At 51.1% G+C, this 139,119-nt stretch overlaps 6 protein-coding genes and 1 non-coding gene across 8 annotated transcripts; 5 read left to right on the top strand and 2 right to left on the bottom strand.

Annotated features, from left to right (window-relative positions):
- Window positions 1-22,220: 22,220 nt before the first annotated feature.
- On the bottom strand, window positions 22,221-29,700 carry RPL3 (ribosomal protein L3). The gene is made up of 10 exons (XM_086610740.1): window positions 29,668-29,700; window positions 28,433-28,625; window positions 27,650-27,818; window positions 26,630-26,765; window positions 25,140-25,326; window positions 24,566-24,726; window positions 24,192-24,293; window positions 23,599-23,694; window positions 22,974-23,093; window positions 22,221-22,336 (listed from the first exon to the last, which is right to left on the bottom strand). Exons 1-10 carry the CDS (start codon window positions 29,698-29,700, stop codon window positions 22,292-22,294), a joined length of 1,242 nt encoding a protein of 413 aa, XP_086466866.1. The 3' UTR covers window positions 22,221-22,291.
- On the bottom strand, window positions 24,932-25,024 carry LOC147528889 (small nucleolar RNA U83B). Its single transcript, XR_015222143.1, has one exon. It is a non-coding gene; the product is annotated as a small nucleolar RNA U83B (small nucleolar RNA).
- A 5,088-nt stretch (window positions 29,701-34,788) lies between the features above and the next one.
- SYNGR1 (synaptogyrin 1) lies at window positions 34,789-51,124 on the top strand. The gene is made up of 4 exons (XM_086611066.1): window positions 34,789-34,887; window positions 46,508-46,745; window positions 48,312-48,457; window positions 50,906-51,124. The coding sequence occupies exons 1-4, from the start codon at window positions 34,789-34,791 to the stop codon at window positions 51,122-51,124; spliced, it is 702 nt and encodes a 233-aa protein (XP_086467192.1).
- Window positions 51,125-60,533: 9,409 nt separating this feature from the next.
- Window positions 60,534-69,450, top strand: TAB1 (TGF-beta activated kinase 1 (MAP3K7) binding protein 1). The gene is made up of 11 exons (XM_086611064.1): window positions 60,534-60,637; window positions 61,470-61,606; window positions 61,799-61,952; window positions 62,587-62,673; window positions 63,239-63,377; window positions 63,860-63,973; window positions 66,273-66,384; window positions 66,493-66,637; window positions 67,031-67,253; window positions 67,566-67,722; window positions 68,767-69,450. Exons 1-11 carry the CDS (start codon window positions 60,605-60,607, stop codon window positions 68,972-68,974), a joined length of 1,509 nt encoding a protein of 502 aa, XP_086467190.1. The 5' UTR covers window positions 60,534-60,604; the 3' UTR covers window positions 68,975-69,450.
- A 24,641-nt stretch (window positions 69,451-94,091) lies between these two features.
- Window positions 94,092-114,470, top strand: MGAT3 (beta-1,4-mannosyl-glycoprotein 4-beta-N-acetylglucosaminyltransferase). The gene is given in 5 exon segments (XM_086611063.1): window positions 94,092-94,122; window positions 110,835-111,418; window positions 111,421-111,558; window positions 111,561-111,599; window positions 111,602-114,470. Coding segments are annotated over 4 exon segments (1,494 nt in total). The 5' UTR covers window positions 94,092-94,122; window position 110,835; the 3' UTR covers window positions 112,336-114,470.
- An 11,637-nt stretch (window positions 114,471-126,107) lies between these two features.
- Window positions 126,108-126,816, top strand: MIURF (mitochondrial elongation factor 1 upstream open reading frame). Of its 2 annotated transcripts, none has more exons than XM_086611061.1 (2): window positions 126,108-126,281; window positions 126,591-126,816. In XM_086611061.1, the coding sequence occupies exons 1-2, from the start codon at window positions 126,108-126,110 to the stop codon at window positions 126,810-126,812; spliced, it is 396 nt and encodes a 131-aa protein (XP_086467187.1). In that variant the 3' UTR covers window positions 126,813-126,816. The 2 variants fall into 2 exon arrangements, with proteins under 2 accessions (XP_086467187.1, XP_086467188.1); XM_086611062.1 differs by having other exon boundaries at window positions 126,239-126,272; window positions 126,574-126,816.
- A 134-nt stretch (window positions 126,817-126,950) lies between these two features.
- On the top strand, window positions 126,951-133,851 carry MIEF1 (mitochondrial elongation factor 1). Its single transcript, XM_009985645.2, has 5 exons — window positions 126,951-126,989; window positions 128,170-128,318; window positions 128,463-128,643; window positions 130,705-130,967; window positions 132,067-133,851. The coding sequence occupies exons 2-5, from the start codon at window positions 128,175-128,177 to the stop codon at window positions 132,871-132,873; spliced, it is 1,395 nt and encodes a 464-aa protein (XP_009983947.1). The 5' UTR covers window positions 126,951-126,989; window positions 128,170-128,174; the 3' UTR covers window positions 132,874-133,851.
- The last annotated feature ends 5,268 nt before the right edge of the window (window positions 133,852-139,119 follow it).

Below are 139,119 nucleotides of genomic sequence, written 5' to 3'. Positions count from 1 at the left end.
CTAATGTGGTGAAATTCAGGTTTGAATTTCATTCCAGGTTTGCCCTGAGATTCCTTCCTGACACTACGTGTTTCCAGAGACATTTTTTGCCTTTAGCACTGATGGAAATTACCAATCTAAAGACTTCAATACATTAATACTGTATTTGTTTTCCTGCCTCTTCTTCTGGATTGAGGGGTTGCTCATGGTGAGGCTAGAAGAGTCTTTCCCTCTGCCTTTTACGTTCAAGCTGGCACATTAAAGGAGCAGGCTTCCCTCTCATTTGCACCTTTACTGCATCTCAGATCTGGAGTGATGCTGGCCTTCTTCCACTGAGGACTGGACTCGTCAGGAGCCGGCAGCACTGAGGCATTCTCTGGTCCCACTCTAGCTCCAGCCAGGGATGCAGCAACGGGCTCTTAATCATAAAGACTTGTGATGATCTTTGCTGAGAGGTGGTGCTGGGTAGAAAGGCCAAACTCAGACTGATGTTTCTGTGAAAATGTGAGCGAGCTGAAAGGGGCTGGGGGAGGGAGCATGAGTTATACAGAACAGATCCTGTAGTCCTGTCTGGCACTAGCAATAATAGCAACAATAGTAATATTCATCATCATCACAGCATTCAGATATCAATTTCTATCTTGCAATTTCTGTGTGTGCACTGACTCATAGATTTTCCCTGGTGAGAAAGGGAGGAATTGTTAGCCTATGGCAGATGTAGGGAAGCAGACATCGCAAGACAGAGAGGGCCAGCACTGGGTTTTAGTCGATAAATTGGTCCCTGCCTTCTAGTTCCACATCCACAAGACTCTGCGTGATAAGTGTCTACCAGAATACAACTACCCTGTCACAGTACCCCAGCCACAAAGCACTTGGTGAGTCAAAGTAACCGTCTCTCTGAAACGATTTGAGATTATTTTTTTCCCTAGCAAAGCTGTTATGGTGTGTGGGCACATGGGAAGGTATTTACCACCACTGTAAGTTCCTGAAGTCGTGTTATGGACTTTAATTTTTGGTGCTGAGGCTCTGGCACCTCGCAGTAGGACTAAATCGGCTAAGAAGCGTATCTAACCACGGAGCCATCCATGTGACGCACAAGCCACAGAGTGCCATGAAAGGCAGGCTCGTGGCTGAAGCCTTTTTCCCAGGCCAGCCTCCCCCGCTCCCAGCTGTCTTGGGCAGGACCCTCTTTGCAGCGATGGGACCGTTGCGTCTGCAGCTCCGTGTCATCGCCGACTGTGCCTGCCCGGATTCAATAGCAGCCATTGTCCCCAGGGAAAGGTCACCCAAGCCAGGCACGCAGACAGCAGTGAGCGTGGAGGCTGCTGCTGGAACAACTGAGCACAGGGGAGGGAAGCAGGGGCAGAGGGCAGAGGGGACGGAGGGGATGGAAGGAGTGAGGACAGTGGAGGAGGTCTGGGTTGCCTCCTGCTTGGGGTAGGTTTTGGGTCCGTGCGTAGTGAGGAATCGGCTGAATTCCACAGGGTTAAGCTTGTGTTTGTGTGGGCAGCACCTGGACCCTTGCTGGGAAACATCTAACACCAGAAAGCTCAAGGCTTTCCTAGGCAATCTGCTTTTCCCATAACTGGCTGCGCTTTTCTTTTCTTCCCGCCTTGAGCACAGCGCTTGTAGGGCTTTAATGGCTTTAGCACCACACCTACAACAGACATCACCTAGTCTCCTCTTACACGTCTCAGACAAATGCTGTGATTTAGTATGTCTGACCTGGTGCTGTGTGACACAATGAAGGAATGTCCTCTGCACCGGATCCCATCGCCTTTATCATCCCATCAAGGTGCTGTGCTCACAGTGCCGGGGGCTTTACGCCTGTTCAGTGAGACTGTCTCTCCCCAGCCTGTTTAGTGTTGAGTCATTTTGTGCTTCTTACTGAATTTTCACAAAGACGCGGGGCTGGAGCCATTCTGGCAGGCATTTCCTTTCCCCTCATCCCCTCTCTCTGGAAAACACACTGGAATTTTGCTAACAAATATTCCTCCAATTTCACGATCAGATGTCTGGGCTGTGAGTCCCACCCTGGTGTCTGTAGCACAGCTTCTACCAGCCCAGGGTGGACGTCTGCCTCCACCAATTCCTGCCTGCGACGATATCCATGAAACCACTCATGAAGTCAAAGCGATTGCCGGCATTTTTTCCTAATCTGTTCATAGTTCTGTAGGGCTTTAGTCAATGCTCTAGAAGCACATGCCATTGGGTGATCATCTTGCATCTGAACAGCTGCTAATCTCTGCAAATTTGCATTCACCGGGGTTTTTAGCCTCCTTGTTAATCTCAGGGCATTTGGTTTTGAGGTTTCTATAACAAGTATTTTTTAATTTTCAAAAGCAGTTCTCTTCTCATTATCGGAGGGATCACCCTGGGACAATCATTCTCCAGGGAGAATAGAATGGAGATAAATTAGAGATGCATTTAATTTTAATTCATTTAACATGCCCAGGATGAGCTGGAGGGTGGGCAGGGCAGCAAGGGAGAAAATAAAGTGAGAGCAGTTTGCCCCTGGGTACCCATTGAAAGAGGCCTGGCTCATTACGTTATGAGACATCCTCATTTAGGAAAGATCACAAACCTGGGTTTTGCCCCAGACCCTGTGGAACCTTGCTGTGCCCCTGGATATGTCTGCAAATCTCCAGGAGGCTCCTCTGCTTTGGGATCCTTCTCCCCAAATTATCACCTCCCAACCTCCTCCCTGTCCTTCCTCTGCCAGGCAGGGACTAAAGGGGTGAAGGCAGAGCTGCTTCTCCAAACTCTGCCTGCAAAAGGAGGTCCATCAAAGCACGCTGCCAGCAGGAGACTCTGGGAGCACAGCGTTGCTTGCACCAAACTGGTAAAGCCTCCAGAGCCCAACTTCCCCTGGCTGAACCTGCTTGAACCTGCCCTTGCGCTCTGCCAGGCTTCTCACGTTGGCACCAGCTCCTCTTCAACGAAAAAATAAGGGGACTTTCCCAGGCATCCTACTTTCGTGGTACCAAAATGAGACAGGACTGTTCTCACCTGTGAATACCTCTCTGCCTTCACGGGGCTTGACTCTGCAAGGAGCTTTGATGGCTGTTGTTATTTAGGTCAGAGTTCCTCTCTTTGGCCAATTTCTTCTTGAGACTCCAGTTATGATTTCTGGTCAATCTGGTTCCAAATCAGTACGTCAGCCACAAGTGTTTCTAAGTTCTCAAGGCCTTCAGAGGTGTGCTGCTGTGAGAAACCTGCACCAAGAGAAGGGTCCTTTCAGCCTCTGACATGAGAAAAGAGAGTGGAAATGTTTGCACTTCCTTTGCCTTTGGTTCTACAAAGATTTTCTCCCCCATTCCTGTGCTGAACAGATCCTTTTATTTTGATTGCCTTATGACCACTTCTTCAGAGGTTTGTCTGTGCTACCTAAAGTCCCCAAAGCACCATCGGAAAAGGACCAAGCAGCAAAATTAAGTATTTTCTTCCATATATCTATAATCCTGGGATCCTGTTGCCAAAACAGAGTTGTTTAGAGCCATTTGAGATGTCTTAGGGTATCTGAGACTCATGTAAGGGGCTGGCAGATCTGCTATGGGACTTACTGGAGGCCAACACCCGTCTGGAGTAGCAGCTGGAGGCCAGGCAAGACACACTACTGCATCTAAAATGAAACTGAATACCAATATTTGGGCAACTGGTCCAAACCACAGCTGAGCGAGTTGCGAGTGCATCCCCAACTTGAGCAAAACAAGCTCAGGATGAATAAAAATCCAAGAGCTGAAGAAACGCGGCGCTACGAAGTCTTGCAAGCACCCCGTCTTCTCTGCCAAATCAAATCCGGTTCTTACACTAACACTGAATCGAGCTGCTTGTCAGTTCTGCAACAAAATAATTTCATCCCCGCTCAGGCTGGCCATCTGTTCACTCTTTGGATTCACATGATTTTATGCTGTAGCTCTGTAACCTGATGATCAATAGCTTCGCCATTTCTGGCAGCTGGCATGCCATATAAAATCTTTCCCAAGTGCTCTTCTTACATGGATGGCTGGAAGGAGCCTTGAGATTTCACGATGGTGTTGACCAGCAGCTTCTTCCTGCTGTCACCAGGATGGAGCATGGGTCTCCACCATCTCTGTCTCTCCTGCACATGGCAGCACAGACTATTTCAGCTCTTCTGCCTGCCCTTGAGGACCTCACTGCTTCAGGGGCATCTAACCACCTGCAGCTACATCCTCCCATCCTCAGCCAGCAAGCTCGACTCGCGCTGCTTCTGCTGGAGACTTCATTCCCTTTGGTCACTGTGTAAGTGTGGTGCAGCTCGCTGATAAGAGCCTGAGCTTTATTTCTTGGCCTCAATCGCATGATCAAGGTTGTGGTGAGTTATATCACCGTCACGTGGCTGGGGCCACCATGCACTGCCCGTGCTGGCTGCACAGCTGGGTGCGTGCTGGGACTGGCACGAAACCGTGGTGCCCTCATAGCAAAGCAAACGTCTCTCTGTTCCCCGGGGGATCTCTGGTGTGTTTGATAAGGGGTGCAAAACCCCAAGGTGCTGTGGTAGGGGCTCAGGTGAGGACGGAGGTGCAGGTAGTGGTTGTGCGTTGGTGTGGTGGGGAGCACATGCTTAAGGGTGACCGGTGAGGCGTGGGGCAGAGAGTGCCGCGGCTGGGAGCCCCCGTCACATCCCCTGCGGCTGGGGGTAGGGGAGGAGAGGCCCCCTGAGGAACAACAGAGCATTGAGCTGCCGTATCTCTCTGGGGCGAGGGAAGCGGAAAGGTGATAAGAGCCCTCTCGGAGGAGGAATTCCTTCTCACTTTCCCCTTTCTGTTTGCCTTTCATCAGAGATAACACGAGTCTCGAGCAGCAGCTTACTGGGATGCCGAGCTGCCAGCACGAGAAGGGGCAGCCACAGCCACCCCTGCATCCATCCCCCTGGGCATGCGCCCATGCCTGTCCCCTTCTCTGGTGGGCTCCCACAGGAGCAGCCCGGCCAGGCCAGGGCCCCCTTTCCTTCCCCACCATCTGACCTGTGTCCTCGGGTCCCCTTGCACAATGTCCCATCGATTACCATCAGCAACTGTAACCTGAGGAGAAATTCGGAAAAGGGGAGTGAGATTATGGACGGTAAAGCCAAGGCTGATAAAGGTGGCAGAATATTTGGGTAACGTTTCACTGTGGCACTACCTGCCTGGGACGGAGCGGGGAGCATCTGAACGCCTGCCTGCCCTGTCTCCAGCCTGGACTGTGCACACTGTATGGGCAATCAGTCCCTCCTGGCTCTCAGTGACCTGGCTCTCAGGTCTCTTTGAGACCTCTGGCTGCATCATCTTTCCAGCTACCACCACCCTCTCTCTGCTGGCCCTTCTAGGTCTCACAGCCCACTGCGAGGCTGTCCAGCACCTTCCCATAATGGTGATGGGCCATTATCACACTTGTGGTACCAACTGGACCTGCACCACAGCCGGGTTGCAGAGTACTGTGAGCAACTCAGAGCACCTGTGAGAACCCAAACCTGACAGTGTACACAGGCCAAAGGGGAGCAGGCAAGGACCAATACCTCTGATGGTGGCCAGCTAGAAGACCCCAGCACAGGCTTCTGCAGGCTTTGCCTAGCAAGAGCACATTCCTAATTCTCAGAGGCCTGAGTCCATCTCTTGCCTCCACAGATGTGGTGGGCTTGAAATGAACAGAGCTCTGGGAAGAAAGGCCCAGAGGAGCAGTCCCTTCTGTAACTACCTGAACCATCTCCAGCAGAAGAGGCTGATTCCAGCTGCCCTTTCTAAATCCGAAGATGACCACTCTGACTGCTTGGTCCGATCCTCTTTTCCTCTGCCCTGCATGACATAGTCCAGAAAATCTTGCTTCCTAAGCCTTTTCCCAGCCCGTGTTATCATGGCTGTGATGCCTCCAGTGATTGACCCCAGCGATGTGGCACAGTGAGGTACAAGCACATTATAGGCTCAGTGGGAGCTCTCTGGGAGATGGGAAGAAGACAGAAAAGTTGCAAGTGGTCAGACTCAGTGAGGCTCAACCTGTTGCCAGTTTTCTCAAGAGAGGCTCAGCTGCACAGCGCTCGGGAATCCCAGAGCATGACTGGGCTTGCCAGTTGCTTCCTCAGCAGATGTGACTGACAGACAGTTTGGCTGGAGATTTGGGCTGTGGTGATGCCCCAGCTCCACATCTTCCTGTCTACAGCCCCTTGCCAACAGTGGAGAGATCAGCCATTTGCTCTGGCAATTCAAGAGGAATAACCTACCAACTCTTCAAGGTAGGCACAGACATCCAGGCCAGAGTCTACCCATTGATGTGAAGAGGCAAATGAGAAAAATAACAAGAAGAAAAGGCTGGATGATGGATCAAGAAGGCCAAAGTATGGAGCTGGTGTTTTATCCTTGTCATGGGCACAAACCCTTGGAGCAGAACAGGGATCCTTGCTCTGTCCAGAGCAGGATCTGGGAATGTTCCCTTGGTGCTGGAAAAGACCACAGCTGGAATTCAGTCCTTTTAGGCAGGGACTCTTGAGTACAGCTTCTAGTGAGATGACTCGGAAATTTCTCTGTCCTTTAGGGTCATCAGTCTATGCCACTCAGCAATGGGCATTGCCCAGTCTTCTGTGGTGCTACAGCTGGGACACACATACCAGGATGACCAGAGGCGAGTTCCCTCAGCCATCTCGACCTCTGATTAATTCCTGCTGTTTGTTGCCCGTCCTTGCCAAAGGGAAGGCTGAGGAGAGTGCCGGAAGAGAGGGTGACTCATACTCAAAGCCCAGGTGGCTGTCCTAGCCGAGGGACACCTGAGGGTTTCCAGCATGGCAGGAAAGCGGTAGGAAAGGCAAACATTCCCGGAGGAGCCATGGAATAACCACAGGAGAACAAGGGTGTCCCTGCCTCATTGTGTGCCTCCACATCTGCGAATCTCATCAAGCCCACACGGCAGAGTGAGCTCATAGCCAGGGTGGGAAGGCAAACCCACAGGCTTTGTCCACCCTGAAGTCCCCTCCAGCCATTGCTTTGGCTCCCTGTTGTGCTGCTGATGCTGGTGGCAGAGTTACTACCTCCTCATCCCACCACGAGTGGGTTGGGGCGATGCTGGGCGGGGGGAGGCATGGTGGGACGAGGAGGGGATGCCAGGTGGGATGAGGGGGTAAGATGGTCCTCAGCAACCATGCTCCTGAAGGTACAGGTGCCTTCAATAGCATTAGCCACTTCCTTACCACAGCACACTGCTGTGCCATCACCTCTGGAGACCAAATGCTATGGGGAAAGCGGGAGGAGAGAATACTCAGGAAAGCAGAAAGAAGGGAGAAGGGAGAAAAAGGTATGGATGAGGGAAGTGGAGATGGTGGTCCAGACAAGAGAAGCTTGGAGCCAGCCAGGAAAAGCTTGGGTCTGGGTTTTGGAGAAGTAGGTGAGATGGAGGTGGAACAGTTGTTAATGAATACTGTATGAGTCCTGGCAGTTGAGACAGATCGTCCAGCAAGATTAGAGGTCATGGAAAGTGTATTACGAGCTTTGCATTTCTTTTATTCACTGGAGACTGTTGGAAAAACAAGCAGGAAGGCAGCACAATGGGTCTCCCAGCTACGGATTTCTCAGCACACATTTGAAAGACAATGGATAAAACTATTAACTCCAAGAGTCCTCTATCCTGTCTCCAGTAAGATACATGCCTTGTTTTGCCTGGCTAGGAACTAGGGATCAAATGGACAATGCCAATTAAAAAAAAAATAATTTTAGTAATTTCTTCAGGGGAAAAAGGGGGTGGGGAGAGGGGAAGAATGACGCAGCTTCCAGGATTAAGCGCAGCCTGAGTAAGATGGGCCTTCAGCAGATGTTGACTTGCAATGGAAAGTAGGTTTGCACGTAACCTGGCCTGTTGCTGTGGGATCCCTCGGTGCTTTGTTTTGAGGATGTGATCTGGCTGCTGGTTCCTGCCATCACCAGGTGCCAATGACCAGCCAGGCCTGCAGAGGTGTCCCACCTGGACACTGAGAGCTGCACATAGTGTTTGCAGCTTGGTCTGCAAACACTATGTCTCCATCCCAGAAGAGAAGAGGGCTAGAAATGCCAAATGCTTCGGAGGTGAGGGCACTTAGAGGGAGCAAGAGCCTCTGGAGCTCAGAAGTTCCCAGCTCCCACAGAGCCGCAGTCAGCTGGCTGTGCTGGAGGGGCCGTGTCTCATCCACTGCCCCACAGATGGGAGGGCAGCCAGTGGGGTCAGGTACTGGGGAGAAGCAAGGAGGGTGCTGGGGACTGGGGTGCCTGCTCTGGCACTTGGCCTTGGCTGAAAGGACAAAGTCAGGTTCATCCTTGCTTGAGGTCTCTCCAAGGTCTCTCCAGGAGGGAAATTGCAGCCTGTGACTTGTCTTAATTAGATAAATTATCTAATTAAATTCCTCTTCCATTGATACGCCTCTTTCTGGTAACAGATGGTGGCTTCCTTTCTCGGGAACCAGGAAAGCTGTGCATCTCTCCTCGTGTTCTGCCACGTCCCCACTCATGACCGCATCCCTCCATCTCTGGAGAACCATCGGCACTTCACAGGGCTTGACTGAGGATTTTAAAGTTCAGACAGTCACATGTGTCTGACAGGTGAGTGGAGGGACCCTGAGGGACCATATCACCTTCCCTACGTGAGGTGACCTTAGTCCTTCAGCAGTGACTTGTCTACAAGACACGCAGGCCAAGGAGCATGGGCAAGGCCTCTCGGGACTTCTGATCCTCGCACTGGCAGGGCTTCCCCACACCTCCCTGGGAAAACACTGCCAGGGCTCACAGCTGACTTGAGCAATGGCAAATTCCCACTCAGATGGGCAGTGGAATCGGACAGGCTAATGTGCTTGTAAGGTCCCTCAAAGACGAGAAAGGCCTGGTGTGATGTTCAGGCTGGCCTCTTGCTTCTCCTGCTGCTGCAATACCAGCCTGTTTGCTCTTCCAGACCTCCCAAAGCCCATCACGTCATCCCCATGGCCCTCTCAGGTCAGCAATCTCACACCTCTGCCACTACGCCGCTCCCCACTCAGTCCTGACCCACGTGTGTCCTGTTTGTATGGGCTCGGAATATTTCAATCGCTGGTTTTCTTTCAAAACAAAAAGTGAGGGCCAAGGGGAAACAAATGCCACTGGTGGAAGAAGGCTAGGAGAAACAGGGGAGGTGGGAAGAGGTGTGAGGCAATCCCTCCTGGGAACACCTGCTGCAAGTGACCCCCTCACCACTGCTCTCCATGGAACCCCGGGGAGGTACCGTCGCATCTTGGCTCTGGAGGAGAGGGGATATCCTTAACATCACTTCTCAAGGTATTTTGGCCGAGCATCCGGTCCCCTCTTCCTCTCCTGAGTTCCTGTCCTCTGCAATGAGCGGTGATCTCAGCTGGCTCAATGGGCTGCTGAATTCAGAGATATGAGACCTCCCTATAGTCCCTTCTGGGCCAGTGGGCTACTTGGTTCATTTCCTAAGTCTAGAAATAACCTGTTATTTCAGAAGATCCTTCTCAATCTTGAAATTAGCCTCCTCGGGGGTGCTGTGTTTGCTGGTTTGACTCATATACCCCCTTCTTCCTTCTCCTCCAACCTGGAATGGTCTAAGGCCCTAATTTAACCATGGGTTGATGGGGTGCTATGAGGTTGCAAAGAACTGGAGAGTCTCCAGTTGAACAGGTCCTTCCTGGAGGAAAACAAAGTTTTACACAGCCTGGGGAGGTTTCGCCACCCCCTACCTTCTCAGCTCTCCTTGGTGTACCTCAGCCATCCATTTCCATTGGCCTCTATCCCTCAAGCTTGCTTTTAGGGGCATCTCTGTCCCTGGAGGCACTCTAAGCATCTATTCCCTTGCCAGCACAGTCCCTGAAAGAGTAGCTTTTCCTGATCCCGAAAACATCCCTGCTCTAACCTCCATTCAGCACACGTCATTGCTGATCTCCCCTTCCTTTGCATGCTCTTCCACATTTCCCTTCCCAGCCCTGCTCCTGGACACATGTGACAGCCCCCAGGTCTGTTCTGCAGCAGAACGTGCCTCCATCCCTGGCTCTGAGATACACCAGCCCCTGGCTGTATCCTGCTCCCTGGGAGTGTCTTAGCGTTGTGATTCCCAGCCCTTCAGTCCTCGGCAGCCTTACCCCCTCCACCACCTGCCCCAGGAAACACTGCTCAATACAAAGAGCAGCAGTGCTGGATCATGCTTCCAGATCACCATTTATCTCATGCCGAGCTCCATCCCTTTGTATCCAACACACATCCTCAAACCTTTTGTATTCTGCATAAACATCTTTGCCCAGATCTTCTACAGGGCTGAGCAAGAGAGGAAGCAATAGCCTACAAAGAGCATGAAACCTTTGTGTCACAGTCTTATCCACTCGTCCTTCACGGATGCCGACAAGTCCAGCTGTGCAATATCATGTGAGACGGGGGCTGCACAGGGAGCAAGTTGAGATATGTCATGTCTGAATGTGCTGTGACAAGCCAACGTGTGCTGGTGATAGGTGCAGAGCCCTGATTTCCTTCTTTCTGAGCCTCCAATTTCCAAGCTGGGTCCCACAGAGCATCCCAAAATCCACCCCACACCTGCAGCATCCTCCCCATAACTGGAAGCCCACGAACCACCCCACCGACCACGGCTTTCCCTGCTGCGCAGAGCTGGGCTCCTGGGTTCACATATAGGGAGTGAAGACAGTCCATCCAGGAGGAAGAGCAGGTGCTGATAAATTTGGAATGTAAGGAGGTGGAAGAGAACTCACAGCCTGGCGGAAACCATCTGCCAGTGCCAGGGTAGCTCAGAGGAGAGGCAGCAGCAGCACAGTGAAGAGCGGAGTCACAGGAGCTGGGGGAGGCTTGAACGAGGAAAGAGGGGTGAAGAGCATCCGGAGATGTGAGGTCAGGTAATTCCTCATATAGAAGTTCCTGCACTGCTCTGGGAACAGACAAACAAGGCCTTCCTTCCTCCCGGCTTCCTCCTCCTTGGCAGTTCTCCTTTTCGGGAGAGGTGGCTGGCCGGACTGCTCCTCCCGCATTGCTGGCTGCATCCCTCGGGATGACTCACCTGGCCCTCCCTGCGCTCTGTGGCTTTGCACCTCCCTGCCCCACCATGGGCAGCATGGGCAGAGGGGTCCCACCTGGGACCCATGCAAAGCAATCACTCTGGTGGCCCACGGTGGCCCACAGTGGCCCATGGTGGCCTGGAGCAGCCGGGTGGCAGCCAGCGCTGCTTTGGGCAGAGGCTGCAAAGCACCTGCTTGTCTGTCAGCACAGTGAGGTCGTGGCCGCTATTTTAGGCTGGGAAAACACAGGAGAATAGACGTGAAATCTCCCCGCAAAGCCCCGATGGGCACTTGACCAGGTGGCTCACAGCACTGGTGAGCCCGAGTGGCGGTGCTATTTTAGGGATGTATTCTTTCCCTCTGCTGGGGCTATTTTTGGAGGCTGAGTGGGTACCCAAAGGGCCCGGATATGTTGCAGATAAGGGGCCGATGACATTTTGGTGCTGGTGTTCCAGCCACAAACACTGCTTACAAAGGCAGACCCTGGGAATAGCAGCACTCCCAGCAGCAGCAGCGTTCTGGCTGCGCTGCCCTTGCTGCAGGCAACGGGATAGGGGTGCTGTGAGCTTCTGCCCAGCAGTGCCACCCCGCACGGCTCCATGGTCACCGGTGCTCTCCCAGGTGTCAGCGATGCCCCGCAGCAGCACTGAGCCTCACGCCATCGCTGATGGGAGATCCTCACCACTGGCTCTGGAGCAGGCAGTGCATGTGCCAGGGGGATGCAGTTATGGACCAAGGGGATCTGGGTCCGATGGGGTTGGGACGGGCTCTTGCTCCTCAGCCACAGAAAGGTCTGAGATGTGAGTGCTGCCCCCTGTAACACAGAAAAGGAGGGTCTTGATCGCAGGCAGCTGTAGTACACATCCTTTCTTGGAATTAGGCATATGGGGACTGGATTTCCTCAGCACAAGGGTGTTGAGAAGGCTGCGACCGCTGTCATCGCTCTCCACCACTATGCACAATGCCAGGGCTTAGCGAGCTCCTCAGCCCAGCCTGGTCAGGACAGCTGTGTCCCACAGGGCCAAGGGCTGGGAGACCCTAGGGCTCTGCCCCATGCCAGGAGAGCGGGTTTCCTGCCCCAGAGCCAGGAAGAAGAGTCCTTGGTACTCGGGATGTGGCACTGCTGACCCACATCTTCAGGAGAGGAAGTGCACGAGGGCTTGCTTGGGACACAAAGGGCGCAGTAGATGGGGACACAGACAGGGGCGGCTCATGGCTCTGCAAGGCAGAGGCTTGCATGCTCCTCCCAGCCCCGGGAGAGACCAGCGGTCAGGCCCTCTGGCCTTTTCACTCACAGTTTCCATTTGTGCCCGTGGGACAGAAGGCCCGTTGTGCATGCAGGGCACAGGGACAGCCCCCCTGGCATTTCAGGGTGGTGGAGGGGAGAGCTTTGAGATGGCGGTGAGGCTGGCGCCCACGCCACCACTGCGTACCGCTCTATTCCCATGGCTGCCCTCGCTCCGCTGCGCCAGCCCAAAGTCCAGCAGCTGGTGCTGGCCTAGAGAACATCCCCCTGGCTTGCCCTCTCCAGAGCTTCTCCATGCCAAAGACATCAGTATTGTCTGACCACTTTCTTCTCTCCCCACCCTGAGCTCCCCTGAGGTCTCCTTGTACCCCAGAGCTCAGTGTGGGGGTCTCGGGCTGGGGGAGATGGAGGCGCAGCATGCTGGAGGCGCAGGAGCTGTGCCGCAAACTGGGAATGAGACAACTTGTCTGGGCCGCCTCCAGCGCAAGCCCATGCATAAGCCCTTCTGAATCTCCGTCTTTGTTCTCCTCAGTGGCGTCAGCAGCTCTTCGCTCCCTCCAGGAGATGATTCTGCTTCCGTCGCTGCCGTTTCCTGTGTTCCTCTCTCCCTCCTCACTCCTGTAGAGCCAGGCAACACCGGCACAAAAACAGGATTCGAGCTGCTGGAGAATTACTCTGATAACAATGACCGAGGAGATGATCTGCTGGACAGGACCCTCCCCGGAGCCAGACCAAGTGGGGCACCCAGCCAGCTCACACCAACCTTTGGCACTCCCTCTTCCCCATCCCCCAGGGCCACTGGTGCATGGGGTGGACATCAGGCTGGGGAATGAGCAGCCAGAAGGGGGAAACCCTGCGTGAGCTGCTGGCTGCCAACAGGTCTGTCCACCTCCACACCTTGACCATGGTGTCCAGGCAAAGCAGCTCTGACACTGTCTCCATGACAGCTCCCATCCACACCAGTGGTTAGCAGAGCAGCAGGAATCACACTGTGCTCTCCCTTGCCAACTTAGCTCCATTTACCAGGGAACAGAGGGTTTTCGGGGAGCAGCCAAGGGCAATTGCGATCCATCTTCATCCATGAGTGGAGGTGGAGGCAACTCTGGCTTGCAGGCAGGATTGAGGGATACAATGCTTGTAGACATGCTCCAGTGCAGCAGTAGCCTTGGACCTGAGTGTCTGTCCATCCACCTCAGGCATGCCTGAGGGACAGCTGGGATTACTTAGCATCCCAGATGGAGACCTGAAATTTGAGGAACCCTCACTCATGGCCCAAAATCCTCTCCTGGATCTAGCTGTGCTTCTGGAGGAGGTCTCATCCGCAGCTGCTCGCCACCAGTCCCTGCCAAGGAGCTTCCAGCGCTGGCGTGGAGGAAAGCATCACCTGCTTCACTATGTGCGAAGCCGGCCGACACGGCTGAGACAGGGGAAGAAGGGGCCTGAGTGAGCCTGGCTGATGTTGCCTGAAGCGAGCGAGGAGTGCATGCACGGACTGATCCGCTGGCAGGTCTGGAGGCAGCGACAAGCGCTGGGAAGGAACTGCAGAGCGGGAGCGCAGCTGGAGCCCAAGGGAGACACGTCCGTAGCCTCGCACCGGCTTGTTGAACAAGCTGGGTCCGTGCACCGCGGGTGTCTGCACCGCCCTCCCCCTCACAGGTGCTCACTTGCCCCTAACCGAGTGCTCCCTTTGCCTTGCACGGCAGGGACCTGCGGCTCGGGGGCCAGAAAAAACTGACGCTGGGTGACAAAAACCATCCGAGTGACATCCCCCTTGGCTTTATGGCCTGGAAACACACCGCTGTGTCTTACTTCAGCGGGGCATCTGCTTCCCACTGGGGCTGCGGATGTCTTGGAGTTGGTGCAAGGCCAGAGATGTCCTGGAGATGGAGGAGCTTAAAGAAGAGCCTGCTGCAATACTCAGCAAATGCCAGGCTTGCAGAGCAGAGCTGGAGCAGGACACTGTCTCCAGCCTTACTGATCCCTCCAGCCTTAGCCCTGACCTCACTGCTCCAAGAGGAGATGACCACTGCTCTACCCTGTAGGTGCTCAGCAGATGCACAGGACCTTGGAGCAACTGGTGGGACCAAGGCCAACCGTAGGCGTGAGTCTCTCCTGCCAGGGGGTTGTAATCCCCCGGTTAGCGGTGGTGCTGCTGATCCATAAATTCCTGACGAGGGAGGAAAAGCTGACTTTTGGCCAATACAGGAGGTCTCTGACCAACAGAGGCAGGAAATAGCTACGGTGAGCGAATAAATAAATGGTGCAACCGTAGCTCTGCCTTACATGGGCTTCGTGGGGAGTTTTCCTTTGTTTTTCAGGTTGGCTATTTATAACGTGGAGCATGAAAATGATGTCAGCAAAGCCTCTGCTCTTCGCTGAGAAGAAAACCAGCCCCGAGAATTTTTGCAGGGCTGAGAGACCTCCTTGAGCAGTGAGACTCAGAGGCTTGTGCAAGGCTGGCAGAGCTGGCAGGAAATCCCAGCTGCCGTGTGATTCCCAAGGAGTCCCTTCTGCTTCCACACAACCAGCTCAGGGGGCCCATTGTCCCAAACCCATCTAGGATATGGCTCTGCCTCTATAAAAGTCTGTCTTGTCTAAGATGGACTCACAACCCCTCCCAGAACATCTCCAATTGCCTCCCAGCCTCTGCTTTCTCTCTGACTTTCTTTTTTGTCTCTTTTTTCTCTATCCTATTCTCCATCACAGCCTTTAAGGGTTTCAGCTCCCGCCTGCTCAGCCTGCTGGTATTGCCCCAAGTCTGCCCTGAGGGACAGAGGAAGAGGGGACAGGGTGTCCCTCTCCTTCTGGGCCTTTGCTGCTCCCCTGGGAAAGCCCAGGAGGTATTTTGGAGAGCTAAGCTCCCAGCTGGGCCATCCCCATGCTCTCATGGGGTGGGAAAGTGCAGGTTCAGCCTGGAAGAGGAAGGTCCACCAAGTCCAACCTGAGCCTGCTCAGCAGGGATGATGGGCAGCAATGGCCATGTTTTGGGAAAGGAGAGAAGGAATACACCCTCCCTGTTCACAGTGCTTGTCCCGTGCAATTAGGAACAGTGATGACAAGCCCACCCGAGCTGCTCGGCAACCAGTGAAACCTCAACTATTGGCCCCAGTGCCTGTGGGCAGGGGCAGCCAGCAGAGCTGGGAAAGGAAAAGTCGAAGTGAGTTCAAGGGTTGCCGTTGTACTTGAGACGAGAAAAACTCTTGCTGGTGACACATGCATCAGGTGTTTCCAGACGATAACAAAACCCGCCTGAGGTCATCGATATTTAATTAGCAATGGGCTCAGTTAAACATTATCCCGGGGGCAGGAGGGAGGGGAAAAGTGCTGAACTGAAGAATCAGATTTAACTCTTTGCAGAGAAAGAGGAGGAAGAGGGAAGGTTGCCTACAAGGAGAAAGGGTCTCCATGGCTGGACCTCATTGAACTCTGACATTAGGTTGGCCAAATGGGAGGAAAAGCTTTGGGGTACACCCGTCTCTCAGGTCTCCAAGAGAAAGAAGTGCTTTGCCTCGTGGAATCAAAATGAGCTAAAATCAGAAGCTCAGTGCTCCCACACCCCAATGGCCCCAGAGCGGCTGAGCATGGATGCTGAAGGGAAACGCTGGGTGAGCAGCGAGGCCAGTGGCATGTCTGGTGTCCCATGGGAGCCCTCCCAGCTGCGGCTGTGCCGGCAGCTGGGGCACCGCGGCGCTTTCTCTCAGATGGCTGAGTCACAGCCCTGCTACCTGTGCAGGTTCACACCTGGGTCCCTGCCTCGCCGCTGTCTCTCCCGTTTCCTCTGGTGGCTGAGCCCCTGGCACCCGTCCCATGCCCCCGCCTCAGGGAGACCCAGCTCAGCATCCGGGGACGAGGAGAAAGAGGAGGAGGAGGAGGAGGAGGAGGAGGAGGGGGAGGAGGGAGGCATGGGGTGTGTGGGGGAGCTTATCTAGGGTTTCCCTTTGGGAGGAAGGCTTGGGTTGAAGAAGAAAGGATGCCGAAGGCTCAGAGTAGGGAGGATGTGTGCATTTTGGCTTTCCAAGCATATCCTGGCACCCCAGTGCACTCCAGGAGGAGATGCTGTGGAGATCCAGCTCGATCTGGGGTGCAAGAAACAAAGCAGCATGCGATGCTGGGTGAAAGACATGTCGCCAAGGGAGGGGAACTGCCTTGGGGCTGCAGTTTTTACATCCTCAGGCTCTTTCCCGCTCAGCAAAGGAGAGGGCCAGGCTGTGAACAAGGAGCCATGATTAATGGAGCTGAAACGTCCTGGTCTCCGCAGGCACAAGGGTGAAGCTGTGGACCCTGAAACAGGGAGCCAGCATCTGACTGCATCGGGTGAAGGGCTGCAGTGGCACCTCGCCATGGAACAGGGCAGGACTCAGGTGAAACAGCACCAAAATCCCGCTAGCGCCCATTCCGCTCTATCCTTCCCTGGCCTCTCACCATCCGCCCATGCTCCCTGCCATCTCCCCCCTCCAAAATCCCCTCTTGGCTGCCCCAAACCTGGCATCCGTAATTACCCCCAAGATCACAGGGACCTGCTGAAAGAGCAAGATGAGCCAGGCCGGGGTGGGACATGACATGAAAAGCAGCCGCAGCTCCTGCCCAAAGCTGGCTCCCCCACACCAGCAGCCCCTGAGCACCGGGGACACCTGGGGAAGGTGCCTGCTGGGAGAGGGGAGCGGAAACCTGCTTGCGAGAAGGACAGGACAGCACAGCCTGGCTTGGGACGTGGCCAGCCGCAGCTCCTGCCGACCGGCCAGCATCCCTGGGGCCTGCTCCTGCCCTGTGGGAAGGAGGGTGAAACTGAGTGGGCATTCACCCACCACCGCTTTGATTGCCGGTGGCTGGGTGCTGGGGATGCTCCCGTTCCACCCCAAGCAGAGCCTGGGGGACAGTCAGCCTTTGCCAGTGCTCAGTGTCACCTCCTCAGGGCTGCTGCATGCTGTCCCTCCTCGCCCCTGGCAGTGGTGGCGGTGGTCTTCCCAACAGTGAGCCCCCAGGAGGGATCCCCAGATCAAAATGGCCTTTGGGGAAAGGGTCTGAGTAGACCCCCAACGCAGCAGCACAGTGATGGCCCTCGGCTGGGATGGCATCAGCAGCAGCAGGTGCCTGCAGCAAGGATGTCACCCGCCTCTGCGGTGCTGGTGACACAGACAACCCAGCCAGCACAGCCGTATCGCGCTCCTGGGACCTCACCCTCCCTTTATCCCTGCTCGTCATCAGGGCCAGGCACCGAGGAAGAGGAGGGAGGTGCGGGACAGAGAAATAAGCTACCGGGCACCTTCCCATCACCAGGAGCAGGTGTTCTTCTGCTTTCTCACCCATGGCTGCAGTGCCATTGTTGGGCACAGCCTGTGCGCCCTGCCCGGGAGTCCTCGGACCCCATGTGAGTCCTCACCAAGGTCCCTCAGAAGTGGGAGAGGGGATGAAGCTGAGGTGGGCAAGGTGCTGCAGTCCCGGTGCCCCTGCACCACTCACTCCTGAAAATGGAGGGAGGGCAGTGGGAAAAATGAGGAAATTCCCCATTTCAGGGCAGAATAAACAGCAGCAGCGACCCCTCAAGTCTCTAAGCAAAGGAAGAGGCAGCAGGGCGGAGCGGGGAGGCAGATGCAGGGATTTCATCGGCGAGGAGCGAGGAAATGTCCCGGAGTTGTTTGATCTTATTGTATGGAGGGAAGCGGGAGTGGACGTCCAGCCTCGCTGGAACCAAACAAAGATTATAAATACCTCCCGCCATCAACAGCTCCTCGCTGACCTGGCCCGCTGGAGCCCCAGTTGCTGGCTGATTCCCAAGGGGAAAAATGGACTTTGGTTTCCATCCAGCCCTCGAACGCGGTGGCAGGTAGGAGGGGAGCACATGGCAGACAGCTCCAGCCATAAAGCTGGGGGGGGAATTTGTCTCTCTGGGAGGCTGCACACCAAGGGGCCCTCTCCCACCAGCTGTATGCACAGCCGTGCACCGCAGGAGCAGCCCGCGCTGGCTTCCTTCAGTGTCCACTGCTGCTGGCATCAAGAAAGAAGTTAAAAAAAAATTATTAAAAAAGCCCTGTAATATGGCAGCTGGGCATGAAGTGATGCCTGAGCCCAGTGGACAGCCTCGGAGAGGTGTCCCCATGTCCCTCAGGGCACCGGGCTGCATCCAGGTGTATGCCTTTTCCTGCTTCGATCCTTGGGTTTAAATTCAGTGCCACGCCTGGTACCAAGAGCACTGCCTGGTATCAAGGTGCTTTGGGGCTGGCGGGATGGCTGAGCCCCAGTGCTGACTCTGAAGCAGCACCCCAGGGACCCTGGCACAGCAGCCGTCCCCTACAGGAAGGGAGGGCAGCCCCACGCCATGTTTTGGGGAAGTTGGGAGGCAGTAGGAGATAAATATAGTCTTCTCTGCTGTGCCTGGCGGCTGCCACAGAAACACATGATTCCCCAGCACCATGCTAAGAGGAGGGGATGAAGGACTTCCCAAAACTCACGTGGGCTCCCGTAAGCCCTGTGCCTTGCCAGGGAGCAGCGCTGCACCAGAACCACTGACACTCCATGGTGGGGAGGCCATGCTGGCCACGGGGATGGGGGAGCTTTGGCTTGGCAGGAGGAGCTTGGGGTGCCTGCAGAACTGCAGCCCTGGAGCAGGGCAGCCCACCACCCCCTTGTCCCACGCAGGGAGGGCCTGACCTCCACAGGGACCCATCTTCCCCTGCGCATCCATCCCTGCTGGGTCCCGCAGGCGCTTCTGAGTGTTGGTGAGAAGCCAGAGAGTTGTCAGATACGAAAGCAGACCCCGAGCTGGGGGACTGCAGATCAAATGCACGCCGCTCTCGGAAAAGCCCAGCAGAGCTGCTCCGGCAGAAAAGCATGAACTCGGCCACGGCTCCCCCCGGGCACCTTCATCAGCCCCTCTCCCCCATCCAACATACTTGAAGCTCCCTGCCTGTCACTGGGATCAAAGGCAGGGGCCAGGGCGGGAGGCAGGGGTGTCAGCTGGGCCACTTGTGAAGCTAATTGCAGGAGCCAAGACCTCCAACTTGAACCCATTTTTCCCCCCCGCCCCGGGTGTCCTCATGCACTTCTAACGTCTCCGCTCCAGCATCGCAGCTGTGTCTTGTTTCATCTCCAGTGAGGGAATGAGGCAGTGCCGGAGCCAGATGCGCCCCAGGAAGGCTGGAAAAGCAGCCCCCCTGCTGCCGAGAGCGCTGGGTCCCAAGCCCTGTGCCGCTGGCAGCTGGGGAGCACCGGGTGCCGGGGGTGAAACCCAGCCTCACTTCCCAGCCACAGCCCTACCAGCACCAGCTGGGATGGGGCACGTTCCCACGCTGCCCGGTGCTATTTCAGCAGGGTCAGGGCTGTGCCTGTCCTCCCACGGCTCTCGGGTTGGTCAGAGCATCACTGGAGCGTGGATCTTTTCTGAGCGGACAGGGATGTCATTGGACATTTTGGAGCAGGGAAGATGCACTCAAGCAGTGTCACCACAGCACTTGAGGGGCTGGGGGGTGATATGAGAATGTCAAAGAGAAAAAGCTCAATGTTAAGAGAAGGTAGTTTGAAAAAAAACAACATAAGCCACTCTAGAACCAGTTTCTGGGTTCTTGGGAGCTGGTGGACCCATGTGTGACCTGCACTGATTGCTGCCTATTGCACTGGGGACTGTCCCCCAAACAGAGGACAGATGCTCTGCAGGAGCAAGCAGGTTGAAGGGGCAAGGGCTGCCAGGTGGACCCAGGCACTGGGAGCAGGAAGCTTTGCTGAAGCCAGCTTGGTGTCCCCCAGCTTTGCCCCCGACCCACCTGGCTTGACAGGGACCTCCCAAACCTGGATCTCAGCAGCAAAGTGCCTGGGCAGCATCGTGGGGCTTCAGAGAGCCCTCAGAGTGGCCGAGAGGGACCACTTAGTCCCGGGTGACCTGGCCTCAGCTAAGCAGGGCTTTTCTCCAGTCCAGCGCCACCGGCAAGCCCCTGGGGACAAGTGTCCCACACACCATCTACAGAGGGAGGAGCGCCACCTCCTGACGTTGGGTATCCTCTTGTCCCCGGGATTCCAGGATGGAAAAGGATTAAAGATCACTCTTGTGGTTTATTTTCCCTCCATCCAGCGTTCTATGAGTCTGCAACCATCGCTTCAAGAATAAACAAACTCAAGTCCGGCACTGGGTCCCAAGACAAAGCAGCTCCTAGACACATGCTGAGCATCTTCAACAAGGACAGCATTTTTTCAGGACTGCTTCCTTCTACTTCAGTGCTAATTTGACTAAAAACTCCCTCGACTGCCATTGACACTTCAAAATACATTCACCGCTTCCCAGCCTCCACTGGACCCCTCACCACAAGGTTTGATTTGGTAAAATGGTGTGCTTTTACAGATTTCTCATCAAGGTGGCGCATAGCTTACCATGGACACTCAACACCTCACCGTTTATCCCAATGATCCCAGTTCCCCCAACGCACCTGACTGGTTTGATTGAAGCAGCAGCAGCAGCCAGGGATGGCCTAGAGCCAGGCACTGGCTAGCCAGCTAGCACATACGGGGTTTAAAATGTCCACCTCAGAGCCAAACAAAAAGACCACCTAAGGCTCCCTAACAGGCAGGAAAATCTCCTTCTTGAGAGCTGCTCATAAAACTATGGCCTCAATATGGACCAAGGTGGGAAATTCCACTATTAGGGTAATACTAATTTAAGGCTGTCTATGTACCTGCTGATTTGAGACTTGTGGGGAAAAAAAAAAACAAACATAAAATAAAATCAGCAGGCAAGACCTCTCTTGTTACACTTGGCTGAAATCAGGCAGCAGGTTCATGTGTTAAACGAGGCTGACAGGGAGCCAGCCAGCTTGTGCAGTCATCGAGTCTGGTTTCTAGGGAAACGAGGTAAATGTTTTTCCTCCTTCTCACCACCTTTTAAAAGGTTCTTACACATCACCACAGGAAATATTCTCTACATCCTCCTTTCCCTGTCTCAGTTAGAGCACATAGCATCAAATCGGGTCCATGTCAGAGCAGCACTACATGTCAGTGTGCAGATGGGGAGGGTTATTGCTTCAGTCGCTGCTGTGTCTCCAATTATGGTCAGTGAAGGATATACCAGCGCAGTTATCCAGATTTACACAAGCCTCAGTCAGACTCCAGTTCCAAGCACAAGTGATCTCACTATTGTGGCTGGAGGCAGACAAGTGCTCGGGGTCACTGCCGCCTTTCTTGGCCTAACACCTCAGCTCCCCTATCTGCAATGCTTCAGTCAGGACTGGTGCTCTACAGAGCTGGTCCCTCATGCAGGCACTACGACCTTCTGCCCTTCACTGGGAAACTCAGCTGGGAGCACCAGCCAAACCATCTCCTCCTGATGGAGTATTTTGAGCCATGTGGTAACACACCACCAGCACCACTCACAGCTCTCCCTCCTCCTTGGAGTCTGGGATGCAGAAGTCACCCTCCTCTCCTCCCAGGCAGGTGGTTTCCTACCACCAGGCAGAGCCTTTTCAGCAGGGATGGGAAATGGATTCAGGAATACCAAGTTGCTGCGAGGCAGGAATTTGTCACACTACCTGCTGCCTTCTGCTGCAAAAACAGCCACAAGCTGCATTAGTAAACAGTGTGCAGGTTACATCCTGTCATACAGAAACGGGAGGGTTTCCATGGCAACAGTCAGCACCAGCCACCCACCTAAAATTTAGTGGTTTTAACCACCTGAAGTAGTTTCCTTAATTTCAAAACCTGTTTGATTCACAGCTCTCTAGCCACCCAGCAGAGGATTAACATGCAGAGTCATACCTCAGTAATTGCAAACACATTTAGGGCTCCTGCTGCTTTACTACTTCACACAGCCAAAGAGAGAAACCTCACTCTGCCCCAAAACCTTTGCTCTCCAAAATGGCAATGGCAGCTTCCTTCTCATTACTGGGAGCCACCTGCTATGAGCTGGATGCTCATGAATTTGAGCTTTACTTGCTTCTTTGGTTTGGTTGGTCCCACACATAGGGCCTGCAGCCAGAGTACCAGATTTGATGCAGCTATGTATAAACCAAGAGGCAAAGATAATTTCTTTAAAATATTTTTTTTTTGGTCTGACAGCACACAGGCCACAGGACACAAGACCATTCCACACATTAAGCTGTTTCCTCTTTTGGAATACGATCTTTCTTGAGTGGTCCCTGAAAAAAAAAAAAATAGGTCAACAGCAGTCTGCACCAAAGACATTATCACATCCCAGTTACAATGCTGTACGGCAGAGAGCCCTCAATGTTGCAGTCCGTTGGAAATCCTGAGCCCCATCCCCACAGCTACAGGTTTCAGGGAAAAGCTGGTATCAATGGCTTCACATGTAAGAGAAGAAACGCTGGTGCCACCTCGTGGGGAAGTGCCTGTGCTGTGCCCCAGCAGCTGAACCGCAGTCTGGACCAGGCAAGGGCCTCACACCCACAAATCCTGAGCTGCTTTCTCCAGCAAGTGACCAACTGCCACACCTGGCCCTCTGCAAGCATCATCCGGAGCCACTCCCCACGGGTGCCAGATACTGCTCAGTGCTTCTTCCACACCTCATCCATTGTCTTGTGCCCAAACATGGCAACACCCCTCAGGCACCAAGCACTGTCCCAGGGGCAGTGAGACCCCAGCCCCTTACATGGTTATAACCAAGCTGGCAGGATGAACAGCCTCAACTAAAGCTACGCACTTTGTTTCACAGAAATTTTGGCCCTGTAGCAGCCCAAAGGCCAAGCTGCCAACTGCCATTAGCTGAAAAGCCAATACATGCAGCACAAAGCTGCCAGCTTCAGAAAGTGTCCTTACCATGAAAGCCTTTTTCTCCTCAGCTGTCTGGAAGCGGCCATGACCAAATTTGGATGTTGTGTCAATGAACTTCAAGTCAATCTTCTCCAGGGCCCGGCGCTTGGTCTGCACAAGCAGGGACTACAAAAGAGATGCCAGGTAAGCACACAGCACCCTTTCAACCTGCCAGTATGCTAGCTACTTCTTATCACCTCCGTGGCTAACAACTGCTAAGTCACTCTGACCTCATGCTTCAGCTGCTATTATGTGCAAGGAACACCTGTCAATAAGCCATCCTGCACCTTTGGCCTTCAAGGCTGAAGACTGCTCAGCCCACACACACACCAGCAGGTGAGCCCAAGTCTGCCTTCTAGCACCCTTACGGTCCACGAGAATTCTCAACCCTAAAGCGCATCCTTCACTACACACAGCCCTGGCCTCAACTATCTGGGAAAGGACCTCATGCTCCTACCGAGGTCCTTAACACAAGGCAGGTTTGTGTGCATGTGTCCAACAACAGTCATCTCAGCTTTTCCTTCTAGCTGGCTAGATAGATGAATCCAGCAGCAAGCACCACCACCGTACCAGAGGCAGTGCAGTAACTTAAGCCGTTCCAGCCCATTTGGCAGCAGGCTGCGCTACTCACCTTGCGCAGGGTTAGGACCCTCTTCTTGGTCCCTACAACACAGCCTTTCAGCATGATGAAGTCATTGGTCACCTCACCGTAGTGGACAAAGCCTCCCTGAGCAAGGAAAGAACGGTTAGTGCTCTGTCTAAAACAGGACCAGTGATCACATTTGCCTACAGCCTGATGTTCTCACACCACTTCTAGGTCTTGGCCATTCCCACATTCACTGAAATCCCACTTCCCATATTACCTTTGGCTAGTCAAGTTTGATACCACAATTTACTCTGCTGCTGTGAGACTTTCACTAACAGCAGCAACAACAAGAGGCCAACAAAACAGCAAAAGCTGCTCTCCCTGCTACATCAGTCCTTATCTACAAGTCTAATTTCCAGGTTTGTAACATCCCCCTCTACTATTGCCACACATCAAATGCAATTAACAAGTTACACAAGTCAATACCAAGAATGACTAAGCAACACCACCTCCTACAGCAGCTGAGTTTTTCCTCAAGAGCTCTTCATTCCATCACTCTGCATCTTGCACCAAGCCAATTTGCCTCTTAAGATCGCAGCTCATAACCAGACTCTCACCATACAGCTGCAACAACTCACCAGAGGGTTAATGCTCTTGTCAGACAAGTCGTAATCAGTTGATGCATTGTTTTTGATCAGCTTTCCATCCTTGATTTGGTAACCCTGGCCGATCTTGTAGATCTAGAAACATCAAGAATTTCTACTTAGCAAAAGGTAGGAGAAAGGGCTTGTCATCAGCCAAAATGCAAAGAATTCTACATAAGGTCGGAGAAAAGTCTGTTGTACTTTGGAAAACGTGGCTATGCAAGAGTTCTATGGCTGCCCAACATAATGAACTATGGTCACTGCCCCCAAGATATTCAAACAGAGGAAAATGACCAAAATCAATTCACTATCATGCAGCAAGTGACCTTGGCCAGCTCTCCTTTCCTCCGCAGTTCAGAGACACAAACCTTCTTATTTATTTCAGTTCGATGGTGATAGCCCTTCTGACCAGCCCGAGCCACAGAGAAAGCCACACGAGCAGGGTGCCATGCACCAATACAGGCCACTTTGCGCAGACCCCTGTGAGTCTTGCGGGGCAGCTTTTTGGTGTGCCAACGGCTGGTAACACCTGAAAGAAACCAAAACAGCGTTGCTAACCATTGTCAAGCTGAGATGTCACCAAATTGTTCAACTACAGTTTAAGTCACCTTTCAAGCAGCTGTCCCTGGCCAACAGAAGGGAAGCCCAGACCCAGCATCCCAAGGACTAACCGCATTTCCTGGTGAAGCACCCTGCCCTGAACCACCCATGCTCCCTCCATGCTGTCCCTGGGTTGTGTTCTCAGAAGGAAGGCAGCATGGAATGACTCCTCACGGATGTCAGGCGCTGTGCCCAGCGCTTATTCCATGGTCTCGTCATTGAACTGTGACAGCAGCATGGATTGACCTCCTCAGCTCTTAGCCCACACACTTGTGAAAACTCAAGCCCAGGATTTCATCAAAATCTGTATCCTCATGACAAAGAGAACTTCCATGTGTTCACCTTTGTATCCCTTGCCCTTGGTGACTCCAATGACATCTATCATCTCATCCTGGCCAAAGACAGTTGACACAGGCACCTGCTGTTCCAGCTTCTCCCGTGCCCAATCCACTTTTTCAGCAACAGTGCCACCATTCACCTGGATCTCCATCAGATGAGACTTCTTCTGTCTCAGGGGAAGCAAACGCATCTAGGAAACAAAGGATAAAATTTAGCTCCTGCTCTTCCAAGATGGACCTCATTAACTACCCCAGCAGCATTCCAGTCCTGGCCTAATCTGTTTTTCTAACTAACCACATCCTTTTCCAAGATATGCAACTTCAACATACTGAAGTAAAAGGCCCTACACTAAGGGGAAAGGCTGTGTTATGGCTTAAATGACAAGCCACAGTATCTGGAAGTTATATACCTCCCGCAGGAACACAGAAATAACAACTGTTTCTAACCCCACAGCCACCAGCTGAACTCTGTCTGGGAACGACAGGCAATAACACAGTTTTAAACCGAAAGAGGGTAGATTTAGATTGGACATAAGGAAGAAATTTTTTGTGATGAGGGTGGTAAGACACTGGCATAGGTTGCCCAGAGAAGTTGTGGATGCCCCATCACTGCAAGTGTTCAAGGCCAGGCTGGATGGGGCTTTGAGCAACCTCATCTAGTGGAAGATGTCTCTGCCCATGGCAGTGGGCTGGACTAGATGATCTTTAAAGGTCCCTTCCAATCCAAACCAAGCCAGTTCTGTGAGGAACACAGTTGAACTGGCTCCTTACAGGTCCCTTCCAACTTGAGATATTCTATAATTCTATAATTAAGTCTGCTACACTGAAGGACACTTTGGGCAGGGTCACATTTACAGTTATTTCTACTATGTTTATCACAGAGGGACTGATACAGGTATCAGCAACAGCTGCAACACCACCTTTGCTGTCTAGTATGGGTTACAAATCCTAGTACAGTTAGCAACATCGTAACTAGACAGCTTATTGCACTTACAGCAAACTCAGATCTAATTACACCTCCCAAGAAAGCATGGCAGAGCAGGGATGTTCAAGGGAGACACCACTGCACCACTCAGCTGTACACCTCCTCCGGCCAAGCAGCAGAAGCCACCAAAAGCCTCTGAGTGTTCGCATCTCCTACAGAATGCAACTTGAAAAGATGCTGGCCACACAAACCCCCCAGTTAAGTGTTCAAACTGTTTTTATTTGTAGCCGGAAGTAAGAGTGCCCAGGTCTACACGGTATCAGCAAAGGACAGAGTCCAAGAAGTTCCTATTATGGTTCAGTCTCTTTTGAGCACTGCTTCAGCAGACTGCCAATGGCTGCCCTCAAGCATCCTGTGAGCAAACACTTTGTACAGAACGGAGAGTACTAGTACTTATATTGTGCTTAACAGTTAGCAGCAGGCTGCAGGGGAGGGCAGAAATCTCCCTACAGAGATGGATCAAGTTTTACGGTTGCTCTCTTAGCCGTACACCTGAGTCCCACACTTACCTGAGTGTGAGCCATGACTCTAATAACCTGGCAGTACTTCTTCATGCTATTGAAATCTTTCTCCAACTGCTTTTTGCCCTCGTCATCTTGCCATTTCTTGCAATATTTGGTGAAGGCCTTCTTCTTGGACTTGTGCCTTCAGGAGCAGAGCAGAGACAAGGTTTGGCTAAGCCCTTCATCAATCCCCCAGGATGTGGGGACGAGCGGAAGGAGCTGCCACCTCAGCTGGTTTCGGCTCATTGCCAGGTTCTAAGGACTCTTTTCCACTGGCAAGCGGAGCCTGGAGCTCATCAGACAGAGGCAAATTTGCCAGAGCTGAGCGGAGCTGCCATGAATTCCAAAGCACATTAATATTCACAGTACAGAAGATAAAAGACTGTAGAGAGATGTCAAACAATAACAGAAAAAACAGGATCTTTAAAGCAATTCTCAGATGACTGCTATCTGCTTCAGACTACTGTTAAGTTCCCCCCTTGTAAGCCCAAGCTATGCCTGACAGTAACATTGTTACTGTAACGCTCTGGAGATTGTTACTGCTCTGACGCCTTCTCAGCCTGCAAAGTTCATAAACAGGCTGTAAGCTCTAGACACACTGGAGCCACGCTTGGGCAAATGCACGTACTTTGAATCACAACAACAGTGCCTGGAACGGTAATCAGAAACAACACTTGTCTTCCCCTTTCCTGAGAAAACAGGGCTACAGTCAGGACTCGACACTCAACAACAAGCGCCAGAGGCGATTTCCTTATGTCCGCCCGTCGAAGTATCATCACGTGTAGCCTGTTAAGGAGATCTCAGGCAACAACTGACACCCCCATGCCAAGAAGGGCACTAACTAGCATTATGCTGTCACTCTCCCAGAGCCATTCCTACAGCCTATCCCACTATTAGGCCAGTTCATCAAGGCCAAACACTAATTGCTGAAAAGCTTCTTCAAAAGGCTGTACTAGCATAACCTGCAACCCAGCAGAAAAAATAAACCACGGCATGAGATTAAGACAAGAAAAGCCCCGCTCTTACCAGTTCTTGTAGAAGCGACGCTTACATTCATCACTGATGTGCTCAGCAAAGATTGTCTTGAAGCTGCGGAGACCACGAGGAGTCTGCACGTAGCCCACGATGCCCACAATGACCATGGGAGGAGTCTCTACTATAGTGACCGCCTCGACCACCTCCTTCTTGTTCACCTCTGCATGAAGACAGAAATACAGCACAGCCATTAACACCAGCATCAGCTACTGAACATCATCTGGTCTTTCTCATGTGCAAATCCTTCATGTGAAAGGTTAAACGACTCGAGGTTTTTTCACGAAGGCAAAGACTATGCATTGCAAAGTGACCAACTCTAAGTTATAATTTAATGCCTTGTAAAAATTTGAGACTGGCTCAGTAGGAAGCACAAAGACTGATCGGCAAAATGGATGGTAGCGAGTAACAGAACCATATTCAGGACTCGACAATCAGCAAAAAAACACCAAAAGCAATTTCTTTATGTTTGCCCATGGAGAAGATGGCATTGTAAGGAGTCTGTTACAGTACAGCTAAACCAAACCATCAGGTCACTGGGCATCTCAGAAATAGGACCATTAACAAAACAGCGGCTGCTAGACAAAGTCTAGCTACTGGGACATCTCTCACATTGGTGGGAGAGCTCTGGGTGCTTTGTACCCCTTCCCACTTGAAGACTCTGAACAGGGTGAAGTCAAGCCAGGACTAAAATCCACAGCTACTAACAGGTCACGTTTCACCATTCACAAAGAAAACAAAACTACCACCTCCATTTAGAGGAACGTTAATACATACTGGATCCAGGTCTATCAACTTCACGGACAATGTGGGTCATGCCAGCTTTGTACCCCAAGAAGGCAGTGAGATGGACAGGCTTGCTGGGGTCATCTTTGGGAAAACTCTTCACCTTGCCCCTGTGCCTGCTACTGCGCTTGCGGGGCAGGAAACCCAGAGACCCATGCCTCGGAGCTGAGAACTTGCGATGAGACTAGAAAGAGAAAACAAACAGTTAGTGCTTGCTACAGAGACTCACTTATACCTGCCTAAGGGCCAAGGCCAACTTTCATCTCGAATTTGTATAGGTGTGGCATTCACGTTTTATGACAAGAAATTTTGCATTCTGGAAATTCTTTTCAGTATCAGCTGTTTGGCTTCCAAAGACTATTTATTATAACGCTGTAAGAACATAATCCTCACGTCCCAGCCACATCCTTCCCAGATTTCTTCATTATCCCCTCCATTTCAAGCTCGTTTTAAGGCATCACCAAGCCCCACTCTAGTTAGGGAACCACACAAGCTGTAGCTTGGCCGCAGCATGCCACCAGAATTTCAATACACTCCAGAAGCCTATCCTAGGAGTGTAATGAGTAATTCCTCCTAGAATTACCCATCTAATCTCACACTCAAATTTAAGGAAAATTCGGTACATGGAGCTAACAACCACTACCTAATAAACGCGTCTTATTAAAACAAAGGATAAATAACTTCACAATAAGTTTCAGTAACACTATGAAATCAAGCATTAGAAAAACAATTTCAGTTTGGAAAGCTGCACTAAAGCGGTATTTCAACAACCATCTTTGAGTCAGTCACTTCGGGTGGAAACGCAGCCTTCTTTCCAAGATTTTTTTAAGCCACCAACCCTGCAGCCTCCCTCTGCAACCTGAGCGCCAAGTAAAGCTAGGCTCTGCCCACAGACCTCTCAGCCCGAGAACTACCCACCTAATCTCACGCTCAAATCCAAGGAAAATATCGCCCGGTGGGACACGGAGCTAACAACCACTAACTAATAAACACGTCTTATTTAAAAAACACCCGACACACAGCTGGCCCCGAGCGCAACCGGGCACCGAGCAGGCCCCACCGGCGTCCCCCAGGCAAAGCCTCGCCCGCTCACGGCGCCTGCCGCGGCCGAGCCCCGAAATAAAGCCGGCGTCGCCTCCCGCAAGGGCCGCGGGCGGCCGGCAGCGGGGCTGCGCAGCCGCCGGAGGCGGGATGGCAGCGATGCCCGAGGGATGGCGCGGCCGGGCCTTGGCGGCCCCACCACCAGCAACACCCACCATCTCGTCGCCGCGCCGGGCCGGAAGGGCCGGCAGCTGTTGCGCGCGGGTTATTTATAGGCGCCCCGCCCAACCGTGACGCGCTGCGCAGGTGCGTGCCGCGCGACGGTCTCGCGAGGGGTGGGTGGGGCCGTGGAGGCGTGGCGCTACGGGTCGGGAGCGGGGGCAGAAAGGTTCGCAGGCGGCGGGCGGCGGCGGCTGCGCAGATGCTGCTGCGCCGCGGGAAAAAACCACCACACAAAATGCTTGGCGGAGTTTCTTGAAAATTCAAGTGCCTCCACTTACAGGCCAAAACAGATAGTGTTATACTGTAGTTTAAAAAAGCAAAAGGAAAGGGAAGAACATAATAAATTACGTGCAACTCCTTCCATAAATGTTTAGCTGCTGTTCTTTATCACATTATGCAAAACCGTGACGTCCCTATGCCCTTGTTCGGATGTGTATGATGTCAGAAGCAGTCCTCCTCCTCGAGTAGGCTAGGTTTTTCCCTTCCATTAAAGTAATATGCTTGTTCCAAGCTGGGAGTGAGTACCTACCTCAGCAGACCCACACGGCATTTAACTGGCTTTATTAAATAGCCCTGGCGTCACAGGAAGCTGTAATGACCCCTGACTCAAAAGACACCTGACAAACCCTCATCATAGTTTGCAAAAGGCGTTAGAAAATGTGTAGAAATGCAGTAACAAGAAAGAAACAAAACAAAAAAATTTAATAAGATAAAATAATTTCACTGCTAACATTGGCACCCATTATTTTTTTATGTATTTTAAAATATAAAAAGACATCAAATAACTTATTTCATGCAGGAACACATTCTCAGGCCAATCGTGTTCTTCAGGGCCTGCATCCTGCTGTGTGTTCCCACGGTGCTTGGTACAGCACAGCTCCAAACTCAATCAGGGCCTCTGTGTGATACCATTGAATTAATAATAAACAATAAAACCAATGTGGATGCTAAGCTATTCCCTGAAAGAGGAACTGAAAATAAGACTTGCTGTGGAACCTGTCTGGAGCTGTTATTATTCATGCTATTATTTCTCTTGCTCCATTTTCTGCTGTTCTAGCACACGGATAACCACCGCCAGGAATAGCCATGTCTCCGGGAGATGCTGGCCAGCTTGGTCCATGATGGAGACTCACCAACATGGGAGCTGGCACTGGAGCATCTCTTCAGGGTAGCACCGAAGGAACCTGAACAGAGACAGAGCTGGAAGACAGGAGATAAATTATTCATTCTCCCTCCACTGACACCGGGCAATGGGATAAGACCCAGCTGAACAAGCTCCCTCAGATTTCCCTGGATTGGGAACTGTGTAAGCACCTCTGCAGGATACCTGATGTGATGCACAGCTCTGACTGAAACATCCCCTGAAGTGGCTCTGGTCCTCAGCCAGAAATCTCGTACCTCCTGGCCGAGGAGGAAAGAGGACCACTCCAAAGGATCTGGAGTGGACCCATATGTGAGGGGCAGGAGGGAGCAACAGGGCCGGACAGAGCTGCCCGCTGTCCCCAGTCACCTGCCCGCTTGGGCTGGGCTGGTGAAAGACCAGGTGAGGAGATATCAAGAAAGCGATGATGCAAGATGCAGATCCTCCCAGGACCACCACGGGTTACTGTAGGGACAGGTGCTCTCCTGACCTTGTAAGCTGCATATCAAATTTTTCACGTTGCTGGAGACACAGGACATGCACCCAGTGTCTGGGAGAGCTGAGGGCTTCATCCAGCCTGCAATTCAGCAGCCAAAGGCCACATTTCTCCACTTTGGAGAAATGACTACTGGCCACTTGCTCAAAATATTGGGCTGTCACATTGCCTCTGGGTCAGCCTGAGAACCTCAGCTGAGATAACGCGGGCTGAACTCAGGCTTCGGATAACTGGCATGGCATCAGGCATCCAGGTGGCTGGTAAACCTAAGAGCCCAGCCAGCTCAGCTGATGGCCACATCCTGCTACCTACAGCTCCTCTCTGGGGTCAGCATTCAGGGGACAAGCAAACCAAGGAAGCCAATGAAGCTGCTGGAGGGTTGAGCTGGTATTAGATATCTCTAATAACAGTGGGTTAGATAACAAGGTTATCTCTGGAGAATAAGTAAACTGCTGAGTAATAAAATCCACCCTCACCACATCCAGAGGCTGAAAAAATTGAAATAAGTAGATAATTTTGTATTATTATAAGGAATATGGGCCTTAATCCACCACTGCCTGTGGTACAAAAGAGCATGAAAACCTAAGGCCATGAAGATGATGGTACCCAGAGCTGGGTGGGCTGGAGCTTCTCACGCAGGGGACACCTGGAGTTTGCCCTCAGGATCTCCTGGGGCTTACAGAGAAGGATGTGCTTGACAAACACAACACCGCAGGGAGATCCGTACCCCGAGGGATGGCTCCTGCCCTGCCTCCTCTCTCCTTGCCAGGGACTCCGGCACCGTGTGGAAGCCATCCGAATTCCCACCGCGGGGATGCTGACCTGTAACATGCAATGTAAGTGCTGCACTTCACAGTTATATCATGTTACTGCAAACATTAATTAAACAGTTCAAGCAAACACCTACTTATAGAGCCAAATCCCACCGCCAGCTTCACACACGTAAGAGAGCTAAGCCATTCAGTGTGGGGAGGCTGGTTACTCAGCTAGCACAAAATAATTAAGGAGGGCATATCCAAGTGTTAAACATAATCAACTCCCAGACACCTTCCACCTTCCCTCCCCAACTCCAGTCCCTGCAGGTTAAGTAAACCCCAACGCTGGAGGCTTTGCTGGAGGGTCTCTGTGTGCAGACCTGCATGAAAAAGCCTGTACAGACCAAGAGGTGCTTTGTTTGGAGGATGTTTCACTGCCTGCCCTAACCTGGCATAGAACAGGAAGGAAACCAGTACAAACTGGAAGGCTGAGGGTCCTGCCATATTAGTGCTCCAGTGCATCTTCCCAAAACAGAGGTGCCCCATCCCTGGAAATATTCAGCGTCAGGCTGGACGGGGCTCTGAGCAACCTGGTATAGTTGAAAATGTCCCTGCTCACTGCAGAGAGGGGTTGTACTAGATGACCTTTAAAGGTCCCTTCCAATCCAAATCATTCTATGGTTCTATGGCTGAATGGGATGGGGGAGTGCCCATCCTCTACCTCCAACTTGCCCCTCGGAAGGTGCCTCACAAAGGATGAGGGATGGCTGCTCACTTTTTAGGGTGCTACTCCTAATGAGTGACCAACAGTGGGCTTTAAATGCTCTTTTTTCTCCCCCATACATTTGCCTATAGATCCTGCACTGAGCTCTTGAGTCATGGACCCGATTCGTAGACTCCGCCAAGAAAATGGGTTCGGATTCAGGCAGAATGAAATGGTGCTAAAGGGGGATCAAGCATGTTCCCCATCACACTGCTCTGCCCTTTGCTCCCCTGCTGCTAACCTGACCCTCTGCATAGGTGTGACATAGAGTGGGATATAAGCCATCCAGCCGGTCATCCTGCTTCGTCAGCCTCCGTGCTGATGGTCAGGTACAGCACCATCACTCCGCCTGGGTCCAGAGCAGAAGCAGCTGGGATTTGCTGCATACCTGACTTGTTTGGCCAGGTCCAAACCCTGTTCATCCCAAACACCAGAGCATTTTGGATACCTATTTAGCAAAACCAAATCTCTCTCCTCTTCATTTATCTCCCCTCTTTCATTCATCTCCCCTAGTTCATGGGAATTTGGCTTTCAACGCAGGGACTTTTGTATGTCTGGGCCCTCTGAAGATGTTCCGGCACTAAGACCTTACAAAGTGCTCACAGCGTTCCCGCCTTGCCCTTTGGCTGGCTGCTTCCAGCAAAGCCACTATCTGGTTTGAGTTGAGTATCTCTGTAACAAAGAGCTAGAGATGTTCCGTGATTTGCCCAGAGGAGACGTGGCGCAGATCATGTCCACTCAGCAGAAGCATTTGAGCTTTGGTTGTGTTCGGTCTGAAGTGGACAAGAAGACTCTGAACGGTTTTGTCTTCTGCTGCCAAGCTCAGGGAACCACATTACAACCCAAGGGCTTGCTTTTCATTTCACTCATATTAATATAAATTACTAGGGACTTTGTTGAGGCCAGCGGACCGATGGTACACAGCTACTATTCACAAAAGGCACAGGCTGAGGAGCTTGAGCCACCTCTAAGACTGGATGGCTTCTTCCCGAGCACCCCTCTCCGGCTGTGCCAGTGGCCATGGAGGTGGTATGGATGCCGGGGAAGCCCAGGTGACCCCGAGGCTGTAGCCTCAGGGATACAAGGTGAGTATCTTGCAGTCTGTGCCTCCTGGAGCCAGAGGGTCTCCTCAAAACGTGGACTCCCTGTGTTCGCGAAGGGCCTCTTTCCTGCTGCCCCTCCCAGAGACGCAATGCTTGTAGGGCAAGGGGTGTTGGAAAAGAGAGCCCGAGGCTTTACTACGGTGGGACTTTGAGGCTCACCAGGCACCACTGCTTGGGTGCAGGCACCTGGCAGGGGTGCAGGCAGCTGCCTGCACCCAGGGAGCACCACCATCTGCTCCCCTTGGACACCTGGTTGTCACCCGAGTGGGCCACCCTCCATGGGGGCTGCAAGTGGTGAAACGCAGGTGCTGGGCTGATGGAGGTAGCGGGGGTGAGAAGGCAGGGGGCTGGCCCTACCCAGACAGAGTAGGGCAGCCCCCGCCTCCCTCTGCCTGTCGTGGTGGGGTGGGCTGCCTTTGCACCGGGGAGGCGTTCACACGCGCCCCTCCGCACACCTGACGGTGCACCTGCTGTGCCCCCAATCTTCCGCACCCCACACACGCCCCCCAAGCACCCCCTCCTCACACTCCTTCCCCACGGACACCCTACGCCTCCCCCCAAGACATGCCCACTCCTTCCCTCCCCGCGACGTGGCGTGGGAGGCGGCGGCGGCGGCGAGGGGAAGGGGGCGGGTGCGCGCTCCCGGCGCGGCGCGTCCCCGTGGGCGGGAGCGCGCGGCTCGTCGCCGCCGCCGCCGGGCTGCCAGGCACGGCTCGGCGCGGCTCGGCGCGGCTCGGCACGGCTCGGCGCAGCCCGGCACGGCTCGGCGCAGCCCGGCACCGCCCGCCGAGCCCCCCGCCCGCCTCCCGCCTACCCCCGCGCCGCCATGGACGGGGGCGCCTTCGGAGCGGGGAAAGCCGGCGGCGCCTTCGACCCGCAGGCCTTCATCCGGCAGCCGCAGACCCTCCTGCGGCTCCTCTCCGGGGTAAGGCCCCGCCGCCCACGGGGGCTGCCGCCGGCACCGGCACCGGCACCGGGGCGGGGGGCGTCCCACCGGGCTGCGGGGGGCGTGGACGCGGGCGCGGGTCTCCCTCCGGGGCGGGCAGCCGCCACCGGCCCCAACCCCGACCTTTCCACATACCTGTGTGTATATATAGATGCATATAAGAGTATAAATAATCACGTTATATTCCATTATATAGTATTATGTACTATATATAATTATATGCTGTTATGTATTGTATATTACTATATATTTTATATATGCTTGTGTATGCATGTGTGTCCAAATATGTAGATACGCATATGTCCATCGATATGCCTCCACACATCTAGATCCATACACAGATATATATGTATACTCCTTCATAAGCATTTATGGCTGTATCTCCGTATATATATATATGCAAGTATGTTTGGATGTATGAATCTATCTCTGGGTTTATATACTCTATATGTGTATATCTCCATATATATATATCCACATATATGTGTGGATACATTTGTACATACTTATGTATTTACAAATGTACAGCCATATGTACATATATATCCGTGAGTATGGATACAGAGCTGTATAGATACAGGGCCATATGGGGTGAGAGCACTCTGGTTTGAGGTTTCTTCCCTGGGGAGGGAATGGGTGAGCTGGGTTGGACTGTGACCCTGTCTTCGTCTCTGCTGTTTTAGGGGGGGGGTGGGGTCTTCTCCCCACACGGTGCCGGTGGCTTTATGGTGGGCATGGGGAGGCAGTGGGATATGGGGTGATGGGGGGAAGCTGGGGGTGATGCTGCAGTCCCGGCATGTCTCTCCAGCGGGTCGAGGCTTGGGGGTGCTGGGGTCTGGCTGTGCCGGGGCGAGTTGGCAGGGATTGTGAGGGCTGGATGTCGCTCTGTGTTTTCTCCGCATCCTCCCACCCCCCAACCTCCTTTCCCTGTAGTGCTCTCCTCTCCGTAATTTGTGGGGCAGGGGAAAAGGAGGCTCTAACCGGGGCGGTGGGGAGGGCACGAGGTGCCAAGGGGAAGGTCTCTCTCTCTTCTCATGACGCCGATCCCATGGCCGCCCGTGGGGCCAGCGCATATGCGCACGAAGGTCATTAGGATTAAGGGAGCGAGGGCTGCAGCACCGAGCCGGCGGGGGAGAGATTGAGGTCTCGGCTGGGAGCAGAGAAGGGAGGGCAGGGAGAGGGAGCGGAGGAGACACATGCGCACCGGAGCAAGGAGGAGAGGCGTCAGGCTGGCTCGGGGAAAACACAAGGAAAGCAGCAGAGCCAGGCGAGGGAAGCGAGGAGGGAAAGGGAAGGTGGCCCAGCTTGCTGCCGGTGGTGGGGTGGCAGGCGCGTGCTCCTGGCCAGCTGGGTGGGCGATGTCCCCTCGGGGTGACGCGATTCAGAGGGTGGCCAGAGAGCCCTGAGACAGCTGAGGAAGTGGTTAATGCAGGTGGTCCGTCCGTCTGTCTGTCCGGGTTTGTTTACAGTACAGCACATCACGCAGGGGCTGCTGCCGGGTGATGGGGTACGTGTGCCCCCTGCTTCTAGGCGGGTAGAGTGGAGCCAGCCTCTGTGCCCAGGGATGATGGACATGATGTGACCTACAAAGGCTCTGTCGTAGCTAATCTCTGTGGCAGAATTTCCTCTTTCTCTCTCTCCCCCTCTCAGTCTGGTGGTTTTTTTTCCCACCTCATCTGAGCACTGCGGGATTTTGGCTTCGCAGAGGCACCAGGTGAGGGAGAGAGAAGAGGAAATATGTTTATTTTTTAATTAGGCACCTTCTCTGCTTCCGAGTATCTCAGACACTGTCAGCTCGTTCACCGAGCTCAGCTCCATGCCCTGCAAGGGCTCCCCAGGCAAGGAGCATCCCAGGGACTGGCAAGGAAACTTGGGAATCTGTGTTTTTACCCTGTGCCCATCTGACCTTGACAGAGGACAGGACAGGATTTACCCTGGACACTTAACTTGGCCAAGGAAATTAAGGTCCTTTTGCAGGAGCTGGAGGTGCTCCAGGTCAGTGGTCCAGCAGGGGAGGCTGGCCTGGCCACCATGGCGCAAGGCTATGCATGCACCTCTTCTCTCCCAAAATACAAGTTCCTTCTCCTGCTTTTCCACTGGCTTGGTCGTCTGTCCTCCTGAGCATCTCCCCCTCCACAAAGCTGGGGACCCATAGGCTCTCTCCCCGTATTTAGTTGTGGTTTTGATCTTTTTTTTAACCTGAGACCAAGAGGAGTCCTCATGGGCATTGAAGTCCTATCTCAGGCTCTCACAAGCATCAGACTCTTTATGGCCTTTTCCATAAATTGGTTGAACTTTGCTGAAAAAAGACTAGTTCATGGCCCTTCCCGCTGTGGGTTCAGCGGCTCCAATGGTCAGAGCCTTCCACCGTGAATCTGGTTGTGGCTGAGTTTTTATCCATTTGCTTTTGTGCTCTTGTGCCCTTCAATTTAAATGATGCTTTTCCTCTGGGTATATTTATAGACTGTGATTGCATCCGCACTTAGCGTTTCTATCGCCAGGCTCTATGAGCCAAACTCTTCTGGTGGCAAAGGGCGCTCCCTCTCTGTGGTCCCTTTGAGAGTCCTTCCTTTCACCCACTCTGGCATGCACTGGAAGCACCTTGCCTGCCATCTCCTGAGATCTTGTTTGCCTTTATTCTGTTTATGGCGTGGGTGGTCTGTCATCTCCCCAGGGCAAGCTGGAGACTCCTTCCGGCTCATTTCATGTGATGAGCTTTCACTGAGAGCAGAAATTCTCATGATCACTTCCCCAGGCAGTGACCTTGTGCTCAGGTCATGCTGCCTTTTAGCAGACTTTATGATGACACAGAGGTGTGTATGGCTTTCTACCAATGGGCAGCAAAACTGGTTCCTGCCCATGGAGTTTGCAGCCCAACTGAGACGGCAGCAAATCTCCAGGGAGAGCTGCAGGATCAGGAGCAGATGGATTGACTGAAGGTTATTTATATTGCTCCTTGCTGAGGAGGACACGGGATAGGTTTGACAAGGAGGATGCTAAACTCTGGAAAGAGGTTAGCAATTCTGGAGTATCTGTCCACTGTGACAGCGTTACGAGGCAGCTCAGGTTTCTTGGGTGCCTCAAAGGTCAGGCACGACAGAATAAGTATGCATCTCCCTACAGAAATATTGCCTGGCATCGGTGCTGGCAAGTGGTGGTGGTCCTGCACAGCGCCTGTGTCAGGTTTGGATGTTCAGCCTCAGCTGAGCCATTTCTCTGCAGCTGCCTGCCCCAGATACTCTTGTTTGGATGTAGCACAGGGAGACAGCCCTATAGAGCAGTCCCTCCTGAGCATGTCTGCTGAGGATGCCTCCAAGGGCATCTGGATCTTGCAGTGAGGGCACTTGTCCAGTCTGGCTGGACTGAGGCTTGCACAATGAAAGCAATGCGCTGCTGGAAGATCTCACAGGCTTCCTCACTTCTCTGTGGGGAAGGGCAGAACAACTCCCTCCCTATTCCCAGCAGTGATGAAGAGAAGACAAGCAACTTGCCCTGTTACGGTGGGTGGCTGGGTTTACTCTGAGTCCTGGTCTTTCAAGGCATCGCTCCACGCCGTGCTGCAACACGAGGCATGCCCTGAGCTGAGCTGCATCACACAGCTGGTGCCCTACAATAGACAGGACATGGGTGCATGGATGCATTTTTTACCACCCTGCCATATAAATCTGCTTTCAGCCCACTTTGATGACGCAGCAGCTGGAGCTAGTGATGCTACTGCTGGAGATAGTGGAGCTAGGTGACCTGCACCGAGCTGGAGCTGTGCTACAGTATGTGGCTCCAGGATCATTCTTGAAATAAAGCTGGCGAGCGTGGGCACATCCCCGTGTAATCCCACCTCGCCCTGACCCACAGTGCTCTCCGCAGCCAGCGCGGGGGAGCTGGGAGGCTCCTTTGCAACCTGCAGGCATTGGAGGTAGCGCTGGCTCCATAAATAAGTAAAATGCTAATTGAAACAGGTTGTTCCAGGCACTCCTGACTGCTTGGAAACCTGCTCACTGGAGGAACTGAAGTACTGCTTGATGTAAAAGCCTAACAAGGCAAAAGTAACTCGCTTTTTGGAAGCAGGCCCAGCTAGGTGGGTTGGGTGAGAGTATTTCCAACTGCAGCTGAGCAGGCAGAGCAGCCCATTAAAACTTGCCACACGGATTGAGACATCAAATTTATCTCTGATGCCAAGGGCATTAGCCCTGAAGAGGAAGGTTTGGTGAGGAGAAGTGCTGCCTGCCCTTCACCTCCTCCTCCATCACCTGCTGCCATTGCCACTGCATTCCCTGGCTGGTGGGTGCACACAGACATTTTGAGCCAGGATGGGAAGTGCTGTCCCCTGTCTCTGCAGGCACGTCCCGTCCCAGGCAGCTCCATTTGAGCAAACAAGGCAGGTGAAGGACGGGAACTACGTCCCCGGCCTCGCCACGACAGGCTGGCACCTGCAAACTGGAGGATGGGGGCAAGCCCCAGTGTGGCAGGGAGCCCTGTCTCCTGCCTTGCTGGCAGGTCCCTGGCTCACCACGCTGATGCCCTGCTTAGAATATCCCTTGCCTCTTCCCCCCATGCTGCCCTTCGTGAACGAAGCCTTGGAGTCCAGGGGCCCCATTAGTCTGAAACCAGCTGCAACTTCCACCTTCTTTCTGTCCTGGCTAAATTTAGCTGAGATGTTCCCCGTGTTTGTGGACCATAGCTGATGCTCTCAGCCTCTGCTCCTCCATGTGATTTTTGCCACAGCCGTGCTGGCTGGCTGTGTGCTTGTGAGATACATTGGTGCATGACGAAAGAAATGTGGCGGTTCAAAGCATGGGCTTTGGGTCAAGCCCTAGGTATGGTTCTTCATGGGATCCCCTTTGTTGGGTCGGCTTCAAAAGGGTTTTTTAGGGATCACTGTCACTGGGGTTGAGTGAGAGGCCACATGAGAAGACAAGCAATAGATGTGCAGAGCCATGGGGTGATTTGGGGTTGGATACAGCGGGTCGTATTGTTTCCATATAGCATTTCCAGGAAAGATCTTGGAGCAGGAACTAGTCTCTCGTTAATGGCATTTGCAGACAAAAATCTGAGAAACAGCACATAGGGACCAAAGGCAGTCAGAAATACGAGAAAAAAAAAAAAATATAAATCATATATGTAATATGCCATTTCAAAACATGAGAGGCATACAGATGAGGAGCAGAGAAACAGCAGGGTGATGAGATGTGGCTAAGGCAAACATTTGTGGCAAGACAAGGCAGCAGAGAGGATTAACGTAGCGGTGAGAGGAGCAGACGCAGGTGGCAGTGGATGTGGCCCTCCACCTAGGTTGGCACAGCCAAGCCAAGGAGAGAATGTGTTGCTAGAAAGAAAACTGAACTCTTCCTTGAGGAAAAAGATGTGACTTTTGGGCGGTCACTTCGCTGAGCAGCAACCTGGTGATATAGGGACCATCTGGAAAGCACAGAAGGACCTGGATACTACCACGGAGATATGGCCATGGGGAGCTGTCACTAGTAGCAGTGGGACAGAAGATTCTGTTTGACAACAAGAAGAGCGTGAGACCTGCGAGACTGGATGGAGCTTCCTGAAATCACTCTCTGGGACAGAGTTCCCTGTTATACCAGTGGGCATCTTCCCAAGGGAAAGCCCTTCCTCCCTCCCCAGGGTGGCACACACGGCTGCTCAGCCCACACCTGGCTGTTGTCGGAGGCTTCTCGGTGCTTCCTGGCTCCCAGAGTGCCACAGCATTGCCCGGGGCTTGGGCTGCTGTGAGGGGGAAGGTCGACCTGGGCACAGGTCTGGCGGGAGGCGGAAGAGTTAATGGTCAGCTGCCAAGCCATGTGTGAAAAAAAGCCGGCTGGCTGGGAAAGCCCGTCCCAGATCCCGTGGCAGGAATTAAGAGATGCAGAGCCTTTCTCCCCTCCATCACCTGCTCTGGCTCAGCCCTGACTGGGGAGCTGGTGCCATGTGGCTGCTGGGCAGGGAGGGTGAGCTGGGGGGGAGGTGCTGCTGTACCTGTGCTCTTTACCCATCCCGTGCTCAGGGGAATCAGGTACAGATGGATATGGGGAGGCTGGCCCCCTCCTGCAGTGGCACAGGGCGCAGACACGGCATCGAGACCGTGGGCAGAAGTCGTTCGGTGCCTGCGTAGTGCCGGCTGCAGGCAATAAATAGAGGCCGCCTGTTTCCAAGCTGCCAGTCCCATGTGTGTCAAAAGCTGCATATGTTTTCTTCAAAATGAACTAAATACAAGTAGATCTAATGATGATGATGGTAATAATAATAATAATCCATGTCTGTGCAGGGCTTCCCAAAGCTTTCCAGAGGCTCCATTTGCGAGTGGCTAAATGACAATGAAAGCCAGATCAGCTCTGCCAGTTTATGGTTTGCACTCTCCCCTGCTCTTGCTTTAAACAGAGTTACTGCTGGTCATTACCAGATCAGACACAGAAGAGGTTATTGCTTCATTCTGCCCGAGGTGGATTTGATTTGAAGTCCCACGAGGAATATTATGTCACCAAACTATTTCCTCTCTATAATAGAATAAAAAGGGGGTTTGGAGGGTGGCGAGAGGCAACATGCAGTGCGACAGAGCCTGTGACTGGAGGGCTTTGCAGTGAGCCTGAGCAAGTGGCTTGGCAGAAACCCTCTTCAGCCTCATCCCCACCACAGTCATTGTGGGGATCTCAGGGATGAAGTCAGGAGGCAGCATGACAGACTCCCAGGATGAGATATAGGAAAATCCTAGTGCCCCGCCGGAGGCTGGCCATGCTGTAGCTCCATCACATGATGCTCAGGAGCATCTGATGCAGAACTGGGGATGGGCAGTGTGGTGGAAAGCCTCACATGATGCTCAGGAGGTTTCGCCTGGCTTTCTGCGAGGCTGAGCCTGTAGCGAGGAGGTGGGCAAAATCAGATCCCCCAGTTCAGTGAGAGAAAAAAAATAGAGAGGCCTTTTTTGGTGGGATGCAGCCTTTGCCTGTTCTGTACTTTGCTCACCATAGTGAGCCCTTACATGCCTGTAATGGCCAGCACGAGCTCCTTGAGAAACCAGGACAGGGAAACCCTCAGCCTCTCCCCGTCTCCTCTCTGCAGTGCTCAGCACTATATTCGTTTTGCTGCGTCTTTTGACACGTCGCTCTGTCTCTGTCAGCTTTGCAAAGTGCCTGACTCTGGGCTTCCCTTGCTGTCTCGGAGCTCTTTGATGAAAACAGAAGTTTAGGAAAATCACTGCAACAACCTGTGTAGTTGTGATGTTTAAGGAGCAGTGAAGTTGATAAAAGCCGTGTCCCAGCAGCAATGCTGAGTTGGTTGATCACATCTTTTTCATGTGCTGTTTTCTGCCCCTTTTTTTGAGCGTACTTGAATGCACATCTCCAGACAGGCTGCACACCTGCCCAATTAGCGTTGCTTTTGGAGGCTTAAGGAAACCCTCTCAACCTAAAAATCTGGTTACTTCAAGTCCTGTTAACTGACTTAAGCAGCCTCGCTGACGAAATGAGGCCACTCAGGTGCGCAAAGCTGGGGATGGATGGATGGTTTTTGTCGCCAAGCGTAGGAAAGTGGTTAATGATCTCTCCCTGCGGAGCGGAAGGATGGGCTGCGTTTGGGAGTGTCAGGATGCAGTGCTTTGCGCCCGCCTCCTGTCAGCCTTCAGACAAGTCACTCCACTGCGTCTCAGTGCTTGGTCAGGAGAAAACTCCTGACATCTTCTCCTCGCCTCCTCTTTGCAGCTGGACGTGTATTTTGGACCATTTTATTAGTGGCTGTAGGCAAGACTTTGTGCAGCAAGGATTCACTATGCCAAAGGGGGGTAGAAGGAACAAGCAGTGGTAACGCAGAGAGGCAAGGTGCTGCTGGTAGCTGGCATTTCTTCAGAAGTGCTGCAGATGTGATGGGAGTGGGAATGTAAATGCTTCATCCTTGCAGACTTGGTGCTCTGTTTATAATCTGGGCAGACGTTCATGCTGCACCTGCTGCCTGGATCATCTTTGCATGGGCACAGATTGAACAGGTTGCCCAGAGAAGCTGTGGATGTCCCATCCTTGGAAGTCTTCAAGGCCAGGCTGGATGAGGCTTTGAGCAACCTGACCTAGTGGAAGGTGTCCCTGCCTATGGCAGGGCGGTTGGAACTAGATGATCTTTAAGGTCCCTTCCAACCCAAACCATTCTATGATTCTGTGATTCTACGATTCTATGAAATAAAAAAATACTTGCATTTTCTAAGACAACTCGCTACATCATTGAGCTTCCACCCACCCGCCTCCTTACTAACAAGAAGTAGCTGCCACAGACTAAGCGCGCAACAGTTTCTCCTGAGGGCTGCGAGATCTGTGAGTTCATAATTATAATTTATTCTAGAAAATTGTTTGTCTGTGCACCCATCGCAACAGTTTCTGGGTACAGACATCACAGGGATAAAACGGGTGACGCTGCCTGTCAGCAGCAGCAGCAGCGATCGCCTCTTATGCTGTCCAGCTCTGCCTGTCGGTCTGAAACCTCTGTTTTGATCCTGCCCCTTCTTGCCCAGTCGGTGTTATCCTGTCCAGCTCAAGGCTTCTGTGCACAGTGGATCCTCACAGCATTTTGCAGTGCTGTGAGGGTGGTGGAGGGCTGGCACAGGGAGCAAGCCCTCTCCACTGCCACTGACTTTGCCCCCTCTGCAGCGCTGGGAAGTGGAGCATGGACCAGAGCCGATACCAATGGTGAGGAAAACACGTCGAGAAGGAGACATCCCTTAAGCTACTGTGCTTTGGTCCATAGAAAAATTTCCTATGGCCAAAGAATACTTTGGGGTGGCTGTGTCAGGACACAGAAGATAAGCATCTGCAGTGACTTGTTCTGCTCACAACTGAGAATATCCTTAGTGGAATCTTTCCAGAAAACTCCTAAGATCATCTTAAATCAGATGCTTGCCGGTAAATCATACCTCCAGGCTGCAAAAAAGGTTTCTCTTCATAGGAGAGAAGTTGTGGCATCTTGGCTGACCAAAGATGGAGAAAGGAAGTTAGGAATGCAACTTCTGCTTGAAAATTAGGGAGAGGGAGATATGTCTCTGGTTTCATGGCTCTGAGCTCTGTCTTTACGATGGGCCAACATAAAAAGGTATAAAAGAGCAAATGCAAAAAAGAATCGTTCTGCTTCGTTTACTTGCAGATGAGAGCTCTTCCAGGCCAGCAGCAAACCCAAAGATAAGAGCAGACGGAAGATGTATATCAGGATATGAGCAGAGAAAACAGAGGTGTCTCTGGGGAGAGGCCATTATAGAAGTTCATTCATCCCAAATGAGTAAGCAGAGACTTACAATACAGCTTGCTGCAAGGGTTGCAAGGGTTGCCTCAACTCAGGAAATCGATGTTTTACCAGTTTTGAGCCCTAAACCGAAACTGAACACCAGACTATGCCACTTTTGAGTCCGTTTCTTATCTTCCAAAGAGAAGATACGTTTTCTGTCTAATGTTGTGGAAAACAGGGCACCCACTTTATAATCCAAATATATGGAGGTTGGTACTTTAGGTGGCAGCATTGGCGCTGGTCACAGCCTTGCATTGGGAAGTCACTTCAGGAGTCTGTCAGCTCCCCCTTGGGTTAGAGGAACACCGTGTTACTGCCAATGGTCCTAAGCAGACCTGTCAGCCCAGCCTGTTGTGGTGTGTGAGACTTCCCACTGAAAGAGCCTGGCTGTAATTGTGTGCAATTTTGCTGCTTTCCAAACCATTCAGGCTGATATTTTGAAGACCAGACCTTTGCTTCAGGCAGAAGAGATTTTTATTTAATTTTCACGGGCAATTTCTACAACGTATGATCAATCTCGATTTCCAAGAAGAAGAAGGAGGGGGACAAATCACTTGTTTTACTTCTAAGCTTAAAAAGCTCTTGGGAACTTTCAGAGAACCCATACAGTCCCCATGCTTAGGAGCACGAGCTTCCAGCTTTTTAGTTTGCTCTAGTGTGTCAAAAATACGCCCAGTCTCAGCAACCCAAGTGTGACCCAATTATGAGCCTTGGGGTGAAAAAATAGTATTGGTGTCAGGGGGTACTTATTAGAGCTTGGCAACTGAAATGTGGTCAGCATTGAGTATCTGCCCAAGGGCTGTTGGGGACCGTGAGTAAGGTTTTTCCTCTGGTTCTTGACGCCGCAGGTCAAATAGCAGAGGTCTGTGCTGTGGATCTCAGACATCCAACCCCACCGATGACAGATGGTGTGTTTGGTTTGCATTAATCAAAGGTTAATTTTCCCTGCACTCACAAAGCTGCTTCTCCGCTTTCTGGGTTGTCTGCCATGTCCTTTTCTGGTGCTTGGTTGGGTTAAGTGGCACTGGGGTCCTTCTGACCTAACAAACCCTCAGATCTACCTCCACTCCCTGCAGGAAACTTGGCCACCTCATCTTCTTGCGTGCTGCTTCTCCTTGGAGATTGGGGTGGTGGTTCCAAGGGTGCCAGGCTCTTGTTGTGCCGACAACTCCCAGGCTTGCAGAGTGCCCTGGTGACATCCTAGTGCACGTCATATGTATGTTCACTTCATGCTTGAGGTCCCGTTTCCCATCTTCTGGGAGCCCTCGCAGGCAGCATGCGGATGGGCTGTTCCTACTGAGGGTCTCAAGATGCCCTGCAAAGAAAAATCTGTACATGCTGCCTTAATCTTGCCCTCTTTCTCCTGTGGCTGCGAGGGGAAGCTGTTTATTTGAGATGCAGGACTGGGGCTGCTGTAAATAGCTCTCTACTTTCGTGAACGTGCTGTGTCAAAGAGGGACAGCCTTGTGGCAGGCGACAAAGGCTAAGCCCGTGAGCGAAGATTAGACCGGCAACTGTGGATTATGGCATTTCTACCTGGACTCATCTTTAATTCTACCTGATTTAAAATAACACGCAGTGGCAGTGGTGGTGACGGGTAGGGAGGACTCACGGTGGCCCTGTCGGGTGGACCTGGAGGGGGGATGTTTGGCCCTTGAAATCCGTGGGGAAGGTTGGAGGGTGTTGGTGGATGGGTGAGTGGGCAGAAGGATAGGTGGTGTCATGGGCTGGGCTGATGGAAAACTGGTGCAGAGAGGTGTGTGACCTGCAGAGAGGTGGGGAAAGCGGGAGCCTGGCAGAACGGAGCTGCAGAGCGAGCAGGGCTGTGGGTCGTGGGAGGGTGGATGGGGAAAAGAGCATAGTAGCTGGATAGATAAAATTAGTGAACATCAACGCGTGGTAGAAACAATGAATTCCTAGAAGGGAAAGGAGTGGGTGGGAGAATAAGTGCAGACTAAGAGGATTTCCACTACTGGGAGCCCTTGTACACAGGCACTCACACCAAATCCTTCTAATTTACACTCTACGGCTCCTCCCTGTGTGTCTGTGGGAAGCCACCCTTACTCCAGACTGTGACTGCTTTACGTTGCCTTAGATCAGATGGATAAAAAGGCTCAATCTAAAAGTGTCCTATTTTAAGTTAATCCTCAGAAATAAAATGAGACCATTTCCCCAGTAAATTCCCTGTGGCTACAGCCCAGGCAAGGCAGCAGAATGGGAGCTCAGCAGAGCAGAGAGGTGCCAGCGAGGGGTGTCTGGCCCCTGCAGAGCTCTGCTCCTTTGTGCTGGACCAGAGAGATGGGGCTTGCCCTGATGTGTCTCCTGCCTTCCTCTCCACCAGGTGTTCTCCATCGTGGTGTTCGGCTCCATTGTCAATGAAGGATACGTGAACCGCCCGGACGAGACGCAAGAGCACTGCATTTTCAATCGCAATCACAATGCCTGCAACTATGGCATTACCGTGGGTGTCCTCGCCTTCCTCAGCTGCCTTCTTTACCTGGCTCTGGATGCCTACTTCCCGCAGATCAGCAGCGTCAAGGACCGCAAGAAGGCAGTGCTCTCGGACATCGGAGTCTCGGGTGAGCTTTCTGGCCATAGTGCTCCTCTCCTCCGATGGCTAGGGAGAGGGAGGGAGCTTCTGCTGCCTTGCAGGCCAGATTCTTTCTAGCAGAGAGGTCTTTGGTCTTACTCTCTCAGGCCTTCTCTCTCCTTTTCTTTCCCTTTCTCTTCTCAGCCCATCTGGCTGATGCCTCTCTGCTCTTCTCCATAGGCGTAGCTCTGGGAGCCCTTCAGGCTCAGCAGGTCTTGCCTCCCTGCATGCATGCACTTGCTAAGGCCAAGTGTTGATGCCTCTGGAGCTGGTACGTCCTTCGTTTCCAGCTCCAGGTGATTGAGCCCTATCTATTTTGACATTAAAAAAAGTGGAAGATTTCATGCAGTCTGACTAAACCATTCCTCCTAGGTTACCTGGCATTCTCCACAGGAATAGTTCTGCAGGACCTCATCCAGCCCTGAGGCTTATTCTGACTTATAGTCAGATCTCACCCTCCCCAGCGTGTGTTGAAGCGACGGACAGAGCAATGGTGCGTGTGTACGCACATGTGTAACGCCCGTCAGCAGCATGATGAGGAGGCGCTTTGTTCTTGTGCTGTGATCCTGAGTCGCTCTCCTGGCTTGGTCCAGCCATAGAGGCAAACTTCTCCACATCAGGGTTCCCCCACAGTTTGTCAAAGGGGCCACGAAGGGAGCAAGAGAAGGATCAGGTGCAGCATCTGAACTTGTTTATGACTTCTGGCTTGCAAGTTTGTTCACAGTTAGCCTCTTGCCTAGCAGACCTGTGTACAGCTAACAAGAGAAAGGGAAAGGGAAGGACTGAACACTGTTTTGCTGCCATGTAGGAATGCATGTTTCATAGAATCATAGAATAGTTTTGGTTGGAAGGGACCTTAAAGATCATCTAGTTCCAATCGCCCTGCCATAGGCAGGGACACCTTCCTGTAGGTCAGGTTGCTCAAAGCCTCATCCAGCCTGGCCTTCAACACTTCCAGGGATGGGGCATCCACAACTTCTCTGGGCAACTTGTTCCGGTGGGAAGAATTACTTCCTTAGATCTAATCGAAATCTGCCCTCTTTCAGTTTAAAGCCATTTCCCCTTGTCCTATCACTACGCACCCTTAGTCCGTGTGTCCTGAGCAAAGGCTGGTCTCTGTACAATTGCAGACTGGCTGCTTCCTGCTCTTTGCAGCTCCCTTGGAAGGAATTGCTCTTTGCTTGTCCTTGCAGGACAGGGTTGTGAAGCAGTGGCTGTTTCAGAGAGCCCAGGTGATCACTCCTGTGCTGGAAGCCCTTCAGGCTCCCTCCCAAGGCCAAATGCAAGTCCTGTGATCAATCCAAACACAAGCAAATGAACTCTCCTGAGGTACTTTCTGCAGACACCTATCGTCACCTTGACAATTTTGCTGTCAGCGAGCCTGCCAGCTCGCTTGGTCTTAGACAGTCAGAGTTTGGCCCAGTCTGGAACATACTGGTCGGTCTTGTCGGGTTGAAGTTTCCAGAGAAACCTGATGTGTTTATGTTCTGTTCACACATGCCTTCTTGATCTCTCTCCCCTTCCCCTTTGGCATGCTGTTCGTGGTCCATCCCAGCCTTTTGGGCGTTCCTCTGGTTTGTTGGCTTCTGCTTTCTGACCAACCAGTGGCAAGCTTCAAAAGAAGAGGACAACCCAATGAATGAGGGAGGGGATGCAGCCCGAGCAGCCATCACATTCTCATTCTTCTCCATCTTCATCTGGGTGAGTAAAGGAACCATGATGTTGGATCAGATGTTCTCTGCAGTGTATTAGCTTGTGGGGAATGGAAGGTGACTGGCTAAGACTGATTCCCTCTGAGATCCCAGTCCACATGGCTTCTGAGAGGGAAAGCAGGAGGGTAGGTGGTTAGGAGGTCAATTTGGGAAATAAGGACTCCAGAATTTTTGTGGTACAAAGTGCTAGAGCATTAATAAGCAAGATGGGAAAGAGGGTCCCATATTCCAGTAAGAAATGTCCTTGACAAACCTCTAATGTGACCTTGGACAAGCCAGCTCCCCAAGCATCATTTTCCTTGTGCGTCAGAGGACTTCAACAGCATTTTCACCTCACAGACGTTAAGCGGAGAAGGGAGCTCCAGGCCAGGGGTTGCACTCATCTCCCTCTCTGCTTTTCTCCCGTCATGTGAGATGTCATCAGTGGCCACGTGAGGCTGTGATCCGTGTCCCTCTAGGCTCTCCCTCTGCACCCACAACTGCAGCTCTGCCTCACTGGGTCACCTTTGAGGAAGGTGATGGTGCTGACTCTTAAGACTGCCCTTTCCCCAGCAGTTCCATATTGCTAGTTTCCTGGAAGAAAACTGGGGTGTACAATAAAAGCATCCCCATGATTTCCTCCTGTCTCTGAAAACACCAAGCCTGAGTGCTTTTTGTCTGAAGTGACAGGATAGTGCTGAGCAGGAAGGCATTTTAGGCCAGTCTCCCTGTGTAAGTCCTGGTGGCTTTATCTTCTCCTCTCCCTACGAGTCTTAACATTGGGCAGGGGCCAGGTAGGAAGGCTGCCATAAGTCCACGAAGCTATCAGAGAGGAAGGGGGGCTGCAAAGGGTTGTGTGGTCAGCACCCTCGCCAAGGTGACACCAAGCAGGGGCAAGGGACAGCAGTGTGCATGTCCCCCCACGAGCAGTGTCCTGCACTGAAGTGCTGCCGAAATCCCCTTGCAAGCTCCAGCAGAAGGTGACAAGGAGTAAGGCTTTTGCAAGTGGTCCCCTAGGACCCTGTTTGAGGTGCCACCAGCTGCAGTGGTCCTCCCCAATGCACAGGCTTGTGGTAGGCTAAATAGGTGTCCTTTTCCTCCAGTTCCTTGGGGTTTTTATATCAATCACAAGCTCTGGTTTGCTCTTCCTTACTGATTCTCATCCCCACACCCCTCTGTCTCCTCACAGGGCTTCCTCACGTTTCTGGCTTTCCGGAGACTCAGAGACATTACTTTTCAGGAAGAATACAACACCCTGTTCCCTAACTCCCCATCCTTGCTGCCTTAGTGCCCTGTGGTGACGGGGGAGTTTGGGGAAGTGGGTGGAGGGATGCAGCTGGAGGAGGTTGCTGAGCAGAGACCGTTCCAATGCCCCAACCACAGGTGTCCATGTGTGGTCACAGCAGGGCACGAGGTGGGAAGAGATGGGCCACTGAATTGAAGTGGGGTTGTCCACCGAATGGGGGATCTCCCTCTGGGGAGTTGGAACTGGCAATTTCTCCTCCTCCTCCTCTGCCCCTTTCTCTCCCTCACCTGTACCCTAATTAATGCTGCATAACACCGTTGTGCCTTTCTTTTGGTGCCTGCTCAGACCTAATACTTCAGCCAGGAGATCCCCTCTGCCCCCACCACTGTTTCCCCTCCGTTTCGCCCAGCCCTCATTCCCTAAAAACCTCTAACCCATCACCTACTAGACTGCTTACCTCTATCAGGGATGCTCTGGGATGACGAGCTGTTCCTGCTGGGGTCTGTGATGCTGAACCTTGTGCCTGGGCTCCTTCAGTCCACCCAAGGGTGCCCTGCCTGCAGTGCCTGGGGCAGGAGGCAGCAGTACACTTGCTAACCATCCCCTTGTCTGGGAAGCAGCTGCCTTGCCTCCCGCTGCTCCTTCCCAGGGTCTGCACTGCCCTGTGCGGATGTTGGCCGGTGAAGGGGTTGCAGAGGGTGACCACTACCTCGCTACTCCAGGTCAAATCCTGCTCTCCTTCCTGGCCTCTGCAGGCAAAATGGCTGCATACATCCAGCCCGGCAGACGAACCTTCTGCGGTGGAGCTGAGGCAGATTGCCTTTCCCAAGGGCAGGAGGGTCTGAATGGGATAACCACAGGCTGGCTAAGCCTCCATGACCTGTGCCATGTGGGTGAAACCCCTCTGTGGGGCAGGAGGTGCCCAGCACACCCCAGAGGAGTGGGGAGCCCCGGCAGGCTGCACGCAGCCAGCTGGGCTCATGGCCGTCCCAGCTCCACTGTCCCAGCGGGCTTGTGCTTTCTGTGGGGCAGCCTGAACCTCCATGCTCTTGGGAGTGTTTCATCAGGGGTCTGCCGGGCAGGCTTTGCACACTAATCCGTAACCACTACTAACCCCACTTTTGTTTGTTTCTCTTTCTCGGTACGTTCCCCCTGTCTTTCTCCCTTCCCCTCTCTGCTTCCCATCTCTTCCCTCCACCTCCTCCCTTAAAGGTGGGCCAGGCATTCCTGGCGTATCAGCGTTTCCGGCTGGGTGCCGATTCGGCCCTCTTCTCCCAGGACTACATGGACCCAAGCCAGGACTCCGGTATGCCTTATGCTCCCTACACGAACGAGGAGGATGCTACAGATGCGGTGGGGACATACCAGCAGCCCCCTCCGGCAGATGCTTTCGACACTGAGACACAGGGGTACCAAACACAGAACTACTGAGCCACCGATGCCCCTTTCCCTTCCCCTTTCCCTTCTGCCTCCTTTCCTACTGCCGGCAGAAAGCCAAGGCACAAACCAGACACGTGCGTAGTGGCACAAGGGGTGGCTCTCAGCTATGCTCCAGCCTTCTGGGTCATCTGTTTTTATTTATGGTTTTTAAAAAAGGAAAAAAAAAAAAGAAAAAAAGGTTTCCCCATCACTGTCACCTCTTCCTTCTTCTCCCCCCAAAACTACCTGCCAGAACTAAATTCTTCCAAAATCTGTCACCGTGTTGCAACTGGAAGGTCCTCCCTTCCCTCCTCTGCCTCCTGCCTTGCTGCGGAGGGCAGAGTCTGGCCGGTGGGCAGGAGAGGGGTGATGGCAGCAGCAGGGCAGGGGAAAGAGTGTTGGAGGCAGCAGGGAAGGGGTGAGAGGGACCAGGGACCTTCCTAGAAGAGATGGTGTTTCTAAAGGCTGGAGTAGATTTGGGAGCATCCAAATCAGGCCAGAGGGCCTGGTGGCTCAGGGAGGGGGACGGTATTGGGGTCAGCATGCAGGCATGCGAGGCGGGGCAGGGGGAGGGCTGGAGGGGAGCAAGAACAGCGTCCCCTGTGCAAAGATGGGGAGGTCTTTTCTCTCCTACCCACTAATGAGGGAGGGGTGCTTTATTTTTAGAGGCTTTAGGGAAAAATGGTATTGGAGGAGGGAGCACAAAGAAATAAAATGGGAAGGGAAGGGAAGGAGGAAGATTTGCAGGTACAATCAAAAAGCACAGGCACGTCTGTAGGTTACAGCAAAAGACTCGGCAGAGCAGAGCAACAGTTCCAGGGGAGTCACTCCTTCCCCAGCCCCCTTGGATTGAGGTGGAGGTGGTTTCCCTTGCCTGTACATCCTGCTTCTTTGACACTCTTCCCAGACCTGCTTTTGGTGAGGCGGGAGAGGAGCCGTGCCCAGTCCCTGGCCCCCAGGCACAGTGCCTCTAGGAGGAAGGATGAAGGAAATGGGCTTCTAGGGAGTCCTGAGAGTCCCCGTCCCCAGCTGAGCTGGTTTGAGGAGGAGAGGAGGGCTTTGCCATTTCATCCTGCAGGAGGAGGAAAAGAAAGCCAGTTTCACTCCTTACGTCCTGTTGAACCCTCCTCCATTCCCCTGCTACTAGAGGGCAAAGCCTCTTGCTGACACCATCTTTGTAGAGCAGGAATGGAGCAGGACTGTCCCTGGAAAGAAACACTGCTTCTGAGACGACCAGCGTGTCTGGCTCTTGCACAGGGGTGCAACCAAGCGGAGAAGGGTCCTGCCCTATATGGCTGCGCTTTGCCTTACGCTCAGATGGGGAGGAGGTCTTGGTGTGCAGAGAATTGGTTGAGGCCAGACTGAGCTCTCTGAAAACTGGTCTTACTGTACTTTATTAGACTATACCTTAGTGTGTCTTCTGCAGCATCTGAGATCCTGGCTGTCTTTAAAGTCTCGCCTAGGTGGCAGTAGTGACTCTTAGATAGAGCTCGTGTGGACATCATTCCACGTTCCTCATGATTTTGCTTCAAGTAAAGACACAGCTGTGGAAGCATACTCCTTATTCCAGGATAGAAGTAAGCTTTATGTGTGAAGACCGTCCCTAAAGGGAAATAGTTCTGCAGTAGCCACCTGGACAATTGTCCCCAGCACAGACGTCTCTCGGAGCACAAGAAATGGGATATGCCTTGCAGCAGTGAGGAGCTCCATCGCCCAGGCAGCCACCCTGCTCCATGTTGCTCCATGCAACACTGGCTGCAGTGGCAGACACTTGGAGCAGATCCAAAACCCATAGGCGCTTGCCCTGAGCATCCATCCTATTCCCCGTAGCACACTTAGGAGTCAGGAGGATGGGACACAGGTTGTGGTTGTGCAAACATCTCATCTGGACCACACCGAGGTTAGCAGTCCTTCCCCTTCTCCCAGCATGACTCTTCTCCAGCTGCCCCACAACCACAGGGATGGCGTAGAAAAACGTAGAGCTGCAGGCCCTGAGAGGGAAGGGGGAGCAGTTGTTCTCCATTGTATATAGGCACCGTTTCTACCTGCTCCATCCAGCAGGCTTGTGCTGCCGGTGGCTGTCCCCATGGCTTGTCCTCCCCGTGACTTGACCCCCCTTGCTGGTAGGTTAACCACTGGTGAGGATGAGAGAAGGGGATCAGCTAGCCCCGTGGGTGCACGGGAGGGACTGAGTGCACATCTCTTGGTCTGTTGCTGCAAGCGAAAGCAATACTGTAAATAGGAGGGGTATTTTTTGAGGGAAGCCTCTCGGGCTTCTTTTTCTGTGGGCTCAGCCTAATATTTAGGCTTGGGAGGGGGTTACTTTATTGAGAGAGGTTTGTTATGACTGTGGCTGTTGGGGGAGCTCCCTCCAATCCGTTTCTCCTACCGGGGGAAAAGAAAGAATGAATGATGAGGTGGTAGAGGAGAAAAATTAGTAGTCACCCAGACTCATCTGTGTCATCCTTTGTGCTTTCGTTTTGGGTATGTGCAGGAAACCAAGAGGAGAAGATGGCTATAAATAACAGCACAAAAGTGCGTTGTACTTTTTGGGAGAAACTGCCCGTTGTCTGTCCCCTCTCCTTGGTGAGGAGGTGAGGGAACAGGCACATGAGGAGAGGTACGGACCATATGTGGGGGTTCTAGCTGGGGCTCTGTTTTACAGTGCAGCACCGGAGCATCTTACATGCCCCTTCTTCCATCAGAGTTACGTAGACGGCTAAACACCATTTGGGGCTGACTAATGAGCAAGCTTTTCTTTGTGCTCTTTGGCTTGCTTCCCTTGTGTAACCAGCTGATGGGCTCCAGTGGGCTTGAGGTAGGAATGAGCCTCCCTCTCAGAGCTGGTGCTTCAGTGAGACATGAGCCAAGCAGCTTCATCCTGGGTTACTGCCCATCTCTCTGTCCTCCTCCTTGCTTTGTGTCGTAGGAAAGGCATTGGTGTGGCAGGGGACACTACAACAGTAGATACTTGGGCAACTTGCTTTTTCTCGTGGGAGAAGACATACTCTCCTTGGGTTGACATGCTTTCAGCCTTTGCAGTGGGGGGTTGGTGGTGGCAGACCTGGGGGTGGGACTCTCCTTGTTTGCATGTAGCTCTTTAAAATGCAATTTCCAGTGGCATTTGACTGGTTCTGCAGCTGATGAGAGATACAGTCCTACTCAAAGGGTTGGTTATCTTATCACCTATTGCTGGTGATCATAGGCTAGACCTGAGCAGCTGGCTGGAACATGTCCCTTTTAGATCCTAAACCTGGGTGAGATCAGCCCCACTCTAGGGATTAGGAGACCAGAGGGAAGGCTGTATAAGCAAAACGATAAGGCGGCTTTCTTCCCCCTCTGCCATTTGTCCGGATTACAAAGGATTACGCATCCCCTGTTGGGAGCAATGGCCCCTTGATGTCTTCTTATCTTATGAAGCCTCCAAGTAAGGGACTGTTCTGTGGATGTAGGGGCTGTGAAAGGCAAAGGGGTGATAAAACTTTGCCTCAGTTCTACCTGTGGCTTCAGTCTCTTGATGTGTCCCCATCCCGGCTCACCCACATCCCCACCATGCTGTTCATTGCCTCATCACACACGCTTCCCGTCTACGCAGTTCCCTCAGGGGAGGAGGTGTCTTTGTCCCTGCACCCTTGCAAGCACTTGGGAGGACCTGGGAAGGCAGTGTTGCTGGGTGGTTCCCACAGGAGTCTCGGCTCCGGTCCCCAGAGCAGGTACAAGGCAAGGAGCCCAGTGAGGCCACCTCATGCAGCAAGTCCAAACCATCCATCCAGACAACTCCCTGCTGCCTGCGTGGCATCTGTAACACCACCTGGGCTGCCCTGCCCCTTCCCCTGCTGCATTACTGCCTGTGTATAGTATATATATTATATATATATATTTAAAAAGATGTATAATATAAAGCTATACATATATACGTATATACGATGACTCATGGATGGCCTGCCGCATACAGGATCCCCTGAGTGGTCTTGTCTAAGCCCGAGTGTCCCTTTTACCCCTCCTCCCTCTCTGCCCCTTGCCCTCGTCCGTTCCGAAATCCAACTACAGCAAACCTCGACACCTGTGTTTACAATGTCCTATATATTTGTGGTTAACAAAGTGAAGGTGGTAACTACTGGTGTCTCAATAAAGTTATGATGTTCAAAATAACCAAACTATATGAAAAAAAAAATGGTCTGGATTTTCTTATTTGGGGAGGAGATTTTTTTTAGCTGGGTTTGCTACGAGAGCACGGTTCCTGTGCTGCTGCACAGCCGGCCAGAGAGTTTAGTGACAATCAGTGGCTTGAATGGAGGAAAGATATCTAAAGATCTACCCTTATTGAGATCCATATTTCAGGAGGAGCTAACGGTTGCTTGTTTTTCTTGGCTTAAGTTTCAGATCACACACATTGTCAAGTGTCTCTTACCTCATCAGTACGAAAACATGAGAAGGAGCTTGATGTGCCATATTAGAAGTGGACTCTCATTGTGAGAGGGATGAGGCTATAGGAGGTGTGGATGGGGAACATATAGGAATATAGGATACAAACCTGTATGATAATAAACATGTGTGTTTCCACACCTGAGGAAGCAGATCTGATTATTCTTTTGATGTGTCTTTACCTCTATTCATCTATGTGTGACCATTGCTCAGGTGTCTAGCATAGTACACATTTTCAAAACATAATCAAACACTGGGAAACAAGAGCTCTTGGCACTGCTGGCAGTGGGTGTCAGTAATTGACGTCCCACCTTTAAAAAGGATCTTATTTCAATGGGCTTTGCAATAAAAAATGGGCTTTGCAATTAAAAATAAAATTCAAAATCCTATTGCTTGCCAAACCTTAGGTAAAGCTTCCTTCTCATCCCCTTTTAATGAGCCTGTCACCTGAGCACCTGAGTATCACATTTCCCAACCTTTGTGCAGTTTGAGGAGGGTAAACGGAGGCACGGGATGGTGAACCGGCTCTGTCCAGTCCTCCAAACCGTCTCCCCTCTTGGGGACACAACTGAGCACAAACACGCTGTAGCTTCACATCAGACTATATGCAAAAGTATTGATAGACCCATCTGTTTCTTGATTAATCTTTGTTTGGATAAAGACCCGTCCTACAGTCCCAGCTTTTGAGGTGGAAGTGTTGTGGAGATATGCCCACAGAGAGGCAAAAGTCTGTGTTGGCAACAGGTGGAGTTAAAAACTGGTGAGACAACATGCTGCCAAAAGCAAGGATTTAAGATGAATAAGACTTCAACATTATTTGTTTGTGTCGTCTAATCATTTGAAATCTCTTTAATTTTGCTTTCTGGTATTCCAAGCTCTTGTGAGTCATGTTTTGAAGCTTCTCCCTGCAGCACCTCTCCTGACATCGAGAAACATAATTCTATTATAAAGTTGTTTTCTTGAAGTTCACATAATCCCAGGACTGGAGGAGATGAGACTTTGTTTAGTGTATCATAGAATTCAATAAAACCATATGCTTTGGCACAACTGAAACAACCCCATTTCCTTCCTTCAAAAGCCCAACTGGCCTAAAGCTCTGTGCAAACTCTCTTTTGCAGTGATATTTGGCTCTCTCTCAGGTGGATCAGCACACCCTCACCATTCTCCGTTCCCCTGGCAGCAGCTCTCCATGTTGGCTCTCCAACACTCCGGAGGGTGCTGGGGAAAGGAAGCTGCTGTCTCCTTCTCTCTGTAGCTCTCCTTCTTTCCTTAATGCTTATTCTCTCTACTGCTCCATCTCTATATTTATTTGCCTTTCCAGCCCACCTGGAAACAGTGGCGTGCACAGGAGCGAGGAACATTAAGGCATCTGTGCCTGTGGGAAGCATCAGGCAGAGGCTGGTAGAGGTAGCTGGGAGAGCTTGGGCTGGAGCTGTGTTTGCAATGCCACCCCTTCCCTTCCACCATCCCTTTCTGTAAAAGTCTGCCATAGGAACAAAGCAAGCCAGAGACCCTTCCTTTTTCCGTATCACCTCCTGCAAGCCTTGCCAAAAATTATGGCTTTCACTTCCAGCCCCAGCCTCCGTTATCATCAAAACAAGGCAGAAAAAAAAAGCTCCCTAAACATATCTCACATGTGACTGGTAGAGAGAAACTAAATGATGTGATGGCTTCTGCCAGTGATCCTGTAATTGCTTCCCACTGTGTGTGGTTCCTGAGAGCCTACAGGAGTGCTGCGCTGGGGCTGCCCTATGCTTCCTGCTCCCCACAGTACGTTGTTCAATCATGTCGTTCACCTTTTATCCAGCAGCCCGGCAGTGACCATGCTTCTTCCTCTTCTACCAAGAAAACATTAGCAAAACCAGGAAGGCAGCAGTACAGCTTGGCACCAGAAATACCGTGTGTATAATCCCTAGCACTGGGGACAGAGAGGCAATGAGAAACAATAATTATAAAAAAGATGGGAGGAGTAGGGGAGAGAGGAATGAGAAATGTGAGAGTTTAACAAGAGGGTGCTGTGAATCTGGTAGGCACTGAATCATATAATTCATTTATTGGTACATGGATGATGAGGTTCAGTGATCGATATCCTGCATTTTTGGGGAGATTCTGGCTGCATGAGAATATAGCATGGTAATTTCTGAGAGGATTTACAGGAGGCAAGAAGCATAAATAAAACAAAAGATAAAAGAAACTTGATCAATACAGCCAACAAAAACTCTGTTGGTGCAGTATTTCATCTTGCAAGTGCTGCATAAACCTCTTGGTCTCTGTGAGCAGATACTCATGCAGCAGCACACCAGCTTTGGCAGCACGTTCCTTTGGAGGACTGTGAAATGCTGGGCAAATACGCCTTTAGCAGTGCAAGCAGCCTTGTTTGGTAAATCTTACTTACTAGTCACTTTTTGCAGGCCAAGTAGTTCATTGCCTTATTCAAGGTTAGAGCCGAAGCTCAGTGACAGAACCACAGGAATATCCAGGCAGAATCTGGCACAAGTATTTTCACCAAGAAAAAAATGTTTTGCACTAGATCTGTGTTCCGGCTCAAACAGGCAGGAAAAAAATAAACCAGAATGACAAAGATTAGTGACTAAGACCTGAAGCCAAACATTTAAATTAGGAACAGGGCACATTTTTAACTGCAAGAGGTGACTAGTCATTGTACAAACAAGGAAAGTGGCAGCTTTTCTATCTTGTATCTTTAGGAAGAGATCGCATTCTGCCCTATCGCACCCACACACAGACTCTGCTCTTGTTAGTCTCAAAAAGACTCACTTACGGATATAAGAAGACAGAAATTACTCCTAAATTCCCAGTCCTGCAATGTGATACACGCTGGCAGTCTCTGAGCACACCCAAAGCCTTGCTGATTTCAGTGTTGCTCTGACCAAGGACAGGGTCTGCCTGCACTCATCAAGGTGCAAGACTGCAACCTTGAATGTCATTAAATAAGCATAAGCTTCTGCTGCATTGCTGAAAAAGTGACATCACGTTTTAAAGCAGGGAAACTCGACTGTTGCTTTTTAATGACACGGACAATGCTGTTGTACCTGAATTTCTGCAGCACCAGGAATTTGTCTTGATACTGGTAAGAAAATAAATCTTAATCAGTACTAAATCTGTCCATCCTACTTTTAATTTTAATGCAGACTTGAGACTCATTCCTATAATTATTTGTACCCACTTACAGCTTTACCTACAGGAATACTCCAAGTGGCATCAGTGAGATCAAGCTTATACAGAAAGCTAAACATGTGGAAACTTGTTTGTAGACTGAGCTTCTAAGTTTAGCATTTTCTTCTATCTCTGGCCAATATAACCTTTAAAAAAGTAACTCTGCCTGTGTACTTAAGTCTGCTTGAATGGCTGAATATTTGTGAGCCTTGCGTGAAGGGGAAGGATCTGTAATCTTTGCATATTTGGAAGAAAGAGATATAACAAAACAATAGACAAAGGATTTGCAGGAAAGGGAGCTGGAATCCTCTGGCAGGATTCCCTGCAGCAAAAAACATCATTCCATAGAATGAGGTTAATTAACTGGCAATTACTTCTGAAGTGCATCTGAATCTAATATATTTGCCACAAAGATGTCATAAAAAGAGTACCAAGCTACTGCTGGAAGTCAGCTACTTAAAGAGTATCAAGCTACTTAGCGCTCCCACCTTCACCACAATTGCACTGTTACACGCGACTGAAACTGCACGTGTCTCATGTTGAAGCCCCTTCAGCCTCAATTCTCACAGAGAAACGTACTCTTTCCCAAGCCCCCGCCGCTGCAGCCCGTCTGCCGGCCATCGCTTACTTCAAGATATGCCACTCACGCACCTTGAGAGCTCTTCCACTGAGTTACAATGTTAAGAAAGCAATGGGAATGATTCTTGTGTCTTCCCTCCTGCTCCAGCTGAGCTGATTCAATGGAAACTGTCCCTTCTGAACAGCCTGCCTCAGCCTAGAAAGGATCTTAAAGGAGAGCAAAATCAGTGATCTCTGGTGTTGTCTGTATCATTCAGGCAGGCACACAGCGATTTTACTATCGTGCCTGACTCGAGGCTACCAAGGACTGCTCCAAACTGTGGTGGGTATTAAGAACCACCTATCAGCTCTTCTAGACACCTTCCCATTGCTGGCCTGAGAGCATGGTCCCAACTACATCCCAGCAAAAGAGGGTGGGAAAGGGCTGTGGGCTGCCTCGGCAGGAGACAAGACTCCAAGATGAGACAAATGGACACCTCTCGCGGTGTCTACGGAGCAGCAGTGAGCTGCTATCTTGGGCTTATCTGGTCTTGGTCTTCCCTAGGGGTTGCACAGAGCACGACACGGTGCTAAGGAAAACATTTCAGCAGCAGGCTCCCTTAGGGCTCTCCGGCACCCATGGTGACCCCACTTCACAGCTTCCTCACAACCCCGCCCCTCTTCCCTCCCTCCCCACCCACGCTTGCCGTGGTGGACCAAAAGGTGCTTCTTTCTCTCACAACTGAAGTCCTCAAGGTTAAGAACTGGCTATGCCTCCGTTCCCCCTCGACGAGAGGAAGGGGTAATGACACGGAAATTTTTAAATATTTCACTTCTGTGGGATTTCTCTCCTTGGAGAGGCGAGCTGTCCGCGGCCTCTCCTCCAGCCCCCCGAGGCAGCACGGCGGGCTCCCCTCTAACACAGGCTCCGCGAAGGGGCTTCTCCAAGGGGTCACTTCGGGAGCCCCGCAGGGTTTCGCAGCACCGCTCAGGCCACGTTCTCCAGCGCCCTCGAAGCCCACACGCCGCTCCGACTTTTCGGCTGGAAAACCGCGCTGCGGGTGGCGGCGCGGAACGCGGAGCCGCGCCGCGCGAGGGACGGAGCCTGAGGGATTGCACGCGCGCGCCTGCGCACGCGCGCACCCCGCCGCTCTCGCCCATTGGGCGAGGGGGGGAAGGGGTGTGGCCGTCAGCGGGTGGGCGGAGCCGGTCGCAGCCGGCGCGGGGAAGGCGGGTTCCTGGGGAGCGGCCGCTCTATCCGGTGGACTCGGCTGCTCTGGAGGAGAAGAGAGGGCGGGCGGGCGGCGAAGGGAAGGAGGTCGCTTCTGCTCCAAGATGGCGGCGCAGAGGAGGAGTCTGCTGCAGAGTGTGAGTGGCACCTTCCCCCTCTCCGTGCACCCGCACCCCCCAGGTGGGTGCGAGGGGGAGCCCGGGCCTCCTCCTCATCCACTCTCCGCGGTGCCGTGCGGGAAGGGGGAGGCCCGGCGAGGGCGGGGAGCGTCCCCCCTCAGCGGGGAGGTGGGTTGTGGCCCCCACCCCCTGTGCCGCCTGAAGGCAGAGGGTCCCAGCTTGGGGGGCTCGTCGGTCCTCGCCCTGGGCTGGCCTGCCACTCGGCACTGCTGTGGGGCTGGGCGGGGTGGCAGGTGGCTGGAGGGGCCGTGCCTGTGCTGTGGGCTTCGAGGTGCTGCGCTGTGCGAGGGGACAGCTGGCGTCTGCAGGCTGTGTGTGTGCGTGCGCGTACAGGCAGTGTGTGCCAGGGAGATGGCCGCTGTAATTGATGTCAGCAACAGGGCCCTAGTCCCCTTGTCCTGGGTGAGCGTACTCCAGCGGGGAGCTGGAGCCTTCCCTCTACTCCCGTGCCATGGATGTGTGAGGGTCTGGTTCACCAAATGAATAGCTAAGCTAGTGCTGTGCTGTATCGAGTGTAAAACTTGGGTGCAAATTTCACTTCTGGTTTCTTGTTAGCAAGAGCTGGAGGCGCAGCCAGAGCAGCTCAGCTTCAGAGGGAAAGGAAGTGGTAAGTGATCCAGTTCTGCAGCAGGGAATGTGAAGTTATTGGCTGGGTGGTGTGCTACCTTGTTAGCAAAGGGAGAAGGGTTGAGAAGAGGATGGGGATGAACTTGTAACCTGTACTGGACCAGGATCCCCTCTTCAGGCTGCTTGGGATTTACACAGTCTCTTTCCTCTTTCTGTCTCGCAGGAACAGCAGCCCAGTTGGACAGATGACTTACCATCCTGCCATCTCTCCGGGGTGGGCTCAGCCCCAAACCGTTCCTATAGTGCAGATGGCAAGGGGACAGAGGGTCACCCCTTGGAAGATAACTGGTTAAAATTCAGGTAAGTGGGTTCCACCTGGGGGACAGACTCCTATGGACAAAAGGGCAGGTAAAAGTTGTGTTTAGTTTGTCACATGGGACTCAGAAGAAGAGGGTGGGGCCCGAGCATGCAGGAGGTGTCTGGAGGAACTTGTTGCATTTGTCTGTGACAGACAGACATCTGTGACCTCTTTGCTTCTGACCAATTTGACAGGAGTGAGAACAACTGCTACCTCTATGGTGTCTTCAATGGCTATGATGGCAACCGAGTCACCAACTTTGTGGGTCAGAGACTCTCTGCAGAATTGCTGCTGGGCCAGCTACATGCAGATCACAGCGATGCTGATGTGCGTCGAGTTCTGATGCAGGTAAAGAAGCTTTGGCTGGGAATGGTTCCTGCTTCTCACACTACCCACCTCCTCTTTTTGCCACCAGGGGAGCAGCATCTGGTTTCTGTGGGGGTTGGAAACACCTGCCAATGGTTGCAATTGCACTCATGCTGAGCAGCTGAAGTACTTTGTTTCACTCCCACCTCATACCCATCTGTCCCTGGCTCTGTCAGCACAGTGCTGGGAGCTCTCCAGGAAGCTGCAGCTAGTCGTCACTGGACATGTAGGAGCAAGTCAGCATGTGAAAGAGTTGACAGTGAAAGGGGGAAGTTAATGTGTGGGGAGATGGATTTGTGAGTGTGCTTTCTTGAGTGATGGGCAAATTCTTAGAATCAACACACAAAATCAGATAGGTCTCTAACATTACTGTGAATGTGATTTTTTTTTTTATGGTTTTGTCTCCTGTTTTGAGTTGTTGCAGATTGTTTTTACAAGCTGTTAACTAGTTGTGCTGAAATAATTGTGTTTCAGTGTGATGTAGTGATCCTTGAATGGCTGCGTGTACAGCAATCATCCGCTCTTATAAGCCAGTCTTAGGGAGGTGGGGATGGGTAGCCTCAAAGGTCTGTAGGCATGGCATAAGAGCTTAGTTTCTCTGTATGGCCTTTTTTAGGCTTTTGATGTGGTGGAAAGAAGTTTCCTGGAGTCCATTGATGATGCCTTGGCAGAGAAGGCCAGCCTGCAGTCCCAGCTACCAGAGGTAATGTAGCCTTAAGAATAGAGGTTGCTGGAGGTCCCACCTTCCAGATTGTTGGATGAGGTTTGGGCATATTAGTCAGTCTGGTCCAAGGGAGGCTGTAACTGAAAATTATTTCTCTGTGGTTCTCTTCTGGGAGCTTGCATGAAGTGAAGCAAGCACCTTGTCCATTTCCCAGAGTTTCCACTGGCCATACTGGCACTGCTTAGACCTGTTGTTGGTTACCTTAGTAAGGAACTGAATGTATCTTTGAGAGGAGTTCAACCTGTACATGTGGCTCTTCTAGGACAAAGCTATATGATGCGGATGAGAGGCAAGGCCTCGAATTTGCTTGGCATCTGGGCAGATGTGGATTCTTTTCTTCAGGCGAACTGACCTGTTGTCTCCAGGACTTTATCAGAGTCGTGTCATTTGTTAGGATTGAACAAATAATTGTATGTTTTGCGCAGTCTTGGCATGAGGCTAAGACATGCCAAGATGAGTCCCCTTCCTATAGAATTTTGATTCCAGCTGTGATTTCTGTGTTGTGGACTCTGTATTTAGGCTTTCCCTTCGTTTTGGGTTCCAGGGTGTCCCTCACCACCAGCTGCCTCCTCAGTACCAGAAGATTGTGGAGAGGTTGAAGGTTGTAGAGCAGGAGATCTCTGGAGGAGCCATGGCTATTGTGGCTGTTGTTCTCAACAACAAGCTCTATATCGCCAATGTGGGTGAGTTGTTTTTTTGTCAGCAGCTCAGTCTAGGTGTTTCCGAGGATGGCTGCAGTTCTAGGAAGTGAAGGAAATTTGAATGTAGGGGGCAGTTTCTTTGGTCTTTGGCCAAGGAGTGATATGCTTGTTACTTATAAAGCACTTGAAATCAGGCTGGCTCTGTATCTCTGCAGATGTTGGCTGATGCAAGGTGTATGACCAAAGAACAGAGGGGAAAATGGGTCGAGAGGCAGTAGTGCAGGTTCAATGAGAAATGGAGACCTTTCTTGTGAGGTACCAGCTCAGGCCTGGATGAAGAGCTGCCTAGCAGGCCTACTATGCTGCTAGCAAGGCTACTTTTTGAAGATCATAATGGGACAGTACATGAGCCTTTCTCTTCTTTTCTGTCTTTATTCCCCTCTCCTGTTCCTTTTCCGTTTGGATATGTTCTCCCTCTTAACGGCAGAGCTATCTGGTGCCTCATCTCGCTGCTCCCACTGCAGGTACCAATCGGGCACTGTTATGCAAGTCCACGGTGGATGGGCTGCAGGTGACTCAGCTCAACGTGGACCATACGACAGAGAATGAGGATGAACTTTTTCGCTTCTCCCAGCTGGGTGAGTGTTGGATTTCATGTTCCTATCTGAGAGCATCGCATGCCTCCGTTTTATCTGGGCCACCCAGAATGACTCAAGCCACTGGAGACAATAAATGACCACAAAAAGAGGCTTACTCTATTTCAAATGACAAGTTTGGTGCCTTCCTTTTTTGCCTATCTAGCCATTGTGAGGCTGCAGAGTAAGTCCATCTCACTGAACCAGCAGAAAGCTATCCTTTTTTTTTCAAGTTTTGAGAGTTAGTTTTGTGTCTGACTGCTGAACTGACATTGATTTGCCCTCCAGCCGTGTGATTGTGGGAGTTGACAGGAAGGCAGGAGTAGAGGCACGCAGCCGGAGGGTAGAAGTGGGATGGACAGTACATGCCTGCTGCTTCGGAGGCAAACCACAGTTATGCTGGGCTAAGTTCTGTGTGATGCCGCACCCTCGGGATGGTGCGTTTCAATATGCCTTTGTACAAACTGCTGCAAAAAAAGCAGCTACACCTCAGACAGAGCCAGGCCAAGCCCTGGCGTTTACTGCTCTCACGTCAGTAACTATTGAACTCTTAATGCTGGCGTCTTGCTTTAGGCAATTTCCTTTTTCCTTTACACTGTTTGACATGTTTTCTTTCTTGCTCCAGAACTAGCCCAGACCACTTGTGTGCTTGCTAGTACTGAATTCTTACTGATACACTAATGTTCTTTACCTTGGTTTAGGTAGATCTAACTTGGCATTCTTACCTAGTGAGGCTGTTGATGTGGTAATTTTCTGCTGCTGGGTCTTGCTTTATTCTATTTTTCTTCCATTTCCTCGTTTACTCATACTCCTGCAGTAGGGGTATGTGCTATGAAACAAGACTGAATACAAGAATCCAGGGAAAGAGGCCCTTTGACTGCCTTTCCGCTGCCAAAACTGGAGAATTCAGCTGCAGTCCATAGCACAACAGGCATGTGCTAGAAATACCGACCTTAACGTGGCGCAGCAGTGGCTTTCCTGCTGGCAGTCCCAGCACAAGAGGGAACCTGTGGAACAAGCCAGTGTGTACAGGCTGTTTTGGGGGCCCAAAGGAGGTTGTTGTAGGGCTAGGTTGAAGAACAGTGACAAGAGGTGGTGGGGCTCATGTTTGTCGTCATTGTGCCTGTGTCACACTTCTCCTGGGGGGAAGCGAGGGAGAGGTCTTTCGCCTTTGTGGCTCTTCACCCAGCACATTGCAGCTTGTTCAGTGCTCCAGGAGAGTTGCTGTGATTTAGACACAACCTCTCTGGCGTGCTGCGAGCGTCCCTGTGTTTGTGTCTGCCGATAGCATGTATCCCCCTGCCAGGAGCTGGCAAATGAGCCAGGCCATGTTGATGAGTCAGCTTTGGTCTGTGGCAGATGGCAGAGTTGTGTCTTACTGCCGGGGTAGGTGTGGAGCCATCTGTGCAGTGAGGCTTGGTTTGACTCAGAAGGAGAGTTTCAGCTGGACCCCTGCCTTCACCTTGTACTGAGGACAGTCATCCCTAGATAAAATCTCAAAATAACATTTTCTGCCTGTTAGCTCTTGGTATAAGCAGGAACAGGGAAGTCCCAGAACAGACCAGGTGAGTGGCTTTACTGCTCTGAGTCCTGCTTCAAATAGTAGCTGCTTCCAGATGGTCCCTCTTAGGACCTTCTTCACGATGGGATTCCTTGCTAGCCTCTGCCAGATTCAAGTTGCTCACTGAAGTGGAGAGATATCCCCTTACATTTTTTTAAATAAATACTTGTTTGGTCATTGTCCTTATTTTCGGAGTAGTCGACGCCAATTTGAGTACTTGAACAAAGTCAGTGCCTCTTACAGATAGTTCTCCTTTTCTCCCTCTGCAATCTAACACAGTAGTGATATTGTCATTTTGAGTTTAGGAGCAGGGATCAATAATAGGCGGAAGAAAAAGCAAAATCCTTCACAAAAGTTTTCCTGTTTCCTGCCTTCTCCCATCACACAGTCCAGAGCTGACAGGCGCAGATGTTCCCCTGCCTTTTCAGCGAATGCCTCTGCACCCAGGATGTGGGCTTTGTCTCGGGGCCAGACATTGCGTTCAGCGTGAATGTTGGGCTGCGTGCATCTCTCTTCTCCTCGTTCCCAGATTACAATGAATGAGAAGGTGTCCCTTGGAACAGAAGAAACTGCTCTTCCTTTTCTCCCTGTTGGGCTCCTAATGCTGCTTTGGCATCTGTTTTGTCCTACAGTTCTCTTTAGATGTGGATATTTCTTTTCTCATTCCTGACAGTGTAACCAGAGGAAGTCCTGCAAGTTTCCCCAAGTCAGTTAAACTTTTTTTATTTTTCAATCTGGCAGGGTTGGATGCAGGGAAAATAAAACAAGTAGGAACTATTCGTGGACAGGAGAGCACTCGGCGCATTGGAGATTACAAAGTGAAATACGGCTATACTGATATCGAACTGCTCAGGTCAGAAAAGCTCAACTTTGTGGTTTTAAGCTCTCCTTTCCTTCATGACCCTGCATTCTCACTTACTATGTCACCATTAAATACTAAGTAACACCTGTCTTTTTCCAGTGCTGCTAAATCTAAGCCCATCATAGCAGAGCCTGAAATCCACGGAGGGCACTTGCTGGATGGGGTGACTGGCTTCTTGGTGCTCATGTCTGAAGGGCTCTACAAAGCACTGGAGGCAGCTCATGGGCCTGGGCAGGCCAACCAGGTGAACCTGCTCGCATGGGAAATGTTCCCTTGGCTATTGACTCTCTCCGGCAGCGTCAGCTGCTCTCACACGGGCTTTCCTGATCTGTCCTTTGTGCGCTGCCTGGCTTGAATGCCTGCGCCACCCCATTCCAGTCTGTAATAATATGGGAGCTGCTTTGCCGAGCCAGTTCTTCCAGGCAGCTGCCTGTCTCTTGGGAGTAGCCCTTTAAAGGGTATGGGATGATTCAAGGCACAGGGGCACGTGTTAGCAACTGAGATTGGCAAACACTGCAGTCAGATGCATTGCCATAAAAACTCTGGGGTCGGATGGCTGGAAAAGATTTCCTCCAAAATCTCCTAAACATCCTTCCTCTTTTTTTTTTTTTTTTTTCCCTTCTTCTTCTTGGCTCAGGAGATTGCAGCCATGATAGCTACAGAGTTTGCCAAGCAGACATCACTGGATGCTGTGGCACAAGCAGTAGTGGACCGGGTTAAGCGGATCCACTGTGACACTTTTGCCAGTGGTGGGGAGCGGTCCAAGTTCTGTCCCCGGCATGAAGACATGACGCTGCTTGTGAGGAATTTTGGGTACCCCCTGGGTGAGATGAGCCAGCCCACGCTGACACCAACGCAAGGTATGTTGGGGAGAGAATGAAACAAAATGGAGAGTGGGAGATAAGATCTCTTGATCAATCCAGCACTGACCTAACATTGGGAGAGGAGATACTCAGTGTAGAAGGAGTTTCCTTCTTAAAGGGATTATTGGCTTCTGAGACGTGAGGAGTCTGTGAGGGTTTGATAGAATACAGTACAGGCATTTAAGAAAGGCACTTTAATATAAGTGCTTGGGTTCTTTGTCCCTTTTCTTGGCCTTTCTTTGCTGCTGCGTATCCACAGTCACTCACATCTCAACTGCGTTTTATAACTCTTCTTTTCTCCCTTCTCAGGAGGCCGTGTCTACCCAGTCTCTGTGCCGTATTCCAGCTCCCAGAGCACAAGCAAGACGAGTGTCACGCTGTCTCTTGTCATGCCTTCCCAGGGCCAGATGGTCAACGGTGCCCACAGCAGCTCAACTCTGGATGAAGCGACCCCCACCCTCACTAAGTAAAAGTCCTGCTGTCTTGCTACCTGCGTTTTTTCCCTATGCCTCACACTGTGTAAAGTGGCTGAAAAGCAGAGACATACCTGTCAGTTACCTGTCAATCATTCCCTTATCTGGAGTGTGGCCCTCCTGACTGCAGTATTGACAGCCAGCATAACGCGTTAGCAGGAAAGCGATTGTGTGAGGAGTGGGAATAAGTGAAGCAAGCAGCTCTGAAGCCAGCTCTGGGAAATGTGCCTTGGGAGCAGCATCTGCTGCTGTTCGTGTAGGGCACCCTGGCAGACAGCAGCCTTTCTCTTTGGATCTTGTGCGCCAAGTGTGTTGGGTGCTGTGCAGGGAGGTGTCCTTAATTTCGATAAGGAAGAGGGGCTATGCAGGTTACCTGCAAGGCTGCTGGAGAGGCTGTGCTGGAGAAGCTGTGCTGCACAAGTTGGCTGGCTCAGAGGCAGAGGCCAGGATAGGAAAAAGTATAAAGGTTAGGACTGGATCCTATTTGGATCCACTTTGCAGGATTGTACTAGTTAGTGCCTCTGGTTTAGGTTTAGCCTTTGGCATGGGGTGGCATGTGTACACACTGCAAAGTGAAGAAGCTGTCTGCTTATTGTGTTCTGGTAGCTCCAGAAACAATGAGGCTGATGCGCTAGAGCTGCTTTGGCTGCAACGCTGGTCACGCAAGAATAGCTTTCCTTGCTGCCAGACTCTTCCTGTAAAGCTCGTACTGTATGGGTAGGCCAGCAGAGTGCATGCCTCTTTTTTTCTTTTTCTTATTTTTTTTTTTCTTCCTTGGCTCTGTTCCTCAGACGCCTGGTTGTACTTAAAGCCTTCCAGTTAGAGGTGCATCAGATATCTTTGGTGTTTATCAATTCCAAGCAGTTCACAACACTTCTTGCTCTGATAGAGCAAGAGACTGCAGCTTCTTTCACCTGTTTGCTAAGGATAGCTTGATCTGTGAAGAAGCTGGCCCTCGTTCTGGTGCTTTTCTTGTTCAAAGCATCAGATGGGAAAAAATAAAAATACTTGTGTTCTTTCTCTCTTTCTCTCCATAGCCAAAGCCCGACTGTGACGCTCCAGTCCACTAATACTCACACGCAGAGTAGCAGCTCAAGTTCAGACGGGGGTCTCTTCCGCTCCCGACCCACCCACTCGCTCCAGCCAGATGAAGATGGGCGCGTGGAACCCTACGTGGATTTTGCAGAGTTTTACCGGCTTTGGAACATGGACCATGGTGAGCAGGGAGCACTGACTGTGTCCTAACGCAGAAATGTGCCTCTTCCAGACACCCTGCACCCGGTTGCGTGAGCAAAGACTGAGGCCAGAATGAGGGCGCTCCACCAAGGGCTGTGTTCTGCCAAGAGTTAACTGCTATCCAGGATGTGCTGAACACTGGGCTGGGGAGCGTGAGCAGCGCTCTCTACACGTGTTGCCTGTGCCATGCACCAAATCCTGACCAACCTCATTCCCTTGGAAGTCCTGTGAATAGGGGAAGGGGTCTTGAATGCAACCCTTGCTGCAGGTTTTTGAAAATAAAGACACAGAGGGGACTCCCTCTGGATAAAGCAAGTGTAGGGGCCTGTACAAAGGCTGTGTGCGCGTGTGTAGGTGTGCGTGTGTGTGCCTGCGTGTGCGTGTGCTGTCATAATGTTTCCACAACTCAATTCATAATGCTGTGATTCCAGTGTTCAACTTCATAGAAGATACCTCTATTTTGCAGAATAAATAACTTATAGCTACACTCATTGGCACCTATGTGGCTTGCTCTCTTCCTTACAATGTCGTGTGTGGGTGTGACAGCTCTTCCTGGTGAAACCCTCTGTTCCTCCAGAATAGGGGGTTGCACCTTGCAGCAGGCGAGCTTCTATTGTAAAAGTGGCCTGAGCCCTTGCAGGTGACTTAAAAGTGTAAGGTCTTTGTCCCATACTTATTTGCTGAGCTTTGACATTGGATTATGGCTTGGAGTTAAACTATAAATTCAGATTATTGGGGTTTTGTAGGCAAAATGCACATTGTTTCCCTTAATTCAGGCTGTCTGCAGAGTTGTACAGGGCAGGTGAAGTTGGTAATGCGGTTTTCCTGTACAGGCTTCTGGCAGTGCACAGCAGGAAGTCACATGTGGGTAGAACCAAAACTATGTGGTGATGCGGCTGCCTTGAAGATGCAGATGTGCACCCTCGTGCCAGAGCAGAGCGGTGGGCAGTGAGGAGAGGAGGGGTCCTGTTGGTCTACTGGCTCTGCACTGGGTCAGCTGAGGCATGGAGCTGATGGAGGCATTGGGATCACAGTGATCTTCCTCTTCAGTTCAGGCTCCTGACGGCAGGCGGCAAGCGAGCCTCTTCCCTGCTCCAGCCTTCTGCTCCAGCCTGCCTCGCTGGCTCCCTGGGGAAGTCTTTCCCCGGCAAACACAGTGAGGCCTTGGGGGTGACTGCTGTGCTGCAGTGCGTGGTTCCTCCGTGAGGAGTTGTGATAAGGCACCAGGCAAAGCCAGAGGAGAGCTAGAGGAGATTACAGAGGAAAGGGCCTGGGTTTCTTCCAGGATATATTTTTGCTTCCAGGCTGGTCACCTTACGAAGGGGAATGTGAAGGGATCAGGATGAAGTAGCAGAGGATGCTACAGTCAAGGCCAGTGTGTAGCCAAGCTCCGGTGTCTGGAGGTTCAAGGCACTTGTGGCGTGCCAGCTTAGAAAGGAGCGGAAGGGGATTTATCCCTTTGGATAAATCAAATAGCACTAAGTGCCCTGAGGCAAGAGCTGAGTTCACTGAGAAATACGTGGGCAGGATCAGCAGTGAGGAACACCCATTTCCTCAGAAGGCACAACAGGCATCCCTCACGTGTAGGTGGGTCTCTCTGCCACTGCCACCTCCCGGTCCCACTGGCACGGCTTTGCCCTAGGGGGTTTCATGTGAATTGTGTGGGGCCCTTGGCTGCGGGGCTGCCTGCAGAAGTTCGTGTTTCCCTGCCCTCCTGTAGTTCCCAGGAAGGCTAGGTGTGCTGAACGTGCTGGCACATGCACCTACCGTCAAGACCCTTCCAACTCTGCCAGGGAAGGGGCGTTCAGTGATGGGGAGGGAAGGGCAGCAGAGTTGTGTGAGGTTTGGTGCTTTGTCCCTGAGGCTGACCCAGGCAGGGGCTAACAGTCCCTCACCCGTGTCCTCTGCCTTTGCCTCTGCCCTGTGAGGAGCAGGGAGTTGAGGAATCTGAGCCTAGCCTGGCCTTGTTGTCCAAGAGCGCTCCGAAATGTGGTTTGATCTGGAGATCCTATCCTTTCCTCCTGGTGGTTGTGTGGCTATTTAATAGGTTGGTGTGATCGTGGTATGGGCTAAAATGGAGTTGAAGAGGTTTTATCCTATTCTGCGTTCCCCAACCTGGCACAAATTTTGAAAGCTGTATAAACAAGTCTTTCTTGCTTATTCTCCCATCCCATTTATCTACGGTATTTGCTAAGTTATACCGAGAGCGGTTCCAATGGGAAATATTCCAGCATGTGGATGCTCCAGATAAAAGTTTAAGGATTGCCAAACACACTTATATAAAGCAGATCATGCAAAACAAACTTATCCTTTGGCATAATTACCAGTTTATGGAGTACAAAAAAATAAAGTGGGTAGGAGCGGGTGGATCGCACTAAACTGTGTCTGTACAGACACTAGAAAAAAGGTGAGGAAAATAAGTTTTCCGTACATGTTGTGTAAGCCATAGCTTAGGAGTCCAGGTCAAAGAAACAGATTGAATGTTGTGTACAGGGGAAGGAGACTCGTGAGCAGACGTCAGTATTTGATATTGACCTTAGTCAATGGAGTGATGGGAGGATGCAGGCTGTAACAGCAGTGGAAAAACTTCCTCTCCCCTGCCCCTTTAAAATGAAGAGTGGAAGGAAAAGGACAGAACCAGAGCGATCTGGAGAAACAAGAGCAGGGGCCTTTTTGCAGTGTAGTGAAATTCAAAACCAGTAGAAACAGTGCTAGGCAGAAAAACAGTGCAGCTATGGCACAAGACTGCTGGAGAAGAGCTGGCAAATGAAGATCTGAATATGCAGAATAAGTCTGCCATAAAGGCATCTAATCTAATTTTTCAAGAGCTATCCCCCTGCGAGACAAGGGTAGAAATGAGAAGCCCTGTACCTGGATCAGGAGCAGCAGGGACCCTCTGCATGTCCCTGAGCCGCAGGTGCTGGCTGAAGGTCATTAGAGGTGCTCAGGCTGTGACTGGTGAGACAGGCTGGGAAAAGGTCCTGGTCCCAGCGCTCACAGGCAGGCAGCCAGGTGAGCGGGCAGCCAAGCTGAAGTGGCATACTGAGGATGTGGCAGGGCCAAAGATGATGCAAAGATGATGCTCTTGGGGAGGAGGACTGAAGCCATATGCATCTTGTTGCACACCAGGGTCATGGGGAAAACCCAGCAAAGACTGGAAAGGGCTTTGTAGACTCCTCACTGCCTCTGAGGACCTCCAGAAAGAGCTGATCAAAAGAGGAGGCCATGTTGGGGCTGGTTTCTTTATGGAGCTGGGGCTTGTGTTGCTCTGGAGTCAAAGCAGTGCCTCTGTCCTGAGCTGTCTCCTTCTCTCAGCTTGCACTCTTGCTGCTCCTCAAACCACCATTATCACCTCACCAGGTGGAGGTGCCTGAGTGGGAGACAGGAGATGGTCCATTGTCCCTCCCATCCCTAATTTTCTGTCTCTCCTTACTTCTCCCCTCAGAAACCTTTTCAGCAGCCCAGTGGGGAGCACCCAGTGCTGATGGAGGGGGCTTGGTGGGTGTTGGTGAGACACCCTTGTTGGCAGCTATCTGCGCCTTCTGTTGCCCCCTCCTCATACATCTAGTGGTCCCAGGACAAGCAGGGAGGGGCTCTGCAGCACTGGGAAAGGGTGGTTTCCAAAAAACGCTTGGCAGGATCATGTGCACCCCAGCCTGAGGTGGAAATAAAGCCATCAGAGGGAGACCTGGAAACTCTTGGGCTGCCTTGGGATACGGGGATCTGCAGTCACAGGGGGCCTTTTGATTCCAACTAAAACTAAGATCCTCTCTGCTGCTGAAGGATCACTGGGGACTTTTTTATTTTAAGCTCCTCATTAGCTGAGCAGCACACCCATTTATAACGAAATCTTTAAATAGCAGAAGCATAGCCAGGCAGGGTCACGGCCAGCAGTTAGCGCTCAGCTCCGGTACACGGTCTGTGGGCAAGTCACGCAAAGCTTGGCTTTTCTTCAGCAGCCGAGGCATCAGCTGAAGCTAACGTGGGCTGGTTTGTTCCCATTCACCTGTTACTTTGCGCGCGATTGCTTTCAACTCACCTGGACTTTCCAATAGGGAAGCGGCACGTGGTGAGCAAGTGCCAGTCCGTGCCACCAATGCTCCCTGGACCATGCAAGGGAAATGTAGCATCCTCGACCAGAGTCTCTGCTCCCTCAGCTTCCATGCTCTGAAGAGGAAGGAACGCATTCCTCTCTCTGTTGTTTTTTTTTAAGTTTGTTAAGGTTTTGAGAGTGTTAGGAGATAGCAGGATTTGTGGCACCACTGAAAAAAAAGCCACAATCGGCCTCCTGTTTTCGCAAGGCAGAGATAGTCACATCTGAAAGGTGAAGCTGCCTAAAATACATAAATATTTTTTAATTTGATAGCTCATAGATAGTTGCTTATATGTAATAGTCTGGTTTTTCCTTCCCTAGAAATTCTGAGGAAGGGCTTTAGAGTAATCCTGTATAGTTCATTACTCAAGTGACTCGCCTTTCTCCAGTTAAGAGCATCGCTGGCATCCTAAAGCATCGGTGCCATTAACGCGAGTTGTAAATAAACCGCCAGGGATGGGTTAGGTATTTTAAAATCCTATAGCTCTTTCTGTAAGTGTAGGAATGCTATTCAGAGTATTCTGGCTAAAATTCAGCATGAGTACTTACATTCTGCCAACTCCAATCCCCTCCTGGAGTTTCAAACGGATACGATATTTATCTTCACTTCCCGTCTTAACTATTGTGTGTTTTCGCTGTAGGTTGCTAAACAACTGCCGTCTCATCGGTGGCTGTATTTTGCTGGCGAATACAGTGAGCCCCATGTGCATATGAACCATAAAGCTATTTGGAGTCCTTGCATAAGAACTCCAAGATACATGTAAGCTGTTAATATTTATTATGTGGAGCTGAGAACATCACTGAAGATGGAGGGATTAGAGTAACTGAGTTCAGGCTGTTGAACAGCCAGACAGAATGGAAGAGAAAACGGATGCCCTGGAGGAATAAGAGCAAAAAGCATGAGGAATTTTCTGCATGCAGGATTAGACTCCAGCGGAGCATGGAAAGAAAAAGCTTGGGAATGCTCTCGAGAGCCAGGGTGGGTAGGACAGTTGCAGTGTTACGGCTTCTTGCTTAGAGGTGAATCTTCCCCTCTCCGCTTTCCCCAAACGAGCAGCAGTTTAACCTTGGGCTCGATGTGAGAAGGGACCGGGCCACAGCAGGAGGCAGGTCGGACGAGGTGTTTCCAAGGCGTGTGAGAGAGGACTCCATCTTCTGGGCTGTGCGATACTCGGGCCTGGCCCTCTCTCTGCTAGGTGTTTCGAGAGCCTCCTAGCCTGTTTTCTCTTTTTGCCTCATCTGTCGAGAACAGCATGACCTGGAAACTCTGTGTTTCTCCTGCGGGTTTTGCCTGAGCTGGGCAAAGAGCTTTTCTCTGCCTTACAAAAACCAGGCGACAGCAGGGAGCAACACCAGCCCCTTTCTGCAGACCAAGGTCTTCAGCAAAAGACCTGCTTTGGTGTCCAAAGGACTGGTAGCAAGTAAAGGCAAGGCTGGCAGAGCCACAGGGTTCTGAGAGGGTGGCCAACCCTACGCCTCTCCATTCAGGAGCTACAGAAACGCTTCTGCACAAAGTTCTTCTGGTTACTATGGCACTAAGGTGGCCAGCAGCTACCAAAACATCTTGGGAAGCTGCTCTGGTTTGCTTAAGCAACTACAAGCCCAGTCGTCCAAAACTGAGGTTCCTGGAGGTAGTTGGGCATTTCTGAACATGCAGCACAGAGCTCCCAACCGAAGCAAAATCGGGTAAACGTGGCTTCCTCTGACGAGAGTTGGTTGCTTTGGAAAATTCAGGACTCCTTTCAAAGTGCAGGGATCAAAGCCAAGCTGTTAGTGGTTATATGCATCAGCGATTCGGAAAGTCCCTTGCTCCAGCCAACGGCAACTGCAGCCAAAGCAAAACAGGTAGCCGCTCTCATCTGCCTGGGTGCTGTGGGCTCCTCCTGCCCTCGTCAGTGCCTGAGCCGCTCGAGCCCTGACCTGGCTGCAGACCTGCTCAGCAAAATGGCCAAAAAACCCCGGTGCATCCACCACCTCCGAGGCAGCTGGGCAGGAAGAGCATGATTTCACATCGCTGTCGCGCAGACAGGGACCGTACGAGCGAGGGGGAGGGGGAGAGCCCCGGTGCTTTGCCCCAACCAAATCTCTACCCCAGACCCGCTGTGCAAACCCTGTGCGAGGTTCGCGCCCTCAACCACCCGTGTTAGGAAAGTTTTAGGCAAAGCAGAGCAACCGGCCGGGTCACCCAGTTTAGTCTTGGCTAAAGATTTGCTGTGGGTGCCCGCTGTGGTGTGGGCGTGAGGGCAGAAACGAAAACCTACCTCTGAACAAGCTCATCAGTTGGGCATGGAGGCTGGCCCCAGCTGGCCCGCTTGCGATCCACGGCACTTTTTACCTGCACCTATGTGCAGTATGAAAAGCAAAGATGTTTGAAGCAGGAAATATGCAGAGAAGCAGATGCAGAGAAGCAGCTCCAGAGCTCGTCCCTAAAACACTTACAGCTCTTAAATGTAAATGAGAGTCAGGGACTAAGGCAAAGTAGCTTTTGGATATAAAATCTTCACCCAGGTAGTTCAATAATTTCCCAAACTCCCCCTCCGTAATCCCAACATATTCTGAAGCCAACTCTGCTTTTCGTTACTGCTCCTGACGTTAGCTCTTCCAGGAGTTTTCAGCTGCTACAGTGAGAAATGTCCAAAATAACTCCACAAGGGACTTCTCAGAGATCTAAAGCCTTGAAACAATAACAGCAAAAAAAAAAGGCTAGATGGGAAATGGAAAAGGTGAGGAGACAAAACCAACATGCAGTCAATAAAAGCTTTCAGAGAAGAGATAAGAGCAACAAAACACAGAATGGCTTACTGCTTGCTAAAGGTGTGATGGGAATGAAAAGAGCTTTTGCAAATGTCTGGAGGGGGAAAGAAATTAGAGGAGAAGTGTATCCATTAGTAAATGAGTGTGTGAGTGTATTATTCATGGCTGCAAATATCTGAGCTGCAAAAGTGCAACATTTTTATTTCTATCTGCCTTTAGTGGCAAATTTAAGAATTTGGAATAGCAAGGAAGTAATTAAGACCTAATAAAGCAGCTCCTGCCTGTCGCTGCAAGCGAGGAATGTGGCAGCATCGCTCCTGAACTCCGCAGAGCTGTTCACCTGGGTAAAGTTACTCCATGTTTGCAGAATTGCAGCTTGAGTCAGCATGAAAAAAAACAAATAGACACAGCACCTTGACAGAAAAAAGGTACAATATTCAATGATTTAGCTGAGATGCGCATCAGCTGGTGCCCTTCACCATAGGACTTCATTTTCAGTAAGTCACTGAGGTCCTGCAGCTGTTTGGCACCAAGGGACCCTCACTGTCATCTCTTTGACCCTCGCAGTGTCCCTTGGAGGGGTGCAAGGGGACTGTGCTGCTCCTGGAAGCAAGGTGGGCGGCTGAATGTGCCTGCAATTTGCAGCTGCCATTGCCAATCCCACCGTAAAGCGGCTGTTAATTGTTATGCTTGGCACCTCCAGACAGCCTGGCTACATCTGGTCGGCCGCCTGCCAAGCGCGCGAGCAAATGCGTGGTTCTGGGGAGACGCGCTGTCGTGCTAATGGTCTTATGCGGAGCTTTAAGTAGGCTGGGGACCCGCAGCTCTCCAAGCAGGAGAAGCGTTTCAGTCTTCTCTAATTAGACCAACTTCTCGAACCAGGGCATTGGAGCAGGGCTGCGATTCCTGGAGACAGGGATGGCTCCGCAGGCTGTTTGCCAAACCCGCTGTGGGCAGAAGGAGGGACATGGCTGCCAGGACTCCCCCTGAGCCTTTTGCCACAGCCTCTCCCACACCCCACGACTGGACATGTGCTGGTTTTGTGGCTCACAAGGAGGCTACTACCCTGTGACACAGACCAAGACGTGGGACAGGGGAGAGATGTGAGGTCCAAGCAGGACATCCACTGGGAAAGTCAACTTCCTGCCCATAGCAGAGAAACAAGGGTAGTTTCCAGAAGAAGGGAAGCCACAGCTAGAAGAGATCAAGAGATGAGAGAAGAATATGTTGTGACAAACTTCGTTTGAGAGGTGGCTGATGTTTACTGAACCACAGGAGTGTGGCAGCTTCGATAGGAAATTTCAGTAGAGAATATAAGTATTTCTATATTTAAAAAAAAAAAAAAGAAAATTGGCATGGCTATAAATACAGTCATGCGAAAGCATGCTGCCTGGAGGACCCGGACTGTGAGGATAAATGACTGCTGAGTGCTATTTAGGGCATGGAGGCCTAAGGAAGTGCCAGAGAACTAAATATCTAGTCAAGTCTTGGTATCTTCACTAATGAGTTCAAAGGAGGATGGCAAAGGGAGCTGCTCCAGGCTCCCTACTTGTCCGGGGCTGGTGAAGCGTCCATGCTGGAAAATAGCTCCGAGAGGCACGAGCTGCAGTGGTGTCGCTGCGGAAACTGCCCCAGGCAGCAACACTGGGGTCGCAATGGCTTTATTAGAAGGTGCATTCACTGAACGACATTAAGTGGATCATCAGAGGTAGGGACCTGGCTGGGAGGTACCACAAAAGCAGGCTGTGCCATGTGGGCTTGGTGGGGGCAACCCACTGAAACATTAGGAACATATAACGGCCATCAAAACCAAAAGGGTTTGGTGGGACACGCCACGTCAGACAGCCTCCGGTAAGAAAGCCCTACAGAGCTGGGCTGTCCGAGTAGCCTGGTCCGCCAATTGCTCTGTACCCATTCGAGTCCTTCTGTTTATTTCTGCTAGCATGATCCAAAAAAACCAAGTCGTGGAAGTGTTTTTAAATAGGAACGATTCCCTGGCCAACTACCAACAAAATTTTGACTTTTTATCCCCATCTGGTATGTGAACACATTTCAAAGGGCTGCAGTGGTGGAGGGAAAGGAATCATCGCTCCAAGCCAGCTCCTGCTAGCCAGGAACAGCGGCCATGCTCCCCAGGAACCAGCTCTTCTGTGGGAAGGTGCCACTCCTGGTCTGTGGGGAGGAAGGGAAGGAAATGGCTCCGGAGTTTGGTATTTGAGCTTGCCTCGGACCGCTGACATTGCAGCTTTATTGTAGGTGGGCTGAACTTTGCAGCATCCTTGTCCTTCTGCTTGCCCCTGGGCTGCCTTTCAGCTCTTTCAGAGGAACTAGAGGAAACCAGGTCAAGGAGCTGAGCTGGATTAAAAAATAACCCAAGGGAAAAAGAAATTAAAAAAAAAAAAGGGATTTTTTCAGCCAGATCAGTTCCTCAGCTGGGCTCGGCAAACGGACTCACGTGCAGCCAAGCTGCCTGCGGCACTCGATTTTGGAGCCATTCCCACCGTGGGAGCTGTACTGTGGATGGCAGGCTGGGGAGGTGCAAGGAGACCTGGGAAACACGAGCAAGATGCAGCAAACTCCACTTAGCCTTGCCAAGCTGGTACCTTGCAGGGACCGCTCATGGGAAGAGGCAGAGCAAGATACACACCTCTGAGGAGTGGGGAAACTGGAGAGGAGACAGTGCAGGTGATGGCAGGGCAGTGATGTGGGAAAAACTAGATTTTGCTACCCCAAGGGTAGGAAAGCATTGAAGAGAGGAGGGTAGAGAGGGATAACATGGGCACAGAGAGCAGAGGAGGGCCCGAGTGACTGTCTGGACTGCTTGCCCTGCTCATGACTGCTCACGGCAGTGGCCAAGCTGCCCAGAGCTTCTTGCCATCGAATGGTTTCGAGAGCCAGTGCTTGCCCAGCAGCTAGCAATGTGGTGGGGCTGCGGTGCGCTAGCACGGACTTAGGAGGTCAAGGACTATAAAATGGATTCAGTCCCCTTCTGACAGCTGAGACCTGAGGGAAGACATGCAGACCACCCCATTGATGGCATCCCTGTTCCTGCAAAGCCAAGGACAGGGCTCCCCGCACTCCTGAACTTCTCAGCTCCCATGCAGTGGCTGTGGCTGTTCGCAGAGACACAGAGCAACACCTCGCTCATCTCCACCTCCCCAGCTGTCCTCTGGAATCCCCAAATACCTCTAGTTTATCACTCCAGCAGCAGTGGCGTTCCCAGGAGGGAGGAAGCGCCATCGTTCGCTAACCGAGGCACGTCAGAGAGACGCTTTCGCTCCCCCTTGCTCTAGCTGCACTGAGAGCGTGGGCTGGCTGGAAACGAGAAAGACCCAGGGAGATCGGCCCCGTGGGGAGCGTATCCTCCCACGGAACTGACCTGCCGCTCCTGGGGAGGATCAGCAGCGGGGATAGAGTCAATTCTCCATTAATCCACAGCACAGGGAAGGCAGCCGGGGCTCGTAGGGTGCTGGCGGGAAGATAGAAGAGCCAAAGAGTTTGCACTACGTTTACTAAATGTGTCTAAAACATGAGGCCAAACCATTTATTTATGGTCTGGCTGATGTGCAAAATTTTGACCATGGTGACTGCTGCTAGAGAGAGGGAGAAAGGCCGCCGGCGCAAACCCTCTGCTTGCCACGCTCCTCCTACACCGGTGCAAAAAGCCGCTGCGGGCTTACAAGGGTGGCACTGCCGCATGTGAAAGCCTGGTGCAAAAGCACAAGGATGCAAGCGCCAGCAAAGAGAAACTGTGCTGAGAAAACTGCTCTCAGCTATTTTGCAGGAGCCTGAGCCTGCGTGTGTGTGTCCCCTGCCCCAAAACATCATTGCTTATTCCCAAATGCCTGCAAAACACCGTACCTGGCCACTGCATTAAATAGATACCTGAGGGCAGGAGAGGATGATCTCCGTAAGGGTGTATGTGGGTGGAATGAGGTAATCATAAAACTGCCACCACCAACATGAATCTTGCTAATTTAACTAAGCTCCTATATTTATTCACTGATCCATAAGGCCTTGATTAGAGATTGGCTAGGAAGACATTTGTTTTAGATTATATGCAAGGAAAATCTCGTGCCTCTGAGAAGGCTCTGTTGTGTATCACTCCCAGGTGTTCAAACACCATGAATCAGATCCCTTAATATTCTTGTGTTTGGCTTAAAATAAAGAGAAAATAATACCAGCTCCTTTCCATTTGCGTTCTGCTCTTCCAGCCTCTGAGGTGCCTTGGGTATCTTCTCCAGGTAGTTCTTTGCAACCCTTGTGGTCTGAAGCTCCCAGAAAAGCAAAAAGGGGCAGAGCTGGGGGGCTTCTGGGGGGAAGTCATCTGCTCGCCTTCCTCCCCACCTTGGCACTTTCCCCCATCCCACTGACGATAAAGGCAACTTCAACAGGCCTGAGCTCGTTCTGTCCTTAAGGCATCTGTGGCATTTGGACACGTGCATGTTCCTCCCACCCTCTAGTCCTTGCGACCCATCTAAGGGGCTGGGGAGGGGGGTGCAGCCCTGGCCGGCAGTAGCTCCCGCAGCTGCTGCTTGGCCCTGGGTGGGCGAGCGCTTCCCCTGGGCACCAGCACATCTGCTCAGCCTTGGCTGTGAGCAACGGGCTTCACGCGAGGGATCCAGCAGCATGGGGGAACCGAAACTAAAACTGAACCATGGGAACGTCCCTCTGCATCCCCACCAACCACAACTGGGGAAGCAGGGCCCGAGGAAGATCTTTTTAAATAGAGTCCACTGATCCCTCTTAAATCTAGAGGCATGCTCTGCCAACATCTAAAACCTGCCTCCTTTCACCTGCAAGGATTGTTCACTACAGGAAAAACAGGTTTAAATAAGCAAAAAGAAAAATAAAAGAGCACTCGAAAGGGAAATAGTTCAGTAAAATTGAGACCCAAAGAATCCTGGAGGTATTTGATGCTTGAACGGCTGAATGAGATGCCATTCTGCAAGGCAAAACATTCAGACTCATTTATTTATTGAAATTGGTATCGAGACGCTGCTCAAATTTGCTGCCTGCAGCTATCCATCAGCTGGGATCCAGTGGGCTGACAAGGGCACCGAGAGCATGGGGGATGCAGAGCTCTCCTCACTCAGCACCTTCTTCGGAAGGGTTTTCTTCCATGTGGCAGGCACAGCAGCGAGGGTAGGCAAAGCAGGGAGATGCGTAACCCCCAGCACCCCAGAAATGTATCTCCCTCTACTCCAGCCATGATTTCCCAAGCTGCGTGCCATTGCATGGATGGCTCTGGGACGACCTGTGGGGATGAGACCATCCTTCTCTCTCCCCGGCTGTGACACTTCTGATATCACGTTGGATGGTGTTAAAACAGCCCAGCAGCAAGAACAATGATTTGGCAAGTGGCTTGGCCCTCAGCCGACGGTGCGTAAACGTACCAGGGAAACTTGGCTCTGGGGCACCCGGGAGATGGGGCAGCCCACGGCAAGTTGCCCTGAATAAATTTGGGAGGGGGAGTGAGCAAAAGGCAGGAGTGACCTGTCAAACCAGTCCCTCCTAAAGGTCTTACAGTGCCAGTAACACCTGTATGTGCCTGGACAAGTCATCAGCAGGCTCCGGGGTGGGATGTAGACCTCATGCTGGGATGCGGAGTGGGGGCTGGCAGCCCAAACATGCTGCTGTCTCTCTACAGGAGATGCATGAAACTTGGATAACTGCTTTTTCCACCCTGTGGCAAGCAGGGATGGAGCAGTTTTAATCCCTAGCACAGGACAACAGCTGAGGGAAGGAGTCAATGGCTCTCCTGAGCGTCCTTGTCTCCAAGGCGCAAGATCCCTCGCTGGGCAGGAGGGCTCCCAGCACCAACCTGCAGATGGAAAAGGTGTTGGATTGGAGGAGTGGGTCCTCCAAATACAGGACACCCCCCTGGAGGTACCCACCAGGCTCTCTCCTGCTCCGTGACCCAAACATAACCGCTGCAGCTGATGGGGACAAATGGCTGTCGGGGCAGGAAGCAGCAGGAAATACTAATTAATTGCATGAGGTTTGACAGGTCCACATAGGACCAGACCACCTCATTTTTGGCCGCCAGCCTCTTCCCGGCCTCTTACAGCTCAGGATATATAAAACAGCCCATGGGTTACTGCAGCTTGTCAGGACTGACCCACAAAAAAAACAGGCAGCTAGGAAAGCAAGGAGAATTTTGTTTCCTGTCCCCAGCAGGCCCTGAGCTCAGCTACATTCAGAGGAGAGGTTCGTTGGTTCAAGGTGGAAACAAAGGTGAGCTAAACCAAATCCAGGCTTTGTTTAACCACATTACGCTCCTTTTTCTGGGGCTCTGCTGACATTGTATGTTGTTTTCCAGACTAGTGCCGGACATTTTCAGTGGACACACTTGCAATGGCTTTCCAGATGAAGAGGTATGATAAAAACCTAACCTGTTTTTGTAGGGCACGTCCCCTTCACCCTCACATAATCCAGGAATGGGATTTATTTGAGATATTTACAGCTGCAAAGGAACAGCACCTGGGTAGGACATCTCACCAAATGAAAAAAGAAAGCCCCACGATTAAAATGCAGCTAAAGGAAACATTTGAAACCCGAGATATGGAACAAATCCCAGCTTGAATCATCTGGTTCCAAGACCTGCATGGAGCCCATTGAGCTTGAGCTAATATCTATTCACAACATGCAAGAAGCAAAGACAAATGCTCCAAGGGCTGGAGCACCTCTGCTATGAAGACAGGCTGAGAGAGTTGGGGCTGTTCAGCCTGGAGAAGAGAAGGCTCTGGGGTGATCTTATAGCAGCTTTCCAGTACCTAAAGGGGACCTACAGGAAAGCTGGAGAGGGACTTTTTACAAGGGCGTGTAGTGATAGGACAAGGGGTGATGGCTTTAAACTGAAAGAGGGGAGATTTCGATCAGATATAAGGAAGAAATTTTTTACATTGAGGGTGGTGAAACACTGGAACAGGTTTCGCAGAGGAGTTGTGACTGCCCCATCCCTGGAACTGTTCAAGGCCAGGTTGGATGAGGCTTTGGGCAACCTGGTGTAGTGGAGGATTTCTCTGCCCATGGCAGGGGGGTTGGAACTAGATGATCTTTAAGGTCCCTTCCAACCCAAACCATTCTATGATCCTATGAAATAGGAACGGCCTGGAGCTAAAGTTACATGGTGCTGCATCCAGAGACTGTATCATCCCCCTCTTCTGCTCTGACACCTGGTCAGGACACCAGTCCCACTCCCCGTGTACGGGCCTTGCTCTCCTTGAACCTCAAAGCCCTTCTCTGAGGAAGGCAGGAACACCACCAACGGCAGCATGCAGCCCTCCGCAAACTTGGGAGCTTTTTGGTAACAAGACCTCGGGCTCGGAAAGTGCCTGGATGTAAGTGCCTGGATGTACTCCTGGCCCTGCAGCATCCTGGTGCTGCCGGTGCATGTCGCACACGGAGGGCCGGCGGTTGTGCAGAGCACTTTCTGCTGTCCTGACCTCCAGTTCATTCCCACCGGGGAGCCGGCTGGGAACCAGGCATCTCCTGACCAGGTATCCCTCCCATGGGAAATAACCACAGGGATAACATGCAGCATCCTCTTAAGTGTTGCTCCCATGGAGGTGCCTCCAAGTCACACCGTCGAATTCTGGCACCACATCTCGGGGGGGGCAAGACGGAGCGAGCCCTGTGTAGCACTTTGGAGTGCACGTACCTAGCGAAGCCTCCTTTGCAACTCTAACTGACCCGCAGGACTTGATCCGTTGGCAGCTGCGCCCTGACAAAAAGCCACTACCTCATCCCTCTACCCTGGCCCGGACAGCGTTGCTCCTGGCCACCCACTCCACGCAAAGCCCTGCCTGCACCAGCACAGGCAAGGCGAGCTGGGCGAGTGACGTCTGGCTGATGAAACGGGCACAGTTAACCTGAGCAAAATGGGTTATGGAGAGGCTGAACCAATAATTTGGAAGGTGCCCAGGAGGAGGCCGAGTCTGCTGGCGGGGAGGCTGGTGGTGACAGCTAGTCAGGCTCAGTTACCTTCTAACCCCGCTCAGCTGCAGGCAGCTCAGATGCAATCAGACCTTTAGATGTCATTTCCTTTCCAGGTCTCATTTTGCTTTCAGGATGTTTTTCTAATTGTATTTCTGGGCTATCAGGAATCTGTCTGGGCTTGGGAGATGAGTAAATCTCCATTGAGGGCTCCGTGCCCACTCGCAGCTCCCCAGTGAGATGGAGGGGGATGCGGAGCCCTGGCGCAGGCGTGGACCACGGGTCTCTGTAAGAGCACACTGGTTGGGCAGAGCGAGGGGCTCGCTGCAGCGTAACCACATTAACCCCGCAGTGAGTTGTCACCTCGAGCAGAGCTGAACAGTTTTAGTTAAATTAAGGAGCCTGGGAGAGCTGATCTGGTTCATGCCCCAGCCATGTGGTTCAGTCATGGCAGCCAGGGTGAGCATCATGGTTAAGCCAATGCAGCCAAATTTTGCCAAATAAGAGGCTGCAGGGTCTCTCTCTGGGATGCTTTGATAAGCCTCTGTGTCTCATGAGTACTTCAGAAAAGAGCAACAAAATAAGATGAGGGGCTGACAGGACAGGCACGAGAGGGGAGAGCAAATTGTGCACGTGTTGTAGTTGTCATTGCTACACACTAGACGATAGGCCTCTCCTTGGGGTCCCCTTTGAAGGGACAGGCAGCCGTTCTTCCAGGATGTCCCTTTGCTCCACGTTCCCATCTTCTCTTGGGCTTGAGGAGCCATGAGTGAGTCCAGGTGCGAGCAGGGATGAGGCAAGCAGCTCACCAGCATGGTGTGAGACAGGCTGAAGTCTCCCTCCTTGGGCTGACCGCTGCCCCAGCCCAGCCGTGGGGCACGGGGCTGCCCTGGCTGCTCGCTACTTGAAAGAGGTGTTTTTCGGGTGCTGTAAGCACTTGCTGGTACCTGCCTCCAGCTCCCCCCTGCCAGCAGTGAGGGAGCCATACCTTAGAGACAGCCCTGTCCGACATCGATAACTCCTGTCCACAATCTTATCGAAGGCCTTATCAACGCATGCACCTGGCGCTGGTTGCAAGGAAATTGGTTTCAAGCCTGTTTTCTTTACAGTCCCCTGGCTGGACATGCGTGTATCAGTCACAGGGGCCACAGAAATCAATCTAGCCCCAGTGGAAGCGCATTCACTCAGCAGCATTTTAACTTGTTCAGCTTTGCCGGTGTCGGAGGCTGAATGAGGCAGAGCAGGGGCGGCAGTGCCTGCTGTGCTGCCAGGGAAAATCGGCTGTGATGCACACCAGCCTCGCCTTGCATGGGGCTGTGCTCACGGGGGCTACGGTGCTCCTGGCCCTACCCCTCCCCTAATCCACTCGCCATTTCTCTGCGTGGCTGGGTGGGCTGAAGTCCAGCTTGTGGCTTTTCCATAGATATGATCCTGATGAGACACGAAAAGATGTTTGAAAAGGATGCTGAATAGAGGGAGCCTCAAGTCAGCATCAAGGGCTAAGATGGGAGGGCAAGGGAAAGCTGAAGGGATAGCTGGACTGGCACCTCACCTGAGACCACCGAGGAAAGGACGTGGTTTCAGGGAGGCTGTGGTGGGAACCACACCATGGGGAATATTTCAAAGCAAACTCCAGAAAATGCCATCCCAGGAGCAATTTTGCAAGTGGGTGGGGATGGCTGTGGTTTAATGTGGCTCCCCCACCTTTGAGTTTGTGGGAGGAAAAGTCACAATTCGGAGGCATCAGGGCGATCCCCATGCAACAGGCAGCCAGAGAAAATACACAGGCTGAAGTGAGCCCACCTGGTCCTGGTGGGCCCCAAGTCCCACAGAAACACCTGGGATTTCCTCCTGGGTGCCCTAAGGCAAATCTCTCCAGCTGTCTGTGCTGCCGGCGAGCACTTTAAGCCCCCACAGCATGCACAAAAGAGTGAAGCGCTGCTTCACCATAGCCACGGCGTGCTTCCTGTGGTTGCTCGTGCTCCGTGCCATCCATCCCTTCACCGCTTTCTCACCCGCTTGCTGCTCTAGTGACTCACCGCACTGCTGTGACTGCGGGCTGAGCGGATGCCGCTCCCTGCGTGGCTTTGGGGCTAAACGGCCCTGCTGCGGGTACGCGCGAGGGTTTCGCTACGACTCGGGTTTCATGTAACAGGGAGGACGTGGCTTCTGGGATTTGGCCATGTCCAGTCTGACGGCACCTTCTTGCACTTCCCCGGGTTTCATCCTTCAACTCCAGAAGCTACCGACCTGCGTTAAACACTGAGATCGGCCCCGGGTGCAAGCCCTGGGGCTCAGACCCGTATGGCACTGCTGTGCTGCAGCACTGGCGCTTTTCTTCCTCTGTGGGTGCTGGACATGGCCATCATCAGCAGCAGTGGTTCACCTCCAGAAGCTGATGGAGGTGAACATTCATCTGGAGTGAATAAAAACAACAAAATAAAACCCCTCTGGACTGTGGCCACCAGACAAAACACGCCAGCATTCCACTTGCCTCCTCTCCCATGCTGGTAAAGTGACTGTAAGCCACATCTCAGTACAAGCACATGGCTGATGCTGTGCTGAATGGATCTTTGAAAGATGTTTCTCAACACATCCTTGTTTGACTGTGGTTATTGCCTGGACACTGTTGGAGAGGGGGAATGATGTGCCTGGAGATCTCGCATCCCATGAGTAATATGACATGAAGATGCTGAAACTTAGACCTGGAAGAGGCCCTGGGGTGAGGATCAAGGTCAGCAAGGCTGAGGAGAGCACGCACTGGTCTTGTCTTCTGCCTCAGCATCCCTGTAGGACCAGGGCTTCCTTCTCTGATGTGTAGGCACAGCTCCATTTTAGGGGATTTGGAAATCACATCGAAGTAGCAAATGAGAAAGACCCCTTTGCCTCACCATGCTGCCCCTGCTTTCCCCTTGGCACTTCTCAGCCCTCCCTCAGGAGCTCCCAGCAGGCCAAGACTGCAGCAAGGTGAGATACAAGGGGCACATGAGACGGGGAGGCAGCAGGCTCAGAGAAGAGGCGAGGTGGGTCGATTTGACCTGAGCCTGGTTAAGTGGGGAGAAATACAGTGTAGGTGTCTGCAACAGTGTGAATTGGGGTCTGGAGAGGGGTGACAGGTGATAGCTGAGGAGTACTGTGTGTGAGGAGGAGAGGGAAGCGTGGTTCACATTTCTCCAGGCTTTTTTTTTCCCTTATGTTGTGATAATTATGTTTACAAGACCAAATTAACACCCTTAAGTGTGAAGAGCAAAACTCAGCCCTGGGAAGGAAGGAAGGAGCAAACTGCCTCCTCCCAGGAGGACACCTGCTTCAACAGCTCTGTGCACCCCAAAGGAGGGCTGCTGCACCCAAATCTCTGCATCCAGCATCTTTCCAGAGTCCTTCCACTCCCTGTCATCACATCACTCACAGTCACGCATTCTTTTTGACTTCTCTTTTATCTTTGTTTTGGCTAATTCTGTACACTGAAAAAAAAAAAATCCTCTGGTTTATTGGTTTCCAAGGCCAAATGGCAATGACTTGTTGTCTTGTGTGTCCATCACTGGGAGAGCTGGCAGGTACTGACCCCTCTGCAATCTGGAGGGTGAAGGCTAACCTGGGCTCAAGCAGTGACAAGAGTGAGAGAAATGAAGGCAGGTGACGTTTTCCTTTTCTGTTTGCCGCTGCTCCTGAGGGGAAGACACCAGAAAAGCTCCCAGCCAGGCAGCATTTCTTCCACAAGACAGAGTTTGCTGTCACACTCAGAACAGGTGATTCAGAATAAGAGCACCTCGTGACACCAGGACTCTCAGTGCCCTCCACTGCTTATATGCGATTGCTGTTGAGACCTCTTCTGCCTTGCTGCAGAAAGGCCTCTGAAGCCACTTCTGCATGGGCTTTTTCTTGACTGCATGGTGGGTTTTTTTATCAAAGTTGTGGATGCCCCATTCTTGGATGTGTTCAAGGCCAGGTTGGATGAGGCTTTAAGCAACCTGGTCTAGTGGAAGGTGTCCCTACCTGTAGCCGGGAGGTTGGAACTAGATGACCTTTAAAGTCCTTTCCAACCCAAACCATTCTATGATTCTACGAAATTTCTGTAGAAAGATACTCTGTTGCTGCCAGGCCAAATTTTGCTCAACTTTCTCCTTCACCCTTCTTCCGACAAGATACCACTGACTTGCTATTATTTATATTTCAGTTGTTCTTAGAGGAAGTGATGGAAGCTCTGATACATCAAGTGGTCTAAAACCACACAGCAAAATATAGCCCCATGCTAAAGGGTTTGCAGGCTGGAGAGGCATGGCGTTAACAGGTACAAGTGGCGTGACCTGGGCCAGGCAGGACACTGGTGGCAGCAGATACCCTCACCTCCATGTCCACCGCCTAGGGCAACTGTGCCACAGCTGCTGCCCTCCTTTGCCTTCCCAGCTGCAGAAATATCAGATTTTTCATGCTGCCCAGAATTGTTCTGTAGTAGGAGATGAGGATGAAACTCGATCGCTTCGCCTTTAAGATCACAAACTGAAAAAAGCCAAATGCATCTCAGCAAATGATCCAAGGAGCAGGGCTGGCAGAAACCCCTAAGTGAGAGCAAACAGTCTTTATCTGGCAAAGTCTTACGTTACTTAACACCAGTGCAAATTTAAAGGCAATTGTTTGTTTCTGCTGCACATAAGGCATCTTTTCTGGGTGGATCCCGCTATTAGGGTTAGCCCCTGAGTGTTTGTAACAGCACTTGTTCATCTTCCCACTTGCTCAACTACAGCCTGATTGCTAGAAATGGTGATTGCCAGTGACTGTAATTTCTTTCAGATCTGAGGCCTCAGAGCACTCAAGGAGGAGATAAATATCATTGCTTTCTGCCGTTTGCCTTGTGACCGACGATAGAAATGTCACTTTGTTGTTTTCCTCCCTGTCACCAGCAATGCAAAATGAACAAGGGCATCGGGTTTCAGGACTGGTTGGCTCAAAGGAGGACTTTGTTTGCAGAGTCTAGCTCGAAATGGCGTTAAAAGGACTGTAATCCCAAAGCAGGGAAAAGAGGTGACCTTTTGGTGATCTTCTGACGAAAGGGCGAGAGTGAAAGTTTGGCTCTGTGACCATTAACTTGGCTCTGTAACTCAGTGTGAAGGAGTTAACCAAATGTCAAAGGACTCGCACACAGGGAACCCGAGAATCACTTATCAGCAATAGCCACATGGTGGAAAAAAAAAGTGGAATAGCGACTGTGCAGGAAGTGTTTATAATCCCTCTTAGGAAAGGGACTGGCAGAGGTACCTCTTTCTGTAGCAGCAAACCCTTAGGCATGGCCCCTCAGATGTGAACCGGGTTCACCCAGAAGTGATGGAGAGGCCTCTTTCCACTCTCTGCCTTTGGCTGGCAGGTCAGAGCTACCGGCTCCACTGAGGTTGGTGAAGCCCAGCACACGCCTAACACCCTGCCCGGAGGCTTTTGCCTATGCCACATGCTTTTGGCACTGCTCAAGAGGAAGGAAATAGGACCACGTCACAGATTCTGAAAAAGCTAAAAAACCCTAAAAAACCCACACAGGACAATGTTTTGCTCCAAATCCTTGCAGCTGGCAAGGCAATAGCATGGGGTGGAGAGGTGCAAATTGTCAAGGGGACGAGCACATCACCAAGGAGTCCACCTTGCCTTTGGTCGCAAACACAGAAGCGTCTCGGTTAGGGTCTCAGTGTCTCGAGCTGAGTCAAGGGCGAGGGCTCAGTTGTGGCTGGGTGGTGTTTTATCTCGCTTCTCCCATCAGAATTCATTTGCATGCAGAGGTTTGAATTTTTAGACCATTTAAGGTTAACTCATTGCAATATGTTAATCGGCCACTTTCCCGGAGGAGCAGCCAGCGGCGGTTAGGGAGCACAGAGAGCAGAAGTTGCTTTGCCAGCGGCAGGATGAACGGTCTCTGCCACGTTTGTGCCTGGGGTCACTGCACGCCCAGGACATTCTGGCAGTCCGCTCAGCTCCTTCCTGGCCTCACCAGCCCCACGCATCATGCCCTGAGCTCAATCCTTCTCGTTCACCCTGGAGAAGGGCAGGGAGCATCACATACCATGCCAGGAGCGGTGTCCGGCCGCCCTGCCGCCCGCTGGCATGCAGGGGCAGGCTCTGCTTTCTCCCTCTCTTCCCTCTCCTATTTCTGCTCATCATGGAGCTCATTCAAGTTGCTTTGCTGCAAGATCCCTTCCTTGCTGCTGAATTCGGTTGAAATTGGCCGGTAGATTCAAACCATATTGTGGGCGGCTGATAGACAGGCAGATAGACAACAAGATTGCAAGAGCTTCATTTCTGTAAGAAATTGGGCTAAAAATGACTCCTTATCCCAAGGGAGCTTGTCCAGCATGTCTCAGGCTGAAGCAGGCAAAGCAGAGGGAAAACACTGCACAGATAGCAATGGTTAGGGTGCTAATTTGAGATCCACAGTGGAATTTCTCCCCTATTACAGCCTCTCTGTTTCGCCTCCAGCAAATCACATAATTTTTCTAATCCTCTGTTCCTTTCACGTAAAACAGAGCCAAAGGTCTGGGATTTTTACCTTTTGGCAAAGGTATGATGGCTAAGTAAATTAGAAATCATGAGGTGCTTGGATACTACAGCTAAGCCTACAGCCTCAGTCTGGTGCCATCAAAGCATATAATACCTTAAAAAAAAAAAAGACAAAAAAAAGACTTCTGCTGTCTGGGGCACAACAACCCAGAACGACACAGGTGTGGAAACAAGGTCCCACTCACGAGGAGGTACAGATAGGGCTGCGCTGGGGGGAAGGAGGTACCAGTATGCTACTGCATCTGGTAACGTACTAGCACATGCTGGAACAACAGCCTTCTGCATCATTGTGCTCCGGGGTTAGCCTGAGGAAGAAAAGCAAAATCCTGTCTTTCCTCACACAAAGATTCAAAGGCGAAGCTCAAATCCCCCCCAAAATCTTTGCAAGGTGTAATAGAGGGGCAAACACCTCCAGGGAGGCTGTGAGAACCTGTCTCTCCAGTTAGGAATAGTCAGTGTGGCAAACACTGTTTGTCACAGGACAGGGGAGCTGTGGTATTGCAGCTGCCTCTCCATGAGCAGAGATGTTATTCTGCCTCTAGATTTGTGGTCTGACGTTCCCAAACATTTGCAATCTCAACTAAAGGCTGAGCCCGTAAGCCTTTTGGTTTATCACATTAACATGGAAAAGTGTTGGCTGTATTCAAAATGCTCTGGGGATACTACCTGAAGCAAGGGGATAATGTTTTGCGAGCAAAGGAGGTCCAAAATAGTAATGTTTTCTTCCCATTAGGACCAACCACCCCTTCTGCGATGGGTGTTTGCTGGCTGAGGGAAACGGACCTGTGATTGCTGCCCATCCCTAATAGGATTTATACTCCTAGAGCTGAAATCACCCATACAAGCAAGGCTAATGCTGTCACTTGCCAGCCTTCTCACAAAAAAAAAAAGCAGTCATGAACTCTATGCACATTGAATGTCGTAGGACACGGTTGTGGGACAGGTCTGGGCTGAGCGAGTTCCCCTTGACTCAGCTCCTTGGGACTTTGAATCTAAAACAAATACATAAAAATTGATTTCCTGTTTCCATATCACTGGTGTGATAATCAGTTTCCAATTTTGTCTCCAGAGAAAAGAATGGCCACAAACTTAGGAGAGTTATGGGAGGATGATAGGATCACCATTCTATGAGCCTTCCTCTCAAAAGAAGAAAAAAAGGAAAGAAAAACCCACCCTCTCCTCTAGAATTAACTGCTGTCCTGGAACCCGCTCTAGAACCAACAAGTGAGCTAGAACTTGCTCTAGAACCAAAAAGTGAGCTAGAACATGCTCTGGAATCAAGTAGTAAGCTAGACTGCAATCCAAAACAAAACAACTGTCTTGACTCAACAAGTGAGCTTCAAGACCATCTTCCTGAACATGAAATTGAGTACGTAACAATCAGGAACCAGTAAGCAAATTGAATCCCAAACTACTTACATAACAATCAGGAACCAAACTGAACCCCAACCTAGAAACAAGAAGTGACCTAGAACCAACAAGCAATCTAGAACCCGATCGTGAACCTGCTCTAGAACAAGCAAGTGATCTAGAACCATGATCTGAGTTAGAACACTGTCTAGGACCAAAATTGAGTTCTGGAGTCCCCAACACAAGACAGACATGGAGCTGTTTGAGTGAGTCCAGAGGAGGCCATGACGATGATACGAGGGCTGAAGCACCACTGCTATGGAGACAGACTGAGAGTTGGAGTTGTTCAGTCTGGAGAAGAGAAGGCGCTGGGGTGATCTTATAGCAGCCTTCCAGTACCTAAAGGGGATCTACAGAAAAGCTGGAGAGGGACTTTTGACAAGGTTATATGGTGACAGGACAAGGGGCAATGGCTTTAAACTGAAAGAGGGGAGATTTAGATGAGATCTAAGGAAGAAAGTTTTTACAATGAGGGTGGTGAGGCAGTGGAACAGGTTGCCCAGAGGAGTTGTGGATGCCCCATCCCTGGAAGTGTTGAAGGCCAGGTGGGACGAGGCTCTGAGCAACCTAGTCTAGTGGAAGGTGTCCCTGCCCAAGGCAGGGGGTTTGGAACTAGATGACCTTTGAGGTCCCTTCCAACCCAAACCATTCTGTGTGTGATTCTGTGATTCTGTGAATCACGGCTACCAAATTCCCCCTGGAGATATAGAAGCTGAGGACTCCCTCCAAGCTCAGTTTTCTGGTAGGGACTTCTGGCTGTCCTGGAGAGCATCCTGCAGGTGAGCAACTTCATCCCGAACCCACAGAGATGGGGATGTTGTTGTCCTCCCACTGATACGCTACTGCTGTCATTGAGATGGAGCCTTTCGGTGTCCTCAAGGACTTGTACTGATGCGGTATTGCGTTCTGCCACAAAATGACCACCCTCATACAATGAGAACTTCACTTGGTATATCATTGTCGTCCCCCTCTGTCCTCATTCCTTTCCCTCAGTACCTCTGCAATGCTCCTGAGGCACTTCTGAATCCAGCTGACCTCTGACTACCTTTAGTCATCCTGCTAGCTGAGTTTGCAGTGGGGAAAATCCCCCTTCACTTATACTATGTCTTTGCCTGAGCTCTGACACAGTCTGCATCTTGGCCTTAAAATTAGGATGGTCCTTTCCCAAGGAAGCCCTCTCTGGTGCCAACTAGCTAAGATGAGGAAAAGAGGCAGACGGTCAGTCCGTAGGGCAGACTCTTGTGCATCTCCACTGGGTTGCTGCAAGCACTGCTCAGGAGAACGGGCAGTGGCAGTTTAACAGTGTCGTTCCTCCCCAGCAAGCAGCCCAGCTCACCCATCTGATAATGGGCAGGTTGGAGGCGTATTTGCTCCGATGCTTTGTTTTTAACGTGCTGTTTTTCGAAATTCCCATCAAATCACGAGGAAGGGTGTACTCTGGTTCTGTTTCCTTTTGACCTCCTCCCATTAGCTCTCGGCCGCAAGGTCCCACGCTTGCATTTCGGCATGTTTGTAGCGGTGCCGTTCAGCCGGGAGGGTTGTTTTGGTTTGGCTTGGCTTTGTTTTCCTTTCCAACGATGGGCCTGATGAGGAAGAAGGCAGGGAAAAGTTGAATGAAGAAAAGGCAGCTTTTGCGACTGAGGTGCAGGACCGAGAGTCAGCAGATGCAGGTTCTATTTCTGGCACCGCAGCAAAACTTCCTGGATGTCGCCGGGCAAGGCAGCTCGCACATCTCCACCTCGCCTTGCCTCCCTCCCGCCAAACCACGAATGCCCCTGCCCTCCCTCGCCCTCCGGAGCACGGGGAGGGATGCTGCCATGCCGGCGGAGGGGGCCGGCTCTGCCGTAGGGCTGCGAGGCGGAACCGCGGCTCTGCCTCGACCCCGCAGCATCCTCGGGGAGCACCTCCTGGCCCGGCGCTCGCTACCGCAGCCCGCTCAATAAAGGACCCTCGGCCTTGCCACGGACCGCCGCCCCCCCCGCCCGCCAGCCGGGCCCCCCCTACAAGGCGCTCCTTTGTGCGGGGAAGCGGGAGGCGGCGGGGCCGTGCCCCGGGGGGGCGGGCGGCGGCGGCCCGCGGCGGCGGCGGCCCGGGGGGGTGGGGGGGGGCGGGCGCGCCGGGGGAGGAGACAGACGGGGAGGGCGGCACAAAAGGGGCTGCTGCAGCCCTGCCCGCCGTTGCCGGCGGGGCTCGGCTCCGCATCGCATCCTATCCTATCCTATCCTTTCCCTTCCCGCGGCCGGGAGGAGGTGTCGGGCCGCTCCGCGGAGGAGGCGGAGGAAGGCGGCGGGGGGCTGCAGCCTCGCCTCGCCTCTCCGCGGCCGGCGCCGAGCCATGCCGGGGGGCGGCGGGCGGGCCGGGGGCGAGCGGCAGCCTCGCCCCGCCGGGGGCCCGGCGGGCACCGACCCTGCGCCGGCCGGGGGTGAGTGAGAAAGCGAGCGGGCGGGCGGGCGGGGGGCAGCGAGCAGCGCACGCCCGCCCTACGCGGTGGAGCCGCCCGGAGCGGCGGGCGCTGCGGGCAGCGGCGGCGGGACCCTCCTCGGTCCATCCTCCCTCCGCGCCGCTGCCGCCACCTGCAAGTTGTGCCTCGGCCCGGGGGTGCGGCGTCATCCCCTGCGGGCACTGCCGGAGAGGCTTCCCCCATCTTCCCGCTCCTTATTTATTTATATTAGTGTTATTTTTTTATTCTCTTCCCCCCTAACCCCCCCCATAATCCCATCATCCCCTGCTAGGGAGCATCGGCTATGGGGAGGAGGGAGGCGATGCTGCCAGCCCCCTGCCCGCAGATGCGGGCTCGCCGGGGACGGAGGGACCCTCTGGCCGGGGCACTGCAGCGAAGGCCCATCTGCTGCCCGTGCTCGGCTTGTGAGGAGGGCACGGGCTGGGGATGCGTGCCAAGCCTGCAGCAAGCAAGAAGGAGTAACAGGAGTGTGTGCGTGGGAGGGAAAACGTACATACAATATATGTGTATGATCATCATTGAATGTCTCTGCTCCGTCTCTGCATTGGATTGTTACAATCCCCTCGTTGGGGGCTGGCTGCAAAGCAACCTGGGCACCCAAGCTCTCCCCACTAGGGCTGTTGGGTTGTTTGTGGGCTGGAAATAGCTGCGTGTCCTGCTGGGGTGGCACGGGCTGGCGTAGCTCTGTCCTTGTGAGTTTCGTTCCCCGGGTGAGCGTGACAAGGGTGGTGGGGAACACGGCATCTGCTGCAGCTCTAGACTTGCTCAGACAGCTCAACAAGAGAAGGAGTGTGGAGCGGGATGGAGAGAGGCTCCTCTGAGTGCCTCAGCCTGTGGTTTTCCTCTGGGGATTTCCGCAGGCTGTGTTTCTGAGCCCTGCCTATTTCCCAGAGCCGAAGCTGGGGTCTCACACCTCTCCCTTCCACCCTAGGACAGAGCTCGGGTCAGGAGAGAGCCTGCCCAGCTCTGGCACGCAGCGTGGGTGCTGAGCACCTCCCCTCCCAGAGAATGGCCCTCCAGTTAACTCCAGATCCCTCCCCTTGAGTGGGAAGTTCAAGCCCGTGAAAACACTCAGTGGCACCACTGCTAACAAGTATGACTTGAGTCATCAGGAACCCCCAGCCCTGTGCAAACTGAATTTCGAATTCCCACCTACTCCTGCCCCTGTCTCTCCCACCCCAGCAGGGTGTGAGTCAGCCGGAACTCTTCAGGCCCCCTCCCCAAATGTTGGCTCTCATGCTCTGTAGATCTTGCCTGCAGAAGCAGTATTTGAGTCCAGTTGGAGCCTGGACTTAGGAATCACTTGCAAGTCTCTGTTGCAGGAGGCTGGTTGCTGCCAGCTCCTCTGGGAAGAGCTGAAATCAAGCAGGACCTGCCACTGCTTGACTGTCAGACATGGGAGAGCCGTCTTGGAGGGGAGGAAGAACCAATGGGCTTCCCACCCCCCAGGACACCTCCAATTTCAAAGCCCTCCTAAACACAGCTGTAGTACTTGTGCTGTTTTTCTCAGCTGCAATAGTAGTGATGGGAACACATCCTCCAAGCTGGGGTGGGAGAAGAGTAGTCCTGTGAGCTGTTGCTGGGGAGCCTCCAGCCTCCCTGTAGCGATAGAAAGCAGACTTTGAATGAAAGCCATTGCAAACTGCAGCACAGGAGTGAAGCTGCTACTCTGCCACTGCATGTCATAAAAGTCCCTGGAAGATTTATAGCCTCTCTACACCCTCGGGTGATTTTTGCAGTAGTGGTAAGAAATCCACTGCAAGGTATAACATTCCCTCCCTATGAGGACTCTCGGTTACACCTGCATATCTTGTTTATTAATGCCCTTGATATGGCAATTATATCCTTAGGAGAGGGGAGGGATTCTGGCTAGCTGCAGGTGAGTTTTCTTGCCCTGCTTCTAATGCAGTGGCCCAGCTGCCGCCTTTTGTGCTGGCATACCTTTGGTCTGAGGTGCTGCTGATGCTCGTCTACATTGGAGGTGCCGAGAGCGTTGGGGACCGTTTCCAAACTGGGTTCAGGGACTGAGCTGCTGTCTGCCTCCCTGCGAATGCTGGTAAGGTTGGAAAAAGAAAAAGTTGCCTGCATGGCACACAGGGGTTGCCTTAGCAAGGAGGTCAAGAAGAGGAGGTGGAAAATATTGCATGTGTTTGTGTGGATGTTAGCTTCAGGGGATGCTCACAACTGTAAACATTTATCTAGAGGACCTGTGTCTGACATGAGACAGGGATAACTGCTGTGGAGGGTTGCTGGGCTGCTCTGTGGTCACAGAGCCTGCTTAACTTAGAGCATGGTTAACAGCAGCCTGCACAGATACACTCTGTGTTTGCCTGGGGAGCGTACCTATGAAGTTTGTGTGCTCATGCGCTTCCCACACGCCTTGTGTTTACCTTTCTCTTCCTTCTCCCACGCACAACTGGTTAAGTACGGCGTGACTTTGTGGCCTGCCAGATTGGTGTAACATGCTTATTGCATGTCTTTAAGGAATGCTTGTGTGAGAAACGTGGGTGAGTGTTTGCTGGGTGCAGGTAGCAATGCACACAGGTCCTGCTGAGTGTGCTTACCATGGAACGAATGGACTTTTGTAGAGTTTATGCCTGCAATAAATTCGGTGTTCGTAAGCAGTCATGGGTACGGCAGTTGTTCAGGACAGCACTTATAGATGTTGTTGTGCATGTTCAGTATGTGAAGGGCACATTAGGACAGACAAGTTTCTCTCTGTCCCTCTCTTGCTTTGACCTGCTAGCAAGCAGAGATAAACTTTATCTCGTGGCAGGGTTTGTAGTTGAGTTTTCAGCTTGCTGTGTCTGAAATTCCTCCTGTCTTGAGAATAGCATCTTTAAGGTGCACCTGCTATCACAAATTGGCATCTTCCCCCTCACCCTTGCATTGGACTATAAAGGCAGAGGAAGGAAGCGGGGGAATTTGGTGATGGATAGATGGGGCAAGCTGGGCCAGCATTCATTCCTGCAGGCTGATTAGGTTTTAGGTGGGGTTAGTTGCTCTAAAATGAGCCCTTTGTACATTGTTGGAATCTGTGACCCAATCACTGGGACGTAGCTGGAGGAGGTGGTGCTAACGAAGGCTGGTACAGCTGACAATAACTCAGCAGAGAGGATGGTGGAGGGGGGTACTGACTGGCACAAGATGCATCTGCACATCTTTAGGTTAGTGTAAGGTGACTCAAAGGGCTGGTTCACATTATCAGCCCTGACTGTAGAAGAGTGTGGCTAGTTGTCCCTACCTGCTTCTCCGTACTGTGACTGTCGCCCATCAGTTCTGCAACAAAAGGTCAGGCTGCACTACGTTTTTTCTGATGACAGGATGGTATCTTGTGGTACTACAATGAAGTGGGATCCAAAATTTGGGGAAGGTAGGCACATGGGGCAGTGCAATGCAAGGGGATCTGGGGGTACGTCTGAGCAATATCTGCTGTTCCCCATTCTGGATGCTCTTGGAAAGGTGGTGACACATCTGCAGTGCACACACAGACTGTGCTGCTGGGTCAGTGCTTCAGCGTGGCCTTGAGGAGCCTTGGCAGACCTGCGTGGAGGGGGCAAGCCTAGGATCGTGGGCAGCTCCGAGTCAGGTTTGTGGTGCTTTGATGGAGTTAGGCGAGTGTATTGCTAGGGCTGGGCTGTCCAGGTCAGGGTTGTACCACAGTAGCAATGCTGTGCAGGGTGCCAGGACCTAGTGCTTATCCCAGGGGCTAGGGCAGAGTTGCAGTCACAGAGCTGCTGAGTTCCACCTTCTCCTGGAGGAGGTGGGAAGGGATGCCAAGTGCTGGAGCAGCAGTGTAGGGTGCACAAGAGCACTCCATGCCTCTGCCCCTGTGAAACGGACTCTTGTTATTGCAGCTCTCAGAAAAGCATAAACATGATTTATTTACCTTCCTTTTCTGACTGCTCCCTGCAGTGCAAACCTTTTACTTCCCTCAAGCACAACAGGTACCTCCTGCTCTTCAAACCTCTGAACACCTGGAGCAGGGCGGGTGTATTTTTGTGCTCAAACTTGCTCGGTAGAGCTGATCGGTGAAAGGGAGCGTAGCTCTGCGTCCCAGCTCTCATCAGGCAGGCTGAGGGAAGAAGCAGCATGAAGGGAACTGGCTGCCTTATAAAAGCAAGGGCTTGTTTTTGAGCTGTGATTTCGGAAGCGATTATTCCCTGCTTCAGGATAGCAAGAGTTACCTGAGCTGCCTGTTGGCGTTTCGTACTGAGATAACCCCCCCAGCTGAATAGGCAGCTTGATGAGCTCAGTTAAAGTTCCCTGTTTCCCCAGGTAGGCCCGTGTCTAAATAGGCTTTTTTTTCTTCCCTCCCTCCAAAAAATCGTCCATGGCTGTGGAGTATGACCAAACTGAGCTCTGCCAGCAGTCTTTTTCAGCCTGTAATGCACAAGGTGCAAGCAGCAGGAGAAGTGGATGTGGCTGTCCAGAGGGAGAGAGGCAGTGGGGGCAACTCTTCTTTCTGAGAGTCGTCTCAATGTGTTGCACTTTATGGCAAAGTTTTTCTCCAAGGGCCTCAAAGCCACCCATTAAGCTTCTTTTAATTAGGCAAGGCCCTTACCTGGAGGTAGAAAAGTGTCTCTTCCATTTCCCACCCAGAGAAAACTGAGGCATGCAGCAAGGTTGCAGCACGCCCAGCAGCACATGCAGAGGCTCAGCAGGAGAGCAACAGCTGAAGAGGGACATTCCTTGTACTTGCTTTGCCACTGGCCGTCTCGGAAATCCCGGAGAACGGCTGGGTGCAAGTGCTGAGCCAGGGGTTATCGATAACTTTCTAGTCACCACTTGGATCCTGCTGCCCTTTTCACTGCAGATATCGCTGCCTCCTTGATCTGCTGCCTAATCTATAATCCCAGCTCCCTGCTGCCTTTCCCTGGGAGTGCTGTTTTCCCCTCGGGGTGTAAATCCTTACAGGTTGGGCCAGGGTTAGCAAGCAGAATTAGACCCTTATCTCTTTAAGGCTTTGGGGTAATTTTTATCTCAAGATATTGCTGCATGTGTCTTGCACGATACCAAAGCTGCAGCAAGCAGATTTGAAGCATACCGAAAGACTAATGCAAATTAGACCTGCTGCATAACGGCTCCAGCAACTGTGAAACCTGTGATCTAAACGCAGGTGTCTGCTACGCTGACTTTATCTGCCTTAGAATCCTCCGTTTCGGCATGCAGATACTGGAACTGAACAGAAAGCAAGAGAGACAGCATGGCAAAGAGACATGAAAGGGAGTCTCTCTCCTAGATGCTGAGCCCTTTAAGAAAGAAGGGGAAGGTAAGCTAGGGCCCAGAGATTTTAAGCTGGTTGTGCTGAGGCTGAAGAGGGCTGTGGTAGCACTTTTGATTCGTCCTTCCCCTGGCACAAATGCTTCTAGCTGGGCAGCAGGGAGAAGGAGGAGGACGGAGGCCTGTGCAGACCGAGCATGTTGGGCACAGACAGATCTCGGAGACTGCGGGAGCTGGGAAAGGTAGGGCTTTGGAAGAAGCGCTTGCCTGCACAGGGGCTGAGAGCGATGGTGCTCGCTGCGTACGAGGAAGTCCTGTTTTCATGGAGCTCCGAGGCAGAGCAAAGGGCAGGGTAAATCAGGAGAATGGTGCCCTGGAGTGATCAGCATGAGCTGCACGCTGTTATTTAATGACCCCATTGCCGAGGGGAAACCTCGATGGCCCTGATATTTGGGAGGCAATATCTCCGGAAGGCAAAGGAGGTCAGGCAGAAAAGCAGACTGAGATTCTGTCTGCTTTCAGCTCAGCATTCCCTGTGCGTTATTTTGTGCTAGCAAAACTGCTCCTTCCTTACTGCCTCCAGCGCGTTTTCAGTTCCCTTTTCTCCTTCCCACCTGTCCCAGCACTGCTGTTCTCCCCACTTCGCTGTGCCCGTGCTGTCCAGCTGCAGCTCTCGCGAGGGTAACTGCCATGGATGGAGGCAAGATGCACCAAGCAGCCTTGCTTGAAGGGGACGTGATTTGCTGCTTTTCTTCTGGGGCCCATGTGAGGTCTCTGGAGAAGAGGTGGCTTAAAGGAATTGCTGTTTCCGCGTCAGCCCCGTGTCCCCAATACCTCCTGTTGTGCTGCTGTTTGGTGCTGACCTGACTGTTAGCAAGTGGCTTGTTGTGCTCTCGGATCTGTGCTATTGGCACAGAGCCTCTGTGGCCTTGAAATCCCTGTCTAGCAGCAACTTTCGGAGCAAGGGTTGACCACACCTGCATTCAGCTCGGCCAGGGGATGATGGGATTGCTTTTGCATAATTTAGTCTCTTGAATTATTTATAGTGCATTGTGCTCTGGAACAGAGTCTTCTCGCTTCCCCTGAGCGCTGGGGAGGAGGGAAGGGGAGTTTGTCAGGCATCCAGAGTCTATCACTTAGTGATGAGAAGTGGCTGTGGGTTCCCCTTCTGCCATGTTTGTTCCATATGCCTCTGTGCAGCTGAACTGCCCTGAAAATCCAGTTCTGGTTTCCACATCACTCAGCTGTATGGTACTGCAGAGCATCTCCATGGCTTGGGACTGTGTGAGAGGTTCCTGAGTTCAGAGGCCCCATCTTTGCGGTAAAGAGACTGTGTCAAGCTGAAGACAGTGAATCTGGAGCTTGGATTTGGTCCCTGACTCAAATACAGTGCTGTGCTGTGGATGTGGGGCAGGGATCATCGGGACTGCTCTCTAAAAAATTCAGATGCTTGAGAGCATTTTTTTCTTTCGAAGGCCCATCTTGTGCTGCCAAAGCGTTTTAGCTTTGGCATGACACAGCTCGTTGGACTTCACAAAAGATCATCAGGACCTGAAGACTAGAAAAATCAGGTGGTTGAGCAGCAAACTGTGCAGCTGAAATTCCCATCATTTCTCAGAGACTAAACCCTGAGAAGCAACCAGCTGAGGGCAGAATAAGACTGGGGCAGCTTCTTACAGGCACTTGCAGCAGAGGAACGTCGTGAAGATGAGCTGGGCAGGCTGAGCACCCACCCCAGCGATGGATGAGCTCAATGCCCGTTGGCCCTCTGGCTCATTATGGCAGGTTACTCTACCATGTGGATGGGCTGTCCCACTCCTGCCCTGGTGACTTCAACGTGACTGTGGCTCTCCGCCCTGCATTGCACACCCTTCTCATTCACCACCAGTTTTCATGGTGCGCTTACATGTTAGTTTTGTTCCACCTCCCCTTCCTTTCTGACCCGGCCGTGGCAACTGACTCCTCAGAAACAGTTACAGTTCAATATAAATGTTTGTGTTACTGAAAGGGCTGAGGGTGGAGAGGGAAAGGAACTTGACCTGTAATCAAGTGATTGTGACAGTAAACTGCTCTGTCGACTGTTGAGCAGAAATGCTCAGCTTCCCCGTTTTTATCTGCACAGTGTTGGTTTGTGGCTTTTGCATTTGGAGAAGAGCTGGCCAGACAATCACCAGATGTCCCTTGGACAAGCTGTGCTGTCCCACCTGGCCCTGGCCTGATTCTCAGGTTCTTCAGCCTGAAACAAACCCCATTTTTTCATTGAATGGTTTTACCTCTTGTCAGGCATGTCAGCAGCTGGCTAAATGCAAAATTCGTCCTCGTCCTTCTCAAGAAAATAAGGCAATTTAAGGGAAGAATGTGAAGACAAATGGTCTGAAAACCTTTGGAATGTCCAGGGTGGCATTTGATTTCACTGATGAAGACTAGCTCTCTCCTCTTTCCCGTAGACCTGCTTCCAGCCCTTTCCACTTGGTTTAATCCAGAGATCAGGGTACCACTTTGCTTAGCGAAAGGGAATGTTTGTAGAGAAGAGGTAAACATATTGTTGAGACCCAGGCCTGCTGCAATGCCTGTAAACAAGATCCAGCCGTCTGTGGGAGGCAGAAGAGAGATTTATGTGACCCTGAGTTCAGTGCATTAGGGGGTTTTTGATTTCATTCTGGGAAACTGCCCCTTTCCGTGATACCATATGCCTGTTACCAGCACAAAGCTGTTACTGAAGATTTGATTTGTGTGGATTTAATCCGGGGGGGGGGCTGTGATGCTGCAATCAGAAGGATTACATAAGCAGGGGGTTGACTCTGCAAGCCGGAGCCTGAGGTGCTCTGCAGAGCCCCCGTGCCCTTCGTCCACCCCAGAGGTGGGAGTCTGGGCTGATTCGCTTCTGCCTCGGGGCGAGGCATTGAAGAGCTCTCTGCCTATCAGCGTTTTCTTTCTGAAAATAATAACAAAGTGAAGTGGCAGCGGGGGATCCAGGCGGCACTGTGTCGAGGTCTTGCCTCAGTCTTGAAAGAGGAAATGAAGAACAAAGGCAGAAGAGACAAATAAATAAGGGTCTGTTCTTGGTCCAAGAAAAATTCCCATGGGTTCGTGTAACGTTCTCGAGTTCATGTAACATTCTCGGGAAGACGTGACGCTCCCAGGGCTGGAGTTAGTTTTCGAGAAATAAAGGGAAAGGGGAAAGAGGGGAGAGAATGAAGCCTGGGGGGGCGGGGGGGGGTGTCGGGAATGGGAGGAGAGAAGGAAGGAGAGAGAGAGAGACACCCTAGAGAAACCTCTCAGCATGGAGTCAGGTTTCTGTTCCCGATGAAGAGGGGTTAATGCTCTTTGCATGGGATTGGCTGGTCACCAGACATTCAGAGAAGAGGGGGATCTGGGGGCTGCCAGGAGGGACCCCTGTGGCCTGAAAGGAGGGGAGGAGGGGAAGGAAGAGGCTGGGAATGCTCTTCCAAACAGTAATAGATCAGCTACTGTGGGAAAGTGAGCGCACTGCCAAACCCCAAGTGGTTGGTGATGGATGGGGGAGGAAAGAGGGGGGGATGGAGGGCCAGCTCTTCTCCGTGGCCGCTAGGATCTTGCTGCTGTTCCATGCCTCTCTTTATTTATTGTCTTCCTGGGGTTTAATTACTCCCCTCCTTGATCTGTCTTGGAGAGCTTTTATCCCGGGGATGCATAAACAACTGCCACCCGCTTCAAAAATAGCTGGAGGCAACGTGGTTTTTGCTTGCCTGCGTGGGTCTGTGCACTCTACCCATCACCATGGCATCAAGCTCTTCTTGCCTCTTTCCTTCTTTAACTGCCTCACTCCAGGCCCGCAGGGCATCCACCTCACGTTCTTTTCGGCTGTTTGACCTGCGTCTCCCAGTTGCTTGGGCTGTCACCCGGTCCCCAGGAACTCTCCTGCCTTCCTTTGCACAGGATTTATGTGCATGGTCTGGCATATATCTGCCATGTGCTCTTCACCCATGGAACCTCAGCTTTGAGAGTAATCTGACGTCCCGTTTTGGTGCTGTTCTCAGGATTTGTGACTTGTACTCCACTTGCTTGGCATACATGGACTGCCTGCCAGGGTCTGCTTTGAAAGGAATTACCTGCTGCTGCTTCTTCCAGATCCTTCCTTGAGATGTACACCTTCCCTGATGCTGCTGGGATGGATTAGCGAGCTTATGACAGTTGAAGAGTGCTTAAAGGCCTATAATTTTGAGTGTCTGAAGATGTATCTACATGATACCACTGTTTTGGTGTGGAGTGAACCAGTGAAATAATTTAGAAAGTTTCTGCTGGTTACTTCTTTCTGGTCAGCTGCTTGTTCCCATGTCTAGGCACTTTTCTTGAAGTTTGTTTTTAACCCAGTTAGATCTGCTGCTGATTTGGCTTTACAAAGACGACTTTCATACGACTGACAACTTGAATTCATACCGCTGACAACTGTGGGGTGGTGAGCTGTGAAGGTGGTGAGTGAGGGGAGAGAACCTATGGAACAACAGCCTGTGTTACCACATGCCTCACTTGAGGTCTCTGGAAGCATCATTTTCTTTTATCTTCAGACAAAATGGTTTTGTCCTGTTGCTCTCTGCAAGACACCAAGACTAGTTGGGAGTTCTCGCATACTTCTTTGATTACCCATGGCCTGTCCGAGGACATAAATTGCTTTTTTTTTGTAGTGTTTGTCCCTCTCTCCTTTCCTATTCCTTGTCTCATGATGGAGCATTCCTTCCCTGTAAGGCACTAAAGTCAAGAAGCAAAAGAACTAGCTAGCTCCATTTGCACTGCTGTAGCTGCTGCGCTCTTGAAGCAGTGAGGAGCAGTAGTACTGTATTTGGCTGGGAGAAAGGCCTTACATCTCTGGGGGATATGTGCGTGCGTACTGCGGAGTGCAATGTGCAATGCCTCAGCTCGCCCTCTGATGTCCTGAGAGACCCGATCTTGGAGCCAAGTGATGATGCAATCTCCAGGGCCATCGCAGGAGTCTTTGTGGAACCAGATGTTTTGAGGAGGCAGTAAGCAGGGTTGAGGAAGAGTCCTCTCAGGATATCAGGCGTAAGCGAAGGAGAGAAGAGGATAGTAGAAGTGCTGCTTCTCCTTTAGCAGAAAGAGTGCTTAGACTAGTGGTGCTAAGAAATTAAAACTGTGGATTCTGAGAGTGTCTGAAGGATCAGAGTGTGCCGAGGGCATCTCTAGAGCCATGGAAATTCCTATGGTGAGACTGGCTGTCGCTGGAGAGAGGAGATTAGTTACAAGGGAGCCCAGTACAGCTGACGGATACTGAGAAGAATATTTGATAGATTGCAGTGGAGTTGGAAACCCAGCTTGAAGTTTTCTTTAGCATGGAATACCATACCCTTGTGATGTCCAAGTACTTCTTGGATAAATTAAATCGGTGTCTCATAGGCCGTTATTGGATTTCAGTAGAGTTTTCTAGTCTTCTCTGAGCAGATCTTCTTTTAAACCGGGGGCTGGAGAATTATATAATTATGCTGCTATTAGTATTATGGTAGTTACAGTAAGAAAATCTGTTCAAGTGGAGGGTTTTATAATGGACTCTGAAGGTGTTCAGATGCTGGTCTGTTCTGCTGACTTGTGGAAGATCAGTCTTGAGCCAAAATTCTGTCAATAAAGACCTCTTTATCACCAGGTCCCAAGTGCACTGTACAGAGGGCTAAGAGCTGCTTTGTCCCAGAGCGTACAGCTATCTTGCTGTGGCTGGAGGTGTGGCATCTAAAATAACCAAGGCTTAGTCCACCAAAGAGCAGGACAAGACACTTGAGAGAGCAGTAGAAACAGTGAAAGCCCATGGAAAGCGTGGAGTCCAAAGCTACTGTGCTTTCAGGAGTTGAAGAAGTGAGTACCCAGGGTACTTAAAAAACTGGAGACTTTGTGTTGCATCCATCTTAGTTTCTGTATGCAGCAGATCGTAGCTACTGGCACGGAGCATTTTGGTTTCCTACAAGAGCATGTAGGAGAAGAGAAGCCTGTTTTCTTTTTGACCACAGATGCTTCTGGTTAGTTGAGACCTAGCAAGGCCTTGCTCACAATCCTGAGGCTTGTGGTTGATACATGATGTGTCCACCTTCAGTGGGAAACCTTGGTTTCTCAGCTCTGCTCTCGCCCTTCCTTGGCCAACCTCACCTTAGCCTTGTGTGGGTTCACCCTTTCGCCGTCTTTTTTTCTCGATTCAGTTTTCTTTCTGGCTTGACGGCACCCATTAATGGTGTGTGGATGGCTGCTCTGGAAGTCAAATGGATGCCATGGTGGTGCCCTGTTGAGAGTGGTCACCTTACATTTCTGCTTACCTCCCTATTGAAAGGGAGGGGAGACGCTTAGGACAGAGCCTGGCTCTCCTTTAGCTTGACCTTACTTGAAGAGTGGCTGTGCTGGGTGGCTTGCTCCACCTGGTTGCGCAGGCAGCAACTCAGTGGCACCTTGTGGTCAGTTGCCTCGAAGCTGCAAATGAAACGCATAGCATGAGGTATTGCTGTTTTGCATTAGCGCTGCAGGCAGTAGCTCTTGATAAAGGTCGTGGAAGAATGTTGTATTCTGTCCTTGAAACTCGAACGGAAGCCGATATGGACCTGCTTGCATTCAAACCACCTTGTACTGTCGCTCTGCCAGAACTTCCTGTTGACATCCTCCTAGCTTGCAGTCCCTGAAAACACCATGGCATCCTTCACGTGACGGAAATGCTGAGCCCTAGGTACCTTCTGGTACATCCTACTTCTCTCCACTTTCCCTGCTGTCCAGCTTTGTAGGATAATCTTCTCTTCTTATCCTTAAGCAAGGCACAGTCCTGCTGTCCCTGAGATAGTCATGTTTCAGTTGTAGACAAATAGTAGATTTTATAGTTTCTCCTTATTTCTGTAGTTGTTTGCAGGACAAAAGTAATTTGACATCTTGGAGCGTTTTGAGGTGCTGTGACTCTGATGTGTGTTGTGATGCCTGTGCCCTGTGGGTGGTAGTACTAGTACTTCAGAAGTGTGGAGCCTGTTCGTTTGTCTCTAGCTGGCAGAGAGAGAGTTTGGCCCTCAGTGTGGAGTGGGGGATGGAAGTCGTGCTAGATTTTAATCCGCCGCATGAAAGCGATTCTAATTTGAATTGTTGCTTTGTGTTGAAGTGTCTGAGTGATGGGCAAATATGTTACTGCATGGGTGTTATGGGATAACTTTAGGCAGAGGAGATGAGCATCTCTGTATTGGGGGGAAAACCAGAAGCTCCTACTCTGACTTGTCCTCCACAGCAACTTTTCTCTTGTCACCACAGGAGAGATCTAGGGAGTCTCGAGTCTTGTGCCCTACAAGGACGAAGCGCGAGGCATCGTGCATCCAGCGGCTTCTTGCATGGCCTCTTGCCAGTGTCCTCCAGAAGAGAACATTAGCACTGGGGAATTACTAGCTCTTAGTGGTGCATTTCTTTCTCTCTGTCTCCTTGAAAATCAGGATATGATTTCAGGATGGTATAAATCAACTGGTCACTTGATATAATAGCAAAGTAAAATGGTAACAGGTGCCTGGGATAACTCATATGCATACCACTTCTAGCTTTCCTCCTTCTCTGAAAGCCCTTCCCCTGCATGGTGGAGACATAGCTTCTTCAAGCAAGGAAGTATCAAAGGAATCCCTTACAAAAGAAGCTTTCAGCTTCTCTTGCTGAGCTGAATGTTGCTGAAGCAGTTTACAACTGCATGTTCCCTGAAGAGCTTTGTCTTAATGGAGCTGACTGTCCATGCGCCTTCTGGCTTTTTTCTTCTACTTGAACATTAAAGATTTTCTTGCTGCTGTTTTTAACCTGACAGCAACTTGATTGCTCTCCCTGAGATCAAGTTGACTTTTTTCCCCCTCCTCGCTCAAAATTGTCAGAAGGGAAATATCTCTTCTTGGTTTTCTGTGTTCCTGGTAACTGATGGCTGCTTTGTGACACAGGAGTGGGCTCTTTTATGACACGCTGAGATGTCTCCCTAACTAGTACTCCTTTCTCATTTCCCCCACACATAAACGTTCTGGATGGGGAAGGTGGGTAATAGCATCTTCCTACCCTGCTGGCCTTTGTCTCCAATTAGCTGCCTCTCAAAGACATGTCTTTCACTACAGTGCTGATCAGAGGATATGGGAAGAGATATGTGATTGATGTTTTTTAGGATCTCAGCCCACCCAATCTCTCCACTCTCCAGCAGAGGAATCCCTGGCATGTGAGAATGGAGGTGGTTCCCAGGGAAGATGTTTGAAGAGGACATAGCTTGCTTTGGTTCCTTCCTTTTAGGAAGGGATAGGAAATGGGTTCATGTTCCCGCTCCCTAACGAAGACAACTGAGCAGTGAAAATTGCCTCCTGGGACATGTCAGCAGGAGAAAACAGCAGAGGGTACTGCAGGGCCAGCTTGCTTTGGCAGAGCTGCAGGAGAGGACTGCGTGCACCAGCCCGGCTCTCCTGGGTGCAGACTGCAGTAACGGGGAGGCAACGCAACTGCGCACGGGCTGAGTTTTGCCAGTGAGTGAAGAGCTGCAGAGCCGTGTGCCGAGCCTGGCAGATATTGATGTATGCAAGGATCAAGTGAGGAAGCCATGCTTTACTTCCTAAAACCACATGTCCTGCTATGTTGACATGGCACACCACACCCAGGAAGCGAAGCAGTTTGTCAAATGTCAAGAGTTACGACCTTTTGTCTGGGAATTTCCCGTGGCATGCGGAGCATCACAGCTATCTGGGAAGAATATGGAGACAGGCCTTGCGTGATGCCTTCAGCACCTGTCCTCTGTCCTGGGCTGGCCTGGAGGAAGCTGGCTGCGCTGCATTTGTGTGTCCTGTAGGAACTGGAGTGAAACCAGCATTACCTGGCAGCTGTTGGGATTACCTTATTGGAGCTGGCCAGCCATTCATCTTGCCCAGGTTTCAGCATCTGAGAGAGCAACCTGATGCCTGGAGTTAATGCCTCCGAGAAAGCACAGGACACCTGACTGGAGAAAGCTGTACTTATTTACCAGCGAGGGCCACTTTTTCCTGCCAGCCAGTTGCTGCTAATTTAGTGTTTTCAGCTTCCTGTGCCCTCCTCTTCCTCACACTTCAAGACAGAGCAAAAACTGGTGACATGCAAGGAAAAGGCACTAGATGCTCTTCTACCTTGCAAGTGATCTTGCAAGACGTTAACGGAGCCTTAAGAAAAAAAGAAAAATAAATACCCTGAACTCAAGAAGATGTCTGGGGGCTTCTGCAGCCCCTGTTTTGCCCCATGAAAAAGGCTTGACAGCAAGTCCCAAGATGGTTTTATGGTTTTGAACAAGAGAACATCCAGCCCTTCATGGCTGGACCACCACAAAGATAGCCTCCCACCAGCTGAGCCATGACCAGGCAAGTGAGATTGGGCTGTCGAGCCATGGCAGGTGGGTGCAAGAGATAAGGGCCTGCTGTGGCATGGTGCCCTGAGGAGAGCCACCATGTCCTCCTTCCCAGCCCATCTGATAAGGTTGCCTCCTGGGGGCACGCAAAGCCAGGACCCTGCCCCTCCACTGACCTGTGTAGTGTCAAAGTATATCAAAAACTGTAATAAACATTAACAAAGAAGAACAAGCTCTCTGTTTGTTTGTTTGTTTTCTTGTAATTTTTTCCCCCCTCTCATGGAAATGCAGTAACTTTTCTGGCAGCTTTAAGCATAGTCCCCTCCTTCAGAGATTGATGTGGCACTCCTCACTCTGTCACCTGAGAGCACGGGGAATTGTGTTGATGGATGGTGGTTCTCGCTAAAAAGGTGACCGAAAAGTGTCCAGAAATGCTTTTTGCTGAGCTGTAAGGTATAACTGTGGACAACCTCTCTACCAAGTCCATATCAGAGCCATCTGTAGAGAGCCAGATATGTTCTCCTTTGGGCAGTTGCCATCTGTCTAAATGCTTTATGGCTTTTCACTTCAATATTAAATTCTCTCCAAGTTAATCAGTAAACGCACTTTGCTGTATTTTACTTAATACCCTCTGAAGCAGTGGGAGCAGTCTGGGTGCTTCTTCCCTCTGCTCCCACACTGGGGCATGTTGGCCATGGGGAGCACCAGGGCGAGGGAGTAGGACAGTCCCTGCGAGGGGCGTGTGGCATGGGGTGGCTGCCCGTGCTCCTTGGGAGGGAGCACTGCCTCCTGCGAAGGCGTTGCTGGCACGTGTGCGCTCAGCAGAGGGTTTATAAGTGATGGCACAGGGGTGTGGTGCCTTTCAGGAACTTTGGCCCTGGGAAGGGGACGGCACTGGGGCGGAGCGCTGCCATGGGGAGGGAGGACAGTGGTGGATGTCGCATGCGTGGGCCTTGGAGGGGGTCTCTGCCTCTTCATCTGCTGCTGCATGAAGGGTTTAATGCTCCAGGAAGGAGAGGACAGCCTCTGCATTGCACAGGGCTTTTGGGTGACCTTGTTCTCCTGCCCACCTTTGCTCCAGCCTGCCCTTCCCTAAACAGCAGGAGGTGAGCGCCTTTTCTCCTTTCCTTGGGTGAACTTAGGTTTTTTTCTTCTTTTTTTTTTCAGTCCTGTTTCTGGATTATAGTCTTCAGTCACTTCTCTGCCTGACAGCAGCTCTGTACTCCCTGCCTGAGCTGGAGGAGAGGTGGTGCAGGGAGCAGATGAAGGCAATATTCTGCGTTGTTTGGAGGGAAGGGCTCTGCACTGCTGGCTTCTTGCTGGCCTGATATGGATCTGTCATTATGGCACAGCATTACCAGTGGAGACAGCTAGGCATATTTAGCCATCTTGATCCAGATGCAAAAACCCTCAGCATCTAGTCCATATAAAACGAGAAGCAAAGGGCAACATTTGGAGATACAATGAACTTGAGAAGGACGCAGCAGAAGAGTAAAAGTGACAATTATTTTTTTTTCCTGTTCCCCATGTGAACTTGAGTAGCGTTTTCTAGGAAAAGGGTGTTTTTAGGGCGTGTGTTGAGCAAACACTGAAAAGATCTGGGGAGTATAGGTGTTTTCCTGGTTCTGGCAGATTGGCTAATGATCTTGGTCCTTTAAAATTGCCTCTTACATTGGTCGTATTTCAGCCGTATACCCCCTACTCTCTCGTCCCTCCTGCTTTCTGCTCTTTCTTCATCTTCCTCCAACCTTCTCACGATGAAGGGCCTGAGGAAGCCCACATTCGTTTTGTTTCCATCAATGAATAGAGCCAAATCTGCCAAGTGCAGTGAGTTCACTTAATCATAAATTCCTGTTATTCTGGATTTCCTGCCTTTCTACCCTGTCACCAGTGCCTTTCTTGTCTTTGTGAGTTTATAAAACTGACTGATATAGAAGAGGTTCAGACTTGGTGTAATGCAGCTGAGGCAAAAGGCCCACTGAAGATGGTGGGGGCGGGGGGAGTAGTTCTTGGATTCAAATCTGGTGAATTTTCTGCCATCCACAACTGATCTGTCTACCACTGGTAAACTTTTTGCACTCAGTAACTATTGAATGTGACTTTCTTTTTCATGGCTTTTCCACAGGATGAAGATGAGACGCCATAAGCTCTTTCTGACTCTCTGCATGGCTGGTCTCTGCCTCATCTCCTTCTTGCACTTCCTCAAGGCCCTTTCCTATGTCACCTTCCCCGAGAGCTGGCTTCGCTTAGTCCAACCTCGTCTCCACTTCTTCTGGAACAATGCCCCCATCACACCTCAGGTCAGCCCTGAGCCAGGGGGTGCAGAGCTCCTCCGCACACCCCTGTACTCCCACTCCCCCTTGCTCCAGCCCCTGCCTCCCAGCAGAGCCAGCGAAGAGGTGCACAAAGTTGAGTTTGTGCTGCCGGAAGACACAACAGAATATTTTGTCCGTACCAAAGCTGGTGGCGTTTGCTTTAAACCAGGCACCAAGGTGTTGGAGAAGCCACCCATGGGAGGGCGGCCAGAGGAGCGAGCAGATGGTGCAGCCTCGGGGCGGCCGGCTCGCAAGCCGCTGAGCGCCAGCGGGACCAAGCGGCGCAAGTGGGTGGAGTGTGTGTGCTTGCCGGGCTGGCACGGCCCCAGCTGCGGGGTCCCCACTGTGGTCCAGTACTCTAACCTGCCCACCAAGGATCGCCTTGTGCCACGGGAGACCCCCGGCGGGTCATCAACGCTATCAATGTCAACCATGAGTTTGACCTGCTGGATGTCCGCTTCCATGAGCTGGGAGATGTGGTGGATGCCTTTGTGGTGTGCGAGTCAAACTTCACAGCCTATGGAGAGCCGCGGCCCTCAAGTTCCGCGAGATGTTCCTCAACGGCTCCTTCGACTACACCGCCACAAGGTGCTCTACGTCTTCCTGGACCATTTCCCCCCTGGTGGCCGCCAGGACGGCTGGATTGCTGACGATTACCTGCGCACCTTTCTCACCCGGGATGGCATCTCTCGCCTTCGCAACCTGCCGGACGATGTCTTCATCATCGATGATGCCGATGAGATCCCAGCCCGTGACGGTGTGCTCTTCCTCAAGCTCTACGATGGCTGGACAGAGCCCTTTGCCTTTCACATGCGCAAGTCGCTCTATGGCTTCTTCTGGAAGCAACCAGGCACTTTGGAGGTGGTCTCGGGCTGCACCATTGGGATGCTCCAGGCTGTCTACGCTACCGACGGGATCCGTCTGCGGCGCCGCGAGTACTACACCATGCCTGGCTTTCGGCAGTATGAGAACAGCACAGGACACATCCTGGTGCAGTGGTCACTGGGCAGCCCCCTCCACTTTGCTGGCTGGCACTGCTCCTGGTGTTTCACCCCAGAGGGGATCTACTTCAAACTGGTGTCAGCCCAGAATGGGGACTTTCCCCGCTGGGGTGACTATGAGGATAAACGAGACCTCAATTATATTCGGGAGCTGATCCGGACTGGTGGCTGGTTCGATGGTACTACGCAGGAGTATCCCCCTGCCGATCCCAAGGAGCAGATGTATGCTCCCAAGTACCTGCTCAAGAACTACCAGCGGTTTCGCTACTTGTTGGAGAACCCCTACCGAAAAGCAGAGGGTGCTGGGTGAGGCCACTGAGGCTCACGTGGGAAATCAGAACTTCACCACAAAGGGAAAGAGTCGGGTGTTTTCGTCTGTTCCTTTCTTTTTTTGTTTTCTTTGGTTCTGGGTGGGGTATGCTATTTCCCCAGGGTCTCTGCCCTCCCTCCCTTCCTTCTCCTCTTCCCTTTGTCCCAGGGTGATGCCTGGGCACAAGGATTCCTCAGTCGTATGAAGGGCAGGAGGAGGAGAGATGTTGGGGACCTACTCTGGCAGTAGTGTAAAGACTTTCCTGCATCTCCTGTACCTCTCTTGCTGGCTGGAGAGAATCTCTGCAGTCAGCTGGCAAATTTTCCTCTGGGGGAGGCCGGGAGGATCCGATGGGGAGAGAGGGCAGCTGTTCCTGTCCACCCTCGTCCTTTGTGGATCGGAGCAAGCACAGATGCGAGCCTGGGCTATTCAGTGAGCGTGTGAGTCAGCAGGCACAAACCGATGCGAGTGGTCACATGTGCAGATGTGTGTCACAGGCATTTTTTTGGATGAGTGAATGTGCAAAAGCATCTCAGTATGCGTTTATTTTTTTGTATACCTCTATATCAAAAAGTATGTTGGGGAAGGGAAATCCTTTGCTTCTGAGGTGTTCTCCTCAAGATCCAGCCTCCTCCTGCAGGCTTAATGCATCTGTCCTGGGCTGCATCTTGGCCTGATGCTCTACCAATCCTGGAGCAGGCAGATGGGAAGCAGAGGAGAAAGCTGATTTTTGGTAGGTGTCTTTTTTAATTTTATTTTTTTTAAACTCCTTTTTCACCTCTGCCCCCACAACACTGCACTGGCTTGGCCCACAGAAGCTGAAGCATCTTCCCTGCAGTACATGCTTATATGGGGGCTGGGATAAGCAGCAGGAGACTTAATCAGATGGTGGGAGTGTATGTTTACAAGTGCATGGTTTCCTATGTGCATGAGTGCTAACATGCATGGTTTTGGTATGCATGTGGGCGTTCGTTACCAGTACTGGGGGGGAAGGGGACATAGTTGGGTTTGAGTGTGTGCTTTCAGGAAGTGGTGGGATCCTGAAGCGGTGATCTCTTTCTCGGCATGGATGACTTTTCGGGGAATTCACAGGAGAGGGCCAGCGAGAGCACTGACTCTGTATAGCAGCGCTACCCACGCGGGACTGTTGCGTGCCTCTGGCTGCCTCCGCAACCCTGCAGGCTCTGCCTGTTGCAGGGCTGCTGCTTACACATGCTGGCTATTCCTTCTTGCTGTTGGATTAAAAGGGAGAGGAGAAGGGCAAAGGTCTGAGTCAGCGATGGGTGTTGTGGGGAAACAAAGCCTGTCGACACATAGGATCCATCTGTCTGCTCTCAGGGTGTGAGGGAGCTTGTGAAGAAATGGGCCATGGGCAGACTCCCTCAGGACCAAGAGACTGTTTGGGGACCATCGTGCAATCCAAAGAGCATGTGCAACCCACAGGTGCAGCCTGGGCCATGCAGGCAAGACCATGCAAAGGATAGGGGATCTAGAATGACGTTAGTTGCAGCTGGTTGGGCCAGTGTCTGCTCAGAGTTTGCCAGTGATGGGTAGTCAGGATCTGACCTGTCTTGGATTGGATGGATTGATTCAGTTCATTGAGGAGGCAGATCCACATCTTCACACTTACCACCCTTCCTTAGCAGATGGCTGGATGTGTTGCCCAGAGCCTGGACTGTAGCGGGCAGAGGGTGAAAAACACCATGAGCTTGCTCTGTTAGCCTTGCAGTGGAAAGACTGGCTCGTGTTCCAAGCAGAGAAGTGAAGATCATATGGAGGAGGAGGAAAATGTTGGCATAAGAAAGAGCGACCCTGACATCAGGCCAGCTGTGCTAAAGCACAAGGGTTCTATTGCCATTAACTCACTCCATCAGGGCTCCATATTCCTGTGTTGTCCAGCCCATTCCCACCCTTGTGCCTCATTCCTTTCTCTGTATCTCTCTCTTTCTCCCTCTTAGTCCCCTCTCTAGAGAAGTGAAAAAAAATCAACAAAAATAACTTGATTGCCTAATAAGACTGAGACTAGAAGAGAATGAAATGAACATCTTTTTCTGATCAAACTGAGATGGAGTTCATCTTAGCTACTTCTGCATCTCATGAGCCATACTGCCTGTTAGAAGAACTGAAGGACCCTCTTTTTTGTTTTGTTTGGATTTTTTGTTGGTTTGTTTGTTTTAAAAAAATCACTGTTCTCAATTCTACTGTGTCTTCCCCAGAGGAAGAAAAGCCCCTTTGGGAACTGAGTGGAGGGAGAAGCTTTAGTAGGCAGAATGCTCTTCCTCCAAAGGGAAGCTGATGCAGCAGGAGGGAGTCATGGCACAGTCACAGGGTCCTTGTGCCAAGTGGCTGCATGGATGTCTTGGGCATAGAGACATTATAGAGAAATGGGGACCCAGCTGAGAAAGGAGGAGCCTTGTGTTGAGCAAGATGAGAGCAGTAGCACTGAGGCTGCAGCAGAGGGGAACGTACTTTCCTCAGGGGCAGCTGGAGGAGGGCAGGTGTGGTAGCTCATGTGATTCAGTAGCAGGAAATTATGGAAGGAATAAGCTATTTTTCATTTTTTGCACATGGAAGGGAGCCTGAGATCTACTCTCACACTTTTGGCTTTGCCTTTTCTCTGACAACACCACAAGCCCAATACCAGGCCTTGCTGAAGACAGGAGAGAAAGAGAAGTCAGTCTTTGTACGGGTGATTTGGCAGCACCAGAGCCCTGTGAAGCAGGGAATAAAGTACGTATGTGCTGAGGCTGTACCTCGTTATCTTCTACAGTGGGAGCAGCCTCTCCCCTGATACCAGCTCTTCCTGTGCATGGGCGTCCTTGGGGATTGCACTGCAAGTCATGTTTTCATTGCTGAGTTATGGCCCTTGTCTCTTGGGAGTTTCAGATGAGCCCACAGCTGCAATATCTGGATCTCCTACTCTTGAAGTACAGCCTGTTGCCTTCTCTACCCTCTTTTGTTGTTTGCTCCATCATTTCCCTGCCTCTCCCTTTTGCCCCCTTGGTCAGGAAGAAAAGGTCTTGCTGGAAGAGCAGTGCTGGGACTCTTCTGCAGGACTCTGGCCCTGTCCTCTCCCAGACTTACTCACTTTCTTATTCTTAGGAAATCAAATTTAAAACAGACTTCTGTTGAGAGGGGAAGAATGGACTTTACAGATTATACGGATTTTTTTTTTCCTTTAAGAATTGTTTAAACATTTTTGGATTTAAGGCCAAACCAATCAATGTTCCTGCCTAATTTGTCTGGCTAACCTTGTGTTTATTATCCTTAGGGAGCAAGAGGGTTGTCATTAAAAATCTTCCTCCTTGTAGCTGGAGGGGACAGGGACTAGCAAGCTGACTTTTGCTCAGGGATTTCCCAAGGTGGTGGCTTGCCCTTGTCCAGCCTTCCTGGTACTGCCGTGCTGGGACTTCCGCCACCAGTGTACAGGGGGGGACAGCCACCCTCTCAGACAACCTCCATGAGAGGGAACCCAAAAGCGTGTGGGTGTGTGGGTGGTGAGAGAGGCAGAGGAGAAGGCAGGTTTGTATCAGATCCTCATTTCCCAATGCTGAACTCTTTGAGGTGAGCATTGAAGCTCCTTGATCTTGTCTGAACCAGGGGCTGAGGTCTGAGAAGGGAAGGACTAAAAAAAAACTGTCTTACCCCTGGGCTGGAACTGGGATCAGACCACCAGAGCCCAATGTCTATTGGTTGTTGAAGACACGAGCAGCAAAGCCATGTTCCTGCTGCCTCTCTGGGAGCGAAGCCATCTGGTGGAGGGTGGGAAGGTATCACCAGCCTTTCCCTGCAGCCCTCTTCAGCTCCGTGCTTTTTCTTGCCCAAAACCTTTCCACCTTTGAATTAATTGGTGTGTAGGAGGGCCAGGTAGTAGGTGAAGCAGTATGTGGTGTCCCCAAGCCCTGTGCTTCTTTATCTCTGCCCATCTCTGTTCTTGCCTCTCTCTGTGCTTTCCACCTAAAAAAGGGATTGTGTGCCCATGCATGGCTTTGGGGTGGGGAACTCATCTTTCTCTTTTGCCCCAAGTGAAGGGAAGGATGTGGGTTTTGGTGGACCTGCAGCAGGTAAGCTTGCTAAAGCAGAGGGAACAGGGCAGCTCAGCCATCTTGGCCCTCCAGAGGACCGGGGCTAATGCTGTACCCGAATGACAGACAGAAAAGATGCAGTGGTTTTGTGCCTGTGTGGTTGGCATGAAGGATGACACGTTCAAGTTCGTTCTCGCTGTTGCTTTCTCTGATCCCTGTGTCCTGCTGAGGCGTTTGCTGTCACGCAGCTCGGGCCAGCCTGCTCTTCATGTCTCTGTAGCAGAGACATGAAGGCTCTGTGGGGACCTGGCCTGCAGGTGTAGTGTATGAGTTGGGGTCAGCAGAGAGTGTCATAGCAGAACGGGTATTTGTTCCCCTCCACCTGCCTTGGTGTATCCTTGTGGGATGGTAGTGTCTTTTCCTCTCTTGAACATCCCCCCAGGCTCTGTCCCTGTCTCCCAGCTCCTGCCAGCAATCTCCATGGCTGCTATGCCTCTGCACTGTGAAGACACGTGTCCGGGGTCACCCTGGTCCAATTAGTGAACACTGGTGGTGAGGAGGGAAGGGATGGCTTGTCCTTGGCTTCACTGACCTCAAACCTTGGTGAGAAACGAGGGAAGTGAGTGGGAGAATGGATCCTGAGTTTCTCCATCGTTGTGTTTCCTCAATCCCCCCAAAAAACCTCCCTTCTGATTTCTGCGACATTGGACAAACTTGCTCTATTATGGAAACAGAGGGGGAGCTGAAGGTAAGGGGGTGGCAGGAGGGACTCAGATCCAGCACCAAGAAAAGAGAGCTGTTTCTAATGCAATACACTGACATTTAAAAGCTTTGGGGACTACAGATAATGGCTTAAGAAGGGATCTGAAATACTCTGAGGCTAAGAGTTCAAACCACTGTTATTTTTCCTTCTGGTGCGGATGATGATGCAGTATCACCTGGAGGTGGTCCAGCAGCACTTCCAAGCTTGGGGTCCACCTGGGCCTACTGGTGGTGTTTGCCCCTGGGGTGGCCCCAGAACACCTTGCTTTGACAAAAGAAGGCATGGACTTGGACTTGCCAAAAACAAAATAAAAGGACAAAACTGAAAAAATAAGAGCATCTGCAAAGTTCCTTTCCACTCTGTAATTTATAAACAGCAAGTAATAATGAACTTTTTGTAAGGATAAATCAAATGTACATTCTGAAATCATTTTCTCTGTAAATGGTTGGATTTCATTTCACCCTTAAAGGGATGCTTAAAAGGAGGAGATAATAATAAAAATAAAAAAATTTACAAAGTATGAAAGGAAATCAAGGGGGGGGTGTTGTGTGTGGCAGCTTTCATTTCTGATTGCCTGGCAGAGGGGCCACTGGAAAATGGAGTGAAGGCAGTTTACTTCCCACCTTGGCAGGACTGTGTCCTCGAGAAGGGAGATTGAGGGCGAACCCGCCTGGTTTGGGGAATGACTCCTGATTTTGTGGGCCCCAGGTCAGATCTGATCTTCTGCATGTTAGGTGAGTATGAGCACGTAAAGGCACGTGAGCCAGCAACGATGGCTGCCAGGCAGCTCTCAAGAGCTGGTAGATGTGGGAACCAACTTCACCACTCATGAAATAGTCCTCCGTTACCATCTCCCCTCCCTTGGATGCATCCACTTTTCAAGAAAACCCTGGAGCCCCAAATTAAACCTCCCACTGCAGAAACCTCTGTCTGGTGGCTGACTTTCGACACGCTGTGTGAGAGAACGTGACCTCCTTGGTTTAGCTTATTTTTAAACCTGCCTCATGTAATTTGTCTGTTCCCATTACTTGATATCAAAGCCTGGTCCTGCTCTGAATCCTCCTGAGCATCTGGCCTCAGCAGTGCCTTTGGCAAGAGCCTTTCACAAGCTCATGTGCCATCTACAGCTATTTAATTTTTTACCTTTTCAACTGTCTTGTGCTCAGGTTCATTTCTGGTCCTATTTAGAGATAGCGACTACAAACATCACAGATTAGTTTCCTTATAATTATTAGATCCAGCATGTTCCCTCCTCTTTGTCTCTTCCACATCAGTCTGATGTTTTCGATTCTCATGTGGAAGGGTCTCCATCAAATTAGAGCCTTGTGTTGTGCATCGCTGAGTGCCTTTTTGCTGCTTCTCTCTGGACAAAGGGCCTGGAATAAACATGCCACTCAAAATTAACCTTTTCTATTAAGAATTTTTAGTATTCTTAGTGATCATTGTATTTTGTGCCCAAATAAGGAATAATCTAAAATAGATGATTGCCAGAATGCTCGATTTTTTTTTCAAGCGGGGAAGATAAGTATATAAGCTTAGGCCAATGGCAATTTAGCCAGACAGTTTAAGAAATGAGAGTTGACTAGGTCAAAGGTTCTCTCGTGTATTTTTCTTGCTTACAACATGAAATCTCCTACTGACATTTATATTTGAAGAAGTAATGCAAATGGCATTTCTTCAGTTTCTTACGAGGTTTTAAAAGAAGGCATTGACAGAACCCAGGACCTTATTCCCCAGAAAGCACAAGCTCCTGCTATGGGATCTGAAAGTGCCTCTGGGAGCGAGGGGTTGACTCTTCTGCAAACCAGTGTGTGGTGGAGACCCTCATTTGCAGGAGCAGTGCTGATGGTCAGCCAAGTCGGGGGGGGGGCACATGGCTCTACCACAAGCATCATACACCCTCTTTCAGAGTCAACCCCCTGCATCCCTCAAGACATATGGGAAGGGATCTTGATATATGCGGTGTATGTCTTGGATACAGAGCCTTAAGCACTGAATTGAACCAGGAGTGTGCAAACTGTCTGATGTCAAGTGAATCCCATGTGTTTTCAGTACCCCAACAGGTGTTATATGGGGAGATGCACCATGGGGGGGGGGCTCTGGCATAACCTGCCTGGAAATAAACTGTTTCCCCCAGGCTCTCACTGTGTTTTCAGGGATGCCCGGTGCTCATTGCGGGCGCTGTGCAGCACTGCTCAGTGAGGACTGAGGCTGCGGCAGACCCTCCATCTCTGGCTTGCAGAGAGGCTTGCTCCAGCTGGTTCCTGATCGATGCCTGCAGCAGGTTTGCTGATCTGGGGATGGACATGCTGTTTCCAAACACCAGGGTGCTTGGAAACAAAGTGACTTCAATATAACTTACAGCACCGTTTAGAGAACTGGAAAGGAGATACCAAGAGCCCGGCTTGCTGGCTGTTTGTTTTTGTTGCTTGGATACATTTGTTCCTGTATAAGGGCACAGCTTAATATGCTGTTTAGCAGGGATAGTTAATTTTTAATTATTAGTTCATTTTATATACTTTTTTTTAAATCTTGCCGCTGTAGTGGCTCAGCTGGGGAAGCGGCCAGCAGGCAGCCCGTGGAGCAGCCAGGGAGATGGTTGCCCCAGCCCTGGGGAGTGTCACCAGCAATGGCTTCATGCTCACGTGCCCCCAGCTGCAGGCACCGGCTGCCCTGCTTTCCAGAGCACCACGATGGAGAGGATTTGGCTGAAGCCATGACGAAAGGGAGGCATATTCTCACACGTGTCTCTGTGGCTCACAGGCAGGCTTATACCCCAGCTGTGTCAAACCTTCACTTGGGAGCAAGCTTTGCAGGGCTTTGCTCTGTCGCTGCAAAACAGCCTCAGAAAAGCCGTGCAAAACTGTCCCATCTGGAGAAAGGGCTCCAGGTCACTGAAGTGAGAGGCTGACATAAGGGATACAACCCACAGACGCTTGGGAGAGGAGCTTGGCTTGGGGCCAGGCTGCTGCAAGCTTTGCCTTTGTGGCTGCAGCAGGGACAAGTGTGTCAGCAAAAGGTTAAAGGATCAGCCCACTTCAGCTAACATCTGGGAGGCTACTGTAAGCATCTCCGAGAACCCCAAACACAAACCCTTACTCAGAAATAGGGAAAATTTGGCAATCTTGACATTTCCTGCGTTTCTGGGTGTGCTGCTGCTTTTTTTTTTTTTTTTTTTAAGCAAAGTGAGAAGAGAAAATAGTCCTTACCGTCTTTTGAAATATGTTACAGCTATGTAAGAACACAAATTTTTCAAGGCCATCTCTCTCCTCACCCTGCCAAATGAAACGCAAAATAAAACTCCATTGTTGTACTTTTAATGTTTCCTGTGCCTTACAGCTCGAACCATGGATCCCTCTTGGCTGAAGTCCATCCCAGTAACGATTTAATTTGGGAACCACACTTCACCTTTCTAAAAATAAGGAAACTGAGACGAAGAGCAACTAAGCTGTGCTGAATAAAGATCTAAAATGAGTTTCTCCAGGATCTCAAATTAAAGAAAACATGTTGCCTAGAGAATGTATAAAACCAAATATTATAAGCCTGCCTCTATGCAGCAAACTCCTTCCTGGCATTTTAGCCCTGTTCTACAGTCTGGACCTTTTCCAAAGGGAAAGCAACAAATCATCAGTCATATCTTTTTTTTTTTTTCCTTCAGACATTTACTAAGAACCAGGCACACACACAAAATAAAAGAAGGTAGAAAACACCTACCCACTTCTGTTTGTTTCCCAGTGTTTTTAAAGCACTTGATTCAAACTGCTACCCAGGAGTGAACGTCTAACTACTGCAAAACCAAAAACCAGACAGATTTCCCCAATGGGACAGAAATAAATGTATTTAAGGACCTGTGAGTTAATGGGACAAGATATGCAATAGGTGCCTTCACCTAAAAAAGAAGAGAAGCATGAAATGGCAGCTCTGCCCTTCTCAGGTTGTATATATGTACATATATGTATATATGGGACCAAATGCTACACGATGCTGGGAGTCCAGATGCACTTTACACAAGCCAAAATCCCATGTTCATGCTGAGAGGACCTCACCGCAGCATGCAGCGGGCAGAGGGGTACAAAAAGCCTGGGGTCAGCATGTGCAGCCCTGCTTGGGGGGCCAGTGCCATCAGCTGCAAGTTCTCAGCTCTCTGCGGACACCTCCAGCACAGAAAGCCCACAAGGCTGTCAAGAGTGATGCAAAATTGCAAGGATAACAGCACTTACAAAAGCAGGGTCTCTGAATGGCTCTGGAAACCTGCTGCAGCACGCAGCTGGTGCACAGTGCAACTGGTAGGGGGGAAAAAAATCTTACTAGCCAGGGAATTAAAAAAAAAGTCCTCAACAAACCCAGCCACAGGGAAATTTGGTTGAAGAAACACGACTCGTGCTGAGAACGAAGGTGTGCCCAGACCAAATGCTACTACGGCAGCATTTTCAATTTGTTAGGTGATAAAACTGAGCCTCCTCAGTGATGATCAGCACAGAACCTGGCAGTAGCGGTAGCGCCGCATCACATAGGCTCACCACTGCCAGTGTTTGCAGCCCCCTGGGCTGCAGGGCTGGAGGTTGAGGACTGAAAAGCTCCATTTCAGCAGCAGCAGAGCTGGGAACTTTTCCTTTCTTCCCCCTGGCGAAACATACCATGAGTGTGGCTCCCTGGAGTGGCTAGTTACTCTCTGTTACTAAAATCTAGGTCTTGGCTGTAAATCAGGAATATCTCTTGAAAGATAGTTGCGTACCAGCGGTCTCTCTTTTCTCAGCACCCATCTTCCTTCCCACACGTGCTCAATGTAGAGCTTTAGGGGTTCAGTGAAAGAAGCCGCCTGCACCACCCTTGGTCCTCTGCCCCTCCTGGCTCATTGCAGCCAGAGAGCAGGAGCCTAAATGCCATTATTCCTTGTTGATTGCTTGAGAAAAGTGAAGAAATAGGGCTGCAATGAAAAAGAGAGCTGTTGGATGAAGTTAGACTGCCAAAAGGCCTCTTACAAGGTCCATTTACTAGAAGATATTAAGAATATTAAGCCCAAGCTCAGATAGCATTGGTGAGTCACTACCCATCTTCCCTCCCATGTTTTGGGATGATTTTCTGGCTCCTGTAAGAGCCAGCCTTCTGTTTCCAAGTGCAGGTTTTTTCCTGACCCTGCAGAGCCCCTCCAAGATGTCATTTGCACCTCTGCAGGTCACATTCACCTACCTGCTGCCTGGGGAGGGTTTGCTGGCTGGTGGTGGGCAGCATAGGAATGTCTCCCTGGCTGGGGATGGTCCTGCCCTTGCAAAGGGATAAGAAGCCCCGGGGATGGCACTTGACTCCTAGGAGCAGAGGTTGCAAGCTGGGTTCAGTGGCAGTGGTTTGCTGCTTTTGGCGGCCATCAGAGCCTGTGGCAGTGGCTGCTTGAGTAGGAGGATTGGCTGCAAGCATGAGAAGACCAGCAGAGGAGTGGCAGCTCCAAAGACTCTCAGGGAGGCGGGGGATGGAGGAGGATGTCTGTGCTTTATCCTGGGTAACAGCACAGGTTATTGTGCCCTGTCACCCATGCTGATTTTCATATTCCACAAGCTTACTTAGTCATTTGTGGAAACAAAGGTTGTTATTGTTCTCCAGGTGCACAGCTAAGGTGTGCTTCCTCCTCTTTGCCTGCACCTTGCCCCATCGAGGCAAGTAAATTCCCTTTCTTGCAGGGACACAGCCTGGAGGCACAGGAGGCACCCCGTTCCCGGTGGGTCCATGGGGAAAGGAGTCACTAGGCAACAGGGCTCTGCAGCAAAAAGGCTTTGGGGCCAGCATCCCATCAGAGCAGCACAAGTCTTTGGAGCTACTGGGTGGGTCCCCACCAGCACGGCGGGTCAGTAGAAGAGCCAGCTGGGCTGGGAAACACTAGGGAGAGGGGGAATGTTGCTTTGCTGCCTAAAGGCAGAGTTCAAGTTTACAACCCCCAGCACGTCACCAGAGTCTGGTGCTCACATGGCACCTGGGACAGCATCGGTCATGGGTCACTCTGCTGTTGTGCTTGTCCTTCTCTTTGCAAGACAGAAGGGGCAGGTTGAACACCCGTACCCACGTGGTGTGGGTGTGGGGAGCCCATGGCAAGCAGTGGGTGTGACAAGCCAGCGAGCAGCCTCCCTGGAGGAGCCGAGGCAGTTTGGAGGCACACTGCGTGTGGCGTGGCCAGAGGAGTTCACAACACACATGCGCAGCCGCTGGCGAGGGGCCTGGGAGCTGGCGTCAAGCCTGAGGGAAAAAAACCCAGAAAGAAACACTAAAACAGGTGCAACCTGAGGGGGCCAGGGTGGGGAGGAGGCACTTATGGACAGTCCTTGGCTGCCATGGCAGAAGGGCAACAAGGAAAGTCCATTGTTGTGAAGCCTGATTCGGCGGATCCCATTCGTAGTGCATCAGGGGCTGGCTGCAGGTAGCTGTGCAAATTTTGATTCAGACTTGGGAGTTTCAGGGACTGGGCTCATGAGCACACCTGCCCAGAAGTGACAGAGCTCTCTTGTGAGGAGCGAAGTATTTCTGTGGATCAACAACCCGAGGAGGAGGCAGCAAGCTGGGAGGAAGGTTCAAAGATCAATTTTCATTCTGGCATAAGGTTGAGGGTAGGGAATATAAATGCTGCCTCCGAGGTCCTGGATAGCTCAGTATATGCACTGATGATCTGGAAACAAAGACGAGCAATATACGAAACATGTTTAAGAGATGACTCAAAGCTATTGACTCTCCAGGAGATCAGAAAGAACTGTAACTAAAATGCAAATGTGGAAAATGGGCAACAACACACATTTGCCAAAGCTTAACTGGGCACGTGCAAAGTCAGAAAAGAGAAAACAAATTGCACTTAAGAATGATGAAGCTCCAAACAGTCTCCAGCAACTCAGGAAAAGATCTGGATGTAACACAGACCTTGGATCTGTGAATAGCTGCAGGTTAAAAAAAAAAGCACACACAAAATATTAGCATGCAGAAGGAAGACGGGGAGAATAATACGGAAAATATGATAATGCTATTATGTAAATCAGTAGCGTGGCCTCTCTGGGAATACTGTCTGCAGTTCAAGTAAGCCTTTCTCAGAAAAGGCTGATTAGGGGCATGGCAAACTCACTCACAAAGAGAGATCAAAACGATTTGGGTTGTTTATCTCAGAAAGGAAATGAACAAGAGGAGATTGGCATGGAGAGAGCCAGCCCGGAGCTTCTGGTTCTCTTCCTGCTCAATTCTATCACTGTCATATCTGCTGTTGCTGAGAAGAGCGTGAAGTGATGTGGCTTTCCTCTGTCACACACAGTTTGCTCTTTCTCTCACCCTCTCCCCTAGGGGAGGCATGGCACATGCAGTTATGTTTTATATTTTGGTAGGATCTGGGGAAGAGAAGATGGCTAAGGAGGAATAATTACTCCTCAGAGCAGGCATAAAGCAGGGAAGGCGAAAACTGAAAAGGAGAATTTCCACCTGGACAGAGGGGTGGCTTCGAGAGGCTCCTTCAATCTTAGGCAGACTCCAGAGAGGCTGCCAGCTACTGCCCTTCTCCCAGAGCCCTTGAGACTTCCAGACCAGGCCCTGGGGTTCCTTGGAGATAAAGATAAGGAGCATGAATTTGAGAAGTCGTTCTGTTAAAAGCATCAGGGCAGTCAGAGGTACCTTCAGACAACCAGCATTAACCCACTACTCTCTGCCTACCCTGAAGCACCAAAGAAACCTTCTCCATTTACCCCTGCATTACCCTAAGCAGCCAGCACGAACAGCCAGAGATGAGCTTGACAGCCTGTGCTGTTGGCTCACTGCAGCATGCTGAACTCTCCCCTTTCTCACACAAAGCCATTTGATGGCACTGAGGCCTGTCAAAGCCAGAATGAAAAAACAAAATGCCTATTAGCTCCCCAGCTGCCCTGGGCCACAGGGAGCACCCTGGCAGTGCCATCAAGCAGCCAACCCAGCCCGTTTTGCCACAGCACACCAAGCCCAGGCCGCTAACGAGACCTTCTGTGACAGAAGGAGCTCCGTGTCCTGGGGTGGGTTCAGGGCGGGTGCCCACCTCGGCCTCACGGGCAGCTGCCAGTCTAAGGGGAAGGGGAAACACTCATCTCTGCTGTGGTGACAGCTGAGGCCGAGGTGGGAAACGGCTGCTCCACCCTGGGCCCCTCAGTTCAAGAAGGACAAGGAACTGCTTGAGAGAGTCCAGCGCAGGGCCATAAAGATGATGAAGGGAGTGGAGCATCTCCCTTATGAGGAAAGGCTGAGGGAGCTGGGTCTCTTTAGCTTGGAGAAGAGGAGACTGAGGGGGGACCGCAGTAATGTTTACAAATATGTAAAGGGTGACTGTCATGAGGATGGAGCCAGGCTCTTCTCAGTGGCATCCAATGATAGGACAAGGGGAAATGGATATAAGCTGTAACATAGGAGGTTCCGCTTAACATGAGGAAGAACTTCTTCCCAGTAAGGGTAACAGAACACTGGAACAGGCTGCCCAGAGAGGCTGTGGAGTCTCCTTCTCTGGAGATGTTCAAAACCCGCCTAGACGCGTTCTTGTGTGATCTGATCTAGGTGGTCCTGCCCCAGCAGGGGGACTGGACTAGATGATCGACCTTTGAGGTCCCTTCCAATCCCTAACATTCTGTGATTCTGTGATTCAGGCCGCACCGCGGGCGTCCCACTCGCCTCGCGCTCCCCTCGGCCTTTCGGGGTGCCCCAGCAGCCATCACCCCTCGAGGGCCGCGGTCTCCTCCGGCCCCAGCGCAGGCCCGGGCCCGGCACGCCCCGCCCCGCCCCGCCCGGGAGTGAGCGGGGGCGGCGCTGCGCCTCCCCGCCGGCAGGGGGCGGCAGCCCGGCACGGGACGGGCGCGCGGAGGGTCCCCGCCCACTCGCCGCGCGGCGCAGCGCGCGGCGCCCCGCCGGCAGGGGGGGACAGCGCCGCGCCGCCTCCCCGGCCCGGGCGCGCGCCGGCCGGAAGTCTTCCGCCGAAGGGGCGGTTTGGGCCCCGGCGAGCTCGCGGTATGATTGGCAGGGTCCGGGGTTGCGACCCGGAAGTGAAGCGGCCATGTTGCCGGGTGACCCCGGGAGCGGTGCCGGGAGGGAGGTGGCGGTGGGCTCCGCCGAAGGGAAGCGGCTGCCGTGAGGGCTCCGGAGCGCCTCCCTTGTCCTCTCCCCGGTCCTTCCCGGTGAGCGCGATGCGGCCGGTCCCCGCGCGGCCTCCGCAGGCCCGACCCCGGTGGGGAGCGGGTGCGCGGAGCGGGCCCGGGGCGGCCCCCTACGGGGAGGGCCAGCTGCGGGGCCCGCCGGTTTCTGTGCTCTCGGAGGGCCCGCTACCCCCGGAGCGTCGTTAGAGAGGTAGTCCCGGCCCTTCCTGGGCCGCGGAGGATGGTGGTCTCTGGGGCCAGGCGTAGATGGGGAGGCGGCGGCCGGTGCGCCCTCGGGGAGGGAAAGCTGATTCGGATCCCGCACTTGGTCACCTCTCTCCAGGTCGCCTGTCCGTACACCCGTCCCCCATGGCCGCGTGGTCCCGGGAGGCTGTCCTGACCCTCTATCGGGCTCTCCTGCGCCAGGGCCGTGGGCTGCGCTACACTGACCGGGATTTCTACCTTGCTTTCATCCGCCGTGAGTTCCGCAAGAACCGGGGGCTGCAGCGGCTGGAGGACAAGGAAAGACAGTTGGAGAAGGGGCAAGTTTTCCTGCAGAGCAAACTCGGGGGCTTGGTTTAGAGAATCCTTGTAGCTCCTTTTGGTCCTGCTTCTCTGTTCTTTCCAAAATCCCCTTGCCAGCCAAAAGAGATGATTAACGCTCCCTGCCTACCACTATCTTGAAGAAGTCTGGAAGGTGCTTCCACAAGCACACCAGGAGGGCTCTCCTGTTCTCTTTACAAATGCATTAGGTCACAGGTAGGTAATTTACAATGATATAACTATGGGTTTTACAATAATATTATAGTTAACTTTGTGAAAGCGTTATTTTCTGCCTAGTGATGAACAGCGGCTGGATTCCTGGTTCATCAAGGCAGGAACGTTCCTCCTGAGGTTGTAGCTTGGCCTTAGAAAAACATAAAGGGCAGTTTTAAACCACCGGAGTCAGGCAGGCTCTGAACCTGGAGCTGTCTTTGAAACTGACTTAGAAAACTGATTTGGAGTCAGATCAGAAGAATTTCCTGGTGTTTTCATGTAGGTTCACTGAGGATCCACCTACAATACAGTGGTGGGAAAGTATGTTTTACACGTGTAGCTGGTCAGGGAAACTCTTTGAGTTTAAATATCATGATTAGGTTAAATAGGAATAGAAGGAAAGAGAAGTACATGTGTAAGAAAATACTAACATTCATGTTATACATGGCGTGGGTCAAAGCCACGAGCCTTGAGGGCAGGAATAACTGTCCGGTGAAAGCAAGGAAGCTGTTCCCTTTGTCATGCATTGTAGTCTCTAATGTTGATTCTTGAGTGTCTTTGAAGTATCTGGGACCAGCTGTTGTCCAAAAATGAGAATGGGAGTGGATGCTTTGAGACTGCCTGTCAGCTCTTGGGGAGATTCTGATTTGTTATGGACAAGCAGTTGACAATCTTTGTATTGCCTTGTCTGTGAGCAAAATTACACGTATTAGATTGAGAATCAGAAAATAAATTGGCGTAAAAAAAGCCATGCTTTGGTTGAGAAGCACAAGTTAAAAGGAAAAGACGTGAATGGTCATAGAGTTTTACATAATATACAGGATTTTATTGCAAAATATTACTGAAGTAAATATTTTTTTTTTTAAAGCATTAGGTGATGGCATAATTAAACCTACTTAAATGGTTAGGAGCCACATCAAATTTGGGATGTTTTTCTTCAGGTCATAAATGGAGCTGGAAGCAAAGAAATGCTGCCATTGCAGAGCTTGGTCAGTACTGCTGTGTCTGGGAATAAGCAGCTCCTCAGAGAAAAATAATTTAAGAGTCTGCAGGGCTGAGTAGTCCCTTCCTATGGTTCTGTGCAAAGACCCCCGGAACCATGAGCGTGGGGTGGAGGAGAATGGAGTGAACTGTTAGGGCTGCGTGTTTTGACCCTTTTGTTTAATGCTTCTGCTCGTTCCAGGTGAGATGGCAGGCGCTGGGCAGCGCAAAGGAAAAAAAGATGACAATGGCATCGGCACAGCCATTGACTTCGTGCTGTCCAACGCCCGGCTCGTGCTGGGCGTGGGTGGAGCAGCTATGCTGGGCATCGCCACGCTGGCCGTCAAACGGGTGAGCATGTGGGATAGCGGGGTGGGACCTGAGCACAGGGGCACTGGAAAGAAGGAGTGGAAATCAGAAAGATTTGCGGTGCTGGGTAAAATGCAAACGTTGGGCCCTTAGCAACTCAAACTGTGCCTGGTGATGTTGCTTTAGATGTACGACCGGGCAATCAGTGCTCCTAGCAGCCCCACTCGCTTGAGCCAGTCGGGAAAGAGAAGCTGGGAAGAGCCAAACTGGCTGGGTTCCTCCTCACGCTTACTGACCCAGGACATGAAGACTAACCTCAGCCGCTCCCTGCAGACCCTTCCCACTGATCCTTCTGCTGCTGACACAGGTAAGGAGCAGGGTGATACTCCTGCCTTGCAGAATCGTCCAGGCCCATAAACTCTGTATTCATTTAAAGGAACGCAGGAAAGAGAATACTCTTATCTACTCCAGGATTTTGATGTTTTTGTTTTAAGCAGGTCTACTGGTAACTTCAAGAATTAGAAGTCAGATTGGGAACTAGTGAGTAATAGTCATCTATTTGCATTCTTCATTCCTCTCGTGACTTCATGGTCTTGAGCTTTATTCTCCCTCCGTTTTTTTTCTTCCAAGCTGAATGCTTATCCGTGCACTCTTTCCTCAGAAAAAGCCATTCCATTCCTTTGAATCTCTTTGTTGCCTTTCTCTGGATCGTTTCAGTTTGTTTGTGTCTTTTGAAGAGGGGGATATTCAAGTTGTGAATGTACTAACAATTTATAACAGTATTTCCTATATTATTCCTACCATTTTTCCTAATAATTTCTGTAACGCTGTTTGCCTGTTTAGTGCTGCTTATCACTGAGTTAGTCTTCATCAGGCTATAAAAAGTGATCTGCAGTCTGCTTTCTGAGTGGAATAATAAGTAATTTAGAGTCTATCAGTGTTTTGTATATGTGTTTGGTTTTTCTCACTGGTTTTACTTTCCATACCTGATCACTTTGGGACATTTACGCTTGGAGATTTAAAATAAAAACCAGTGACCTTCTTAGATTGAGTGACTTTGAATCTGAAAAATAACAATCAAGATTTAACATGATTTCAGATTCTCTGCAAGAAAGTCAGCTTCAGAATGGCAATGGATTTTCTGCTGAGGAAACGTTAAATGACTAGACAGCTGTGTTAAATGTTATCTAGATCATTTTCTTGGACTCCCCAAAGATGAGGATTGAGGAATAAAACCATTGATGATGGCATCTTGTGTTCTTAACTTAAAAATAAATTAAAACTTAAGAAGGAAAAATAAGTGTTTTGATAGTCAGGCAATGAAGTCTGTTTCCCTATGGTTTTGCAGGCTATTTCCTTTTCACACAAACCCTCAAATCTGTCCAAAAGACTCCAGTGGGATAAGAGACAGCAGCTGCTGAGGTTGGGCAAGATGGGTCTGTGCACAGCTTGGTCAGCATTCTGCATGTGCTGCATGGCCAAATGCCTGTTGCCCAAGAAATGTGCAACAGCTGATTGCCTTAATGAGGCCACTGACTTGGGGCTTTCTCCTGCACCTGTTAAGTACCACAGCCCTTCCAAAGATCTCTTAGATCTGTAACTCTTCCTTAATTCTCGTTGATAATTTCTGAAACTCTTGGTCCATAGTAAGAGAAGTCTGAAAGATAGATGGGAAGCATTGACTTATTTCTTTAGGAAACGAGTCAGGAAAAAAGGAGCTTAGAGAACCTGTGCAAGTCAGACATCGCTTAATAACACAGTCGGCAGCGTAAAGTGTTGTATTGCTGATATGTGCCTAAGAGTGGCCTCTCCACTTTGGCCAGTGGAAGTTTGAGGGAGGTTTTCACTGGGGCTATGATTGCCTGAGCTCTGCTGGCCCCAAAATCTGACAGCTCACTGTCCTGATAAGTGTTGATCAGAGTCCTGACAACTTTCATTTTCAAATGTTGTAATCTTCTCCGATCTCATACTCTAGTCAGAACTGGGTTTTGATGATAACTTGTGAAAATCCATTATAATGTTAAAAACCTAATGATGTAGCAATGGTTGTTCAAGAGTGTTTTATCCACTGGTCTGGCATCATGTTAAAAGCTTCTGAACTGGTAACAGTGTGGAATTTTTGATGAAATCGAACTGAGGTACTGCCCACATAGCCATTAAAATTACTTCCTTGTACATGATGTTCATCTTGTTCTGGCTAAATTCCAATCTAGTAACTTGTTTTAATCTGGTTTGATTCTTGTAGTACTATCTTTTGAAGTTTCTCAGCACCTCCCTTTTGACTGGTACCTCTGTAAAGCATGGAAAATGTCTGCCGAAAGCTTTTTGAGACCTAGGAGGCTGCACTTCAGCACTGCAGGTTTTCTTCTGCGGATCAGTTCACAGTGAAACACTGCAGACGATCAACAGTTTTCCTTCTGTCTTGCAGACTTTTTCCGACCCACAAAGCCCAAGCCATCTGCCAAGAGGAGTCAAGTGGAGCTGAAAAAATCCCGCCTTCGTCTGTCTCTACAAGAAAAGCTCTTTGCTTATTATCGGAGGAAAGTAGCTATCCCAGCGGATGAGCAGGCCCGGGCCAAGCAAGCAGCCGTGGATATCTGTGCTGAGCTGCGCAGCTTCCTACGTGCCAAGCTGCCGGACATGCCCCTGCGTGACATGTACCTCAGCGGCAGCCTGTATGATGATCTGCAGGTAATTCCTGGGGCCGCGTGATGGGTCGTTATGCAGAAGGCTGACTAGGCAGGGGCATTTCAGGCTTCCTTGCTGGCAGTGCTGGCTCAGCACAACATTCCTCTGTAATAAGGCTCTTGGTGTCGCCTTTCCTGCCGTGGAGCCAGGCGTTGGTTTCTGCAATGCTGTTTGAACAGGCGTGACCAGGCTACTCTGGCTTTGTCTGCAAAGAACTTGCTTTTATTTCTCCGGATTATCTCAGCCCTTCTTTCCTTCCCCTCTGTGTCTCCCTTTAGCTGTGTTTTTCTTGCTGTTTCTCTGGCAGACCTCTGTTATCTCTCTGTCCCTTCTGTCTCCTTCCAAATACATAATATTCCCGTAGAACTCATGTATTCATGTAGGTCTTCCCTACTCTTTTTTTTTTAATGCATGTCAGACCTGGATTGGACAGCAGTCCCTGCTGCAAATCTCCCTGATGGCAAGATGCCCATGGCTATAGTGAGTGATTCAGAGGCACACTTTTTTTTTGAGTCAGAGCTCTGGAATGGAGTGTCGAGTGTCCAGTGAAACTTAGATCTGGGGTCTTAATCACACTGGTGAAAAGGGATCTTTTAATGACCTTTTTCCAAACAATGTGGCAGACTGGGTGAGGGCAGTAACTAGTTGTAGCATGGGATAATAATAAATAAACCATGGCAACTTAAGCTTGTCTAGAAACTTAATACTCTACCTCCTGTTTTAAGTTACCTTGTGGTGTTGCTGTGCCCTGGGCCAGCCGCATCTCACATCCAAGGAGTGGACTTAGAGCAATAGGTGGCAAAATGATTCATCTGTGTGCAGTCCACGTCAGGTCCTGAAGTATTTGAAGATCTTTTAATAGTACATACCGTATAAGCACTAGCATGGGTTATACCTTGGAGTTACTCCACTGACGATGGGAAGTAGTCCTTCACAATGTCGTTTGACAAAAGATGGCTGTGAATCCCATGCAGAGAGGAGACTGAGACAGCTGAATCCTTATTTCAAGTTCCTTGGAACAGAAGGCTGTCTAAAGGTGGTGAATAAAACTGAGTGTGGAGAGAGAAAGCTTGTTCTCACTGACTTTTCTCTCTTGTGAAAGGTAGTGACAGCTGACCACATCCAGCTCATCGTGCCTCTGATGCTAGAGCAGAACCTGTGGTCTTGCATCCCCGGGGAGGACACTATCATGAACATTCCTGGCTTCTACTTGGTGCGTCGGGAAAACCCAGAGTACTTTCCCCGTGGGAGCAGCTACTGGGACCGCTGTGTGGTGGGAGGTTACCTTTCCCCCAAAGCTGTAGCAGACACCTTTGAGAAAGTTGTAGCTGGCTCCATCAACTGGCCAGCAATTGGGACTCTCTTGGATTATGTGATCCGTCCAGCAGCTCCCCCAGCAGATTTGACACTGGAAGTCCAGTATGATCCGGAACGGCATCTTTTTATTGACTTCCTACCATCCCTGACTCTGGGTGACATCATCCTTGTGGCCAAACCCCATCGACTGGCCCGGAATGACAATCTGTGGCGACTGAGCCTGCGACCAGCAGAAACAGCTCGCCTCCGAGCCCTGGACCAGTGTGATTCTGGCTGCCGTTGCTTGTGCCTGAAGATCTTCAAAGCAGTATGCAAGTCAAACCCAGCCCTGGGCCACCTCACTGCCAGCCAGCTCACCAATGTCATCCTGCACCTATCCCAAGAAGAGTCCGACTGGTCCCAGGACATGCTGGCTGATCGCTTCTTGCAGGCACTAAAGGGGCTGATCCGCTACTTGGAGGCAGGTGTTCTCCCTAGTGCTCTGAACCCCAAGGTGAACTTGTTTTCAGAGCTTACCCCCGAAGAAGTGGATGAGTTGGGCTACACTCTGTACAGCTCTCTGTCAGAGCCAGAGGTCTTGCTGCAGACGTAACAGGGCCTTTCCCAGGGAAGCATTGATAGAGTTTAGCCAAGGTGGACTTTGATTACTGCGAAATATGTCTCCTCCACTTCTCTCTCTCTGTCTCCTTTTGGTTCATTATTATTTCCTGCTGTGGAGTTGGTGCTCCCATTGAATTTCTTGGTGCTACTGGTCCATTTCCACCATCTCTGCCCCAACGGGTACTCATTGGCTAGGGAAGAGGGGCTAAAACTGCAGCTCTAAGATCTTTGCGTAAGTTCTACTGGTGTTTAAGTGTCTACCAAAAAAAAAAAAAACAACTAACTATGCACTTCTTTCTCCTGTAGTACACTTACTGCAGTGAGTCCATTTTTATCTGAAGAAGGTGGAACTGGGCTGGTAAATCCAGTGATGATTTTAGCAGGCTTGCACTGAGGTCCTGTCCTTTCTTTTCCTCCTTTCTGACTTGGCCCTGTGTTTCTTTTTCTCTGCCTGTACCACACTGTCTCACTTTGCTGTTTGTTTTTTTTTTTGTTTGCTTTTTTCTTTTCCTTGTTCCCTTTGACCCAGTCATGCAGGGCAGACTGAGTGAGATGTTTTGGATAGGTTTGTTTTTTGTATTTGTGAGTCAATAATTACACTGGTAGTATTTAGAGCTGTAGAGCTTGGAATAGAAGAACGCCATGGCTCCTGCTCCTACAGAGCCTTCTCATCCTTTGCAAGCTGGGTTCAGGAGTAAGGGCTGAGGCTTGTCCAGTCTGCTGCAGCACAACGTCCAGTAGGGACAGTTCTCACTGAAGCTATTGTAGGGGAGGAAGAAACCTTTGTGGTCTGGCTATGTGATGAAGCCAAAGGAGCAGGGCTTGCCGTTCCTGCCTAGCCAGCTCTGCTGGGTGTTGCTGGTGGGAATGGCCCTGGGAATGGAGAACAGGGAGGCTTCTTAAATGTCTCTGGTCTAGAGGAAGAGAGGCTGATTATGAGGGAGGGGTGGGAGACACACATGGGAACAGGGATTTTTATTTTTTTTTTTTTTCCCCCCCAGCAGCTTATGGCTCTTCTGGTTTATAGGAGGTGGAGGCAAGACTGCATGCCTCTAAGGGCTTTGTAACAAGCACGCGTAAGCCAGATTCTCGCCAGCTGTAAGTCTGTGAAGGTGACAGGACTGAACTGATGTCATCAGTAAGGTTCCATCGCATACACTGATACTAGGGTACATGTGCAGAGCTGCCATTTAGACATATGTTGGCTTTGCCATCTGGTCTCCCTATACGTTTTAGTCCCCTTCCCAGCCACCTCAGAACTGAGGCTGTCCATTGCCTTCCTCATTCCCTTGCACAGACTCTCCAGTGCTCCCAGTTTACAATTACTCTTGGAAAGCTGGTGAGGGCACACCTTCCCATTCTGTCTCTTTGGACCTGTTGGTAATGCAGTTCTGCCCGCTCGTGTTTGTGGCTGCTGTCAGGCTTATTCTCCCTGGGCTGCCCTCCCATCTGCTGCTGGACTGCGGTATGGGTTTCGGGAGGCAGCTGCTGCACTGTTGGTGTCTCCTAAACTCGCCACACAGACTCTATATACTCTGTGTTAAGCCTTCTGGCCTCCTGTCTTCGAAAAGGGGGAGGGAGGATGTCCTCCTGAGTCTGGGGCTGTGTCCCTGGCAAAAGGCCAGTGCAGCTGTGACTTGTCTTTTCACGGCTTTAGTACCTTTTTTCCCCTTGCTGTCCAGCTTCCCTAGCCAATGGAGAAGGGTACTGCAGCAGCAGGGTTTGGAGGGAGCAGGAATCCTTCCTTTCCTCTCAGGACTTCCCTCCACTTTGACAGAGAAGTTTCAAGGTGAATTTCAGGAGTGGAACCATGGAGGGGAGTCTTTAGCCCTTGTTTTCTTTTTAGAGGCAGTGCTGGTGAGATGAGGGAGGGAACATCTTTCTCGGACAATCCGTCCATTTTAGCCAATGTGGCAGTCAGATAGTATTCCGTACACACTGATAACGCAACATTGCATTTTAAATTATTTAAACCGTAGGGTACTGGTATTTTCTAGACTGCCAGATGTGTACTTTGAAGTTTGTGTGTGTATATAGTCTGTAATCTATAAAAGGTTAACAGAAATTCCATTTGTATGATTTTGTGTTTTGAAAGTTTTGCAGCAGTCAGTGTTGGTCAGCTGTTGATTGCTCTTCACTCTGGTTCTCAGATTTTTTTCCTCCCTTTCCCTGCCCTCCACTGCCTTTCTAACGTCAGCCTTCCTATCCTAAAAGCAGACAGATGAGACTTGGAGCCTATAGGCTATTGGGGGAAATTCCCCTTTCTTTTAATTACTTGAAGGTCAACAAAAATATTAAAATATCTGGGTTGTCAGGAGTTCCCCATAAGTTCACTTCTTCAGTCTGATCTCACCCCTCACTTGGTGCTGACTCCAATACCATGGTCTTCTCACAGAATTGAGCAGCAACATGGTTTGGAATGATCAAAACTATAGATACAGAAAAGGTGGGACATAAGCAGGAGGAGGCTACTGTCTGAGCTGGCTTGAGAACAGTTGCCACATAGATATCTGTATGCAGAATTTTTTACATGAATGCTTTTACTTCTTCCTGGCAACCTAATGAATTGATATTTTATGGCCATTTCTTGCTGCTATCGAGCTCAATTTGTGTATCAAATGGAGACTGAAGCTGCCTTTTTGCCTTTTCTGTAGACTTTGCTCCACTTCACTTGAAACACTTCCACCATTTCTTCCCTTCAGTTTTGCCTTCCTCTGAGCTAGCCACAAGCCCACTCTCGGGAGGCAGATGCTCACTTCCTACAAGCAGCCACCACGGAGGGCAATAGCTGCCCTGGCAGTGGCAGTCTCAGCAAAGGCCAAAGATGTAACGGGTCACAGGGACACTGCAACTAGGAGTATTTCAAGAGCAGGGTCAGCATAAGTGTCAACAGAAGGGAGGCAAGGAAGAAGGAGTAGGGTAAGTATGCAGGAAACTTACACTAATGCTGTACCCAGCCTTTGGGTCAAACAGACTGTTGCAGAGTCTTTCAAACTGGCACCTTTCAGTATTAAGTGCAGTACATATGTTGACGTACAGCCTGGAGGACTGTCTTACCTATAGATAGGCTCCTTCTTAGTCAAAGCTGTGGCACAGAGCAAGAGGACCTAAAGCTGAATGTGAAAAGGGCAGCTCACAGCCATCTTCCTGGCAGAGCAGCTCAGAGACAAATTGATTGTAAGAGGCCCAGAGCATGCGTTTGGTTGGCTGCTGCCTGGGCTCCAAGAATGCCTCGGTGTGTTCTGCGATAGCTTGGCTCACTCGAGCTTCCTACGAGATTGTTGCCTTGTTCCCTGTAACAACAGGGCGAGGACCGACCTGCTCAGCTGTGGTGTTTCACTGCTGCTGAGCTCCACCGCTAATCCTTCAAGTCAGATGGATTTCTTTTCCTGTATTTAAAAGCAATTATGGAAAGTAGAGGCTGCTTTCCGCCTCCTGGCGAGCGGCCATCAGGGCCCTCACTCTTAGCATGTGGGTACTCGAAGTGAGAAGTAAAGAGATGATGCCCATCTCTCCCAGGCCTGGAGGCTATGGATTTGCAAAGGGGAAAGTGCATGGTCTGTGACAGAGTGCGCGAAATTCTGAAATAAAATTACTTTCCACAGTAACCTGATTGTCTCTGGTGTGTTTATAAAGAACGGAGCGTCTCTCTGCTTTTGTCTCAGTGCGTCACCTTTATTCTGACATAATTCTGCACCACACCAGTGCTTGGGGACCGACATGCCCCTTGCTGATTCACTTGCTCTTCCCTTCATGGCTCTGGGTGCTCTGCAGCTTGTCTTGAGAGAGCAATCAGCTCGGTCCTGCAGCGTTCTGGCTCCCAGCAGCGTTCGCACCAGTCACAAGATGATGCGTAATGATGGCGCTGTGCCTCCCATCCTTTCTCTGATAGCCTGCGTGCCCGGACAGGCGCCTGCTTTTCATGTGGCTCCCCAGACTTCACAGGCTTCTGTGCCTCTTCTTAATATTAAACTTTCCTGTAGAGGCTCCCTCACCCTTGCTCAGTCACAGGTTAGTTTCTTCGTGCCAGTCCTCTCCCCTGCCAAATGCACTCCTCTTATCCAGGCATCAGCCTTGAGGCAGTGAGGAAGCTGCGGAAGCTGCTGTGCCAGGGGCTTGCGTCTGATGTATTAAAGCTCTTCCCAGTACGACCCAGTTTTATGTACCTACTTGGGAAGATGGGGCGGAAGTGTTGGACATCAAGTAAAGCATAAAGTGATGCTGCTTTTGGATCCTGGGCTCCTTAATTCTGGGAAGACGTGCTATGGTGACAACGTTGTCCTATGAGACTTATTTTAATGAGGACTCAGCAATTAACTATTTTGGAGGATGTTACAGAAAGGCAGTCTACATCTCTAATGTTTTTTTTCTGAGGCATCTTGCCTGTGTTGTTTTGTTTTGGTTTTTTTTTCCCTTTAATCTCTTCTGTGGTAGAAACAGATCAGATGAGATCAAGCACATTTCATGTCATATGGAGTCTTACAGGAACAGCTAAAACAAGCTGCTGTGTGGAATCTGTGCCAGGCGTTACCCCCTCAAGTTAATGGCCCTGGAAAGTCTAGAGCTTGCAACACATGTTTAATGTATGCAGCGGTTTGCACCTTTGCATAAAAGCTGCCCTGGCATGACTAGGGAGGAAAGATCAAAAGATAGGGGTTTGTTTAACGTAGAGAAGAAGTAATTGAGAGGAGTTATGATAATTATTTCAAGTATGGAAAAGGTTGCTACAAAGAAGAGGAGCATAAATGGTTCTCCAGGCTGCAAGGGCTCAGCATCTCTTTTGTTCTTAGCCTAAGGAACAAAGAGCTCAGGAGGAACGTGAATTTTGGAAAAAGCCAAGTATTTTTGCGTACTTCGTTATATAACCACAGTCCTGTCTTGGAAATGAATGTAGCTGAGCTTACATTTTACTTATTTATTTTTGCCTCTTAAATAAATTCCTGCCTGACTATTCTGTGGCTAATCTTAGGCTGGGCGAGAGAAGGTGGCTGTACCCCAAATTTGAGATTATCATGCTGAAGTGTTGAACTATATGATGAATGATGTTGCTTTTTTTCCCCAAATACTTAATCACCTCTGTGGGTTTTTAAAGGCTTATTTTAATATTCTAAACTCCAGAAAAGCTGCAAACAGCTGCTGCTTTTTAAATTTAGTCTCATGGAAAAACGAGGAGCCTCTTCAGATAAGATAAAATATGTTGGCCCACTACCTGCAATAGGTATGATTCAATGGCTCCAGCATGGCTCACTGAATCTGGGACTGGATCTTGAAACACTGGGCTTTACTCACAGATGCAGCAAGCAAGAAATGGGAGATTCTCCTTCTTACCAACGAAATCCAGTATTGGCTTCCAGCCCTAGGAGGGCTGAAGTCTAGATGCTTGGGGAACTGCTTGAGGTATCTGGATTTTATCTTCTTTATCCTTGTCAGGCTGAGTTTGATGATCTGAGTTTACGATTTGAGGGATTTAAGAAGTATCCTCCCCCTCCCTTTTTTTTTTTTTTAAACATTCAAAACCTTCTTAAAATAGGTCTTATGTAACAAGCATGTCCTCTACACAATAGGGGATAGCACAGTGTAAAAGTTCTACTGGCATACTCTGAGAAGGACAGCATTATTCACAAGTCACAGAGCCAGAAATGTGGTGGTGAGCAGGCTAATAATATCTTTATAGTATATGATCCTGTGGAATAATCTTGCAAATAAATGGTAAGGCAGACGAGGGCAGTCAGAGCAAGGTAAGGCAGGAAAGATCTGAAATCATTTGGTACACAGAAAGCGTTGTTGTCATTTTATGAATAGCAGGAGAGTGGGAGACAGAGTTTGGCTCATGGAACTGAAACTTTTCATCATCTTAAGCTTTACTAAGTACTCACGCAGAAGTCAGTTCTGAACAAAATCACTTTAAACACACTAAAAGTCAGATTGATTTTTATTTTGCTGCCCTGGTTCAATTTCCCTGGCTCCAGTAGCTAAGTAGCTCTTTGATCTGTCTATTAACACTCAGTGCTAAGCTTCTCAGGGGGAATGTATATATCTCTCGATTCTAACCACATTCTTCACGAAAAGCCTTCTCCATACAAATAATGGGCAAAAGTTGCTTGATTTTATTTTGGATTTTCTTTTTTTAGACAACAGTTCCCTTGGTTCAGCGCAAGCCCACCCTTTCCCCTGTCTCTCACTGTGGTAGAATTGTTACTGTTCCACAGAAGCACAAGGGTGATAACACTGTCCATTC

This window comes from Tauraco erythrolophus, chromosome 4 (assembly GCF_009769465.1).
Source record: "Tauraco erythrolophus isolate bTauEry1 chromosome 4, bTauEry1.pri, whole genome shotgun sequence".
Taxonomy (NCBI): Eukaryota; Metazoa; Chordata; class Aves; order Musophagiformes; family Musophagidae; genus Tauraco; species Tauraco erythrolophus.
This window is presented reverse-complemented; position numbering and strand designations above follow the sequence as displayed.

Bases quoted from the DNA above. Each gene is read 5' to 3' on its own strand.
- RPL3 (XM_086610740.1), bottom strand. From the start codon at position 29,700: ATGGTGGGTGTTGCTGGTGGTGGGGCCGCCAAG. The intron at 24,727-25,139 runs GTGAACACATGG...GGTTTCTTTCAG, and splicing joins CAAGGGCAAGGGATACAAAG to GTGTTACCAGCCGTTGGCAC. The intron at 23,094-23,598 runs GTGAGTAGCGCA...TCTCTTTTGTAG, and splicing joins GGGTCCTAACCCTGCGCAAG to TCCCTGCTTGTGCAGACCAA.
- SYNGR1 (XM_086611066.1), top strand. From the start codon at position 34,789: ATGGACGGGGGCGCCTTCGGAGCGGGGAAAGCCGGCGGCGCCTTCGAC. The intron at 46,746-48,311 runs GTGAGCTTTCTG...GGTCCATCCCAG, and splicing joins CTCGGACATCGGAGTCTCGG to CCTTTTGGGCGTTCCTCTGG. The intron at 48,458-50,905 runs GTGAGTAAAGGA...CCTCCCTTAAAG, and splicing joins TCTTCTCCATCTTCATCTGG to GTGGGCCAGGCATTCCTGGC.
- TAB1 (XM_086611064.1), top strand. From the start codon at position 60,605: ATGGCGGCGCAGAGGAGGAGTCTGCTGCAGAGT. The intron at 62,674-63,238 runs GTAATGTAGCCT...TTTGGGTTCCAG, and splicing joins TGCAGTCCCAGCTACCAGAG to GGTGTCCCTCACCACCAGCT. The intron at 67,723-68,766 runs GTAAAAGTCCTG...TTCTCTCCATAG, and splicing joins GCGACCCCCACCCTCACTAA to CCAAAGCCCGACTGTGACGC.
- MIURF (XM_086611061.1), top strand. From the start codon at position 126,108: ATGATTGGCAGGGTCCGGGGTTGCGACCCGGAAGTGAAGCGGCCATGT. The intron at 126,282-126,590 runs ATGCGGCCGGTC...CTGTCCGTACAC, and splicing joins GGTCCTTCCCGGTGAGCGCG to CCGTCCCCCATGGCCGCGTG.
- MIEF1 (XM_009985645.2), top strand. From the start codon at position 128,175: ATGGCAGGCGCTGGGCAGCGCAAAGGAAAAAAAGATGACAATGGCATC. The intron at 128,644-130,704 runs GTAAGGAGCAGG...TCTGTCTTGCAG, and splicing joins TCCTTCTGCTGCTGACACAG to ACTTTTTCCGACCCACAAAG. The intron at 130,968-132,066 runs GTAATTCCTGGG...CTCTTGTGAAAG, and splicing joins GCCTGTATGATGATCTGCAG to GTAGTGACAGCTGACCACAT.